The sequence below is a fragment of the Panthera onca genome, chromosome C1 (genome assembly GCF_046562875.1).
Source record: "Panthera onca isolate mPanOnc1 chromosome C1, mPanOnc1 haplotype 2, whole genome shotgun sequence".
Lineage (NCBI taxonomy): Eukaryota > Metazoa > Chordata > Mammalia > Carnivora > Felidae > Panthera > Panthera onca.
The window spans coordinates 28,111,773-28,237,252 of record NC_138346.1 but is presented as its reverse complement, the minus strand read 5'-3'; the positions used below and the strand labels follow the sequence as shown (position 1 = coordinate 28,237,252).

The following is a 125,480-nucleotide window of genomic DNA, read 5'->3' as shown; positions in this document are numbered from 1 at the left end:
GCTAGTCCCCATGAACGTGGTGTGTGCAATTCACAATGGTGAATCAGCTACACGTTTCTGTTGTCTGCTGCTGGTAATTAATACTTTCGCTCATTCAGTCAAGAAAGTTGCATGGAGGGGCGCCTGGGTGGCTCAGTCGGTTAAGGGTCCGACTTCGGCTCAGGTCATGATCTCGCGGTCCGTGAGTTCCAGCCCCGCGTCGGGCTCTGTGCTGACAGCTCAGAGCCTGGAGCCTGTTTCAGATTCTGTGTCTCCCTCTCTCTGACCCTCCCCCGTTCATGCTCTGTCTCTCTCTGTCTCAAAAATAAATAAACGTCAAAAAAAAAAATTAAAAAAAAAAGAAACTTGCATGGAACATGTACTTTGGACTGGTTCCTGCTGCTGCGGAGATAAGAGTCCCCACTCTCAGTCTCAAGGAGCTTACAGTTCAGTGGTGGAAATGGATATAAAACAAATAACCAGATGATTACTTGGGGTAAAGTCGGATAAATGTCTGTTTTGTTAATGGAGGTGGACTTTATTCTCTGGGAATGTTTATTCAATTGGCTACATGCAAATCTGCCGATTTGAAGTATGCTATGTTTAAGTGACTTGAGAAGAGATTTGTTTTTACTATTTTTTAAAATGACTTTATTTTATTTAGAGAGAGAAAGAGTGCATGTGTGCAAGTGGAGAAGGGACAGCGAGAGACGAGGAGAGAGAGAGAGGAGAGAGGATCCCAAGCAGGCTCCGCTTTGTCAGACCAGAGCCCGACGTGGGGCTCGAACTCATGAACTGTAAGATTGTGACCTGAGCTGAAATCAAGAGTCGGATGTTTAACCAACTGAGCCACCAAGCACCCCTTACTTTTTTAATTTTAGAGAATGTTACAAAAATATTTTATTTTTTTCTTGAAGATGTACACTTGAGGCAGTTTTCCTTGTAAAGTATTGCGTTTCCCCATGTGAATGTCAAGGAAGAGAAAGCTTAACACGAACAGCTAATTTTAAGCATCTGTCATGGAACCTGAGTTGCTCAGTGAGGAAGGTTCTCTAGGCTAACGCAGGAGGATAACTCAAAACCCTTGTGAAGATGCCTAAGTGTCCCTGTGAAGGCAGGGACCTTTCTTTGCTTCTTGTGGCCTCCAAAGCAGTTCTCTGCATAGTTGAACTGGAGACAAGGCCGTGGCACTCTCAGGACAGAGCGCTAATTATGCACCCACGGTTTCTTCCGTGTGAGCTCCCCTGGTTTGACTTGGTTTTTATCATGACCCTTACTGGTTGACCCAACACTTCTTTATGCCCCAAGCAACTCTCCAAATAGGCTACATGTACAGAGTCCACCAGCCTAGGAGACGATCTAGTTTGAGGAGTCTGCCCAGTAGAAAGACTCCATGTTGGATGGTACCCAGTGGATTCAGTCAGATTCTCTTTTTTGGTCATTTTGATTTGCAGAGGAGGCAGTGGCAGCAAGGACTGTGTGTAAGCTGAGGCAGCAGAGGGGGAAACTGAGAGGGCGGCTGGGTCATGAATATAGTGGGCTCAGTAGAGGAGGGGGTGAGAGAAAGCCGGCTTCTGAGGGGCTGACTGGATGTTGTGTCTCGAGCACTTGTTCGAGTTGTCTGAGCGGCCACTCTCTCATGAATAAGGATGACTTTTCTAGCTCCGCAAGCCCATAAAGATCCTAGGGTTTCCTTTCTTTCTGGCATGTGCATAACAGATGCCCATCAGATGAGGTGGGCATTGCCTACTCCTCATAGTCTGTAAGAGGCTAACACAATATTTAGGCAGTGATAATTCTAAAAGGAATTATTAATGCTTCCATTACCATATTACACATTGTAACAACATGCCGACCTCGCTATCCTATTCACATTTAGCCTTATGCTGACTCTGTGTTTGCAAATCAGTAATGCTGATATATTGCATTTTTGCCAATATAATAAGAGTGTTAAACTGTATTGCTTGAAATACTGTGATTTTAATGTAAGCTAGCACTTTAGAAAGTATTACAAAATTAACCAGGTAAGCCTGAGAAAGGATTTTATTATCCATCTTATTTTAGAATAGTTTTATTTTATTAAAAAATATTTTTTAATATTTTTATTTATTTTTGAGAGAGACAGAGACAGAATGCGAACGGGTTAGGGCAGAGAGAGAGGGAGACACAGAAGCAGAAGCAGGCTCCAGGCTCTGAGCTGTCAGCACAGAGCCCGACCTGGGGCTCGAACTCACGAGCTGTGAGATCGTGACCTGAGCCGAAGTCGGACACTCAACTGACTGAGCCATCCAGGCACCCCTAGAATAGTTTTATTTAAATCAAAATGCCTGCTGTTCTATTTTAATGCGTTTTGTACATGTAAATAAAATCAGGACTGGGGGCGCCTGGGTGACTTAGTTAAGCATTCGACTTTGGCTCAGGTCATAATCTCCTGGCTTGTGGGTTCAAGTCTCATATCAGGCTCTGTACTGACAGCGTAGAGTCTGGAGCCTGCTTTGGATTCTGTGTCTCCATCTCTCTCTGCCCCGGTCCCTGCTCTCTCTCTCTCTCTCTCTCTCTCCCTCCCTCTCCCTCTCTCTGCCTCAAAAATAAATAAACATTAAAAAAATTTAAATCAGGACTGGAAAATCTGACGATTTTCATCAGATAGGAAAATGCTTTTGTAACACTTGTCCTTGTTTGAAATTGAAATTTCATGTTTCTGTAAGAATTGATCAGCAGAAGCTCAGGTACAATCAGTAAATTGATCTGTAAAAGAGTACCCGCAGGGTTTTAACTATTATCTTTGGAATTGCTTCCCAGCCCACACAGGCAATTAAGTAAGAGGAAGAAAAAAAGGAAATACTCATCTGAATCCTCTATTAAAGTCTAGGTTCCACTCTAAGACACAACATTTTATTTTTTGATCTCATAATATTTAGCATATGTGTTGGTCATATTCACATGTATGGGCTCTGTTTTCTGCAGTATTCCAATTCTCCTTCTATCTTTCCTTATTATGCACTCCCATTCCCTCCCACCTCCTTGTGAATAAAAATGCCTCTTTCAAATATCTAAATTACATTTCATTGATAACTACCTTCAGTTCAGCACGTAACGCCTCCTCTCTCAGGAACTTGAGAACATGTGTTTTTGTTTTTTTTTTTTTTTAATGCAGTATCCATGAACATAAAACCAGGAATTCAGAGTAAAATGAGGGAAAATTCAGTTATTCAGCTATATTTAGTCTCCTAGACAGAGCTGGTATCCTTCCTTAGTGCTAAAGACTGACTTGAGCTCTAACAGAATTCAGGTCTCTTTTAATTTAAGTATAGAACCAACTCAGTGGCCATGACATTCAAGGGTTTCCAGATAGAATTGACTTTGCAAGACATCTGATAATGTATGTGCTTTCCCTAGTCCCCACTGCTCTGTGAATTTAAAAACATTTAGCAAACATTTTAAAATGATCAACCCAGGCTTTTCACATGCAAATGTTATAAAAATTAAAAAATATATAAGTATATACACTTGAAATATAGTGGCCTTTTCATGAAAGTTTAAGAATTTCATAATGACATGGAAAAATACAGGAAGGCAGGGTGCCTGGGTGGCTCAGTTGAGTGTCTGATTTCGGTTCAGGTCATGATCTCACGGTTCGTGGGTTCCAGCCCTGCATTGGACTCACTGCTGTCAGTGCAGAGCCCTCTTGGGATCCTCTGTCCCTCCCCTCTCCCCTGCCACCCCTTCCCCACTCACACACACACTCTCTCTCTCTCAAAAATAAACAAACATTAAAAAAAATACAGGAAGGCAAGAAGGTAGCCAAATTATTAAGTGTTGTTGCTTGATTTGTATTAGGCTCCTGCTAAATTAGCTTAAATCCTGAAATCACAGACAAGTATTTACGGCTAAGTTAAGACTATGGACGTTCTAAATATAGCCCAATCTATCATTGTGTAGATTTTGGCATTTCTCTTTTTTGTTTGGTATCTTGTTTTTGATTCATCTAGTTGTCAAATCTTTACTTACTGAAAATAATGACTCACATATAAGGAAGACCCTCTTCTGCAATGAAAAGTTATTTCTGTTCCAATAAAATTCAATAATAGCTACTTCCTCTCAAACAGGAGTAATGCTAGCAGTACATTATAGAGACACCTGTTCTCAGCTATTCTCTTTGGATTCTAACCAGTTGTTACTACAAAGGATGTAAAAGATTCCATTGGTGCAATCAAGATTTTTGTTCTAACCAACCATCGGCTTCATAAATCATTAAGATAGTTTCCATCTTAAATTAGAGGTAAAATCACGGCCTATTTATATTAATCAAAGTGTATAATTATTTTGTTGTTTTCCTAGAAAACAATTCTGTGTTCGTTTGCTGTTTGTTTGCTAGCATAATATTACAGACCTGTATAGCCTACTTTTCGTAATTTCTCTATTCTGTAGACATAAACATAAACCTGTCTAGAGGATAGTAAAATTACTGAAGGTAGGTTCTACAGTATAATATTATGCTAGCAAACCAATTGCAAGTGAATGTAAAATTGTTTTCCGGGAGGGAGGGGGGAAGTCTTGTTTAACTTATGACATCGACCCAAGTAACTGTGTTCTATTTGTTCCCAAACCAGTCTTGAAAGGAGAATTTGGTCTCCATTAAGCTTGAGCAGAATACTTCCAGTAATGATTGTATAGCCTCCATTTTCATGAAGTCACCATCATAGAAAATTGATTAGGCATATTAAATATTTCCAGGCTTTAATAAAATAACAAACGTGAATGGTGTTAAAATCAGTACAATGAAAATCTTTAGAAAAATATGGTTTACTTGATAATGAAGCATTAAAAAGGATGTCTCCTTTCATTTTTCGGACTACTTCCTTCTTAAGCTAAACTTGGATTGAAATTTTTTTTTTTCCGAAGGAGGCACCATAACATGATGGGACGGGATAGCATGATGGGATGCCAGGTTTGGTAGGGAGGAGGGGACAGCACCCCTGGGTTTCGATTTCAGCACACACCACAGACGAATGCTGTGGCCTTGGCAAGTCACTTACCTTCACTGAGCCTTGGTTTACTTGTTTATAAAATGGGGGCAATAATAGCTACCTTATTAAGTAAATACGTAGGAGTGGAATTGCTAGGTCCTGTGGTTAAGTATATGTTTATAACGAGAAGGAGTTACCAAACTGTTTTTTACAATGGTTTTACCACACTTGATTTTTAAAAGAAGTCATAGATTAGCTATTTTGATGCTGTATGTCCACCACCTTAGAGAATCAAATAGCCTCCCAATCAGTGTGGGAAATTGTGTGGGAAATGCATGGAGAGTGTGGATAGACGAAGCAGGTGCACAGGAAACTTGGGCTGGAAAGTTTTGCTTTAGTTTCCTTATCCCGCTGCATTCCAGAGTCTGATCTCTACTCACAAGCAGACGGATTCTTCAGCCTTCAGGCCCTTTTCTGCTCTAGTAACTGAACCATCAGATGGAGGCAGGAAGAGTGTAAGCTCTTCCAGGGAAATTTTGGATGGCTGTACAGGTCACCCCAGCTGCCAACTCAGCTGGACATTTATTAGCTCAGTGCTGACTAGTATTCTGTTACTGTCTGAGGTTCGCTTCCTGCCGTTGGTGTGTGCCCTGGGTCACAAGGCTGGGTTCAGCAGTGACTCCACGCCAAGCTCCTTGCTGCACCTTCCCATTGCCGTCCCCTTGGGAGACCTGGGGCTTCGGCTTATCATTATTATTAGTCTCTTCTGCCCAAGAACTGCACCTACACGCTAATCAGTTCCCTCTTTCTGTTTCACCCTGATGGGCAGACCTAGGGATGTATGGAAACCTTTCTGCAGTAAAACTGTTAGGCTGTCTAGAAATTCATCAGTGAGAAAAATACCTGAAGGGAAGTAGTCAGAAGCTGTAAGGTGCTAAATATTTTTCTTTCTTTTAAGTGTAATGTTTATCAATTGATTTTTAAACCTTGGGCAGAAATGTGTCAGAGAGTACGGATGTGAAATGAAGGTGTGTCTGTGTTGGTTTGCAGCCTCGGGAGTTCCCTATCTGAATCTGAACCTGGCCCCTGTGCATGGGATACAAGAAGGCACTGAAGAAAGGGGCAGACCACTTCACGTTGGTAGGTGGCAGTTTTGATACTCGAGGAAACTTACATAGGGGGCTTCTCTTGGGCAGTAGCAAGATGAGTGGATCTCTGCAGCCTGGCCCCCCACTCCCCACTCTCACCGTGCCCACCAGAATCTTAAAAGTTTGTATAGAGGCCTTAACTGGGTTCGGTCGTGTATACCACCCAAATGCTCTCAACCACACATTATTCTCTCAAGGTTGCATCCTTGAAATGGCTCCAGCTATGGGAATGGGGGGCAAAATGTACATTTCAAGGATATGAGAGATGGTGAGTTTTGTGGGTCCAGCTTGCATGTCAGCCGGTGGTCATGTGGTCTCGATGACCTCCTCCAACGATTTGCTGTCTCTGTTGAACTGCTCACTGGTCACTACCAAGAGAAATTTAGGGGAGTGGTGTTCACAGCTGAAGAGAGAGAACATTATCAGGGACCCCACGGCACTTTAGAATATGTAAGGAATTCCTTAAATTTTCTGGTAGAATTACTGCAAAAGGTAGAAATGCTTAGATTCTTCTGAAACTCATACCTCATGCTGTGATGACTCTAACACCTCTAAAGCTTGATTTTATTCTGGCCACATTTTGCAGCATAGAAAAGCACGGTTACTTTTAACCTCTTTACCTAAAATTTTTTTCTGACCTATAAATGATCCCAGGAAAACAATCTAGAAATACAACATTCCACTGAAGTAATGAACCGGGAACATGTAGCTTGCCAACAGCTAAACTTGAGCATGATTATATGAGTGTGAGGACTGGTGTTCATCATCCCTGTGAAAACAGGCTGCTGTCACTTCCCTGCTGAGACCCGGGGCGCATCCCAGTCCCATACTGAGCCTCAGGGGGGGACCCACATGCTTGGGGCAAGACTGATCTCCTCCATGTTGAATGACTATTTGCCGCGATGAAGGTAGTATTCTGAGAGGAGCAAATGGAGGGTGAGACATGGGAAAAAGTCAGGCTTTTCCATCTAATTAGGATCCTTTCTGTGTCAGCTAATAGTAAGAAATGAATGTTTCCACCTAACATTTACTTTGGAAGAGAAGATAGCTGTGTGAAAACTAGCTGTCCTAACCAGAGAGCATCTGACCAAGCAATTGCACGTGTCGCATGGAAATAAGTGCACAAACCTGTTAGCAGAGTGAGTGCTGTGCGGGCCACACAGGTGTATAAGCAGATGTTTTGGTTCAGGTAGGGCTTGGCCAGGTGCTTGACCAGGGTTTGGATTGGTGGGAAGAAAGGGTGGGTGTCTCATGCCAAAACCCAGCCATGCCAGTGGATTTGAGGACAAGTGAGTAGTTATTTGTGTCAGAAAACCCAGTAAAAGTAGGGCATGGTGACATGGAATCCTTGAAAGTAGGGAGGCTCGATATCCAGTTTGAGGCATGTTGATGAGGGGCTCTGGAGATCTGAAGAGAGACCTGTGAAAGCTTTTTCAAAGCCTGAAGTTGGTCAGCAGAATGAGTAAACCCCAAACATCTGCCCCTTCTGTTACCTCTCCCACAAGGAATAGCACCCCTGATAACAACTTGGTGTAAAGACAGTTGTTGATTCAGTGCTACTGCTGAGTCCCAGTTTCTTTATTTACACACACACACACACACACACACACACACACACACACACACATTTTTCTCTTGAGAATGTTTCTTTTAGATGAATTGTTTTTTAAATTAAAAAGTGACATAGTCCCATAAAAGAACGAAGCAGTTAGGTGCTCACCCCCAAAGGAGAGATTATTGTTATGTCTGTATGGCAAACGGATTCCGGTTGAGAGTTTTGGACTGAAATAAAAGAGCGTAAGCGAAAACAGCAGGAACATTTGAAAACCACACATCTCTCTTCCGGCACTCCCTTCCTAGAACAGAAATAAAAGACTTGTGCTTTAAAATATTGGCTAGAGAAATTTTATTTGTACTTGCCGTTCTCCAAGTTACAATCACTACCTGATAGTGTTAATACTTTTGTTTAGTACCCTTCTTTAAAAAATACAGGGGAAGTGACCTGTTCCAAGAAACGGTGTCCTTTAACTCAATTGTGTGTGTGCTGTGATTATTTTTAAAGTGGCCTATTGAGTAAAGGATATGAACAGGTCACTTATAAAACAAGCAGTAAGTGTGGCTAATAAACGTGTTAAAAAACGTTCCTTCACTAATACTCAAAGAAATGCAAATTAAAATAATGACATGCCATTTTTGCCTGTCAAATTAATATTTCTGAAAATTGTTGCATAAATTTTATGGCTAGGACTGCAAGCCAACACATTTTGGGCAATGGAGGCACATAATAAAAACTCTAAAGATGTTCCTGTGCTTTGACCCAGCATTCCTACTTCTAGACTTTGCTCTGTGGTCATCTGGGAGAAAGCCTGATGAGGTCCAGAGATGTCAGAGCAAAGCAGTCCTTCCCTCCCCTGGGCTGTGATCTTTTTTTGCAGTGGTTGATCCTCTAATTTTCAGTAATACCAGTCAAGCTCCTAAGTCAGATCTTTTTATAGGACTCTGGATTTGAAGTCGAATCAGGCTCTTAAACGTGCTGTGGCTTCTCCCGGCTTCATTGTAAAAAACCTCTGAAGAGCTAGCCACAGAAGATAAAAAAACAAAAACAAAAAACAAACCAACAAGAATCCTTGACAAATAATTTATTGCCAAAATTACTAAATACTTGGTCGATAGGGCGAAACGGAGGAAAAACTGTAAAGAAGCTTTCTCTTATTAAACAAAACAACTCTACCCATTTGAAACACACGTGAAGAAACCGACCACCCTTTTGCCTTGACTCAGAGACCCAAATTTCTGGGCATTCATTTTCACCAGATTCTGTGAGTAATGACTTTTAGCAGCTAGATCACTGTTCCCCCACTCGCGATTCTCCTGTGTCTCTTCAGATACAGAAAGTTCCTGAAAATATTTGAATCATCAAATCTTTGATTCATTTCATATATCTGGCACAAAGAGGTGTTCTCATTATCTTATGCCCGAGAGAGTGAGATTTAGACTTATGTTCGTTGTTGTATTCATCTTCTGGACATATAAATTAAGCCCTGATGAGTTGTACTCACTTAACTCACATTGACATGTGTATACATATGACATTGTATTTGTATTGTGATGTATTTAGATGGAGGTACACACAGATGATGATACAAGTAGATGTAGGCATAGTATTGACATAGATACAGCACAACTGTGTAATTACATATGTATTTCATATACATCTAGACTGTATCCACGCCAATACCTTATTGAGTTGTGAGGCATAAATAAGTTGATACATGTGAAGCTTTTAGCATAGTACTTGGCACATTGCAATCAATAATAGTTAGAGAAAGAGTGAGAGACCGAAAGATAGATGCAGAGAGAGGCAGGGAGAGACAGACACAGAGAGAACCTGCTAATAAATGTAACTGATTTGGTCATATCTTAGTTTAGGCTGCTGCAATAAAATATGGAATGAATGGCTTACACAACAGACATTTCTCAGTTCTGGAGGCTGGGAGGTCCAAGATCACGGTGCTGGAAGATTTGGTTCCTTCTTCCTGGTTTGTAGGTGGCCACCTTTTTGCTGTATCTTCACATGGCAGATATCTATCTATCTGTTTACCAATATATCATGTATCTATCTATCTATCTATCTATCTATCTAATCTAATCTGTCTATCTACGGATATCAGCTTTCTTGTGTCTAAGAGCTAATCTCATCATGGGGGCTCCACCTTCATGACCTAATTAGCTCCTGAAGGCTCCACCTCCAAATACATCACATTGGGGGTTACATATAAGTTTTGGGGAGACCAAACATTCAAGCCCATAGCAGATAAGGCCTTAATTTTAAGGTTAAATGGCAATTTGTAGTCTATGTTCTCTCTTTAAAAAAAATTCTTCTACTTTTCAGTTCTTGAACTTCCATAGGCAAAGGAACAACGGTTTGACTAAATGTTTCTGCTTTTTGAGATCTGGATTGTTATTTGCACTACTATAATCATGAGCATCCTATAGTCTTATATTTGCAGAGATGGCACCTTGTATTTTTAAAACAGTTTTATATGTTGTGTCAAATTTGGTTTCTCATGAAACGTTCTATGAGGTAGAAAAGACATATATATTTATTTCACAGATAAGCTCCTGGTGGAGTCCAGGGTGCCTTAGATTACACAGCTAGAACATAGTGGTGCTAAATCCTAAATAAATAGGCCTTTGTCCCATTGCACATTTGTGTGTCCCCATCCCATGAGACAGTACATTGCACCCTCAAAGGAACACCCTCCTGAAAGTCTCTACCCTATTCTACTCTTTGTCCCTACCTTCCTGATTGCTGAAGCCCCTGACTACTGTTCTAGTTCCTTTAGAAAAGGGCCTCAGAAATGAGGAGTCACTTAATTACATTAGAACTTTATCCCCCTCTTAAAAGTGTGGCTCCATTCTTTGCAATTAGATGATCATTTTCCATAATGAAAATGACTGAGGCAAAATATCGCTCAGGTGCTTTTGCTTCTTTATTCTGCCATCATACTGTTATTACCTAGAGGATGTCACACTATTGAAATCTTTTGACTTGACTGTTCTCTGAAGGGGAATTAACGACATCTGTCTCAGTCACTAATTACATCATTGCAACAACTCTGATCCAGACGTCCCTCCCCACCCCCTCACCCCTTCATTTTACAAAGAACAGGAAACCGGTGGACAGGTGTTAAATAACTTCTCCCAGGATCACAGATGACTCCGGCAGTGGCAGAACCTGGATGTGGGTGCAGGGCTATCCCACTCAAAGTCAGTCCCCCAATACCATGCCATGCTTCCTCAGAACATAGGCTACATGGCTGGGGATGGAGGCCATGAGTGAACTTGTAACAGTTGAAGACTTCACCCTTCAGTCTGCGTTGGCCTCAACACCATCGAAGCTACAATTCCACATATGATTTCTGTAAGGTGTTGCCTTGGGTGATGTTCCAGGCCATTGCTCAGCACTGTCTGTCATAGATAGCTTTTCTTCTGTTGCGTCCACTCCTGGGTTCCATTCCATCAAGGCTTGAAATAACCTGTTAGATCGTATTTATCTTCCTATCTACCTACTACTATGTGGGTACATAGCTTTTATAAATCTTGAAGTCCTCTATCTTTGCATAAAATGCATCATTATAAATTGTGTGCTTTGAATGTCCAAGTAATAGTAAATTCTCTGCTACAGACATGTTGACATAAGAATCGCATTATTTAAGCAAAATGGAAATGGTGTACTAAACACGACTTTTGAAAGAAAGCTGTCAAGGGATGCCTGGGTGGCCCATTTGGTTAAGCGTCCGACTTCAGCTCAGGTCATGATCTCATGGTTCGTGAGTTTGAGCCCTGCATCGGGCTTATCAGTACAGAGCCCAGAGCCTGCTTCAGATTCTGTGTCTCCCTCTTTCTCTGCCCTCCCCTGTTCATGCTCTGTCTCTCAAAAATGAGTAAACATTAAAAAAAAAAAATTTTTTTTAAAAAGAAAGAAAGCTGTCAAAGACCATGGCCAAACTATTAGGAGAAGATACTGCAACTCACTGCTCAATATCCTTAAATTTCTGCTTCTCTTGATGTTTGGTTGAAATTCTACCCCCAGCAGCTTCAAATGCAATTTTTAGAGGAGAGAATACAAACCCAGGGTCTGGTACCCAGTCTGGTACTCATGGATATAACCAGCAAAATCCTGTAGCACAGACTCCTTGGAGCATAGCACACACTTAGAAAAGCAATGGAAGATTATTTGAACATTTCATGAATATGTTGAATTGAATAAAGTAGCCTTAGCATCAACATCCTTGCCCCCCTTCTTCTTAGAATCAAGAGATTCTGATTAATAATTATAGGGTGTTCATAATGGAGATGGTCTCATTATATCTGAATTTAAGCATTAGAGAATATTACACATTCAAGATGTTAGAAAAGACTAAATTTCTATTAGGCTATTTTCCATTACTAAGAATGTTAGAAATATGCCATGCTTTTTACAGCGGTACATTAAAAGCAAGCACACACATAATTTATTAGGAAAAAAATCTCTAAATAGATTGTCTATACTCCTTAGTGTAGGTCTACAGCATTATGCACCATTTCATTAAAATTCTTCTCATTATTTTTAGCTCTTGCCAATTGTTCTGCTTAATTAACTCAATCAACTGTGGATTACTGCCAGTTCTGTTTGCAGAAACCATGGCAGTTTATTAACTCTCATAAATGCCAAAAGATAGCAGAAGCACTGGAGGACTGATAATTAAATGCATCTTTTAATTTCTAGCCTACAAATACAATTTAGCGCATGTTAGTTTGCAGGTTGTCAATGGAAAGCAGGTTGACTCTGGAGTGGCATTTTCCTCAAAGTCTAAGCTGTATGTGGCCCATGAGGAGAAGTTAGTGTATCAGGGTTAAGGTGACTCTGGCTAACATAGTGTTCTCAACACTGATGTATTTGTTTGTTTCTTAGAGAGGGAGAGAAAGCCTGAGCACTAGAGGAAGAGAGAGAATCTTAAGCAGACTCCACGCCCAGTGTGGAGTCCGATGCGGGGCTCTGAGTCATGACCCCGAGATCACGACCAGAGCTGAAATCGAGTCGGACACGCAACTGACAGAGCCACCCACGTGCCTCTAACATTGATGTTTTATTGCAAATCATGAAAGAGAAAATTTTTAATATTCTTGAAAGAAGATTTTTTTAAAAAAATAGCTATATTGCAATAATCTAGAATAGCCATCAGCACATAGTAGGTGTTAAAGAAATATTTGTTGGAAAGATGAACAAGTTGCTTTTAGTCCTGTCTTTGAGAGGGTACTAATATTTTTCTTGGTCTCCAAATACCATGTACCAGAAAATAGTTGTTGAAAGTAAATATTTTTTTATCCAATGAATAATAATCATTGTAATACATGTGATTTATGACTAGAAAGCAATTTATTCATCCAGTCTAAAAATAATGCTCAAAAATAGAAACCTAATTTTGGGGGTCTTTGTTTCTTAAGATTCTTTAAGCCATAGAAATCTTGGAAAACACTGAATTTACCACCCTAAGCACTTCACTCAAAAATACTAGTTTCTTTTTCTTTTAGAATGATGTATTTTAAGTTTCAGTGCACATGTATCTTCATTATCTTTCTTGAAATGATAATGTTTACTTAACTTTTAATATGTAGCATTTAGGTCCCACACTTAGCACTCCTTGGTATTGTCTAGAAGGATCTGTTGCTGGATGGCCGTGAAAGCCAAACACGTCCTGTGCAAGAAATGGACTGACAAATTCACTGTGGGTTTATAGAAATGCTTGGTTGGAAGTGTTTATTTGTTGCAGCTAGATCAGTGTTCCACCCATTTCCAATTACCGTGGTGATTTAGTGGATGGGTTAGATGTATGTCCTTAGACATAGAGCCTGAAAAAAGGAAGAAAGCATAAAAAAAGAAAAGCTTTTTAAGGCTCATGATATCATTATTAAGGGAGTCCTTTTAGAGGCAGTATATGAGGTATATGGACGTGGTTTAGGAATATAATTAGACTGTTCTGTTAAAAATATTTAAGGGGGGGCGCCTGGGTGGCGCAGTCGGTTAAGTGTCCGACTTCAGCCAGGTCACGATCTCACGGTCCGTGAGTTCGAGCCCCGCGTCAGGCTCTGGGCTGATGGCTCAGAGCCTGGAGCCTGTTTCCGATTCTGTGTCTCCCTCTCTCTGTCCCTCCCCCGTTCATGCTCTGTCTCTCTCTGTCCCAAAAGTAAATAAACGTTGAAAAAAAAAAAAAAATTAAAAAAAAAAATATTTAAGGGGACTTCTCTCTTCCCCAAAGTTATTATATTACTAATTAATTTGCTATCTTGATTTTGTGCCATTTGATACATACCTGGAACAATTGGTTCTTAAGGCAGAGAAGAGTTGTCTCATTGACCTGTGTCCCTTGTGATAACATAGCAAAGGCTTGAATTATCACATTACACCGTCTTCAATACTAGCTCTTAACCAGCACTAAACTTGACTAATGATTCAAAAGATCAGGCAAACACCAGGCACAAATAAAATAGTCTTTTCTTGGAGAAGTCTGAGACCATTCAGTATGGCTTTTAAAATGGCCCTACTCTTATGCAGTAGGAGGAGCTTTGGTTTAGATGTAATAGACAAGACTCTTCCTAAGCAGCTTACGTAGAAATATTGTTCAAACAAAGGAGTAATTTGGGTTAGGGAACATCCCTTCTTCATATCCCATTGATTAACTGTTTGTATGAACAGCCCTTGTTTTGCAACGAATTGTACCACCAATAAATCTGCAAATGCTAAGTGTATTTATAATAGACAACCTACATAATTAAGACATGTCCTCCCAAAACATTCTGCAGATACAGATCATCATCTTTCCACTCCTAGTAAGTACCATTAGTAAGTTTACTGGGAAGTCTGGTCATCAGTGTATGTGCAGGAATGGGTTAACTCAGTAGGCTTGGGGTGCTCAAACCCTGCACATTCCCAAAAAAGTTCCTGGGAGATGAGATCTGAGTTTTTGGAATGTTCTGCTGGATAAGAGTGGTTTTGTATGCCTTAGTTTGACCAGATAGTTTATGCTAAAAATGTGATCCCAGGCAAATGCCTATTTTTGCTTCAGTAGGTGGGAGACTGGAGTAGGTTTCAGTAAAAACCATGGGCCCCAAAGCTTGGGTGAGTGTCCTTGGTTTGCAGTGCTCCTCATGAGTTGTCACGTTTCATTTGTGGGAGAAGTAAGCTTGTCTGTGCAACTCTACTGGGAGAAGACGCCTGGAAGCTTGTGTTTGATGCCTCCTGAACTTTGTTTTGCACTGCGTCCCTTTGTTGAATTTCATCTGTATCCTTTTACTGCCATGAACTGAGACCATGAGTATAACAGCTTCTGAGTCCTCTGAGTCCTTCTAGCAAATCATCCAGAGTGAAGATGGTGTGCTTGGAGACCCCCAACACAGCACATTTGAAAGAGAGTTGAGGTTTGACTTTTCTTTCAAAAAAAAAAAAATTTTTTTTAATGTTTATTTATTTTTGAGAGAAAGACAGAGCTCGTGGGAGGGGCAGAGAGAGAGGGAGACAGAGGATATGAAGCAGGCTCCCTGCTCAGAGTGGAGAGCCCAATTTGGGGCTTGAACTCATGAACCATGAGATCATGACCTGAGCCGAAGTCAGACACTTAACCAAGGTGCCCCGACTTTCTTTTCTGATAGAAAGTTTGCCTGCCTTCGACTTAACCTTTTCTTTCTCAGCGTGAGGCTCCAAATCCCTGTGTAATATCCCTCCAGCCCTTTATATTGACATTCTATTCACTCTGTCTCTAGAGACTTAAACCTTCATTAATAATCCCATAGGGAAAAAAAAAAGCACTTATTTCAATAGATCCTCAATCTCTAGCTATTACTTTTAGTTATTTGGCCCATGTTGTTTCTGCAGAGAATGCTGCTCTTTATAGCCTACTAAAATAAATATTATGGTGGTTATATGTCCAGAGGCTGGTAGCATACTTGCTTATGGCCAACAAAACAAAATATGAATTCTAAATAGTAATGTTCGAATTTCCCGAAATGTAAGGGGATAGAATTGACTTCAGTAGACTTTTCTCTTTAGTAATATAATATCCTGAGAAGCAGTTGCCAAAAAAATCTGCTTAGTTATTAAATTAGTCATCAGTACCTATCTTTGGGACCACCTAAAATGAAAAGATATGTTTATTTATACTGCAGTGGGATATTCTTAAATTTTCAAAAATGGCAAGAGCTATTTGAATGTCTCATTAGAACCTTTTTTCCCCTAATATTAGTTTAGCCTGGTAATGCAGTAAAAACAGCAACATTGCCCAGATTGCTAAGGGATGGCTCTGAATAAATTATATTAGTGGTTACATTGGTATTAGTTTTATTATATTATCTATAACTTTTTCTATAGACCCCATTGATTTAATTTAGGGAAAATTATTTTATATATGGAAAAAATCAGACAATAACTTAATTTTATCTAAATATTTTCAAGTTAAGCCAATGAGAGTTCAATAAATAATTGCTATGAATAATTTCTTTAATTTTTCAGCCTATTTATGTTTTATTGGAAATAGGATGTATGTGTGTTATGTTCAACTAAGCAAGGTAGTCTTTTATAAAAAGATATTTGGTGTCTAAATGGATATTTAACTACATGTATTTATATCTCTCATATGTTTCCTAAAAAGCAAAACAAAGTTTTTTGGAGAAGATAAATGCACATTTCATAGTAAATCTTAATAACTATTTGACAAGTGTTGACTTCGTATTTGTGGAGTAGAAACCAACTGGATAGGATATGAGAGGTGGTGGGCCTGTTTTTGTAGTACTCTGCTCGCCCGTCCATTACCCCAGGTGTGTGAACGATGCATAATAGGGTTATGCCACGCTTGGGTATACTGGATGTGTGTATACAAATTATACAAGGAAGTCATTTGTATTCTTGCATACATTGAGTTTCTTCAAGTAATTCATCCACTCTGTGGTCTCAGCCTCCGCTTGTATCAGGACTGTTCCTAAATCTGTCTTCAGGGCTGTCATTGTGGCCCCACTCCGATTCCACGTTCTCTGTTGCTATTCTCCCCCTCCTGCCACCTGTATGTTCCAATGGTCCCGAAACACAACATCAAGTGTTAAAGATGAGCATTTCTCCCCTGGCAAAGCAGTATCCTTTCCTGCCTTCAACACTGTTCCCATACTTTTGGGCTCCAAGACTTGCAAAAAGGTATTTTAAAAAATTTTTATTTATTCTGAGAGAGAGAATGCGCATGAGTAGGGGAGGGACAGAGAGAATCCTAAGCAGGCTCTGCACTGACAGTGCATAGCCCGATTTGGGACTCCACATGAGGCCGGATGTGGGGCTTAAATGCATAAACCCATGAGATCATGACCTGAGCCAAGATCAAGAATCTGATGCTTAACCAACTGAGCCACCCAGGCATCCCCAAGGGGGATTTTTTATATATATAAATATATATTTTTTTTTAATTTAATTTTTTATTTTTTTAAATTTACATCCAAATTAGTTAGCGTATAGTGCAACAATGATTTCGGGAGTAGATCACTTAGTGCCCCTTACCTATTTAGCCCATCGCCCCCCCCCCCCACAACCCCTCCAGTAACCCTCTGTTTGTTCTCCATATTTAAGAGTCTCTTATGTTTTTGTCCCCCTCCGTTTTTATATTATTTTTGCTTCTCTCCCCTATGTTCATCTGTTTTATATCTTAAAGTCCTCATATGAGTGAAGTCATATGATTTTTGTCTTTCTCTGACTGACTAATTTCACTTAGCATAATACACTCCAGTTCCATCCACATAGCTACAAATGACAAGATTTTATTCTTTTTGATTGCCGAGTAATACTCCATTTATATATATATATATATATATATATATATATATATATATATATATACACACACCACCTCTTCTTTATCCATTCAGCCATTGATGGACATGTGGGCTCTTTCCATACTTTGGCTATTGTTGATAGTGCTGCTATAAACATGGGGGTGCATGTGTCCCTTCGAAACAGCACACCTGTATCCCGTGGATAAATGCCCAGTAGTGCAATTGCTGGGTCATAGGGTAGTTCTATTTTTAGTTTTTTGAGGAACCTCCATCCTGTTTTCCAGAGTGGCTGCACCAGCTTGCATTCCCACCAACAGTGCAAAAGAGATCCTCTTTCTCCTCATCCTCGCCAACATCTGTTGTTGCCTGAGGTGTTAACGTTAGCCATTCTGACAAGTGTGAGGCGGTATCTTACTGTAGTTTTGATTTCTATTTCCCTGATGATGAGTGATGTTGAGCATTTTTTCATGTGTTGGTTGGCCATCTGGACGTCTTCTTTGGAGAAGTGTCTATTCATGTCTTTTGCCCATTTCTTCACTGGATTATTTGTTTCTTGGGTGCTGAGTTTGATAAGTTCTTTATAGATTTTGGATACTCACCCTTTATCTGATATGTCATTTGCAAATATCTTCTCCCATTCTGCTGGTTTTAGTTTTGCTGATTCTCTCCTTCACTGTGCAGAAGCTTTTTATTTTGATGAGGTCCCAGTAGTTCATTTTTGTTTTTGTTTCCCTTGCCTCCGGAGATGAGTAAGAAGTTGCTGCGGCCAAGATCAAAGAGGTCTTTGCCTGCTTTCTCCTCTAGGATTTTGATGGCTTCCTGTCTTACATTGAGGTCTTTCATCCATTTTGAGTTTATTTTTGTGTATGGTGTAAGAAAGTGGTCCAGGTTCATTCTTCTGCATGTCGCTGTCCAGTTTTCCCAGCACCACTTGCTGAAGAGACTGTCTTTATTCCATTGGATATTCTTTCCTGATTTGTCAAAGATTAGTTGGCCATACGTTTGTGGGTCCATTTCTGGGTTCTCTATTCTGTTCCATTGATCTGAGTGTCTGTTCTTGTGCCAGTACCATACTGTCTTGATAGTTACAGCTTTGTAGTATAGCTTGAAGTCTGGGATTGTGATGCCTCCTGCTTTGGTTTTCTTTTTCAAGATTGCTTTGGCTATTCGGGGTCTTTTCTGGTTCCATACAAATTTTAGGATTATTTGTTCTAGCTCTGTGAAGAATGCTGGTGTTATTTTGATAGGGATTGCATTGGATATGTAGATTGCTTTGGTAGTATCAACATTTTAATAATATTTGTTCTTCCTACACAGGAGCGTGGAACCTTTTCCATTTTTTTTTTTTTTGTATCTTCTTCAATTTCTTTCATAAGCTTTCTATAGTTTTCAGCATATAGATTTTTCACCTCTTTGGTTAGATTTATTCCTAGGTATTTTATGGTTTTTTGTGCAACTGTAAATGGGATCAATTCCTTGATTTCTCTTTCTGTCACTTCATTGTTGGTGTATAGGAATGCAACCGATTTCTGTGCGTTGATTTTATATCCTGCAACTTTGCTGAATTCATGAATCAATTCTAGCAGTTTTTTGGTGGCATATTTGGGTTTTCCATATAGAGTATCATGTGTTCTGCGAAGAGTGAAAGTTTGACCTCCTCCTGGCCAATTTGGATGCCTTTTATTTCTTTGTGTTGTCTGATTGCAGAGGCTAAGACTTCCAATACTATGTTGAATAACAGTGGTGAGAGTGTCTTGTTCCTGACCTTAGTGGGAGAGCTCTCAGTTTTTCCCCACTGAGGATATTAGTGTGAGCTTTTCATATATGGCTTTTATGATGTTAAGGTATGTTCCTTCTATTCGGACTTTCTTGAGGGTTTTTATTAAGAAAGGATCCTGTATTTTGTCAAATGCTTTGTCTGAATCTATTGGCAGGATCATATAGTTCTTATCCTTCCTTTTATTAATGTGATGTATCACATTGATTGATTTGTGAGTATTGAACCAGCCCTGCAGTCCAAGAATAAATCCCACTTGGTCGTGGTGAATAATTTTTTTTAATGTATTGTTGGAGCCAGTTGGCTAATATCTTGTTGAGGATTTTTGCATCCATGTTCATCAGGGAAATTGGTCTATAGTTCTCCTTTTTAGTGGCGTCTCTGTCTGGTTTTGGAATCAAGGTAATGCAGGCTTCATAGAAAGAGTTTGAAAGTTTTCCTTCCGTTTCTATTTTTTGGAGCAGCTTCAAGAGAATAGGATAATACTAAGGAAGAATAAGGAAGAATTAACTCTTCCTTAAATGTTTGGTAGAATTCCCCTGGAAAGCCATCTGGCCCTGGACTCTTGTTTTTTGGCAGATTTTTGATTACTAATTCAATTTCCTTACTGGTTATGGGTCTGTTCAAATTTTCTATTTCTTCCTGTTTCAGTTTTAGTAGGGTATATGTTTCTAGGAATTTGTCCATTTATTCCAGATTGCCCATTTTATTGGCATATAATTGCTCATAATATTCTCTTCTTATTGTTTTTATTTCTGCTGTGTTGGTTGTGATCTCTCTTCTTTCACTCTTGATTTTATTTATTTGGGTCCTTTCCTTTTTCTTTTCGATCAAACTGGCTAGTGGTTTATCAATTTTGTTAACTCTTTCAGAGAACCAGCTTCTGGTTTCATTGATCCGTTCTACTGTTTTTTGGGTTTTTTTTTTTGTTTTGATAGCATTAATTTCTACTCTAATCTTTATTATTTCCTGTCTTCTGCTGGTTTTGGGTTTTATTTGCTGTTCTTTTTCCAGCTCCTTAAGGCGTAAAGTTAGTTTGTGTATCTGAGATCTTTCTTCCTTCTTTAGGAAGGCCTGGATTGCTATATACTTTCCTCTTATGACCACCTTTGCTGCATCCCAGAGGTTTTGGGTTGTGGTGTTATCATTTTCATTGACTTCCATATACTTTTTAATTTCCTCTTTAACTGCTTGGTTAGCCCATTCATCTTTAGTAGGATGTTCTTCAGTGTCCAAGTATTTGTTGCCTTTCCAAATTTTTTCTTGTTGATTTTGAGTTTCATAGCATTATGGTCTAAAAATATGCACGGTATGATCTCGATCTTTTTGTACTTACTTAGGGCTGATTTGTGTCCCGGTATATGGTCTATTCTGGAGAACGTTCCACGTGCACTGGAGGAGAATGCATATTCTGCTGCTTTAGGATGAAATGTTCTGAATATATCTGTTAAGTCCATCTGGTCCAGTGTGTCATATAAAGCCACTGTTTCCTTGTTGATTTTTTGATTAGATGATCTGTCCATTGCTGTCAGTGGGGTATTGAAGTCTCCTATTATTATGGTATTACTATCGATGAGTTTCTTTATGTTTGTGATTAATTGATTTATATATTTGGGTGCTGCCACATTTGGCGCATAAATGTTTACAATTGTTAGGTCTTCTTGGTGGACAGACCCCTTGATTATGATATAATGCCCTTCTGCATCTCTTGATACAGTCTTTATTTTAAAGTCTGGATTGTCTAATAGAAGTATCGCTACTCCGGCTTTCTTTTTGTTGACCATTAGCATGATAGATGGTTCTCCATTAGCTTATTTTTGATCTGAAGGTGTCTTTAGGTCTAAAGTGGGTCTCTTGTAAACAGCATATAGATGGATCTTGTTTTCTTATCTGTTCTGTTAACCTGTGTCTTTTGATTGCAGCATTGAATCCATTGATGTTTAGAGTGAGTACTGAAAGATATGAATTTATTGCCATTATGATGCTTGTAGAGTAGGAGTTTCTGGTGGTCTTCTCTGGTCCTTACTAATCTTCGTTGCTTTTGATATATATATATATATATAATTATGTATATATTATATATATATAATATATATGTATAATTTTTTTTAATCTTTTCTCTCCTCAGAGAGTCCCCCTTAAAATTTCTTGCAGGGCTGGTTTAGTGGTCACAAACTCCTTTAATTTTTGTTTGTCTGGGAAACTTTTTATCTCTCCTTCTATTTTGAATGACAGCCTTGCTGGATAAAGAAGTCTTGGCTGCCTATTTTTCTGATTCAGCACACTGAATATATCCTACCATTCCTTTCTGGCCTGCCAACTTTCTGTGGATAGGTCTGCTGCAAACCTGATCTGTCTTCCTTGTAGGTTAGGGAACTGTTTTCCCTTGCTGCTTTCATGATTCTCTCCTTGCCTGAGTATTTTGTGAATTTGACTATGATATGCCTTGTTGATGGTCGATTTTTGTTGAATCTAATGGGGGTCCTCTGTGCTTCCTGGATTTTGATGTCTGTGTGTTTCCCTAGGTTAGGAAAGTTTTCTGCTATGATTTGTTCACATAACCCTTCTACCCCTGTTTGTCTCTCTTCCTCTTCTGGGACCCCTATGATTCTGATGTTGTTCCTTTTTAATGAGTCACTGATTTCTCTAATTCTTAAATCGTGCTCTTTTGCCTTAATCTCCCTCTTTTTTCTGCTTCTTTATTCTCTAAGTTTGTCCTCTATATCGCGGATTCTCTGTTCTGCCTCATCCATCCTTGCTGCTGCTGCATCCATCCGTGATTGCAGCTCAGTTATAGCATTTTTAATTTCATTCTGGCTGTTTTTTACTTCTTTTATCTCTGCAGAAAGGGATTCTAATCTATTTTCGACTCCAGCTAGTATTCTTATTATCGTGATTCTAAATTCTGGTTCAGACATCTTGCTTGTATCTGTGTTGGTTAAATCCCTGGCTGTCGATTCTTCATGTTCTTTTTTTGGGGGTGAATTCCTTCGTTCTGTCATTTTGAAGGGAGAAAAGGAATTAATGAGGTAGAAAAATTAAAAAAATATTAAAATTAAAAAATATTAAAATTAAAAAATCAAAACACACACACAAATTGAATAAATGATGCTAGATCCTAGGTGTGTTTTGGTCTGGTGTTGAAAGTGGTTTGACAGATTAGAGAAAAAAAAAGTGGGGGAGAAAAAAAAGGAAATCGTTTGAGAATTTGAAAAAGTGAATACACTGAAGTAGACTAAAATGAGATGATTGAAGTAAAATAGAATTTGAAAAAATATACACAAAAGTAAAGAATATAGTAGAAAAAAAGAAAAATATTTTTAATAAAAATTAAAAATAAAAATGGATATTTTCTTTTTCTATATTCAAGAAAAGAAACGAAAAAGAGAAAAAAGAAAAAAACAAAGGGAAATCACTTGAAAATTTGAAAAAAGCCGGGGTGCCTGGGTGGCTTAGTCGGTTGAGCGTCCAACATCGGCTCAGGTCATGATCTCGTGGTCCGTGGGTTCGGGCCCTGCATCAGGCTCTGTGCTGACAGCTCGGAGTCTGGAGCCTGTTCTGGATTCTGTGTGTCCCTGTCTCTCTGACCCTCCCCCATTCATGCTCTGCCTCTCTGTCTCAAGAAAATAAATAAACGTGAAAAAAAATTTTTTTTAAAAAAAGAAAATTTGAAAAAGTGAATACACTGTAGTAGACTAAAATAAAATGATGGAAGTAAAATAGAATTTGAAAAAAATTACCCAAAAGCAAAAAACATAGTAAAAAAATTAAAGAAAAATATTTTTAATAGAATTGAAAGTAAAAATGAAGTTTTTCCCTTTTTGCATTCAAGAAAAAGAAAAGAATAAAAAAAGAGAAAAAAAAAGGAAATAGTTTGAAAATTTGAAAAAGTGAATAGACTGAAGTAGACTAAAATAAACTGATGGAAGTAAAAGAGAATTTGAAAAAACTTACACAAATTTAAAAATATAGTAATAAAAATTAATGAAAAATATAGTAATAAAAATTAATGAAAAATATTTTTAATAAAAATTGAAAATGAAAATAATTTTTTTTCTCTTTCTGTATTCAAGAAAAAGAAGTGTAAAAGAAAAAAAAAGAAAATGAATAGATGGACCTGCTAACAGATTGATGTAAGACTGAAATTACTTAATTTTTCCCTAGAAGTCAGACTTGTAGCTGTTTATAGTCCATAAACTAAGCAGGCGGGGAGACTTGTGTTCTTGAAGAGCGAAGTTGGCCCAGTTGGGCGGGGCTCAGGGTAAAGGCTCTGCTCTCCACTAGATGGCGCTGCTAGCCTACTGGGGTGGATTGTTGCAGGGCTCATAGGTGCGTGTGCGTATGCGTATGCGCGGGAGGGGTGAAACAGCGCCACCCAGCCACCCACTCTGTTCTCCCGGATCAGCAGTCGCGCACCTGTCCTCTGTCTTCAGCTCTCGTCCACTCCCTGCTTTTTCACTCTCCGTGACCAGGCCCCAGACAGTACCTCTCTCCCGAGTTTTGTCTCAAATGTGGCTGTTTTCCCTGGCCCCTTACTTCTGAAGGACTGTGGCTTTGACCCGTTCCGCCCCTCTGTGCGAGGGTCTCACTGAGCAATGGCCGAGTGAGCAATGGCCGAATGTCGGCTGCACCCAGGAACACCCACTGGACCCTGCTGTTGCCAGTGCCCTGAGACTGCGGCCAGGTGCCAGCCCGCCCCAGAAAAAGTTCGTGAGACAGTGTAGCAGCAGCTTTTCAGGGATTACGGAAAATCACAACACACATCTGGCACCAGGCTTCACCCTTAAGGACCTTGTTCCAGCACCAGCGAATGTGGCCGTTTTCTGGGGTCTGCTGGGACCAGGTGGCTTCAGCAGTCTTTACCAAATGTCCTTCTGGCAGTGGAACCACTTTTGCCCGTGTGGCCTGAGAACCTCCCGGAGCGCACTCTGTTCCTGGGGATTCGCCCTTCCCACCAGAGCACCGCCAGGTATGGAGCTGCGGAGTTGCAGCCTTTGAGCTCCCCTTGTTTACAGTCTTAATGGAATTTAAACCCTCTCCTTTCTCCCTTTTTAGTTTAGTCCCTGCGGCTGTTTCCGATTTCCCACTTTCTCTCCAGCTGCTTTTGGAGAGGGGTGCTTTTCCCGTATTCTTCACCCCACCCCATCCCATTCTCGGTCCTCTCTCACTTGCAAAAGCACCTCCCTTCCTGTGCCTTCTCGCTCCCCAAGTTCACTTCTCCGCACCGCGTACCGGCTGAATTCTGTGGTTCAGGTTGTGCAGATGGTTGTGTTAATCCTCTAATCAGTTTTCTAGGTGTGCAGGATGGTTTAGTGTTGGTCTGGCTGTATTTCATGGACGCGAGACACACTAAAAACTTCCATGCTGTTCCGCCCTCTTGGCTCCTTCTCCTGCTGAAGGGGATTGTTTTTAACCCCATCATCCTTTTTACCCTCTTCGGCCTCCTCTGTTAACTTAGGCATAGCCACTCTGCACGCTCAGTCCCCATGTTTCCTCTGAAATCCTCTGTCACCCGCACAGGGTTCGGTGTCCCTCTTGGGAAAGCATTGGAGACAACAGGATTGTTTCCTTTGAAGCTCTTGTGCCCGACACACAGTGCCTGCTCTGTTCTAGTTCCTCCTAGGAATGGCCCGCTGACACCAGTCCATGGCTCCCCCTCACTGCATCCGTTCTACACAGAGCAAACGGAACACTTTCCCCATGCAAACATTTAAAAAAACTGTTTATTTATTTTAAGAGAGAGAGGGAGGGAGGGAGGGAGAGGATAAGTGGGGAAGGGCAGAAAGAGAGAGGGAGAGAGAGAATCCCAAGCAGGCTCCATGCTCCGTGCAGAGCCAGAAGCAGGGTTCCATCTCATGACCATGAGATCACAACCTGAGCAGAAATCAAGAGTGGGAGGCTTAAGCCACCCAGGCACCCCTCCCATGCAAACGTTTTCATGTCTTAACTTTGCAGTGGCACGTGACTGGCTGCCATGCCATTCCCAATTCCGTGTCTTATCCAGGTAATGAGGGACTCCCAGCCCCTGCTACTTCTCATCTTCCTGTCCTTACTGGCAAGGCCATTTTCCTCTTGTTTCCTTGTACACATTCTATAATATGGCTCTATTCTGTAATATTTATATGATATAAATATTATAAACCCACCCAGCTTCGTGGTGAGTTCATGTCATGGGAAACACATAAATGCCCTCTCCCTTTGTCATATCACCTCAGAAGCTTTGCAAATCTTCCCACCTCCTAGAAACCTTCTTCAGGTATCCTTAGCCCCAACCCGATTACTCCCTTGCTCTGTAGCCCGTAGTTATTTTTGTAAGACATTATTTTGGTTATGTTGATATTTTGCTTTGTTATATACATTCTTTAGGCCACAAAGAATATGTTCTATTTCTTTATCAACATTTACTTCTTTTTTTATTAAAAAAATTTTTAACATTTCTTTGCTTTTGAGAGAGAGAGGGAGGGAGGGAGGGAAAGGGGCAGAGAGAGGGAGACACAGAATCTGAAGCAGGCTCCAGGCTCTGAGCTGTCAGCACAGAGCTCGACATGGGGCTTGAACTCACAAGTCGTGAGCTCATGACCTGAACCAAAGTCAGATGCTTAACCGAGCCATCCAGGCACCCCAATATTTTCTTCTTAACAGTGAGCATCAGTGTCTAGAAAGCAGTTAATGTAAATTGCTAACAAACCGTCATGGCTCCTGAAGGCCTAAAAGTTTTAATCAGATTACCTTCTTCAAGATTTCTTGAGCACCCCCCCCTTTTTTTAAATAAATAGAGAAACAACTACATTAAACATCTCAATGTTCTTTCCTAATCCATCTCCAAATTAAAGGGTCATTCTTTTTCTTATTGAGGTTAAATTTCTCTTTTAAGTGTTATTTCGTACATTCTTGGGAGCATATGGCTCCCTCTGCTGAGAGACTCAAAAAATAAATCACTGGGGCGCCTGGGTGGCTCAGTTGGTTAAGCATCCGACTTCGGCTCAGGTCACGATCTCGCGGTCCGTGAGTTCGAGCCCCGCGTCGGGCTCTGGGCTGATGGCTCGGAGCCTGGAGCCTGCTTCCGATTCTGTGTCTCCCTCTCTCTCTGCCCCTCCCCCGTTCATGCTCTGTCTCTCTCCGTCTCAAAAATAAATAAACTTAAAAAAAAAAATAAAATAAATCACTGATAGATATGACATACTGCCTGAAGTGTGACTAACTAGTTTAACCAGCATCTCTTTAAAAACAATGTGATTCTCGTAGAAAATTGTCTTTGTGGGAGAAATGAGAAGATGAATGAGGAGGCACTTAGTAGGTCTGTGGAGTTTTATGCAGATACTAAAGTGCATTGCAGAAGGGTAGGGTAGGCTGGTAGGAAAAGTGATGGATGTGGAAACAGAAGACCTGGGCTGTGGTCTCTACCTCCTGCTGTGTGTCCTTCTGCGAGTCACTTAGCCTCTCTCTGTGTTGCAGTTCCCTGGTTTAAATGGTACCGTCACCAAAATGGGTGCCTTAATCCTCATCTCGTAGGGCTGTTTGGGGTCCCAACAGCCCGTAGGGCTGTTTGGGCTGTTTTGCTGACACAAATATTTTGCAAGATATGGATGTATGAAGGGAACTTATAAAATGTGTAGATATTTTATAGAGCACTATAAAATACAAGTCCTTGTCATCATCACTTGTGGCCATTTAATCTATGCTGTTGGTTAGTCCAGTCAGGTGTTTTCCATGTAAATCTCACTACCCCAGGTATCCTTTTATTGAGGAAATATGGCTATAGATTTGTAGAGGTGATTTATATATTAGGATGAAGTTCTAAGATTTTTCAACTACTCATATTCTATGGCATTTCTAAAGAAGAATCTCAGTTCTTAGAAATTCTTGACAGAAGAATGAGTCAATTCTGAGGAGGCCATATGATTTTGGAAAGACAAAATGGAGTGTTAGGGCAGAAGGGGTTACCTGTCTAGTCAACATTTGGCCAGGGTTGAGTCATGGTCATAAGTGAGCTAACAATGAAACCAAATTGTTATCATATCCCATGCCGGCAGCTAGATGAAAAATTTTAAAAGACTTTATTATTTTTTAGAGCAGTTTTAGGTCTACAACAAACTTGAGAGGAAGGCACAGAGATCTCCCTTATGCCGACTTCCCCCACACATGCATAGCCTCAGTTTTGTCAGTGTTCCAGATTTTGGCTATTCTAAAAGATGTATTTCATTGTTATACTTTGACTATCTCATTGTTATAATTTGAATATTTTATTTTATTTTATTTTATTTTATTTTATTTTATTTTAATACCTGTGTATGTGAGAGAGTGAGAGCGGGGGAGGAGCAGAAAGATAGGGAGAAAGCTGGAGCCTGATGCGGGCTCACACTGGAAGATCATGACCTGAGTCGAAATGAGGAGTCGGATGCTTAACCGACTGAGCCACCCAGGTTCCCCTGAATTTCCTTAAGGACGTTGATATTGGTTTTTCAGAGCAGAACATTTTAATTTTAGTGAAGTCCAGCTCATCGCTTATTTCTTTCATGGATCATGTCCTTGGAGTTGCATATAAAAGTCACCACCATACCCATGGTCATCTAGGTTTTCTCCTATGTTTTCTTCTAGGAGTTTTATGATTTTGCATTTTACATTTAAGTCTATGATCCACTTTGAGCTAATTTTTGAAATGGGTGTAAGTTCTGTGTGTAGATTAATTTTTTTGTATGTGGCTGTTGAGTTGTTCCAGCTCTATTTGTTGAAGAGACAATATTTGCTCCATTGAATTGCCTTTCCTCCTTTGTCAAAGATCAGTGAGACCCTATTTGTGGGGGTCTGTTTCTGGGCTGTCTATTGGGTTCCACGGATGTATTGTCTATTCCTTTGCCAATACCACACTGTCTTGATTATTGTAGCTTTACAGTAGGTCTTAAAGTTGTGTTCTCCAACTTTTTTTCTCCTTCAATATCTTGTAGGCTATTCTGGGTCAGTTGATGGTGGCATGGTGTTCAGTTACTGCTTTCTGACAAGCTAACCCAAATCTTTTTTTTTTTAATGTTTATTTATTGTTGACAGGGAGAGAGAGAGAGAAAAAACATGAGTGGGGGTGGGGCAGAAAGAGAGAGGGAGGCACAGAATCTGAAGGAGCCTCCAGGCTCTGAGCTGTCAGTACAGAGCCCAGCACAGGGCTTGAATCTACGAACAGTGAGATCATGATCTGAGCTGAAGTCGGTTGCTTAACTGACTGAACCACCCAGGCGCCCCAGCCTAACCCAAATCTTAATGACTTAAAGTAACTACCACCACTAATTAGCTCAGAAATCTGTAATTTGATCAGGGCCCATCTCTGCTTCACAGAGCAGTAGCTGAGGCAGCTCGCCTTGGGCCAGAGGATCTATTTCAGACACGGCTCACTCTTGTGGCTCCTGAGTTGGTGACAGTTGTTGCCCGGAGTGTCAGTCAGAGTTGAGAGCTGAAGTCCTCAGTTGTCTCCATGTGAGTTTCACTGTGGGCTTTTTGGACTTCCTCAGAGCATGGTGGCTAAATTCCAAGAGTGAAAGGGAGTCCTTAGAAGTGGAAGCTTCCAGCTTCTTAAGGCTAGGGTTCACTTTCACTGTATTTGTTGAACAGTCACAGAACCCAGAATCAAGGGAAGGAGACATAGAACCCCACCCCCCACCCCCAACCTCTCAGATGTTTCAAAGAATTTTGGGGACATATTTTAAAACTTCTACAGATAGAGCATATAGAAAGAAAAAAACAGAGGGCAGAAGTCTTGGAGGAAGAGCTCGGGGTGTGAGGAACCTCGGGGAAAGAGGTTCGCATCTAATTTTCAAGAAACAAGTGAAAACCACTGGGCATTTAACAAGCGAGGGCAAAGGGAAATTTGAGAGAGAGAGGAAGTGGGATGGTGCCACACACATAATTGTCCAATTTCTTAATTTTCCTTAGGCTTAATCTTGACTGAGGTGGGCTTTGAGTTTTTTAATTACTCCCTTTAATCCTCAGCAGGAAAAACTTAAGATTTGCTGTTGCTTCCTTTTCATTATTTTCCCTTAAGCTACAAATTAATTACCGAATATTTTAGAAGACTTTGCATATTAACAACTGTAACTCGAATGTGATAGCTGTATGAAAGTGTCCTGTAAATACTGTCTCACTGTCCTTTGTGTAATTTTGTACAGCTGATAAGTTTCTTTGACATCGTTGCCTCACTTAATTCTCACATGAACATTTGAAGCCAGTTATCCATAATAATAACCATCCCAGATTAAACAGACCGAAAGCCACGTGCATATGAGCCCTTGCACATCAGCTTGGGGTCCAGGCAGAGGCTCCCTCCTTGTGGAACACTTTTTCTCTTCTGAGTAGCTGACCTACACCTGTGTATAGATGGCCAGGCTTTTCCTTGCTGCTATCTGCCTACTTCCTGAATGCCAGCCCGAAAGTCCCCCGATCTAAACCTTGGAGGCTTCATTTCTTCCAGCTTCCCAAATCGAACTGTTACACGCTCAGAAGGAACACTGCCAACAGCTTGACAGGGGCCTCTGACATCTGGGTTTGATGAATGGGATTCTATCCTGGGTAAAATGGAGAGATGCTCTCTTAAACTCTCTGCAAGCTCTGCTTTAATTTCTAAGCCCCTTCTAACATAGCAGCCTTATGTGGTGCTGAGGTTGTGATTTTAGAGCCATCAGCAAACTTTCACCCTCTGTCCCCCCTTCAAAATGTCTTTCCCATTAAAAAGATGGATTCTTGAACATATCATGCTATGTTAACAGATTAGGTACCTGGGAAAACTGTTAAATCACCATTTAAAATATCTGCTACTTCAAAAAAAAGTTTAAGTGTAGAGTTATGAAATAGTGAAAAAGAACTAGAAAAAATCTGATGACAAGATATTTTATTTATTATTTTTTTAAATATTTATTTTTGAGAGAGAGGGGTGGGGGGCGGGGGTGGGTAGAGAGAGAGGGAGACAGAGGATCTGAAGCAGGCTCCTCACTGTCAGTGCAGAGTCCGATGCGGACTTGAACTCACAAACTATGAGATCATGATCTGAGCCGAAGTCTGACATTTACCTGACTGAGTGTCTGAGGTACCCTTGATGAAAAGATATTTTAATTTTTAGTGTGCAATTTCTTTCTTGGCATAGAAACTAAGGAAGGAACTATCAAAGAAAACATTGATAGATTCAGATACATAAAAGCTTTTAAAAAATTTCTGCACTGATTAAGCATTACAAGTGTTTAATTGTACAAATAATTAGGCTGAATATAGCATTAGAGCAACATTTTGATATTTATACCAGAGAAAGATTCAATAGTCTAAATATAGACAGTGGTTTTCTACATAAGTAGGAAAATTCAAACTCAACAGAGTCCTTTGCCCATTCTGAAACTATGGTCACAAGACAAATCATTGATAACAATAATGATTAATACTAATCAATACTAATACTACTCATAATAGCTAACATTTATTAAGTATTTCCCCTCGATTAGACTTTGCTTTTCATACTTGTGTTTGTTAACTCATTTAACTTTTCGAACAAACTTTTGCCCAGAGTTACACAGCTAAGACACAGCTAGGATTTCAAACGCAGGCTATCTGGCTTCAGGTAAATGCCACTTCATTTCTTCCATCAAGAGGAAAGAAAAGATTTTAAAAAGAACGAATGCAATTAATTACCCAATAAATATATACAACAGTCAACTGTATTAGCAAACTAAAAAATAGAATTAAGGCAATAATGACATATCATTCTTGTTAAATGGATGGGAGTCTAAAAAATAATAATACTAATGAAAGCAAGAGTGTAGGAAAAAGCTCTACTGAGATTACAAATAAGTTCACTTTGTAAATACATGTATACACAATAAACTTTAAATTTAAGCATATGGTTAACAAAAACTTTGATTTAAAATTTTAAGATAATATTCAATAATTTACATTAAAATATATGTTCAAGGAAGTTACCACAGTGATATTTTTGTTTCTAGAATATTTTTGTAACTTTTTATTTCCAGAATATGTTATCATACAATAAACATATAGAAAGTATAGAAAATTAAATAATAAAACTGATCCAGCCCAACATTCTTATTGAGTCTGTTTGTTTCTCCTCCTTTAAAAAATGTTATATACACTAAAAGGCCAATTTTACTTTAAAATAATTATGTGTAGACACAAGATTAGATAAAGGAATTTTGATTGATTTTTATTCTCCTCTTTATGATTTTTCTGCATTCTCAAAATTTGCTTTTGGAGCAGATATTATTTAAAAAAGTGTGACTAAGAATATTAATTAATTAATTAATTTAGAATCAGGGAAGGAGGAAGAGGGAGATTTATTTATTTAGAATCAGGGAAGGGGGAAGACGGAGAGAGAGAGTTCTAAGCAAATTCCTTACTCAGCATGGAGCCTGCTATGGGGCTCGATACCAGGACCCTGGGATCATGACCTGAGCTTTAAATCAAGAGTCAGACACTCAACCAAGTGAGCCACCCAGGTGCCCCAAGAATTTTTAAAATATATTTTAACTTGGGTTTCCAGAAAACGATAGTAGGCTGGGAATATATATTTGTTTCTACTTCCTGTGTAAAGCCTCACTGAAATGAGAGAAAAATATATATATATATATAATTGACCCTTGAACATCATGATTGAACTACAAGGGTCCACTTATATGTGGATTTTTTTGGTAAATCCAGTTTAGTACTGTAAGTGTTTTTTCTCTTCCTTCCTTTTCTCAATAGCATTCTTTTGTGAAATAGCATTCTTTTCTCTAGCTTATTTTATTGTTAAGAATACAGTATTTAATACATATAACATACAAAAATACACATTAATTGACTGTTTAAGCTATTAGTAGTTAAGTTTGGGGAAGTCAAAAGTTATACATGGATTTTTGACTGACTAGGGTTCAGTGCCCCTAACCCCTGCATTGTACAGGGGTCAACTCTGTATTAAAATTGTTTTTCTTTAATGTTTATTTATTTTTGAGAGAGAGAGAGAGAGACAGAGGATGAGTGGGGAAGGGCAGAGAGAGAGGGAGACACAGAATCAGAAGCAGGCTCCAGGCTCTGAGCTGTCCACATAGGGCCTGATGTGGGGCTCAAACCCACAAACCATGAGATCGCGACCTGAGCCAAAATCGGATGCTTAACCGACTGAGCCACCCAGGGGCCCCTGTATTTTTAAAGAATCAAACTTCATTCTACTGGAAAACATCAAAGACTGAGATTGGTACACTAGAGTTTTTGAGAAATTCCTGGAATGCTGAAAGCAGATACAACTGCAAATACACACACGGACACAGACTCACACACACTCACAGACACGCACATACACACAGAGACACAGACACAATCAGAGACACAGCAACAACAGCAAAAACCATACACAAACTTGGGATCAAAAAGCTTGAAGGGACTTAAACAAGTCATTAAGGCAATTAAATCACATTGATTAATTAATCTCAATTTATTTAATTATTTTAGCACTTTTGTTGCCCTTTCCCCAAATCTAGAGCAGCTGATAGCAGGGATCTTTGCTCCTAGAATAAAGCTTTTCCAGTTAGTCCCTAGAGACAGTGTGTGGGTTTGCTCAAGAACAGCTCAGAAAGGAGCACTGGAGCTTGAGCAAGCAGAGCAGAGCTTCAGATCCTGTGGTGCTCCTCCACGAACACAAAGACAGAAGCACAGCGTTAGAACATGGGAAGACACCTACACTCAGAAATGGAGTAACAACAACCAAAACAAAAGTGGTCTTCCTTACAATAAGGCTGTTCTTGTGCAATTGAGGAAGTTGGGCTAACACCCTCCTGTCCCCATATCTCCACTTTACAAAGTAGGCTGCAAACGACATATCAGATAAAGGGTGAGTATCCAAAATCTATAAAGAACTTATCAAGCTCAGCACCCAAAAAACAAATAATCCAGTGAAGAAATGGGCAAAAGACATGAATAGACACTTCTCCAAAGAACACATCCAGATGGCCAACTGACACATGAAAAAATGCTCAACATCACTCATCATCAGGGAAATACAAATCAAAACCACAATGAGATACCACCTCACACCTGTCAGAATGGCAACATTAACAACTCAGGCAACAACAGATTTTTGCGAGGATGCGGAGAAACAGGATCTCTTTTGCATTGTTGGTGGGAATGCAAGCTGGTGCAGCCACTCTGGAAAACAGGATGGAGGTTCCTCAAAAAACTAAAAATAGAACTACCCTATGACCCAGCAATTGCACTACTAGGCATTTATCCAAGGGATACAGGTGTGCTGTTTCGAAGGGACACATGCACCGCATGTTTATAGCAGCACTATCAACAATAGCCAAAGTATGGAAAGAGCCCACATGTCCATCAATGGATAAATGGATAAAGAAGATGTGGTATATATATATATATATATATATATATATATATACACACACACACACACACACACACACACACACACACACACACACAGTATTACTCGGCAATCAAAAAGAATGAAATCTTGCCATTTGCAGCTGTGTGGATGGAACTGGAGGGTATTATGCTAAGCAAAATTAGTCAGAGAAAGACAAATATCATATGACTTCACTCATATGAGGACTTTAAGAGATCAAACAGATGAACATAAGGGAAGAGAAACAAAAATAATATCAAAACAGGGAGGGGGACAAAACATAAGAGACTCTTTTTATTTATTTATTTTTTTAGTTTTTAAAATTTACATCCAAATTAGTTAGCATATAGTGCTACAATGATTTCAGGAGTAGATTCCTTTGTTCCCCTTACCCATTTAGCCCATCCCCCGTCACACAGCTCCTCCAGTAACCCTCTGTTTGTTCTCCATATTTGTGAGTCTCTTCTGTTTTGTCCCCCTCCCTGTAAATTAAAAAACAAACAAACAAAACAAAACAAAGTAGGCTGTTGAGCCACCACCCCTGCCCTTTTGTCGCAGAGGATTGTGCATGTTTCATGGAAGAGAAGTAAGTATTGGGCTATCAGACCTCACAACTGCCCCGGGGAGCCCGCGCCAGCTGCATGTACCAGTCTAAACAGTGGTGCTGAAACTTTATCTTGTATGAGAATTACCAGGAGCTTGTAAAAATGTAGATTTCCAAGTGCCATCCCTGGAGATAGGGGTTCAGCAGGTCTGAGGTAAAGCTCAAGAATGTGCATTTTTAACAAGCACGCCAGCTAATTCTGACACAGGTCAGTATGTGACATAGGGGACCTACAAAAGACAACAATGAACAACTGCAAAAACAAACAAAACAAAACTGCCAGAAGTCAGATCATTTCCTTGGGGCTATGATTTGCTTGGGATTGAATCCCTTAATGATCAAGACCCTGTTTTTCATTTGTGGGATGATGAGAGCTGTCACTTATCTTTCATTGATTTTAAGGCTTGACAAGATATAATTTGCAAAGAGATTTGTTGGGTAAGTCACTCCATCAACTCAACATAAAGGTTTTTTTTGTTTTTTGTTTTTTGTTTTTTTGTATTTTTTAAGTTATTGGTTTACAACTGAGCTTAACTAATTGTTCCTAGTTTACCCACAATATCAGCAATTATATATTTTCCGGCAAGGGTCACAAATATCCTGATGATCTCATAGCAGTTTGTGTTATTATTTTTTATTTTACCTAACTTTTTCATTTAGCATGATTTAATATCTTCAAAATTTTGAATAAATTTAGTCTAGAGCCTGGGGATTTTTACCTGTTTGTATGAATGAACCATTTAAATAGCATAAGTTTTACACAAATTGATTGTAAGTTCCAATGTATAGGCCTGTTTTATTTTATTGAACATCTAGTTAATTAACAGCTGACAGTTTTGGGTACCCTTTTTACTGTAATGCAGGGTTTCTCAACCTTGTCACTATTGACGTTTGGGGACAGGGATTTGTCTGTGACGAGAAGCTGTCCTGTGGATTGTGGGATGTGGGCCAGCATCCCTGGCCTCTGCCCACTGCATGCTAGTACTGTGTAGTGTGCCACACGAAACATGTGTCCAGACATTGCCAGGTGTCCCCTGGGGGACAAAATTATCCTTGGCTCAGAACCACTGCTGTAATGTGCGGTAAATCATCTTCAAGTTTAGGGAGGGCAAACAAAGAAAAATAAAATCTGGCTGGAAAAGTGTTTCTGGTTTTGTGAGGTCTAAGGAATATGGAAAAAAATCTGTAATAATACTTTTGCACAAATAGAGGGGCACATGATTAGTAGTGACACAACAATAGAATATCTGGACCTTGGGGCACTGGGGTGGCTCAGTCGGTTAAGCATCTGGCTCTTGATTTCGGCTCAGATCATGATTTTACAGTTCCTGAGATTGAGCACCGCGTTGGGCTCTGTGCTGATAGTGTGGAGCCTGCTTGGGATTCTCTCTCCCTCTCTCTCTGCCCCTCCCCTGCTTGCACTCATGCTCTCTCTCTCCCTCTCTCAAAATAAATAAATACACTTAAGAAAATAAGAATATTTGGACCTTGGGCAAATGACTTACTGTCTGTTTCCTTATCTGTAAATATGGCTAACAATAATGCCTATCTCTCACAGTTAATGGAAAGATTAGTTTTATGTAAAGTTCTTAGAAGAATAATGGGAATGGAATAAATGACTTAATGCTATCTATCAGTATTATTGCTATTGCCATTATTTCTTGCTAGAGTAGGATAATATAACAGGTAATAATTCTAAATAATTTAATCAAACTGAAGATGTTAGATAATAATCACCACAGAGAGTGAATAAATCTTTGATAGAATAAATAGGAAGTGAACTGTACTTGGTAATTTTACAGGTGTGTGCCTGTGTGTATGTTGTATAATTTAGATTTTGCTGCTTACGAAGAGCACATGAGATTTTTCACAATACATGTACATAATATAAACAGTGCTATTAAAATAGATAGGAGTAAACATTTTTAGACATGTAGAAACAGACATAAAAGTTATCCCTTTCTAGTGTTTTACAGTGGTCAACCATTAATAATCTACAAATTTTAAAAGCAAACCCAGTTTTCACTTTGGCACTCCTGTGAAAGCCAATTGTGACAAATCTCAGATCTTCATTGTCAAGAGGCGAGGGAATTATTTTGTTTCCTCTATAAGAATCATTCTTTCCCAACTGGGTCAGATCCTGGGAGACTGAATATTCCCGAACTCAATGTCTGTAAAGCAAGGTCTTTGACATCTTTTATGCCTGTAAGAAAAATAAGGAACAGGTTTTGTCCCAAATGAAGATGTTTACACACACACACAAAATTGTAAACGAATGTCAGTTGCGTTTCTTTAATGTCTGGACCCAAAACTCAAAATGATGCAAAGAAATTTTGACCCAGAGATTTCTGCTGGAGTAGAATCTCTCCCACACCCTCCCCCTCTCTTCCTCCTTTCCCCCTTCCTTCTCTCTTTCTATCTCTTTCTTTCTCTCTCCCCCTCCCCCTCTCTCCCTCCCTCCCTCCCTCCCTCCCTCTCCTTCCCTCCCCCTCCCGCCCCCCCAACAATTATTATAAACAGTGGTTAGGAGAAAGGCAATCAGAGAACTTGAGAGGGTTGTGGGCAGTCCTTAGCACACAGGTGCTTAGCAGCACACCACGCTACCCAGGGCCTGCCTTGGCTGTGGCTCTTCTGGACAGCAGGGAACTTTGAGACCACTCCCCGAGGACCCAGGGCGCCCCAAGAGACAGCGGGTTGGAAGCCGGTACAGAGTGGACAGAAGTAGAGACGGCGGGAGCTGCGGATGGCGGCAGCAGCGCCCAGGGTCCGAGGCCCTCGGGTCCTCTGGGCTGCGGGACGCAGAGACTTTGAGGAGGAGCGCGAGCGTCCCTCCGCCCCTCCTGCCTCCACGCGGGGCGCGCCGGGATCGGGGGCGGGGGGGCGGGGTGGTCCGAGAGCGCCCCCCTCTCCCACGCGGGCCTCGTGGGGCGGTGAGTCAAGGCCGGGAGCCGAGCCGCTCTCCCCGGCAGACCCGACCGAGGCGCGGGCGGCGGCGCGCAGGACGGGGATCCGAGACGCGCTCCCGCCGCCCCAGCTGCGCCGCGCTCCCGGCCACAAGTTTGCCCCGCGTTGGCCAAGTTGCGAGTGGGGAGCCTCTCCGGGCTCCGGGGTGAGCGTCCGTCTTCTCGCTCGGGCTGGTCCGGGCATGGCCGGGCCGGGAGCGTCGCCCCACGTCTGGGGGTGGCTGCTGCTCGGAGGTTGCCTTCTCGTCGAAGCCCAGGTAAGAGTCCGTGCCCCGCGGCACCTGCTTCCCGGAGCCTCGGGACGCGGCGTTAGGGAGACGGAGACCGAGGCGCGCTGGGCTCACGCCGACACATCCGGGCGCGCGCGCACACACACACACACACACACGCACCCAGCAGGGTTTGACAGGCATTTAGTGGAGCTGCAAAGAATTACTTTAGGTGAGGGTCCTGGGGTGGGTGCTATTCAGACCACCGTCTTGGCATATGCAAGGTGAAGGGATATTCACGGGTTCTGGATCAGGAAGCGAGGCTGGGAGGTGAATGAACTTTTCTTGCCCTTACACTCCTTGGTTCTCATTTAATTAGTCCAAATTATTTTTGTCTGCTGGCAATTTACTGTCACTTTTGAGAACTTGAACTTCTAGGATTGATAGTAACTACTACTGAGCCGGGATAACCGGCTTTCCCTGATAGAGAATCACGTATCATTAATGCGAAGATGTTAGATAGAAGAGAAATACAGTGTTAAATAAGGCTCAGTTTGCTAATGTTAAGAATCAGTGATAGTTGTCATTTTGTACCGATAATACTGTTTAGAGATTTTCTGGGTGAATTTTTTGAATGGAACCTCTATAATGTGCAAATTACAATTCAACGTCACATTTTTTTGAGTCAAATAAAATGTAGGGTTTACACTCAGCTTTTCAGATGAACTATAAGGAGATGCGTGTAGTTGTGGATGTAATGCAGAAGAGCCCTGTGAATTTAAGCTGTATCAACATTATTTCTCTCTTCTTTTCAGCAGGGGGCGCACCTTGACCATCAAATGGAGCCCCAAGTGTTTCTGTGTTGTGTTTTGTTTTGTTTTTTGTTAGTTTTTTTTGTTTTACATTCTTTAACCATGAGAAAATCAAGGCATTGATTTATGTACTGATACTGTCCAAACTTACTACTATGTTTTTGGCTTTCAGATGACCAGTTTATATGTCAATTATCCTAACAGGGCTAAGGTAAAGGGAATAGTGTTCTGCTAAATACTGGGCTTTACCTAGCATGACCAGGATGTTTAATGCAAACAACTTATGTTAAAAAATCAATCGAACAATATGTGTGTTTTATCTTGACTAATACTATTAGCAATTGTAGGGTATGCTCAAACCTGAAAATTTTCACTAACATAACAGAAGGAATATGAGCAAATGGGAAAAAAAGACACCCTAAGAATTTGGTGACAGTTATGGAACTCTGGTGATCTCTAATATATTTCCTGTGTTTCTGTCTCATAAAATACGAATAATGTGCTTAAAAACATTGCTTCCTTGTATAAGGGAAAAATGAACTCTAACCATTTGTTTTATTCAGTGTTCTAGATTGCTTTTTCCAAGGGAATGGAGGATATTGATTAGCACAACCCCCCACCCTCACCCCCAATCACTATGGGATTGTGGGAAGAATTTTTCCTTTAATTTTAGCTTTCAATAAAACAATAAGGACATTTGGATGCTTTTTCTGTAATTTTAAACTATTTACATCTTGGGCCATATAATTCCTTGTTGTGGGGAGTGTCTTGTACATGTAGGGTATTTAGCAGCGCCCCTGTCCTTCCCACTAGATGCCTGTAGCATCCCCTGACACCTGCCCAGTTTTGACAACTAAAAATGTCTCTAGATGTTGCCACATGTCCCTTGGGAGGCAAAGTTAGCTCTGGTTAAGACACATTGCTTTAAACTGACTTCAATTTATATTTATAAATTAAGAATTGTATGAAATGACAGTTTGTGATAATATGTTACATTTTTGGCCCCTTAAGCAAAATCTGAAGGTTAAGCGAAATCTGGAAGTGAAAAGAAAGTGATTTAGGTCAACACACTGATACCTTCTCTGATATTCAGTTTCTTCGTCTTCATTCCCAGCTAATATGTATATTGAATTTAAAGAATATATTGAAGGGAATGCATCAAAGCAGAAAAGCTTGTGTAGAACAAATGTTTAACATTCAGTAAACATTGGATCACATCCCAAAATAGATAATATAGACTAGTATCTGTCAATTGGTTTTAAATATCTCTGTGATTTTTGGTTGGTGAAATTGCTGCCTTGGCCTGAATGCACAGTTCAAAACCTATGCATTCACGCCTCAGGTGTTATTACAGTGCCCAGTAATGCCTTTCCTAAAGGCAGGTGATCATGTGGCAATGGGGAGCACTGTATAAATATGTGTAGTATTTTGTTTACTGTGTCACTGGGTCCTTCTGGACCCAGGCTCTGAGATGGAACTAGTGTTACAATTAGATTTGTTTGGTGGGGGGATAATGCCTCTGAAAGAGAAGGGAGTGAGAAAGTATGATCGGACAGGGAGAGCTTCACATCGGGATGCAAATCTGCCAGAGTCTCGGCCAACCTCACGCAGACCTCAAGGGGTAAAGGTTGCCCATCGGAGGAGTCCCACGTGGCGATAAAGTGGCCAGCTCCTACTACTCCCATTGTTGCTTATTTACTAGCTCAGGGTTGTTTGTGTAATTGTGCACTTGGCCCCAGATCTGAGACTGGCATTTGAAAGTCCGGCAGCTGGAGGCTATCAGGCAACCATACTCCTTACAGACAAATGGTTGGTTCTTTCTTGAATGACTATCTCAGTGTCTGCCTTCCTTACAAAATTATCAAGGAACAACATTGGTTTTGCTGGGCTCGAGAGTCAGCTGACTCCACATGATTCAGTCACCTACACCAGGCTCCATGGCTGCAGATCAGTGTGGCTCTGACAGTATATGGGCAGGGAAGTGAATGCAAATCCATCACCACAACTGGAGAAAATTCCCAGAAGATCATGACATAGTGGATGGAAGTATATATGTTCTATAGAGTACTAGGTTTGAGCAGATACCAACGGGCAGGTTTTATTTTTCAGTAATCACTTCAGGGACATTCTGGTGTGGGGGAAGGAGCAGTAGCCTCGGAACCCAAAAACCATGTTCAAATTCCTCCTCTGATAACATGAAACCTCCTTGGGCATGAAACTTGATCTCTCTACTCTTATTTTGTTCACTAAGAAGGATAAGCTATACTGACCTTCTAGTGTAAAGATTCAGAGTCTACTGGGGAATCAAATCTCTTACTTGTGGGGAGGGGATGAAAATCAGTGACAATATTTATTTACCTACCAAGTACTAAATACTGTGCTAAACATTTTAATCTATTGTTATCTCATTTAATTCTCATAGTAACTTTATGAGATAGGCACTGTAATTATCCATTTCATGAGAAAATGGAGCTAAAATATGTTAGGTAATATTCTCAAGTCACACAGTTAACAAGTAGAGTAGTTATGATTTAGACCCTAGCTTCTACTCTGAAATTCTCCCTCTCACTCCCCCCAGATTGGTGCTTTCATTGTGGAGATCAGTGTGGCACTGCTTAGCTAAGTATGTCTCTTCATACCTTCTGTCCCAACAGTATTCACCCCTGTGTATATATCCCAAGGAATTTCTCACACAAGTCCATAGTGGTTATTGCAATAATTCTGTGGTGTTGGGGTCAACTGGGTGTTCATAATGGGATACTGTGAAACTTAAAAAGCAGTAGATTCAAGGTACACAAAATAGCATATATGAGATCCTTTCAAAGAGGATAAGATATGGCATATAAACAATGAGATATATGACATAATTCCACTTACATACATTTAAATACAAGCACATGAAGCAGCAATATATATTGTATAAACATCGAGATAAAAGATATATGTGTATATGTCTATTCACACAAGTGGTTGCATTTGGGAAGGTAGAGAAGTAGGAGTGGGGTATAGAGGTAAAAGGGGATAGATCGATATAAATAAAATGAGTAAGCCTACAGCCTGTATGTCAATCTCTGTGTCAGTTGGAGATTGTGGTGATAACAGATGTAACTACCAACAAGCCATCATTGGTAGATTTAAGAAGGAGGACAGAATGAGGACATAGGCAGCTTCTCCAAGATGGTAAGCTAAGGGACTGTTCTTAGCAAAATCAAGCTGAAACTTGCCTGGATTATGTCTGCATTGTACTTATTTCCATAAGCACTACTGTAGTTAAAGATCCGGTGGTTGGTTGGTTCTCCTTCTGACCTGTTGACAGCCAGGATGGTTTCATTGTCTTCTAGTCATAGGGGAAACCTTGTAGCCCTAAGGCGGTGGACTTCTCTGTGGCTGCACTGTGGGTAGAATCTTCAGCCCTGGCAGCCCAGAAGCTCCAAGATGGAAGGGAGCTAGATATGGCCTTTTCCTGCCAATGCACAGAGAGGTTTCATGTCTTTGGAACTTCCTCAATTCTTTGTGAATAAAAATACTATCTTTCACTGATGTTCACACATTCCATTTATTTTCCCGTCTTGAGCTTCAGTTGGTTTTGTCATGTGCTAGAATCCATGTTCTTTCTTTCTTCTGGGGTTTTTGCCTTCTTCCTGAGTTACTCTTTAAATCTTTTAACAGCAATGTGACTTTAGGCAGCCCTTTGTACCTTTTGAGTCTTCGTTTCCTCCATTCTAAAGTGATGGGCAATAATGGTGTTTATCTCATGGGATGTGAGAATATTGAATTGAAAAGTATGCAAACCGGGGCGCCTGGGTGGCTTAGTTGGTTAAGCAACTGACTCTTGATTTTGGCTCAGGGCATGATCTTACGGTGTGAGATCGAGCCCCACGTCGTAGAGCCTGCTTGGGATTCTCTCTCTCCCTGTCTCTCTCTCTCTCTCTGCCACTCACCTGCGCATGCTCTCTCTGTCTCTCTCTCTCTCTGTCTCAAAAAAATAAACTTTTTTTTTGAAAAAAGAAAAAAAAGAAAAATATGCAAACATGCAAAAGCCTTAAGGCGTCTAATAATGAAAATGCCAGATCTTTTCTGTAAGTAGATTGGCTAAGGGCTTTTTATTGGATGATTATTAGATTGAGATTTTTTAAATTTATTTTATTTATTTTTTATTTTTGAGAGAGCGCAGGAGCACAAGTCAGGGAGGTACAGAGAGAGAATTCTAAGCATGCTCCACCCTGTCAGAGTGGAGCCAGACGTGGGGCTCAGTCCTACGAACCACGGTATCATGACCTGAGCAACCTACTGAGACATCCAGGCACCCCAGATTGAGATTATTTCTAAACATGACTGGGAGCCACTAAAGGCTTTGTGTGTGTGTGTGTGTGTGTGTGTGTGTGTGTGTGTGTGTGAATTTTTCAAGGTTATTTTCTGCCTCCAACACTGTTCCTTCTATTCCTTAGTTTCTCCTTCAGAACCCAATTACATTCTGACAGCAATTGGACATTTTATTCATAGTGTTTATTAATTTATTAACAAATTATCTTCCGAGTATTTATTAATGTGAGTACTTGATTAATATCTGTGTTCCCCTTTCAAGAAACCATTCTGAAGACAGAGCAGGTAATCGGAAGGCAGTTGCAGCCATTCTGAGAACACTAGTGTGTCTTTGTAGAATTGGAGATGCAAGTAGGCAGAGGGAATCAAGAGGTAGTTAGAAGGTACATTCAGGTGAAGGAAGAGTGGGTCGGGGCAGATATGATGAGTGAAATTTTTAGATAAGCTGTGTGTGAGGTACCTGAGTTATTTAGTAGATGGTTGGATATTATAAAGCTTAAGAAAAGCTCTGGATTAACATCAGCACTTCATAGGGGGTCCCTGAAACCACGTGTGTGAATGATATTCTCAACAAGACTACAATGGAATTAAAAGGGCTGGCTAACTTGTTTAAAAGAGGGTATGCAGATAGGTTTTTTTGTAAGATTACCCCTGGATTGTAAACTCACAGGGGACAAGGGACTAATAAACAATTTGGAACACCTTGTGACAATTAGCATGGTGCCTTTGGGTAGCATACATGTTTGAATGAGATCATTTGTATTTCTTTCATTTTAAGAAAACTCATCCTCTTTGATCCCACTTGGAACTGAAGTCTCTAAGCATTTACTCCAGTTTTAATTTTAAAAATTAATCACTCTCTTCTAAGGGACAGAAGTAACTGCCCTGGGTACAAAGGATGTCACAGAACCTGCATCTTTCTAGTCATGGAGATGGAGAGAAAAGTGCTGTTGGTCTCTAAGAGAGTTCAATGTTTCCAGAGCTCTCTTGTCCTAATAAGTGATAAACAAGCAGGCTCAGTGTTGAGCCTGACCGTTATTCCATTGGCTGATGGAATTTTATAGATGCTCAAAGAAAGTAAATCATAGCTTTTTGGAGGGGGACAAAAGTATATAAAATGGTTAAGATGATGGACTTTGATATAAGAACTGAATTTGTAATCTAAGAACTGAATTTGGAATCTATGTTTCCTACTCTCTAGCTATCACTTAACATGTCAAAAACTCAGTGTCTCCATTTGAAAAATGGGGATGACCTAAGGCCAAATTCATTGAGTTGGTGTGTGGGTTACACATCATGAAAACCTCAGGAGAAGCATTTAATGTAGTACATGTCACAGAGTTTGCTCATTCTCCCTGCCATCATTGTCATCATCATCATCATTTTGATTATATTTTCTAATTAGCTACTGTTGGTATAGAGAAACTGTTATTTTTAGTTATTGATTCATACCTACCGGGTTTATTCTGGAGCAGTAACAATTTTCTCCAATAACTATATCTGTTACTTCTTTTTATTTTTTGTCTTATTGCATTAGTTAGAACTCCCAATGTAATATTGAATGGTAGTGATTATTATAGGCATTCTATCTTGTTTATTATTATTACTTCAACTGGGACTTCTTCTAAAGATTTATCAAGTATGATATTCGCTCATGTTCATCAGTGCTAATTTTATTGGTTTGTTAAATGTAAGGCTCATGTAGAAAGTTCTGAATTACATCATGTATGATTTTTGTTTTAAAATCATAAATGATATGCTATTTCTTTAAAAATATGTCTAAAAATAGCTGTTTTGATGTTCTGCCACAGATAGTGGACTACATGAGGGCAAGAACTGATTATTAATAACTTTCTACAGAATATGGTACCTAGTAGATACTAATTGAATATTGGTAAGTGTTTGCATGATCGTAGATAGAAGAAGTATTATATATTGCTGCTTGAATTCGCAAATAAGTCAAATACTCTTGTTAATGATAACATACGTATTGGGTGCCCCTGTGTGGCTCAGTTGGTTAAGCGTTTGACTCTTGATTTTGGCTCAGGTTATGATCTTACAATTCATGTGTTTGAGGCCTGCGTTGGGCTCTGCACTGACGGTACAGAACCTGCTTGCGATTCTCTTCTCTCTCTCTCTCTCTCTCTCTCTCTCTCCCCTTCTCTCTCGTCCCTCCCCTGCTGGTGCTCGCGCTCTCTCTCTCACTCTCTCAAAATACATAAATAAATAAAAAAAAATAAAAAAATAAGATACGTAGCTATAATATATTTAAACACCTAGCAAACAAACAAAAGTGTTGCTTAACACTCTGGCCAAATATTCGTGTGACTAGATTGGAATGGACTTCTATGTGTCATTAAGGCAAACTTCTGTCTTTCCTTTATGAAACCATTTACATCAAATTGCAAACTGGTTGCAAATTCTTGAATAAGAATAACTTATATTACTTGTCACTTTCCTTACTTATATAATGAGGCTAGTGCTGTTTTCTATGAGAAAAAAAAAATTCAGTTATTTTTTTAAAATGCACTTTCTGAGAGCAAAGATTATGTTTAACAATGCATTTAAACCAATTTTGTGGGCATGAGATATGTCTAAGCTTGCATATCCTTCTGCCCACACTACAAGAGAATCTACCTTCAGAAAGGCACTCATGCATATAATGAGCCCAAGGTGGAACTTCTCCTCTGAGCATATATGCTGGCATCTTATTTCCTAGATGAATAAAATCAGTAAGACATGACATCCGGAAGCTTTTGGGTAGTCATGTAAGTGAAAGTTAAGCACAGTTTTCATGTGGATTAATTGAAGTTAGAGATATCTAAAAATTAGAAGAAACCATAGGTGGACGCATGGGGCTTTCCCGCAGTCTTAAAAATGCCTTTTAAAAATCAATCCACAAAATGCAATATACTTCTGTTTCTCACCAGATTGGTCATATATAAGTAATGGCATTTTGTCTGTGGGTCTATCACATTTTTTTTTTTTACCACTCATGCTAATTGTGTAGTAAGTGCCCAAGAGCCACACTTTAGCTCCTGACCTACCGGAGGGCCAGATCCATGGCTAGGGTTTCTTTTATTTCTATCTTCTGCCACAGTGTCTATAAGTAGTGTTTTCTCCATGAAAGGTCTTGGTAGGTACTTGTAGAATAAATATACTCAACAATCCTCGCTGCAAAACCAGCACAATGAGTGGTGTCAAATGAGTAGAAAACTGGCTGACATCTTTTCTGTGAACAGAAGGAGGTACCCTGCAAATAAAATTATTTTTCCCTAGGTCTTCTTGTTTTCAATTTAGCAAAATTACAGTGGGCTACTAGGTATTACCTTTATGGTGCAGGCTCTCAAAGGGATTAAGACATGGCCTCGTTCTCCAAGGAGCTTCCACTCTAGAGGAGACCGAATGCCAACAATGCAAAGAGGAGTACTGTGCCTTCTGTCTCCCATCCTGTGGCATCTGTCCATTCTCCTTCTCTCGTGTATTTTGTCTTTTACTTCAGTTGTTTGTGCAGTGTAGACAGAAGGTCCTCAACTAGAGATGGGAAAGGCCTGCCGATCTCTGCCAAAGGTTCTCATGTTCAGCACTTTTTTTCTTTTTTGCTTCATTAAGTTTATGTTGGTCAAATATATGTAGAAAGTGATAAAAATATAGACTTGGTGGGGCACCTGGCTGGCTCAGTTGGTGGTGCGTGTGACTCGATCTCAGGGTTGTGAGTTCGAGCTCCATATTGGGTGTAGTGATTACTTAAAAAATAAAATCTTTAAAAAAAGTATAGGTTTCATAATACTAGTTAATATTTATGCAGTGTTCACCATATAAAGGCCTTTAACTAGATGCTTTATATGGATTACTTTCTTTAATCCTCACAACAACTTTAAGAGGAAGGCAAGAAGCATTTAAGAAATTATTTTTATTAAAACATTTTTTAAACATTTATTCATTTTTGAGAGACAGAGAGAGACAGAGTGTGAGTGGGGGTGGGGCAGAGAGAGAGGGAGACACAGAATCTGAAGCAGGCTCTAGGCTCTGAGCTGTCAGTGCAGAGCCTGATGTGGGGCTCGAACTCATGGACCTCAAGATCATGACCTGACCTGAAGCTGGACACTTAACTGACTGAGCCACCGAGGCGCCCCAAGAAGCACTTTTTGAAAGTGTTTATTTTTGAGAGACTGCAAGTTGGGGAGGGACAGAAAAAGGGAGGACAGAGGATTGGAAGCAGGCTCTGAGCTGACAGCAGCAAGCCCATTGTGGGGTTTGAACTCACAAACCACAAGATCATGACCTGAGACACAGTTGGACACTCAACAGACTGAGCCACCCAGGCGCCCTGGCAAGGAGCATTATTATTACCTTTCCAACATCCATTTAATTCCTCAGCAACTTTGTGGCAAACAAAGACAAGTGGTAGAGGAAGGATGCACAGTGAAAAAAAAAATCCAAGCCTGAAAATCCCTACCCTTGTGAACTTTACATTCTGTCATTCTTTTGAAGCCTGCTCTACCTGTGGTTTCAGATATATGTGCCAAGAAATTTCCCTAGGTTATCTAGTCAGATGTATATTGGCACAATTTTACATTGAAAGCAAGATAAGATTTGTGCTTTCATTATACAGATACAGGAAAACAAAGAATACCTTATCCATTGAACAACATCTTTCTATTTAAGTTTCAGCTATGTGAGGTGAACAAGTTCTAGAGGTCTGCAGGACAATATAGTGCTTATAGTCAGCAACATGGTATTGTGCACTTCAAAGTTTAAGAGGGTAGATCTCATGTTAACTCTTTGTACCACAAAAAACAAAAACCAGACAAGAATCACAAGGACACTTTGGAAGATGTTGGCTATGTCTATTACCTTGATTTGGGTGATGGTACCATAAATGTTTGCATATGTCCAAACCCATTGAATTGTACCCATTAAATATATGCAGTTCTTTGTATTTTAATAGTGCTATTAAAAAAAAAAACACCAAAATACCTTACCCAACAAACAAACAAAAAACCCCAAACAGGGCAAAATGGGTGAAGGTTGTCAAAATAACAAGTTTTAAAAGTTTTAAAATAAGTTTTAAAATAAGTAAGTCATGGGTTCCTTGGTTGCTCAGTCTGTTGAGTGTCCAGTTCTTGATCTTGGCTCAGGTCTTGATCTCAGGGTTGTGAGTTCAAGCCTTGCCTTGGCCTCTGTGCTGGGCATGAAGCCTACTTAAAAAAAAGTCTTTTAAATAAGTAAGTCATGAGGATGTAATGTACAGAATGGTGACTATAGTTATAATACTGTCTTGAATATTTGAAAGTTGCTAAGAGGATAGATTTTAAAATTTCTTATCACAAGAAAAAGAATTTTGTAAATGTATGGTAATGGATGTTAACTGGATGATTTGATATTTGCATATATTGTGGAATGACAAATCATTATGCTATATATCTGGAACTAATACAACATGTTCCACATGAGTGAAGTCAGATGATATTTGTCTCTCTGACTAATTTTGCTTAGCATAATACATTTTATTTCCATCCATGTTGTTGCAAATGGCAAGATTTCATTTTTTTTTGATTGCTGAGTAATATTCCATTGTGTGTGTGTGTGTGTGTGTGTGTGTGTGTGTATATATATATATATATATATATATATATATATATATATATATACCTATCTTCTTTATCCATTCATCCATCAATGGACATTTGGTCTCTTTCCATACTTTGGCTATTGTTGATAGTGTTGCTATAAACAGTGGGGTGCATGTGCCCCTTTGAATCTGTACTTTTGTATCCTTTAGATAAATACCTATTAGTGCAATTGCTGGGTTGTAGGGCAGTTCTATTTTTAATTTTTTGAGGAATCTCCATACTGTTTTTCAGAGTGGCTGCACCAGTTTGCATTCCCACCAGCAGTGCAAAAGGGTTCCCCTTTCTCCACATCCTCACCAACATCTGTCATTTCCTGAGTTGTTAATTGCAGCCATTCTAACAGGTGTGAGGTGGTATCTCATTGTGGTTTTGATTTATATTTCCCTGATGATGAGTGATGTTGAGCATTTTTTCATGTGTCTGTTAGTCATCTGGTTGTCTTCTTTGGAATGGACATGTCTATTCATGTCTTTCGTCCATGTCTTTACTGCATTATTTGTTTTTTGGGCGTTGAGTTTGGTAAGTTCTTTATAGATTTTGGATACTAACCCTTTATCTGATATGTCATTTGCAAATATCTTCTCCCATTCCATCAGTTGCATTTTATTTTGTTGATTATTTTCTTCACTTTGCAGAAGGTTTTTATCTTGATGAGGTCCCAATACTTCATTTTTGCTTTTGTTTCCCTTGCCTCCAGAGACATGTTGAGTAAGAAGTTGCTGTGGCCAAGGTCAAAGAGGTTTTTGTCTGCTTTCTTCTCTAGGATTTTGATGGCTTCCTGTCTTATTTTTAGGTCTTTCATGCATTTTGAGTTTATTTTTGTGTATGGTGTAAGAAAGCAGTCCAGGTTCATTCTTCTGCTTGTCACTGTCAAGTTTTCCCCTTGCTAGTTTTTGTTTGTCTGAGAAACTCTTTATCCCTCCTTGTACTTTGAATAACAGCCTTGCTTGATAAAGAATTGTTGGCTGCATATCTTTTTGATTCATCACATTGAATATATCCTGCCACTCCTTTCTGGCCTGCCAAGTTTCTGTGGATAGGTCTGCTGTGAAACTGATCTGTCTTCTCTTGTAGGTTAAGGATGTTTTTCCCCTTGCTGCTTTTATAATTCTTTCCTTGTCTGTGTATTTTGTGAATTTGACTATGATATGCTTTATTGATGGCCAGTTTTTGTTGAATCTACTGGGAGTTCTCTGTGCTTTGTGGATTTTGATGTCTGTGTCTTTCTCCAGATTAGGAAAGTTTTCTGCTGTGATTTGCTCACAAAAACCTTCTACCCCCTTTTTCTCTCTCTTCATTTTCTGGGACTCCTATGACTTAGATGTTATTCCTTTTTAATAAGTCACTGAGTTCTCTAATTCTTAAATCATGCTCTTTTGCCTTAGTTTCCCTCTTTTTTTCTGCTTCATTATTCTCCATAGTTTTGTCTTCTATATCACTAATTCACTGCTCTGTTTCATCCATCCTTGCCACTGTGACATCTATTTGAGATTGTATCTCGGTTATAGCATTTTTAATTTAGTCATGGTTAGATTTTACCTCTTTTATCTCTGCAGAAAGAGATTCTATGCTTTTTTTCTACCCCATCTAGTATTCTTATTATCATGGTTCTAAATTATAGAATACATCTTGCTTATATCTGTATTGATTAAGCCCTGGCTGTCATTTCTTCCTGTTCTTTTTTTGGGGTGAATTCCTTTGTTTTATCATTTTGGAGATGAAAAAGAATTAATAAAATAAAAAAATGAAAGTTAAAAAATTAAAAACAACACAAAAAATCAAATAAAGGAAGCTAAATCCTAGGTGTGTTTTGGTCTGCTTGTTAAAAGAAACTTGATAGAATAGAGAAAAAAGGGAAAGAAAAGGAAAAAAGTAAGAAAAAGTTTAAAAATTAAAAAAGTATATACAATAAAATGGAATAAAATGAAATGAAGAAAGTGACATAGAATTAAAAAATTACAAAAAACAAAAAACATAGTAAGTAGAATTTAAAAAATTATTTAAAAAAATGAAAATAATAAATTTTTTCTCTTTCTGTATCCAAGAAAAAGAAAAGAGAAGAGAACAAAGAAAAAAAAATAGACCAGCAAACAGAATGAAACCTGAATGAAGTTACATCTAGTTTCCCCTAAAATTCAAGCTATGAATCACTTTATAGTCCATATACCCAGCAGGCAGAGAGACTTGTGATGGTCCTCTAGGGCATTTGCTGTGAGGGTGCAGTTGGGCGGGGCTTGGTGTAATGGCTCTGTTCTCCACTAGGTGGCCCTTCTTAGTTTACTGGGGTGGATCAATGAGGTGTGCGTATGCATCTATGTGCACACACAGGAGAGATGAAAATGGATTCATCCAGCTTCCTAGTCTCTGGCACAGGAACTCTGAGCTCTGAAATTTCTGACTCTGTGCACCCCTGTTTATAGAGTCCTAATGGTATTGAAACCCTCTTCGTTCTCCCTGTCAGTGGTTTTGGGGAACAGATTTCTTGTTCAGTCCCTTTTAAGTGTTTCCACTCTTTCTCTTTCCACTCTTTTGGAGGGAAAGCTTTTCCTGCACTCTTCTCCCCTTTCTCTGTTCTCTCTCTGCAAAACCAGCTCCCTACTTGGGGTGCCTGGGTGGCTCAGTCGGTTAAGCATCCAACTTCGGCTCGGGTCATGATCTCATGGTTCATGGGTTCAAGCCCTGTGTCGGGCTCTGTGCTGACAGGTTGGAGCCTGGAGCCTGCTTTAGATTCTGTCTCTGTTTCTCTGCCCCTCCCCTACTCTCTCTCTCTCTCAAATATAAAAAATAAAACATTAAAAAAACCCCACACGAAACAGCTCCCTACCCTCCGTGGCTTCTCTCTCCCCCAGTTCACCTCTCCTCACGGCATACTTGCCAAGTTCTGTGGCTCAAGTTATGCAGATTGTTGTGTTAATCCTCAGATCAATTTCCTAGGTGTGCAAAATGGTTTGGTGATGATCTAACTGCATTTCAGGATGAGAGAAGCCGAGAACTTCCATGCTGCTCTGACTTCTTGGCCCTTCCGCCTGTCTCCCCATTTATCTGTCCAAATGTTTGTGTCCCAAACTACACTGATCTCACACTGTCTTGTCAAATATAGCTCTCTCCCACTCCCCTATCCCCCCACCCCCACCCCACTGGGTTAAATTTTACTTTACCTCCAATAAGACCATGTGGATTCACACTTCTTCCTGATTTAGAAACCTTTTATTATTCCCGTATCTGCTGAGTAAATTCCTCATTACTTGTTATCTCTTCCTCCTCCTCCTCCTCCCCGCTATTACTCATTCAACTAAGAACAGTCACACCTTGCCTCCTCTCTTTCATCCATAAAGCCAGCTATTATGTGATTGGTGGTTACATCCTTGTATCAGAAATCAAGGAAACCAGAGTTTAGTTCCAACATTCATCCCCCCTGTTTTTTGAGGGGTCATAGATGGTTTAATTTACAAGCTCTCATAGTAATTTTCCTTTATTCTCTTAATGTACATGCATAATTGTTATAGCTAATGAGTGCACAGAGTTTCTACTATGTGAAACTTACCTTATAGTTTGTGGGCCTTATTATTGATGGTGACTTTTACCTCATTGCTTTTGCTGGAAATTAGCCTTCTCATTCTCATTGGATATCAACCATGTTATTTTTCCCAGTCACTACTCCTTCCCAGGAATCCTCAGCTATGCTGCATGACAGATGTGTTGCCTCGGGTGGTGACACCATAGATGCAAATGGATGGAATGTTGGCCAATGCAATTTGGCCTGCAGCCTGATTTTCTGTATCTCAAATTTTTGTTGCCAACTGCTTGAAGGAAACAGTCATCTTCTTGATGATTTGTTATGTCACCAAATAGGGCAACACTGTTTTTTTGGGTGAAGGTAGCTTATTTATTTTGTATTGTACTGTTTTTTTTAGGTTGTACAATGTGATTCTTTCAAAGGTGTACAACATGATGATTTCATGTATGTCTACATTGTGACATGATTATCATTATCAAGGTCATTAGCACATCAATCACTCACTTTTTCGTTCATTCTTTTTTTTATTTTTATTTTTTATGGTGAAACACTTAAGATCGACAGACTTACCTTGGAGATATTATGGGTTTGGTTCCAGACCATTGCAATAAAGTGAATATTGCAATAAAGTGAGTCAAAAGAATTATTGGGTTTCCCAGTGAATATAAAAGTTATATTTACACTATACTGTAGTATATGAAGTATATAATAGCATTATGTCTGAAAAAAACAATGTACATATCTTAATTACAAATACTTTATTAATAAAAAAATGCTAACCATAATCTGAGCTTTCAGTGAGTCATAATCACTGATCACAGATAACCATAACTAATATAATAATAAATGAAAGAGTTTGAAATATTGCAAGTATTACCAGAATGACACAGAGACATGAAGTGAGCAAATGCTGTTGGAAAAATGGTGCTGAAAGACTCACTCAATGCAGGGTCACCCCAAATGTTTAATTTGTAAAAAAAAAAAAAAAGTATCTGAGAAGCGCAATAAAGTGAAGTATGCCTGTATTTGAAATCATGTGTTTCCCCCTAATTGCAGAGACCTCATTCAAAGGAAATGTTCAGCTTTTCTATGTTCATAGAAAACTTCTCAAATTCTTAGTGTGGAAAGATTTTGAAAGCCATTTCAGATGTAACTAACTAATTAGGTTTTTAAATAACTAAAAATCTTGAGCCAACTTTGCTGAGATTTGAAAAGGGAGCCTTTGCCTTAAGGATTGAATGTTGCACAAACCTGTTTGATCTTATGTGCATAGTTTTTAACTTGGCTACCTCTGAATTTACGTTTTGATGGCAACTTTGTGTAAAATAAGTAAATTACTTTTGAGGAAGATACACATAGTTACTTCATTTGATTGTCAAGGGAGTTATTTTAAATTAGTTGATGAGTAATAGTTGACAATTAGTTTCTTGCTTAGGAGATCTGGTAATGGGTGGGAATTTAAAAATTCTCAGTTCTAATTGGGTTTCATTGAGAATAATAGGGAAGCTTTCATATTTATAGAAGTCTGTAAATTATGGGGAGCTACCTAATGCGTGGTTTCTTTTGCATTCACATTCTTTGCCAAGTAGTCTTATTATATTTGAACTTAATTTCCTCAAATTAATAGATTCTATTATGTTTCATTTAACATTTAGTTGATCTGTCATGGTTATAATCATTAATAAACTAAATACAATTCACTAAAAACTATTATATGAATTAAAAAGCTATTTTGAGAAAATTGTAGATTCACATGCAGTGTAAGAAATAATACAGGGATACTATAAACCTTTCACCCAATTTCTCCCAGTGGTGACATCTTTCATAACTATAGTACAATAACCCAAGCAGGAAATTGATATTGATGGAATCTGCCTCTTTAATTCAGATGTCACTGGTTTTATATATATTCATTGGGCATGTGTGTGTGGGGGCAGTTTTATGTAGTTTTATCACACGTAAGCAGATACACGAGACTTACCACCACAGTTAAAATACAGAACAGTTTCAATACAGGAATCCCTCCTGCTCTCCTTCTATGGCCACAACCTCTTCCTTCTCTTCCCTTGTCCCTCCCTCCCCCAATACCTAGCAATGGCTGATCTGTTCTTTACCTCTATCATCATTAAATTACTTAAGAAATTAACATTGCTTTTTCTAAGTAGCAATTGGACTCTACAAATACCTAATAAATTCATGTGGTTAAAATGAAAGAGAAAGGGTGAATGACAGGTGTGAAAAATGACAGTTCTGTGTGATCACATTTCTAGTGCTGCCTTCCTAACTGATTTTGAGCCACGTCACAGATAGATACATTATATTCTTTTTTAATATTTATTTATTTTGAGAGAGAGAGCATGAGAGAGTAGGGGAGGGAGGGAGAGAGAGAGAGAGAGAGAGAGAGAGAGAGAGAGAATCCTAAGCAGGTTCCTTGCTGTCAGTGCAAAGCCTGATGTGGGGCTCCATCCTATGAACTGTGAGATCATGACCACAGCCAAGACCTGTGAGACACGCAACTGACTGAGCCCCCAGGTGTCCCTGGATACATTATATTCTTAAACTGCTTTCAGTTTGTTTCCTGCATGAACAGAGTCATGGGAAGTTTTATGGTTTATTGCCTAATGTGAAAAATGGACTGGACTTTGGATTAGCTCTGAGTTAGAGGTCAGTTTGTGAAAGGATTAAAAATCTTGAAGGGTGACTGGGTGGCTCAGTCAACAAAGCGTCTGACTCTTGATCTTGGCTTAGGTCATGATCTCATGGTGTGAGATCCAGCCCGGTGTTGGGCTCTGTGCTGATGGTGTGGAGACTGCTTGGGATTCTCTCTCTCTCCCTCTCTGTCTCTGACCCTCCCCCACTTATGCTCACTCTCATTCTCTCTCTCTTGAAATAAATAAACAAACAAAAATCTTGAGAAGTCTGGACGCGTGTGTGTGTGTGTGTGTGTGTGTGTGTGTATTCTGTGTATTTTATCCATATAACTTGTTTTACTTTGAATTAACAAAGGACAAATGGGGAAACACTTTCATAGTTGGTGTTTTAATTAAAGGTGGATGGTTCAAAGCTATCATTTATTATAACAGATTCCTTTTCTTTGTTAGAACCCAATATTACAGACAATAAATTATAAATAATTAAAACCATGTTTCATTCTCCATCTCACTTCACAAAATAAAAACTTTGCCTGCTCTCAGGGACGCACACTCCTGAGAGTGAAATCAGTATTTAAGAAAGTAAAATAAAATATTAATAGGTCTATATGAACTCTTTTGAGGCCTGTGTGAAAACATGGAGTAGAAAGTTAATAAAACTGATTTATTATTTGGCCCAGGAAACTAGACTATATGACAAGTCCTGAATTCCAAACAAATTTTTTTATTATAGACAAGCTCACCTTCCTTTTGGAGTATGGAAAGTAGAATGTCTAAAGAAATTCATTCTCTTTAAACATTCTTTCAATCCTTTCTGACTTAGAGTCAGATTTGGTATATAAATATTACAATAACTTCCTAAGAAGGCATTATATACATTAAGGAAACTTCATTTTATAAAGGAGATATTTTTGCAAAATTATAAAATCATCATATTTTAACAGGTCTTACTTACCTTTGTTTTTTGCAACCACCTTGTGGCAAATCTTCATTTACTAGAATGAGGTAATATTTTAAAATATTATATTGTGTTTTTTCAAGTTAGGTGGATTCTTTTTTAAAATATTGACTTATTGAGATAATTGTAGATTCATATGCATTTATAAGAAATAATACAGAGAGAACCCTGTACCCTCTACTCAATTTCTCCCAGTGGTAACATCTTACAAAACTATAGTACAATATCACAACCAGCATATTGACATTGATCCAGTCAAGATACAGATATATTCCATCTCCAAAAGAATTGCCTTTATTGCCGTTCTATAGCCTCCCTCACATCTCCTTCTCCTCAGCCCTGGGGCAACCACTAATCTTTTCTCCATTTCTATAATTCACTTTGTGTCCTCTCTCTTTTTTTCTTTGTCCGCTTGCTAGAAGTTTGTCAATTTTATCATCTTTTCAAAGACATAGCTCTTTGTTTCATTGACATTCTCTACTGTGTTTTTTTGTTTGTTTGTTTTAATTTTATTGATTTCTGTTTTTATCTGTATTATGTCTTTTTTCCTACTTGTTTTATTGTTAGTTTGCTCTCCTTTTTCCAGATTCTTGAGATGGAACATTGTGTTATTGATATGAGACTTTTCTTCTTTTGCAATGTAGGTATTTAGTGCTGTAAATTTCTCTCAGCGTTGCTTTAGCTATGCCTTATGCATTTGGATATTTTGTGTTTTCATTTTCATTTAGTTCAGTGTATTGTTTTGATTTCCCTTGAGCCTTACTTTTTGACCCATGGATTATTTAGAAGTGTGTTGTTTAGTTTCCAAGTGTTTGGAGATTTTCCTGTTATTTTCTGTTTTTGATTTCTAGTTTGATCCCATTGTGGTCTGAGAACATACTCTGTATGATTTCAGTTCTTCTAAACTTGTTGAGATCTGTTTTATGGCCAGGGATGTGGTCTGCCTTGATATATATTCTGTGAACACTTGGAAAGAATGTGTATTCTGCCTTGTTGAGTGAAGTGTTCTATAAATGTCTATTAGATCTCTTGGTTGGTGGTCTTGTTGAGTTCTTTTATCTCTTTGTTGCTTTTCTGTCTAGTTGTTCTATCAATGGAGAAAGGAGTATTGAAATTTTAAACTGTAATTGTGGATTTGTCTATTTCCTCTTTCAATTCTATCAATTTTTGCTTCACTTTTTTTTTTTTTTTTTGATGCATCCACTTTTATGATAGCTGTGTTTTCTTGGTGGAATGACACTTTTGTCTTCATACAATGTCCCTCTTGGTCTCTGGTAAGTTTGTTTTCTCTGAAGTATACTTTATCTGGTATTAATATAGTTGGGGAAATAAGGGTGTCAATAGAAGTTCAGGTTCCCCAGCCAGCTGCTGTTGGCACCTAAGATGGGGCTCCTTGTTACTGATGGGTGGGGATGGGAGTTGTAGGCCCCATGTGGTCTCCACTGACAGCACAATGGGGTGGCCTCGTTGCAGGCTGACTTACTTGCTACTCGCTACTCAGTCTTTCCTGACAGCACCCCAGAGGGCGGATGGAGCGATACCTTGTTACTGCCAGCAGGGGGTGGAAGTCCAGGCTCCCCAGTAACACTGGAAAGGCGAGGGCACTTGTCCCAGAGCAGTGTGGGTGAATGTCCTGGCTCTCTACTTTGCTCTGAAACTATCTCTGGAGAGAGTGTAGGGTCACCTCCTTACAGCCCACCAAGGGTAGAAGACTAGGCGCTCCACTTGGCCTTTGAGGTGTCAGGATAAAACTGCAGCTTTTCTCCTGTGGTGTTTGGCTTAGATTGGGCTATTATTGTGTGAGAGTTTTCTGTCTAGTCAGGCTCCTCCTTTCCTTCTTTGCTATAGAGAGCAAGGTTTTCTGGAGGCTTTTTCTTTTTTTTTTTTTTGGTCAGTGTCTCTTGGTGTTTCTGAGTTACCAGCTTCTCACCTCCAAGTCCCAAATACATGAGGCAAAAAGAAAACCCAGAGAATTCACCACTGTGTTGTTCTTTGGGATCTGAGGTCCCTAGCTGGTCTGCTTTCTGCTCTTCACATTTCAGAATTTTATCTTATGTTCATTTTATGTATAATGTCTAGGGTTTTTAGTTGTACTTACTGAAAGAAATAGAGAAAAGTATATCTACCCCATCATGCCAGAAGCAGAAGTTCCAGAATGCTTCTTTTCAAAAACATCTAATTTATGGGTGCATGTTTACTTAAAAATGGAATAAATGTGAATATTGAAATTATGAAGATTTGCATAGTCTGACTTTAACCAGTCAGTATCTGTAACAAGAACGTTAAGTACTTTCAGTAAAATACATCGTTTTCTTTCAAATTGTAAATGATCACTTGCCCAGGAAAAATTAGTAACATCTTGTTTTTACTAAATGTGCCATTTTGTTTTGGATGCAATTGTTGCTTTTGGAGTAATAGGCATTGAACATGAAAACTCCTCTTCTGTTTTAAGTACACTATGATTTTACTGTCTCTCTATGGTGAAGAACACTTGTAACTGTAACTAAGGAGGGAGAGAAAGTCATATAAAAGATGTTAAACATTTCCTTATCCTCAGTTGGAATGACTAAAGAGCAATTTAAAAGTTCATGAATTAGCACATTCTAATCAAACTTGCTCCTGGTTAAATTGGCCACATGTGTAGAGTAAAATATCTGTAAAAGCTAAAGTTTATATGATGCTTATGTTCCTGAAAAGATGATCCCAATAAAAAGGCTAAGTCTGCACAAAAGAAAACAAAAACTGTATTTGTTCAAATAAAAATTTACAAGGGGTGATTTGCAATGTTCATGTTTGATAACTGAAATCAAATTTCTCTGAATCAAATTTTTAGTTCTGAATGTTGGGCACAGCTTACCCAGTGTTTTCTAGGATTGAGGTACAAGAAAATAACTATAGAATTGGAAAAAAACAAACAACCCAGCCAAAAAATAAAGCAAAACAAAATGTGAATGGTGCCTGGCTGTTTCTGGGGAATGAATGGGAAGAAGTTAATTTTCCTACCATGCTCATTTAGATGACTCATTGGCTTCCATTTCATTCTCCCTTTTGGGTACGTGAGATTTTTATGGGTCACTTTTAGAGTAGCTACTTTTAACTTAGAATCTGTATTGTGTTTGCTTGATAACTAAATTATGGTATGTATGCCAATCCAAAAAAATCAGTTTTTGTTTGTTCTCTCATTTCATAAGTATTATTAAAATAAATGTGAGAATTGAACTATGAATATTATCCAGAAATCTCTAAAACTATATTCCAGAATATTCACTGAGCAACTCTGTATTGTAAATATGTTAGGAAATAATAAACTCATAGTTTTCAGAAATAAGACTTATTTTTGATGCTGATATGAGTTCTAATGATAGATATTTTCTGTATCCCCCATTTCAAGTTAACCTGCCAGTGTATCATTTTATATGTTATTTAAAATCATAATTATCAGTAATCTCTAGGTGTTTTTATGCCTAATACAAATATCCTTCTATTTCTAATGTTCAGTCCCTAATGTCTTATTGCAAAACATAAAAAGGTTTGTTTTCCTTATTTCCTTAAAGGAATGATTCTAGAGAATAAGTATGTACAACCAAAAATTAAATATTCGAGGTTTACAAAGGATTGTGTTATTGGGAGTTTGTCACCTAGGTAAATTGATAGGTTTTTCATCTCATTTGATTTAAGATGAATGGATAAAGGAGATGTGGTATATATATATATATACACACACACACACACACACACACACACACACACACACACACACATGCACACACACAATGGAGTACTACTTGGAGATCCAAAAGAATGAAATCTTGCCATTGGCAACAATGTGAATGGAACTAGAGTGTATTATGCTAAGCGAAGTAAGTCAGTCAGGCAAAGACAAATAGCATATGATTTCACTCATATGTGGAATTTAAGAAATAAAACAGATGAACACAGGGGAAGAGAAGGAAAAATAAGGTAAAAACAGAGAGGGAGGCAAACCATAACAGACTCTTAAAGACAGAGAACAATCTGAGGGTTGCTTGAGGGGGAAGGTCGAGGGCGGGGGGAGATGGGCTAAATAGGTGATGGGCATTAAGGAGGACACTTGTTGGGATGAGCCCTGGGTGTCATATGTAAATGATGAATCACTTCTGGGTTCTACTCTGGAAGCCAATACTACACTGCATGTTAATTAACTTGAAATAAATAAATAAATAAATAAATAAATAAATAAATAAATAAAAAGAATCTCTAAGCCCCTAGGAGAAAACAGAAATGCAAAGTTCTGGACCCTATTATTGTTAATAAATCTACAAAAACCACAATACTCAGTATTCTCATTCTGGAAAATAGATGAGCACCTGCAGAAAATTGCAGTTGACTACAGATACATTTATAAATTTTTTGACACCTCCCTTTAAAAGGTACAGATTAATTCCTCTCCCCCTGAGTGAGACTTGGTGGCTTGCTTTTTAGCTAATGGAATATGATGGGAATAACCATGAGTGACATCTGAGAGTAGATCATAAAAGGCATGGTGGCTTTCTCCTTGCTTTCTCTCTGGACTCACTCATCTGGTGGGAGCCAATTGTCATGTTGTAAAGACACTTAAGCACCCATAGAGAACCGTAGGGTGAGGAACTAATGTTTCCTCTCAGCCGTTGAGAAACTTAAGCCCTCTGCCAATACCTGTGTGAGTGGACCACCTTGGCAGTGGATCCTCTAGTCCCAATCAAGTCTAGGTAACCACATCTGTAGCTGAAGTCTTGGCTGAAACCTCATAAGAGACTGAGTCCAAAACCACCTAGCTAAGTTTATCCCAAGCTGTGAGATAATTAATGCTTGTTGTAAGCCACAGAGTTTTGGGTCAATTTGTTATACAGCTAGAAATGACAAATACAGATTTTTTTGCTCCTTAAATTCTGTTCTTTTGGAATCACTCTCAGTACCAAACGAATTGTATCATGTTAGATGGAACATGACTTTGTTATTGAGTTTTCTGGAAATTAATTGTGGTTTAAAGAGATATGTGTGGGTGCCAAGTTGACAGGGGTAGATTTTGGTGGCTTTGTAATGTGTCAGCTTAGCTGTTTAAACCGCATTTCCCAGAATCCCCATTCCCTTTATGTTTCTGGTTAGGGTGACACACAAGACATGCTTTCATGAGTGTTGGAAGGCAGAAGTGAGGCAGCAGCCATTTTGTTTTTTACACTCAGATGGTCAAGGCAGGTGCTTTCGTATCTCACACACATTGTTGGCTCTCTATTGGCTCATCTCATTGTGGGGGATAGCAGCCAGGCCTGCAGCAGATTCATATTTTCCTGGGTTCTTCTTTAACTTCTCTGATTCCTGGGCTAAGTGTGTTTAGGTCCATGATAAAGAATGCCAGTTTCTGTGGGACACCTACAACATGAAGGCTGGAGGCCCCGAGAACTCACATGCATTCTACTGTGTCCTCATGGTTTTAGCTCATGCTCATGGTTCCAAGTTCTTCCTACTCTCTCCCTCTCTTTATATTCATCTCTTTTTAACTGCCTGACCTGCAGATTTCCAGCTCCAGCATCAGACCAAAAAAAAAAAAAAAAAAAAAGGCCTTCTAGAAACTATTTAGTCACCTCCCACAACTGTTTAGTCAAATCCTTGTAACAAGTACTTACTTATTCTATTCTATTTTTACTTTTATTTCTCTGTATATACTAATCTCTTATAGTTCTGCTTCTCTGATTGAAACTTGACTAATAGAATGATCTTCACCATTATCTTGTACCTTCAAGTATGTTGGTTGTCAAACCCATTAAAGTTAGTGCAAGAACCACAAAGCGTCCCTGGGAAACAACACAAGGATTACCAGTCCACCACCTCCAGAAATAAATTCTGACTCACTGAATCTGATGTGCAGCATAAAGATCTACATTTTATATATGCATCAGATTCAGGTGGTCCAAGCAACAGAATCTGAACAATTATGAATATTTGGTCATATTTAAAATATATTTCATTGAAATAAGGTTTTCCAATAGTAGAATTTCCTCTCCATTACTGGTGGTGCTAAAGCCAAATCTAGGTGAACTCATCCAAGAAGAATTTATTATTCACTTGCTGTAGGTTAGAAGCATGTTTCAGGGTGGGAATCAGTATCAATGTATCTGATGAAAGATATCTTGTAGAAAGTTTGACTCAGATAAAAGACTATTTCAGATAGCTGGCTATCAAAACTTTAATTTTCAACTGTATCAGTATATAATGAAAGGTTATATCATGGCTTAAAAAATGTAATGGAAATATTGTTCTGTTTGTATTTTGTTCATTTCTACAGCTGGATTCTGGTGGCACCATTACCATGGAGGAGCAGATTGTCCTTGTCCTGAAAGCTAAAGTACAATGTGAGCTCAACATCACAGCTCAACCCCAGGGAGGAGGTAAAGGTGCTGAAAACATCGTGTCTCCTTGTGTCCCTACCTCAGTCCTCCCAAAGACTTCAAATTCCCCTTTGGAGTTGGTAGTAGGGAGTTCCTCATCAGTCATTGCATGTTTCTATGTGGAAGGGCGTGGTAGCAGAATCGTGTTCTTCTCATCTCCTTCACTACAAGCTCTTCCCTTCCAATGGGTGGAGTGACTTGCCTGGTTTCTGAATTTCAGAATAGCCTCTGAGCATGTGCACATCGGTTTCTTTCTCAGGCCTCTCTTTGGGATCTGTTTGCCTGCAGAGAGTGTGCATGCTGGTCTGCCCTTAACCAGCTAGTAAGCTTGGAGGGGCAGGCTCTGTTCCGGTGGGTATTGCTTGCAGTTTTAGGTAGTACGTATAAAGATCAGAAGAACAAACAAGCAGGCCCTTTTATATGTACCTAGGCCCTGTTCTCAAAAAATATTTTCTCCTTAATAAGGTGATTATTTAATTTCCATCTGCCTGACTCTTTATGCAATTTCTCAATTAGTTCCAAATTCAAGTGGGAAACTGAAAAAACAGAACTACAACACTACAGGTGAGCTTGCGGTGGCTTTGACGCTCTTGGATTGCTCTACTGTTGGAGCTGTACAGGAACTATGGCTCGTGGTGGTCCTCACAGCCTGGTAGTCACTCATAGTTTGCACTGGGGCCATTGAGAAAAGCTGTTTATTGGAATATTTGGAGGAGTGGGAAAGCTATAATGTTTTATATGGGAAAATGCCTTGCCTTAATAGTTGAATATATTTAAAGAGTCTTTTTTTTTTTTAATAAAGGGAGCTGCAGTTTACTGAGCTTCCCTAAATTCCCAACATTCTGAATGCAGCAGGTAATATCTTTAAAGCTATGCCCTATAGTGAAATATCTGGTTTGATCTACTTCATTCTAGTCTCCAAATATTTAAGAAAGTTTAAAGTTTATCAATAACTTCTCCTGCTTGAATAATATAAGCAATTTGAAATACTTTAATTGCTTCCAAGTTGTATGCTATTGTCATATAATTTTTAAAACTTTTTTTATGTTTTTATTTTATTTTCGAGAGAGAGACAGAGTGTGAATGGGGGAGGGGCAGAGAAAGAGGGAGACACAGAATCTGAAGCAGGCTCCAGGCTCTGAGCTGTCAGCACAACTCCTGATGCGGGACTCAGACTCACAGACTGTGAGATCATGACCTGAGCTGAAGTCGGCTGCTTAACTGACTGAGCCACCCAGGCACCCCGTATTGTCATATTATCTTATGTTAATAAAGTCATATGATTTTATATTAATTGTATATTATAATTTTTGTTCAAGCTGAAATATGTCTTGCAAAATTTCTTTATGTTAGAACTTGCTTGCAGCAAATGCTCTCAGTTTTTGTCTGAAAAGGTGTTTATTTCAGTCTCAATCTTCAAAGATACACTTTTTCTGGACATGTGACTCTTGGTTGAGAATTGTTTACTTTTAGCACCTGAATACTATTTCATTTTCCCCCTAGCTTCCACTGTTATTGGTGACAAATCAGTTTTTGGTCTTTAATGATGGTTAGTTTTTCCTCTCCGGCTCCTTTTAAGAGCTTCTAGTTGACTTTGATGTTCTACAGTTTTATTCTGTATCTACCTGTGGATTAATTTGATTTCTAGCGTCCGAGGGTCTGTGTCTTTATTCAGTGGTAGGAATATTTTGCTATTTTGTCTTTGAAACTTTGTTCTCCCCTGTTCTCCTATTGTGTCCATCTGGAACTTTATTTAGACAAACGTAGGACCTTCTTATGCTACTCTTTGTGTCTTCATGTCTTATGTATTTACCTTTTCTTTGTTTCTCTACTGCTATTTTGGGAATTTCTTCAGATATATTTTCCAGTGTGCTAACTCTTTGTTCAACTTTGTCTAATGGCTGTTTAATCCATCTACTAAGTTAATTTTGATTATCCATTTTTCGCATTCTAGAATCTTCATATTTAATTTTGATAGTCTTTTTATCCTCAATATCTTTTCAACTTATTCTTTTTTTCTTAAACATATTTTATATTCTGCATTTGATAATTCTAATATCCAAGACTTTGCTTGTCAATGTGTATTATCATACATGGTGGCTTTATTTCCTGTGTGTCCAACAATTTATGATAAAGAACTCATGAGGTCCTCATTTAAAGCACATTTTTCCAGAGACAATTTCTGTCGGCTTCTGTGAGGTGCCTATTGACCTACCTACGTCTATTTTAAAATAAATTTAGGCTACACATGAGTGTGAGCTTGTGGTTAGAAATTTTCAAAGATTTTTTTTCTATAGTTTTCTATTCTTTTTTTTTTATTATTATAATAGTTTTCTATTCGAATTCTAAATGGAGCCAGGAGTGAAACAAGCCAATCTCTTTCTGAAGGAAAGCTTTGTTTCTTGTTCCTTCACTAAAGGGGTCATTTTTTTGGGGGGGGGATCCTGTTATACAGGGGTTTTCTGTTCAATTTTTTGAATACATCAGGCTTCAGGCTCATCTTTTGTTACCTGAACACAATCATAATCCAAGCTGTAAGCCAGCAAATCAGTAGAGGCCTCCAGGGTAAAGCCCCAAATGCATTGCCTGCTGAGCCTATGGAATAATTTCTAGCCTCAGTATTATTCCATTCATTTATAAATTTTTTTGACATTTATTTTTGAGAGACAGAGAGAGGCAGACTGCAAGTGGGGGAGGGGCAGAGAGAGAGGGAGACACAGAATCCAAAGCAGGCTCTGAGCTGACAGCACAGACCCGGATGCAGGGCTCGAACCCACAAACCGTGAGATCATGACCTGAGCCGAAATTGGATGCTTAACCGACTGAGCCACCTAGGTGCACCTTATTCCATTCATTTATAGCTAGCAAAACTGTATTTTAAGAAAGCAAGTTTTTGTATTAATCTAGTGTAGTTGCCTTGTACTAGAAAGGAGCTCTCTGACACTAAAAGTGTCAGAAAAGAGATTTATTCATGCCACCTGTGAAGAACACTGATTCTGATATCTCAAACATGCGGGGCTACTAACAAGAAGTGACATTACCATAAAGGGATTTATAAAGATTATTATCTATCAAGGCTAAATGAGCTATTTTCTATGGAATCTCATGAAATTTTGAGCTGGAAGATGGAGACTAGCTAGTCCAACATTGTTATCTTCAGTGTCCCTTTAAGAGTTTGAGAAATATATTATGTGCTTACCGTGTATTGCTTCTGTAGTAAGCACTGGAAACAATGAATTGTTTCTGTCCTTGCCCCATGATGATGTCCTTGCCCCATGAGATGATGACCTAGTAAGGGAGGTAGACATCTTTCAGTATGGTGTGTGAGTTTAACAACAGAAGCATCCCAACTACAGAACCAGTGAAAAAGTATCTTAATTGACTGGGGATGAATGGAGGAGGCTTCCTGGAGGAATAATCATCTCATTTTAAGAGTAAAGGAGCAGGAATTAGATGTGTAGAGGAGGAGAGTAAAAGGACATTCCTGGCAGAAAGAATAGGATGGTCAAAGGCAAGCAAGTATGAATTGGTGACATATCACGTGAGTGACACATAAAAAGAATAAATGATCTGGATATAAACTTATGTAACATCTAAAATTTCTGAAGGTGTGAATCATGTGAAATATGTAGATGAATAAATATCAGAAGAGAAAAGATCCTTTCTTTGAGACCTTTTCCCATACAAATAGGATAGAATTAAATCTGGTCAAACTTTGATTTACTTTTCAGTGAAAAATTATGTGTAATTATATGTAAATTGACTCAAAATTTCTTCAATTTGTGTGTAAAAAACTAGAATGACATTTTGAATTCACTGGCTAATTTAAGAAATTTCCATTTTTAAATTCTCTTAAAGTTGAGAGATGCATATCAAAATATTTAGGAGTGAGGTGTTATGCTGTCTACAATTTACTTTAAAAGCCCACAGCAAAAAATAAATTCGATGAAATAAATATGGTAAAATATTAACAGGTCAGTTCTAGGTAATGTATATATATGCAATATTCCCTGTTTTATTTATGAAAAAAATTTTGTAATAAAAGGAAACATTTTCCCATGTCTATGAAAGAAAAGGAAAAGTAAATGCAAATACCTAGTTATAAAACGATTCAAGTAGTTAAAAACAAAACTCAAAATATTAATGGTCCTGGTTCGATTTCACAAATGTGGGGTTATATTGTGTTATGGGTAACTGTAGAACTGAAAAGAGACAAAGTTGGAGTCTCCAAATTTTAGATTGTTCTGTGTAAATATCACGGTTTGAGGAGCTTCACTAATAAGTAGTTTGTCCTGGCATACAGAAAAGATTACGAGGAATGTAATTAATGGTGTAATTTGTAAAGTGAGTCATCAGGCAATTAATTAGTTTCTTGCTAACTAATGAAAGTATTTACTCACATGAAATGTGAAATGATGATCAAAGAGGAGATGTTAATTAAGATCTCTCTGTATTATCTTTGTGAGGTCATGGCTTCCCCAATCCTTTCAACATTTGTGAATATTTATTATTATCTTTGTCAAAGGGCCACCAGAGAGATGAACACAATCTACAGAAACATTATTTTTTGGGAATGTTGGTTTTCTGAATTTTGGGGGTATGTGTGTGTGTCGGGTAGTATCTTGCAGGGAACTAGAAAAGTGTCCCCTTTAGAGCATGAAGAAAATGTCAGCAGATTTGGCTCCATAGCAGTTTAAAAACTACATAATTATAGAATAAACTGGTCATTGGATTTTAAACTTATAGTAAGACCTTATTCCATCATGTGGCTAACTCTTGCCAGAAAATATCAAATGACATTGCAGCATACATTTTATAGGGACAACTTGTTACCAGAACACAGGAACGCACAAGAAATGTTTGTCCACGTCCAATTTATGTAGATTGCACAATAGATATCCAGTAAAGGATCGGACAGTCCAGATAAATAAGGATGCATGACTCGTTAAAGACAAAGTGAATGGATGGGAAGCCATGTGGAATGTTATCAAAATACAGAAGAGTGCTTAGGGTAAAGTTGATGAAACAGACTGATTCATTGCACTCTGCTTAAACAAGAAAGGAAAACAAAATGCAGGTAATGGTGGAAAGAAGCCGGTGAAGCTGTGCACCAGAAGCAGGAGCCAGTGTGATGGGTTCCTGGGTTGCTTGTGACATGTAAAGGCCGGGCTTTTATTGTGTGAGCAAAGTGAGGCTGTTTCCAAGAAAACGTTCTCTTTTATAGGAACAGTGTGGGCGAGGGAAGACATTTTCTTTTTCTTCTTGCTTCAGCGGTCCCCAAAGCAAATCAAGTCATTTGTTTCCATGTGATATGGAGGACACTAAGAAGATAATTTCAGGTTTATGCTGGATTCTTTTCTGTACAGATCAGTGTTTGCATGACTATTCAAAACTGAACAAACAAGTTGATATCATGAACATTAGCTAGAACAAAATTCCTCAGCTACAGTAGTGCAACTGGTAACTGAAAAATTGAGAGTTATAATGGATAGTACCTGTAGTAGCAGAATAAGGGTGCCCAAAGATGTCCATACCCTAATATCTGTTGTTATGCCTGTGTGTGCTATATTACATGGCACAGGGGCATTGCAGGTGGGATTATGGTTACGGGCCTTAAAAATAGGGAGATTATCCTGGATTATCTGGATGGGCTCAATGTAATCTCATGACTTCTTCAAAGTGGCAGGAGAAGGTGGGCAAATAAGTAAGGGAAAAGGAGAGTGGAGGAGACACTTGAAATGTGAGAAGAGTTTGACCTGCCTCCTGACTTTGAAGATGGAGGAAGGGGTCATGACCAAGGAATGCAAGTGGCTGCTAGAAGCTGATAGCCAGCAAGGAAAGGGGGAGCTCAGTCCTAGTTGAACTCACTGGACTTCTGACTTCAAGAAATAGTGAGATAGTAAGTTTGGGTTATTTGAAGCCATTACGCTTGTGGTAATTTATTTTGGTAGCAATAGAAAAATGAATACAGCACTCATTAAAAGTACTCTTATTTTGAAATGGAGGATATGTTCTCTTCCTGGAAGTTCCCACACAGGAATGGAGAGGAGCCCTGAAGAACACAGTGTTGGCACTGACTGACTTTATCAAGTCCATGTCAAGTGCTGGGTGGCTAATGCGTGGAATAAAACAGAATTCCCCACCTTCAGGGTCCCTGTGGTTTCAGAAACCAATACTAAAATAACACTTAATATTGGACAGCAATGACAGCTCAGGTAAAAATATAGCAGGAAAGAGGATAGGGAATGTTTTGAATGTAATTCTAAATGGGGAAAGTTTATTCAGAAGTAACAATGTGAGTAAAAGTCTGTAGGATGGAGGGTGATAAGTGTTGAGGCCATGGGGGAATTGAACTGAGAGGAGAGCAGGAGGACTTTAGCTGAGATAAATAAATAGTGGGATCTTGAGGGGCTTTCAAACATTTATAATGTCTTTATAAGTCTTTAATGTCTTTATAAGACTTGGCTTCTGCTGGGAGTGAGATGGGAAGCCTTTTGGAAGATTTTGGCCTGTTTTGTGAATAACTGAAAGGAGAGGAAGAACGAATCTGGAAGCCAGATTTATGTTTCAATGAAAAATTTCTTCAATTTATGTGTAAAAAACTAGAATGGCATTTTGAATTCACTAGCTAATTTAAGAAATTTCAATTTTTAAATTCTCTTAAAGTTTGAGATGCATATTAAAATATTTAGGAGTCAGCTGTTATGCTGTCTGCAATTTACATTAAAATACCATAGCAAAAAATAAATTAGATGAAATAAATACGGTAAACTATTAGCAAGTGTCAATTCTAGGTGATGTATATATGTATGTGTATATACACACACACACACACACACTCACATATATACACTATTGTCTGCTTTACTTATGAAAAAAATTGTAATAGAAAGAGAACAAGTATTTTCCTCATGTGTATGAAAGAAAAGAAAATGGAAATGCAAAAACCTAGTTATAAAATGATTCAAATAGTTAAAAGCAAAACTCCAAATATTGATCCCAGTTTGACTTCACTAATGTGCGGTTATATTGTGTTGTGGGTAACTATAGAACTGAAAAGAGAAAGTTGGAGTCTCCAAATTTCATTTCATTTTTTTTAAGTTTATTTATTTATTTTGAGAGAGAGAGAAAGAGAGGCAGAGAAAGAGGGAGAGAGAGAATCCCAAGCAGGCTCCACACTGTTAGCACAAACTGACGTAGGACTTGATCTCACCAACTGTAAGATCATGACGTGAACCAAAATCTGGAGTTGGACGCTTGACTGACTGAATCATGCAGGTGCCCCAGGAGTTTCCAAGTTTTAGGTTGTTCTGTGTAAATATCATGGCTTGACAAGTTTAGACCATGGGTGTGACAATGGAGATTGTGAGAAGTGATTGGGTTCTGGATGCATTTTGTCCATTCAATCCCCTCCCCCCCCCCCCCCCCCCGCCCCACCGCCCCATTCTGTATCTTTATACTTGATTCTTGAAGAAAGTAGATTTTGTGAGAATTTTGTTTAAGATGAGTGTTAGACTTAAACAAATGTCTAGAATTATTGGTAAAAAAAAAAAAAGGATCACTGGTAAAAAGGCAAATCCAAATCTTGGAGCTTATCTGTGAAGCTCAATCTGTTTCATATATCATATTTTTTAACATCAATTTTTTAAAATCTAGGGTAAAAAAATGTAGCTACAACTATAGAAGCTGTTCACAATGAATTCCAATGTTTCTTATATATAGTAATTGCTATAACTCATATATACTGGAATCACTAAAATATTTTTAATTTATGCAAACCAAATGTTCTTATTAGTGGACCTTTAAGGAGGCTGTGTGGATGAATCTTAGGACATTTGCACCTAGTTTCACAACTACTGATTTGTTTTACATTTTACTGCAGGTATTTTGAGTGCATTTAGTGTCTGGTTCCAATTGCATTTTTGTTTATTTGCTTTTTAATTTTTTCCTTTATTAGAGGGAAATTGTTTCCCAGAATGGGATGGACTCATTTGTTGGCCCAGAGGAACAGTGGGGAAAATATTGGCTGTCCCATGCCCTCCTTATATTTATGACTTCAATCATAAAGGTATTAAATTTTTCTGCAATGATTAATTTGGAATAGAAATGTACTTTTCCCCCTAATGGATGCCAAGGGAACTGAGCAATCTCAATGTTTTTCTTCGTGTCTTTACAGGAGTTGCTTTCCGACACTGTAACCCCAATGGGACGTGGGATTTTATGTACAGTTTAAATAAAACATGGGCTAATTATTCAGAGTGCCTTCGCTTTCTGCAGCCAGATATCAGCATAGGAAAGGTAATGATATTGGGGTGCCTGGGTGGCTGGGTGCCTGGGTGCCTGGGTGGGTTAGGGATCTGATGATTTCGGCTCAGGTCATGATCTCACAGTTTTTAAGTTTGAGCCCTGTGTCTGGCTCCACGCTGTCAGTGTGCTTGGGATCCTCTCTGTCTGTTCCTCCCCATACTATCAAAATAAATAAACTTAAAAAAAAAAGGGAAAGGTAATCATATTTTTGTATTTGCAAACCCCTAAGGGAAAACAGAATAATATTTTTATGCAGTTCTTGGTTGTCAACTACTATATGTAAAAACCTTTTTATTCTGGGACAAAAAGATTATAAAAGATAAAAGTAAGTTTGGAATCTTTTTAGATATCTAGTTAAGGAAAGGTGTAGGACCTAAAACAATCTGTATTTTCTTTAGGCTAGAGTTATCTGGCTGAGATACAGGCATATATATTAATAAATATGTGTCGGTGTCTATTATGTTATAGCACATTATGTTTATATTATATTGTATTATGCTATATTACATTATATTATGTGTAAAAATTGAGATAGGTAGTCAGCAGCAGGATTCATGACTTGTTTTGTTACCTATGAATGGTTCCATCTCATTTCACTCTATATTCCTGAAGGAGATTTGTATTTTTAAGATGTATTTTTCATTTCATAATATTAGCCAGTAGGTGATTTCATTAGTATATGAAAGATTAGAGTTGTAGAATTACGGAGCAGCAAGGGCATCCTATAGGTCTGCCAGACGACACCTTAATTTTACACGTGAGTCAACTCAGAAGCAGAGACTTTGGGTGTTAGATTGACCCAGCTCGCTGATGACAGGATCTAAAGTGGAATCCTGTTCTCCAGATTTCTCATCAGTGCTGTTTACAGTACAGCAATCATATGTAAACTTTGGAAACTTCTAGATAATCAATTTTAAGTGATATATATGCTTTAAAAGTTGTGCTTAAATTCCTATCACTCAGCCCTCGTAGGTAAAATTCTTGACGTATATGCATATGATGTTAGGAGTGAATATGATAAATGGATGTATAAATTATTTCTGTGGTGGACCTGAGAACAGTCTATAATACATAAACTGCCAGCATTAGACATTTTTCTTTATGCTTCATTTTTTTTTTTTTAGTTGGGGGTGGTGAGTAGGGAGAGCAGTAAGGGAAGCGGTGAGTTGAAGATGTCTTTGATTTTGCACTACTAGGATTTCCTTTCTTAACTTTCTTCTTTTCTGACACATAGTGCTATCACCTTAATGAACTCTAGTAAGTTCCTGAAAGAACTTCAGCTTTATATTTCATTGTTGACAAGCTTCTTGCATAAAATTAGTCAATGTGAGGAGATGATGTATTCCACTATGGAGCTAAAACTAACAATGAGTTAATATTAAATGCTTCAAAATAATTTTAATTTCATTGACACAAGTAAACAGTATTTACTGTGATGAATTTGTTTGTGCATTAAATGATGATGCAAATCTTCCACAGCTTTTAAATGGCCATTCAGTTAAATCATGGTTTTATTTACACTGAACTCTACTCTTACAACTACTCTTTGTGATTACTATATATTCCAACAATCAAAGTAGCCAAGGATGGTAATACACCCAACTATGTACTAGTTCATGTGAAAATGATCTAAAAATTAACTGAGGAGCACTTGGGTGGCTCGGTCAGGTAAGCATCCAACTCTTGATTTTGGCTTAGGGAGTGATCTCCATGGTTTGTGAGTTCGAGCCTCATGTTGTGCTCTGCACTGACAGTGGGGAGCCTGCTTGGGATTCTGTCTCCCTGTCTCTCTGTTCCACCCTGATTGCTATCTCTCTCAAAATAAATAAAAAATAAGCTTAAAAATTAACTAAAAATTTTGATGAATTTTGTTAGCATAAATAATTTTATCTCAATTAAAAAGATAAAGAGTGTTTTCTATTGTTTACAACCTTTAAGCAATAATTTGAGAAAACTTAAGAAAACTAAATATCCCCTACTAAGAAAACTGGATATCTCCTGAAGTTTTGATATACTCTAGGGCAAAGTGATATTACTTATTTATGAGGTATTAATTCTTAATGGTTGTAAGGAGAGCTTTTGTATAAGGAATAAGAAGTAAAAACCAAAAGAGTGTGCATTAAGAATAAACATCTTTATTGGGGAAAATAAGATGAAGATATTTTACACATCTGTTGTTTTGTTCCTTAAATAATTTCCTTATTGTTGGCTTGACAAAATGAGACAGTTACTATTAATAAAAAGATGGGAAGGAACTCTTATGATAAGCCATAAGGTTATTAAATTTTTGAGAGTATTATACTTAAAATAGTAGTATACTCTAAAAATTACCATATAATACATCTCATTTCTAAAGGCTAAATGAACTGGAAAGCAATTTAGCAATATATATGAAAAACACTTCAAAGTGGTCATAACCTTTCATCTTATAATGTTATGTCTAAGGTTCGAGTATAAAGATTTGGACTGGGGGGAATTGAATGGACAAAATGTTCATTGAACCACTAATTATTATAGTGAATATTCTGAGGAATATAAGTTTTCAGTGAAGCACCTTCCAGAGAAGGTTAAATAAGCTTATATAAATGTTTTTTGTAAAGACTTTGTGGCCTTAGGAAGTGCCTTTGTTATACAGTTCACAGAAAAAAAAAAAAAACAGGTAATAAAGTTGTATGTATATTAAGAATGTAGATGTTCAAAACAATAGAAAATGCTTCATGGAGATAGAATGAAAAGAAATACACAAAATACAATGCTTCTTTTTGGTTGGTAGGAATTCAGGAGATTTTTCCTCCCCTCTCTTTTATATTTTACACATTATCCAAATATTTTCTATAGAAGGTTTTAATATTTTATTAATTGATAATAAAATGTAGTAAACATTTTTAAAAAGGAACAAGAGGCAAAATCTTTTGTTTCCAGTTAGGATGTAGGAAGCTGTAGGATGTAAGAATAGATTGAATAAGATGCAAAATTGTTAATTTGTAATAACTCATGATGAGCTACGGATGCCAAGAACTCTAAATGATCCTAATTCTGCAAGTGGGAAAGCCCTTCCTATAAGAGACCTGTGACTGCTGTTTATCGCTGGGTTTGTAGCAGAAGAGGAACAACCACACCATCGAAGGGAACAGAAAGAAAAGAGCCAGGCTTTTAAACCAACTTTTAACAGACAAGGGTTGGCACGAGGGCTTAGATTTCCAAGAAGTGAGCCACATTCACAGTGAGCTTTCACCCACCAACCAGTTGTTTCCCATGGGGCTTCACTGAGTGTGTGGAGGCCGTGTGCCAAAGGCTGGGGGTAGCACAAGTGGGCTAAAAGAAATCCCCCAAGAGTGTATAGGGTTCTCAGAATGAGAGGCAGCAGTTAGCCAAAGGCATAGGACAGAACAGAGGCCCCGTGGGGCCTTCACTAGATGCATAATTGTACAGCCCATATGCCAGGGAAGGGCAGGAGAGCAAAGCAAGATCGCTAGCAACTCAAAATGCTGACGGATGGTTCAAATAGCTGCACAAGTTCTGTGGCTTGGAAAATGTCAAGTGTGCTAAAATTTATATAATGGCCACTAGAGGCTGCTGGTGCTAAGATCTCCAGGTCTGCTGAAGGAGTCTTGATTCTGCTCTCGAAACCTAAAACCAGGATAAAAGGAATCACAAAAAACATAAAACAAAAAACTACAACAGAGCTCAACTCAGCTTAGCAACAGAGTAACTCAGCCTCCCTAAAGAACCCTGACAGAGGAAGAGGCCTGCTTTTCAGGCTGTTACCATCATATACTTTAGTCCCTGTTATTCAGTTGCTTATGGGGCCTGGAATGTAACACAAATTATAAGGCAGGAACCCAAAATCTCTAGTAAAAATAACAGCTGAAAAAAACCCCAGATGATCCAGATGTTGGAATTTGCAGATGAGTACTTAATAACTATTAGAAATATGTTAGATGATTTAGTGAAAAAGGTACATAACAGATGGAAAAATCAGATAAATAAAAACTTAAAAAAATAACAAATTCTAAAATTGAAGTATTCAGTTCAAAAATGAATTCATTTGATATTCAACAACATACTGGATACAGCATGGTAAAGGATCAATGCACTTAGGGGCGCCGGGGTGGCTCAATAGGTTAAGCGTCAGGCTCTTGATTTTGGCTCAGATCATGATCTCAGGGGATCATTACTTTGAGCTTCGAGTTGAGCTCTGTGCTGACAGTGTGGAGCCTGCTTGGGATTCTCTCTCTCTCCCTCTTTCTACTCCTCCTCCACTTGCACTCTCTCTCTCTCTCAAAATAAATAAGTAAACTTAAAAAAAAAAGAAAATCTTAAAAGCAGAAAAAGAAAAATGGCACATTATATCCAAGGGAATAGCAATAAAAAAGATGCCAGCCTTTTAGTCAGAAACAATGGAGGCCAGAATACAATGGGATAACATCTTTAAAGTGATCATATGCATTAAGATAAAAGTAAGAAAATGATACGTTGCAGACAAAAAATATGAGAGAATCTTTCTCATACCTTCAGTATAGGAAATAATCAAGAAAGTTCTCTAGGGTAAAGAGAACTTTACCAGACGGGAGCATAGATAGGTAGGAAGGAATGAGAGGTACTGGAATGGGTATAATGTGGATAAAAATGACAGACTAGGGGTACCTGGGTAGCTCAGTTGGTTAGGCGTCTGACTTTGGCTCAGGTCATGATCTCACAGCTCATGAGTTTGAGCCTCATGTCGGGCTCTGTGCTGACAGCTCAGAGCCTGGAGCCTGCTTCAGATTCTGTGTCTCCCTCTCTCTGCCCCTCCCCAACTTGCTCTCTCTCTCTCTCTCAAAAATAAATAAACATTAAAAAAATTTTTTTTAAAAATCACAGACTAAATCAATAAACAAAACTATTCTTATCATTATTTATTGCTGTTTTATATCTAATCTTTATATCTGTATCTATAATTTAATTCATTTAAAAGTCTATTGACTGCTTAAGGCAAACATAATAGTCTCTTATTAGGGTTTATAAATTATGTAGACAAAATCTAAAAGGGACATAGTCTGGGAAGCAAAATTGAGTGTACAATTGGAAACTTTAGTTTGTGAGATAGTTCAATATTATGTAATGTAGGCTCTGATGAGTTCCGGATGCATAATTGCTAAAAAATAACACAAGTGCAGTTTTAAGAAATAATTGGACCCCCGCTCCCCAAATGGAAGGTAAGGAAGTAGGTATAGAGGAACGAAGAAAAGGTAAGACATCCAGAATGCAAATACCAATGTGTTATATTTAAACCCAACCTTAGCAATGATTGTATTCAATGTAAATGAAGTAAACAGTCACTTAAAAGGCAGAATGGGTAATAAAAGTATGGCTTAATTATATACAGTCTTAAAGAAATGTACTCTAAATAGAAAGATACAGATGAATGTGAAGATAATAGATTTGTTGATATCAAAAGGGGGGATAAGTTATATGCAGAGCATACCTTAAGCATAAGAGAGTTGGTGTGACTAACTAGACTTTTTTTTTTTTAACCAAACAAAATTTTATTTTATTTATTTTTTTTTAATGTTTATTTATTTTTGAGACAGAGAGAGACAGAGCTTGAACGGGGAGGGTCAGAGAGAGGGAGACACAGACTCTGAAACAGGCTCCAGGCTCTGAGCTGTCAGCACAGAGCCCGACGCGGGGCTCGAACTCACAGACCGCGAGATCATGACCTGAGCCGAAGTCGGCCGCTTAACCGACTGAGCCACCCAGGCGCCCCAAAATTTTATTTGTTTTTAAAGGTTCTTTTCTCCTCACTCTGCATTTGACCTTGTAGCCTCCCAAATGGTTGACACATATCTATGGGTAAAGACCCAGCACAAATTCATGCTGAATGTGTTTATAGTCAGGGTTTTTTCAGGCACATTTTTTTAATTTATTTTATTTTATTTTTTAAATTTATATCCAAATTAGTTAGCATATAGTGCAACAAGGATTTCAGGGGTAGGTCCCTTAATGCCCCTTACCCATTTAGCACATCCCCCCTCCCCAAATCCCTCCAGTAACCCTCTGTTTATTCTCCATATTTAAGAGTGTGACTAAGTAGACTTTAAGACAGTATTATCTATGTGGAAGGACATATAAGAATGATAAAAGAATCCATTTGCCAGGAGGAAATAACAATCCTAAATATGCATGCATCTAAGGGCTTCATAAAACAAAAATTGTCAAAGCTAAAGGGAGACATCATCAAATCCTATCATATTGGAATTTATAAAAATGCCATTCTGTCAGTAATTGGTAAAACAATTAGGTAAAAACTTCCATAAAATATCTTTCAAATAATTTGATTAAAATGACATTTATAGAATACAATAGCCAAACACTACAAAATTCACATTCTTTTAAAATACACACCAAAGGTTCAAGTGTCAATAAATCTCAAGATTAAAATCATACAGAGTCTATTTTCTCAACACAAAAGAACTAATTGAATTCAGTTAAAATAAAATATGTAGACAGTTGACAATATGTGTTGGAAATATGTGACCCATGGCAAAAGTTTAAACTGAATAATTATCAAAGCTGAATATATCAAAAATTGGGGGAAACAGTAAAAACAGAGCTTTTTTATAGCTTTCAATGCTTAATTAGAAAAGAAGAAAGGTAACCATTCAATAATCAAAAGTTCCACATTAAACTGTACACAGTAATACCTACAACAAAAGGAGACATCAAAATGGAATTCTACAAAATTTTCAAGTAACCCCACAGCGTGGCAGGAAAAATAAAACAGAAATGAAAAATAGAACAACAGAAAACAAAAAAATAAAATAATGGACTTAGCCTTAACATATCAATATTATATTTGAAAAGTGGTTTAAATATACCAATTAACAGAGATTGAAGAAATCTATTAAAAAACATGATCCAAATGTATGCTGTTTACAAAGTTTGGAACATTTCAAATATAATGCTATACATAGGTTACATATGTACCATAAAATACTATTTGGCATAAGAAAGAACAAACTTGATATATGCAACAGCTTGAATGGATCTTGAGGTCATTACTCTGAGTGAAAAAACCAATCTCAAAAGGTCTCACACTGTATGATTCTATTTCTATAACATTCATGGAATTACAAAATTTTTTAAACTTAAAATTTTTTAAATATTTATTTTTGAGAGAGACAGACAGAGCACGAGTTGGGGAGGGGCAGAGAGAGAGGGAGACACAGAATCTGAAGCAGGCTCTAGGCTCTAAGCTGTCAGCATAGAGCCTGAACTGGGGCTTGAACTCACAGACCGTGAGATCATGACCCGAGCCGAAGTTGGAGGCTTAACCGACTGAGCCACCCAGATGCCCCTGAAATGACAAAATTATAAAGGTAGAAAACAGATTAATGGTTGCTAGGTGTCAGGGATGCTGGGGAAAAGGGGGTAAATGTGACTTTAAGGGACCCCACTCTGTGGTGGTAGAATAGTTCTGTATCTTGATTGCATTGCTGGTTACAAAAATTTACATATGTGGTAAAATGATGTAGAATTATAAACACACACATTGCACCATATCAAATTTCTGCCTTTGACATTTTAGTATAATTACGTTAAGATGTAACCACTGGGGGATACTGAGTGAAGGATACATTGGACGTTTTTTACTATCTTTTCCAGTTTTTGTGAATTTATAATCATTTAAAAAAATTAAAAAGGAATGGATCATTGATTCATGTAACAATATTGGTGAATATAAAGAACAGTATGTTGACAAAAACGGTATATACTATTTAATTCTTCGTCTAAGAACGGTCAAAAAATACATGAAGTACATGAACAGATGATGCCAATTTGCGATGACAGAAATTGGAACAGTAGTTACAAGGGGATGAATGGTGGGTGGGTTTCTGGACTCTCAAGGGGCACAGCACAGCTGGTTTGTCAAACCCATCAAACAGTTCATTTGAGATCTGTATTTTATGTAAATGACAGCTCAATAAAAACTTAAAGAAAGCTAGAAATAGTATTCCAAAAATGACATCATTTTTACCAGTTTCCTCTTAAAATAGCCATGTAATATGTGTTTTGTTTACTTCAAATATCACATGAGGTATACAGCTCCACTAATTAAAGTGGACAGCACAAAAATTCATGAAGTAAATACTGCAACATTTAATTTTCCCTCAATTAAGCAAGAAATGTCAAAGATTATTATATCTTTATCTCTGACTTGAATTTAGGAAGTAAAAGAAAGACCAGATGGATAATCAGTGTTCTGTAAATGGGATAACACATTGCCTGTCTGTAAACAGGGGAAGACATGATTCTTAAGTTTATGCACATCTACTTATTTGTTGAAACCTGTTTTTCTAATTAAATCTCTTCCCCTTCAGCAAGAATTCTTCGAACGCCTCTATGTCATGTACACAATTGGATATTCTATCTCCTTTGGTTCCTTGGCTGTGGCTATTCTCATCATTGGTTACTTCAGGTGAGTGATCCCTTACCCCTTTTTCCGTGAAGGGACAGGTTCTGTTTCCTATGTATAGAAGATGTAAAGGTGTCAAAATTTCTGCCTCCAAATATTTTTCTCAGTGCAAGTTTTCGAATTCAGCCTAGTGTTATGATATCATTTGGCTTTGAAGATTTATTTTTATGAGGAAATTCAGGGTTTTCGTTTTTGTTATTGTTTAAAAACTAAACAAATCTTTAAAAGCATCAAAGCAGTATGGAACCAGTAAGCCAATAGATCTGCAGGACAGTGTATTGTTTGCAAAGTGATGCATGCAAAGTGGAGCAGGATGAGTTACAAAAATTTTCATTCCTGGTGCAAAGACTTCATTTTTCCCAAATGATTTTGGTGCCATTGGACAGAAATTCATTTAAAATGATTTCCCAAATTATCTGATGAGATATATAAAATAATCATATTTATTGCTTCTGTTGTGGTTTATTTTTTATCCACTGAGACTTTTGCCTGATTCAATTAAACTTAATCTAAATCAATACAAAATTTTGAGCACCAGGATGGAGATTAAACAGTGCACAGCATGTATGAGAAAGGTATACTCATGATGTTTGCAGCTAGTTTGTGACTCAAGTAGCTGAGAAAACAACTAGTATACAGTGTGAGAAGTGCTATGATTCAGGTGGTGGATGGTAATTTGGGAGGGCAGAGTAAGAAGAGGAGGAAAGACCTCCCAAATGAAGTGAAATCTCAAAAGACACAGGAGTATAAATAAGATTTAACCAAAAAGGACCATTGGGGAACAGAGTTTATATCAAGAAAAGATTATATCAAGAAAAGCATGGAATATTTGAGAATTCAGAGTTGTGGTGTAGGTAAGTGATGGGCAGTGAGTGAGACAGGAGAGGTAAGCATGGTTAAGGATGTTTTGAGTCCTGAAGGTTATATGAAGAAATTTGAACTTTATCCAAAGACCAATGAGGAGCCATTGAAGAATTTTAAGCCGAAGAGTGACATGCAAGGTCACTTGTAAGGTGGAGGGTGAGTTGGTGGGAAGCAAGATAGGAAGCTCATTTGGAAGAGGCTGTCAGAATAACTCCGGACAAGAAGATTGTGGCCTGGCCAACAGCAGTGGCTTTGAGGATTGGCTAGAAATGGAAGGTTTTGATGAGGTACATTCATTAAGGCAATACGATTTTAAGAATTTAGTGCTAAGTTGTGTGTGGGAAAAGAGATGAGGGTAGATGACATATTTAAAAAACAAAATGTTTTACGTTTTGTTTCTGAACATCTTACAATCCCCCTTCCTTGAAACTTCTCATATGTATTTCCTGTTTTGTCTTTCTCTTTTGATTTATCATTATCTAATGTACTATCTGATGTTTTACTTATCTTTTTATTTATCTCTTCCTCTAGAATGTAAAGCTACATAAGAGCATTAATTTTTTTTTTTGTTTGCTCATTGTAGCATTCTTAGTAGCTGCAATGTACTTGATATGTAGTGGTGCTTAGTAAATATTTGTTGAATTAATAAATAAATGACTAGTTTAATATTCCAACTACTTCTAAAATGATTACTCCTATTATGGTAGTATAGTTTACATTTTCAAAACTTTTTCTTTATTGATTCACTAGTCCATCTACTCAACAAGCATTTTCCTCTACCAGACGATAGACTCTTTTTAGTACTGATGGAGGACAAGTTAAGATATGTTGCAGACTGGAAAAGGAGTATATACACTTTTGAGAGAGACTGACTCATTAAATGATTATCAAATCAAATAATGTTAATACTATAATACAAGTTTTTATAAAGGGTATTGGGAACACCAAGAAGCTAGTCCAAAACTGACTAGATGACAGAGAGAGACTTCCCAGAACAACTGACATGTGAACTGATATTGCAATGATGAGAAGGAATTCAGAACATTCCAGAAGATGGGAACGGAATGTGCAAAACTCAGAGACAGGAAGGAGCAGAGTAGATGCTGGGAACATAAAAGAGTCCAATGTGAAGGCAGCATTTGATTCATAGGGAGAAGTGGCCAGGTAGCAATGGCCAGGAAGAAACCAGATTTAGTGGCACTGGGTTTTGCAGGCCCTTGTCAAAGGCTTTGAGTTTTGTCTTGTAAGGGGAGAGAATACGGAGCTAATGAAAATTTTAAAGTAGAAAGGGAACACAATCAGATCTGTAAAATTATGAAGGGGTTCTCAAAACACTCTTGTGAAATTGGCTTGGTGGTATTATCCCATTTTAGAGACCAAGTAACTGAAGCTCAGTGTCCAAGGTCACAAGGTCACAGGTGGTCCAGTTGGAAACAGAACCTTCATCTTCCAACTCCTATCCAGAGTCCATTCCATTATACTAAGTGTAGCTCTGGTTGTTTAGAATAATAGGTGAATATTTATGAGAAAAAAAAGCTACATAGAATTTCGGGAGGATACAAATCACTAAGTAGTAATTCTTCAATTTACATGGTAATTTATCACTCTATTTAACAAATTCTTTCTAGATAGTACTTTTTATACAGTTACTGTACTGTATAGCAGAATGGTATACAAAAATTTGAGAAACTCTGTCTCACAAAACAAAGTACTTTTTTATAGGATAGTAAATCATGTTGAGTCTTCTAAAAGTCAATACCTATTTATACACTCTGATGGCACTATTCTCAGTCAATGGTTTCTACAGACACCTGAAAACCTATCTGGTCAAATCCCACTTGCTTGTGAACAAACTCCCCCAAAAGAATCAGTGAGGAGGACTATCTGGGCAGAATGGACATGCATACATGTCCCTAACATACTAATAAAACACTTCCAAAATGTCTAAATTTAGCTCATTCTTATTTGGCCTACCCCCTCCTATGTTATGAAATATAACAATATGTTATTGGATTAAAAATTTCTTGCTACCTTACCTTTGTGTACTTTGTCCTTTCTGTAAGAGAAGTAGGATTGTGTCCATTGTACAGGGAGATTGTACTGTCTCACAGTCAAGCAATGGTAGAGCTGAGCCAGATTATACATCCCTTCCTAAGTGTTGGTTTTTTTTTTTTTTTCCATCAAACTTAAAAAAAAAGGTCTCTTTTGGAGTTAGCTTTTTGCAAAGGAAATTAGTAGTACTGTACCTACTTCTAAGTATGTTATGACTTGTGTCTAAGATTCTTTTATGAACTCAAAGCTTTTTCTATTAAAGTAAGCTTGTTTACTCTTTAACATTACTTGGAAATAAAGTTGTGTAATGCTAGCAAAATATTTTACTTTTTCTTACAGAGAATGTATTGAAAATGTGAAAGTTCCACTGTTAATATTTATCCCTTTTCAAAATGGTTCTTCATTAACCATTTATTACTTTAATATATAGTTTAGTATAAGGCTACAGTATAATATAGTATAATAATTAACTGCCAGATCAGAAGAAACATGGTAGCAGATCAGGATAAATTTGAAATTATTATCTCAAAAAGTTACATTTTAGTTTTTGATCCCAGTTGTTTCTATTGGGAATATATAGTAATGGGTTTCTGTCTTTGTTCACACGTACTATATTTTATCCTTTTGTGGAGGAGTGTGGGCTCATTTATGTATTTTCTTTCCCCATTTCTAATTTCATCCAAATCGAAGTACTGAATATTTTTTTTTCCATAGACGATTACATTGCACTAGGAACTATATCCACATGCACCTGTTTGTGTCTTTCATGCTGAGAGCCGTAAGCATCTTTGTCAAGGACAAAGTGGTCCATACTCACATAGGAGTAAAGGAGCTGCAGTCTCTGGTAATGCAGGGTGACCTGCAGAGTTCCATGGAAGTGCCTTCTGTGGACAAGTCACAGTATGTAAGTGTTTTCACCATTTTCTCTCATTACTGATTCATGTAACGTTATAGATACGTTACATTTTACAGTCCACTAAATATTAACTTGTTTGGGCTGATCTCATCTCTGAGTTAACAAAAATAGATGACCAATTTGTATAATGTTTACTACCGCAGTTCTGTCCTCAAGCTTCACACCTAGTTACTCATCATCTTAGACTATTAAAAGTGTTTGGGCTCTTTCCTCCAGAACATTCTGGCATGGAAACGTCAAAAATCACATCACTGGAGTGCATTTGGTGTATGGCTTCTAGCCATACATGGCTTTCAAAAGTAAAAAGCCCACTTGTAAAACCAGAAGTGTGGGATTTAAAAGCCCACAACATTTAGTTTCTTTATTGTAGACTCAAAGACTTGTTCAAATATAAGGCAACAGAGTACTTGATTCTGTTCTCAAATGTCCTGGGGTTATTTAGTGACCAGAATCACACAATATATCACACAATAATTCAGTTAATTAGATCACGGATGCAATATATCTGGAAATCAAGGATACTAGTTTATATGCCTTGATGGTATGAATTGATACCTTTTCTGTATCTTTGGCCTTTGCCCTGTAACTTTGTAGGTCCTCCTGATTCTGATTCTGGGCTGGCTTTGTGACTTGTTTTATCCAATAGGATGAAGTAGACGTGGTAGTGTGACAGTCGAGGGTAGAGCTCTGTGAGTGAGCCCAGCCAGGATTAGCTGAACCTGGCCCAGATCAGCAGAATCACGTAGTCAGTCCATAGAATCATAAGATGTATTAAATGTTTATTGTTTTAGCCATTGACTTCTGGGGCATAAAAAAGACAAGAATAAAATAAACTTATGGTAGAATAATGGATAATATTTCTTCTTTATGCTCTTCTGTACTTTCCTAATTTTTTCTGATGATTAAGTCTTATTTTGATAAACAGGAGAAATTAAGGAAAAGTGATTTTTTGGTAACTTCTAATCTTATTTTAAAACAATAGAATCAAGCCCATAGTCTTAGAGATGCGGTCTTAAAATAACTTTGTTCTCTCTTCCAGCAGTCTTGGCTTTCCTAGACACAGGAAATAGATTATAAAAAAGAAATGGAGAACTGCTTTTTGGTGGTCTGATATTGCATCTAGCACAGTTTAGGGTTCTAATATGATACAATTCTGGTTTATTTGTAACAGATTGGGTGCAAGATTGCTGTTGTGATGTTTATTTACTTCTTGGCTACAAATTACTATTGGATCTTGGTGGAAGGTCTCTACCTGCATAGTCTAATCTTTGTGGCATTCTTTTCGGACACCAAATACCTGTGGGGCTTCACCTTGATAGGCTGGGGTAAGGTATTTATGTCTCCTTTCCCTTTAAACTGGATTGTAGATTTGAGGACTTTCTGTTAAGCCTATCCTTAGCATACTTTCAGCCATTTTCCTGAAATCTCTCCCCATTTTATCTTTATACCTCCTTTTTTCTCTTCCATTGTTCATTGGGGAAAGTTATTAAGATCAAGTCTGTAAGCCCCTCAGTGGTAAGAAACTTTTCGTGTTTAACTTATGGTTGGTGTTCTTAGGCCGGATTCTTGAGAGAATTCTTTGGCAGGAATATAAAAGACCACATTGTTAGCCATAGACATTTAGAACTGCTATGCTAATGTCTTATGTCAATGTCCTGATTTAGCAATGATTTCATTCTAAATATTTTAATTTTTAAATTTCAAAGCTGTACTGATACATCATTGGTAAGTTGGTGAGAATTCCAGGAAGGAATTTATGAGATTGCATCTCCATTGCATTTAATGATACGAATTACAAGCTAATTATGTGGACTTATCATGTCTTTTGGAAAAAAATATTCAAATTACTTTATGCATATGTAATTTAAAAAAAGGATAATCAGCTCACATTCCAAAAATGCCTTATCAGTACTAGACTGGACTAGGCACTAACTCAACATAACATGGGGAAAAGGATGTTGCTTTTTTGTACAAATTTAAGAGAACTTAAAACTCTTATGTGGCTGCAATTAAGAAACCTCATGATCAACAATTGCAGATCTCAATTGTTATTTTATTTTATTTTTTTAAAGCTTATTTATTTTGAGAGAGAGAACACACACACACACACACACACACACACACACACACACACACACACAAAGAGAGTGGGGGAGGGGCATAGATAGAGGGAGAGAGAATCCCAAGCAGGCTCCTCACTGTTAGTGCAGAGCCCTATGTGGGGCTTGAACTCACAAACTGTGAGATCATGACCGGAGCCGAAATCAAGAGTTGGATGCTTAATCGACTGAACCACCCAGGTGTCCTTCAATTGCTGTTTTAATATTCAGATTATGAGGTGCTTGGCATTGGAAAAAAATTAACTAGGTGGTTCAAGATTACATTTGAAGGGCTTTTTTTTTTCCTCCTGCAAAATAAGAATATTTCTTTGCTTGTTTTGCCTTAATATTGTTTTAACATTTGAAAATGTGAAGTAAGGAATATTGAATTTCCTGCTAGTTAAGGAATAAGATTTAAGAAAGCAAAGGGTCTATTTACTATAAAATTTCATTTATTATGAAATGATTGTTGTGAATAAAGTTTTATTTCTGAAGGCAGCTTGTCTGTTTTAAAGCTCTCCCTTTGACTAGCAGTTACTAAAAATAAAAAAAAAAAGATGCATTTTATTTTTTTAGAGTACTTTGGAAATTTCCTTAATAGTGTTTGGCAGTTTGCCTTCAAATCAAAATTACATCTGTGTACGTACATAATTACTAGAAGTTGGTAAAGGTGTTGATAGAAAACATTTGTCTGAGTTACATTTTATATTTTGGATTTCAACACCACTGGTCACACATAATAAATTCTTTTTTCTCTGTTTACTTATTGGTTTGATGGTTAACTCCCCCGTTAACTCTTATTTGGTCAGGGGCACCTAGGTGGCTCGGTTGCTTAAGCCTCCAACTATGGCTCAGATCAAGATCTTGCAGTTTGTAAATTTGAGCCCCGTGTTGGGCTCTGTGCTGACAGCTCAGAGCCTGGAGCCTGCTTGGGATTCCGTGTCTTCCTCTGTGCCCCTCTCCCTCTCACTCATGCTCTGTCTTTGTCTCTGTCTCTCTCCAAAATAAATAAACATTAAAAAAATTTTAAAAAACAGAATTTTAAAAAACAGTCCAGTGAGCTTCCATGCAAGTATGAATTTCATACCTTCCTTTACAACTCTTATTCAATTGTCCACAAGAACTTTGACATTGGAATTATAACTACAGTAGAGAAGCATCATTACTTGAAAACTTTTTATCAAATGGTTTAAGAACAAACATGAAATCAAGTAGGCTTCACATGGAAACTTTCTTTGAAAAACATTTTACATGGATATGTCATGTGCACTTAACCACAGTCTGAAACACTAACAACCAATCGTTATAGAATTACAGTTCTCCACTTAGTCTACCTTCTGACTCTCTTTGCAACTCCATTTAAAAAAAATGCTCTAACCCTCAAAATGCTCTCCTCATTGTCACTCGCCTTGCTTGTTCAATAATATATAATAAAAAAATGCTCTAGTCTAGGGCATATATAATTATAGGTGTCTATTTTTAAGAATCTCTCTCCAATACTTAAATGCAGTTACCATTTAATGAAGTAAATGACTAAGACCATTTAAGTAATAGACTATTTTTCCCTTAGCCCTGACAGTCTGATTGGAAAATATCATTTTTATTTCTGACTCATTTTTCTAAATTCCTATAAGAAAAACAATGATCAACAACATTATAGCTGCTTTGCAGGATCCTTGGCTGGAAATAGTTTAGAGTGAATCCAATTTTGTGCTTTCTTCCAATGATGTGACTTATGAGCTTCATTAGAGAAGAGAACTTGCTTGGATTCCTATGTTACTCATTGGACCCAGTCATTATAACTTTAAGCTCTCTTCGGCCAAATAATACTCAGAACATTATTGCTCACATTATGGTGATGTGTGCAGCTTTATCATTTACATTGATTTTGCTGATTCTTAAGAATAAATTGGAAAGGAAGGAAATTACAGTCTAAAGAAGAAGAGATGCCATATCTGACCTTTAGTAAATTGAAGGCAAATGTTTAAAATAACTGTGTTTTACATCTTCATCACAAAACAAGATGTATACCAAGGAGTAAAGGCAAATTCTGATGATGACTATATTTCTTTTCTTTCAACCAACCACATTTGTAATTTTTCCTATTCCTGCTTCAGTTTTCTCATAAACTGGGCGCTTTATTCTTGGTTCCATTTTGTTCTTTCATGCATGCATTATTTTTCTATATATTTAATTCTATATTGAAAAGGTATCAGTCTTATTCATTCATCCTTATTGAATGTAGTCATTTACCTCTATAGTAGCAACCATTCTTTTTTTTAAATTTTTTTAATGTTTATTTATTTTTGAGAGAAAGAGACAGAGCATGAGGGGGAGAGGGACCGAGAGAGAGGGAGACACAGAATTGGAAGCAGGCTCCAGGTTCTGAGCTGTCAGCACAGAGCCCGATGTGGGGCTCGAACTCACGAACCGTGAGATCATGACCTGAGCTGAAGTCAGACACTAAACTGACTGAGCCACCCAGGTGCCCCTAGTAGCAACCATTCTTAATTTTCAACTGTTAGATAAGGTGCCAGGATGTACATATTATCATATAAGATCACCTATCCTGGTTCTACCAATTAGTCATGTCTCTTTTGACAAGCTTTCGTGTAGAATATTTTCATATTCTGTATTCTCTGAAAATAATCAGGAGAATAGTCTGTATAAGCTGATGTCAATTCAGCAAATATTTTTTGATTATCCAGTTGGCAGTAAATATAATTGAAATACAGAGATATGTCGTAAAGACTACACAAGAAACATGCAGTCTGACCAGTAGGTCATTTTGTTTTGTGTTTGCCTGTTCTGATCAGATGTATTATATTCAAAATATTTGATCTATAAGACCTGTTCTCCACAAAAATTATTTTTGATAGTCAAATGATACCTTTACACAATTAAAAATCTAGAAAAGCCATTTCTCCCATCCTTCATGATTTTTAATTCCCTTATTATTTCTACTGAAGATTGTCTTAAAATTACATTTAACAGAGTCAATAAAAGATCTGTATTTTAGCCTTACCTTATGTAAGATACAGAACAAGGTTTTCAGATGTAATTTGAAGTTTTACTACTAACCATTTAAAATTACAGGGGCGCCTGGGTGGCTCAGTTGGTTAAGCTTCCGACTTCAGCTCAGTTCACAATCTCATGGTTTGTGAGTTCAAGCCCCACGTCGGGCTCTGTACTGGCAGCTTAGAGTCTGGAGCCTGCTTCGGATTCTATGTCTCCCTCTCTCTGTCTCTGCTCCTCCCTGGCGCTCTCTCTCTCTCTCTCTCTCTCTCTCAGAAATGAGTAAACATTAAAAAAATTAAAATTATGTGGATGATTACCTCTTTAAAAGAAAACAAATTATAGTCAAGTTTAGATTTCCGTTTGTAGCGATTATGTAGGTTTATCTCAGTGGGTTCATCTGGTTTTAAGATTTCACCTCACCACCAGTTCGATCTACAGTTTCTGCCCACTGGCAATATTTAATTCAGTAAGCATATTTTCTTTTTTATTGTAACTCTTTTATTTCAGACTGTCCTTTCCTGCAGTACATTACTGCATTTTTTGGATTATAATAAAATATATTTTTATATATATTTAGTAATAATATATATATTTTTTAATTTTGTTTAAATGTTTTTATTTATTTTTGAGAGAGAGAGAGAGAGAGCATGAGCAGGGGAAGGGCAGAGAGAAAGGGAGACACAGAATCTGAAGCAGGCTCCAGGCTCTGAGCTGTCACCACAGAGCCTGACATGGGGCTCGAACTCACGATCTGTGAGATCATGACCTGAGGTGAAGTTGGACGCTTCACCGACTGAGCCACCCAGGCGCCCCAATAATAAAATATACTTAAAAAAATTTCTGTTTACTGTAGCAATTCCATCTCAGGAGGAGGTAGCTCTTCTAAAGTTTCAGAAGTAGACACTCTTCCTTGTAACAATGGAAGACTTTCAAAGGTTTTGCAATTTTCCTGACAAAAAGATGTGCTCATTCAGTATTGGCTTCAAATCTCCTCAGAGTTGAGAACGATTCTGCAAAAATCATAATGGAGCCACTTCTAAGTTCCTTAAAGAGATAGATAGGCAATGGAAATGGAATTCCAGCATTCTGTGGTGGGTAGAGCGGGAACTGGAGGTATAGCCTGGAACTTCATGTCTGAGCAGTCAATATGTTGACTAGATTCCCTGGGGAATCAAGATTTCTGGTTATTAAGATATTGTGTGTCTGTAGCTAATCCAGGAATCCCATGTCACGATGGGTCTCTAATTTTCAGAACTAACTTTACACTTCATGATCAACCTATTTTACTATTGTAAAATAGTACTGGCACCACAGGAGGAGAATAAGGATGAGGCAGGGCTTTATGAAGCCTGTGAAGTATCCAAAACGAGATGAAACTCCGTAGACCAAGACGAGAAGATCCTATTTACTGCCTTTGGCTTCAAAGCCTCCCTGTTTTATGTGTGGACTGCTGCCCAAGTTTTTATTTGAAGAAAGGTTTTAATTGCCTAAGCATTTTTGACTACTGTTAATTAGTCCCAAACTTCATTTTAGTTTTTTAATTTTTTATTTTTCTTATTATTAAATTTTTTTTAATGTTTATTTGTTTTTAAGGGACAGAGACAGAATGTGAGTGGGGGAGAGACAGAGAGAGAGGGAGACACAGAATCCAAAGCAGGCTCCAGGCTCTGATCTGTCAGCACAGAGCCTGATGTAGGGCTCGAACTCATGATCTGTGAGATCATGACCTGAGTGTAGTCTGTTGTCCAACTGACTGAGCCACCCAGGCGCCCCCAAAACTTCATTTTAAAGGGGAATAGTAATGGAGCCACATGAGAACCCATGTCTATTTTTTTTTTTAATTTTTTTATGTTTATTTATTTATTTTGAGACAGAGAGCATGAGCGGGGCAGGGGCAGAGAGAAAGGGAGGGAGAGAGAATCATAAGCAGGCTCTGCACTGTTAGCATAGAGCCCAATGCAGGGCTTGAACTCAAGAACTGTAAGCTGAACTCAGGAACCTTGAACTTGAACTCAAGAACCTGAGCTGAAATCAAGAGTCAGATACTCAACCTACTGAACCACCCAGGCACCCTCCACCCCTGTGTTTACTTATTTTTAGACCAGAGATTGCTTCCCTCTCAGAGTCACTTATTTATACTGATATTTTATGAAGATTACTCAGCTCTCAAGGTAAATGTATATATTGAGTAACATTTGAATTTACAGTAAATTTACTTAAATTGGCATTCAGACTCAAAATAACATCTAAATTTCAAGCATTTTCCTCTATACTTATGTGTTCCCAATTATGTAATGATGTGATACCAAGATTGGTAATCAAAAATCCTTAAATCCCAAAAATGGTTTCAATTCTTTTTTCCTCCATGGTTGCCTCTGTGCTAGCTTTGTGAGTGAGAGTCTTCCAAGAGGATGATAAAAGTAATTTCATGAAGACATAGTGTCTGACAGAAGATATTTGTTATAATGATCATCTAAAGCAGATTTCCAGCTCAATCGCCCTTGATCGATGTGTATAGAACTTTATTCAGGAAATTGCCTGATTGGGAGATTGTAAAGGAAGCAAAAGATAAAGACCTGTAAATGAGAAAATGTGAAAATTCTGATCAAAGGCAGACACTTTTTTAAAATAGCCAAGGCAGCAGAACAGTAAAGAGAGCTATGTCAGGGCTCTTTGAACCACCCTGGCAGAAGGGGCCAGGCTGTCTTCATTACACAGCATCATTCTTGTTTCCTCCTCAGGGTGCTGACTGATAACTGAAGTTATGTTATTGATTTTGCATCTCCCTACAGAATATGCTTCAGAAAAATGGGAATATTGTTGATCTGTTTATTGTTTTATTTTCTGAAAGTAGAATAATCCTTGACACATACATGGGCACTTAATAAATGCTTACTGGGTGGATGGTTGGAAGGATGGTTGGATGGATGGATGGATGGATGGATGGGTAGATGAGTAGATAGATGGATGGAGAGATAGATAAAATATGTGAACTGAACCTAAGAAATAATCAGAATTGGGTAGATCTATTTTTTTTGTTTATTTATTTTTGAGAAAGAGATAGAGAGACAGAGCGTGAGCAGGGGAGGGACAGAGAGAGAGAGACGGAGACATAGAATCCCAAGCAGGCTCCAGGCTCTGAACTGTCAGCACAGAGCCTGACACAGAACTCGAACTTGCCAACCGTGAGATCATGAGCTGAGCTGAAGTTGGAAGCTTAACCGACTGAGCCACCCAGGTGGCCCCCTGGGTAGATCTATTTTGATAAAAACAATTTTCTGGAACATAGAATTTGAAATTTAGATGTTGTGTGCAAGCAATAAATAAAATTGGAATACGGAGTTATAAAATTAAATAACCACACAGGCTGCGGTGCTGAGGTTAAATTCAATGAGATGATCACCAAGGAGGCCAAAACTTTATTACAGGGCACCATCTTATTTTCACTTTTAATGGCATTTTTCTTCATCTGAACCTATTCTTTTTCACTTTTTTGCTAAAAAGGAAAACTCAAAAAATTACAAATGTGTTTTTAAAAGTAAAGAAATTAATATTGTGTTTAATAAAAATGTCCTAAGTTAGATTAAAACTTTTTTTCTCCCCTTGTAAAGTGCTTCCTAACTTCTGCAATGTTTTCATTATGCTCTGTCTTTCCTTTCTTCAAACCACTTTCATAAATTCCACAGAATGAGAAGCTGTCCATCCAACCCTTTGGTCCTGTTTTGTCATGTTCCATAAAAGTTATGGTTTGTGATTTTTTTTTGTGATGTCAGAGTCTAATCAACTATAACATGGACTGAACAGTCAGCCTTTACTGTGGGCACACTTTATACACTTGTGGAAAGTCAATGTAATAGATTTGACATTGTAAGCTCACGAGGTGTTTATCATTTATGAAGGACACATATTTCAGCGCTCAAAGCCTCAAAGTAACATAGGGTTCACCCTTCGCTATGGTCTTAATGCATGCATATGCTTGTCTTGAGCCAACATGAACCCCCCTCAAAAGAAGAGGCTACACAGATTAAAACTTCCTAGTATAGCTTCTCTAATGGCTTGCACATTTAGAATGGCAAAGCTCTAAGTTTTTACAATAATAGCCTCCCTGTAGCATCTCGTGAAGTCTGTGGCTTCATTCCTCCGTGAAGGCTTGTAGCTATCAGTTTGGCAAGAATCAAAGTCCAAAGCTCCAACTGCTACCTGCTTCTGACTCCAGGAACTTCTGTCCCCTCCCCATATGGCTTGATCCTACATCCCTCAAGGGGACATTGGGCCAACCTTCAAATCTTCACACTTTCAGGGGCAAATGACAGCAATGTACCTGGCTCATTTCTCAGGGGGGTCAAGAGGAAAACTAAGAAGAATTTTGTGTTGATATACCCATATTTTTCATGTCTATTTTCCTCTCTCAACTTTTAGTAGTATATTTTTATGTGTGCTGAGTATGAGATTAAAAATTCCTTTAATCTTAAAGTAAGTATGGTCCCTGAATCCCTTTTTGATTACAGGGTTCCCGGCAGCATTTGTTGCAGCCTGGGCTGTGGCGCGAGCGACTCTGGCTGACGCAAGGTGAGTGAAAAAGAAGAGGTAAAGAGAGAGCCTAAAATTTCCTAAGACTTAGTCTTCCTGCCTGGAATTTACACTGGCTGCTGTTGTGGACCACATTTCCTTTTATGGACATCATGTAGGAAATTACCTTGGTGAAATTATAGCCTTTGATACATTACCAGCAAGCTATCCATCCCAGAGGTCTTGGGACAGAAAGACTCACAGACCAGATTAGGATGCTTGACCTCTCTGGTTTGTAATATCATTTTAAAACATATTGTAAGAATTCAAGGGGAAGGAGATAGGTAAGTTAACATGCTTAAGATAATGGTGCAAGCATGTGGAAGGATCGCACCACCTGAGTCATGGGATAGGCAATATTCAGATCTCCTCTCTCAATCTGTCCATGTCAGCCATCCCCACTTGATGGTGTGGTTTTGAAGACCAGAAATGTGGTTGCAGCAAGGAGACCCACAGACAGAAGGTGCCCCGGGCCAATGACACACAATTGCTTTCTCGTATTGATGAGAAGAAAGTATACTTGGTCATAGTTATAGCTGGCCAGTTAGCCTGCTAAACAGCTTTGGGTTTTATTTGTGTTCCTTGGGCAAAAAATACATGGGCACGGGTTTCACCAATCAGTGGTGGAATTAAGATGTCAAGGATATTGAGCACTTCCTGTCTATCAGGGGTATTTTTTGTCTCATATATATGGTGTATCATGAATATATAGTGCCCAGTTATACTTATGTTTAACATGCATGGGCTCCACTTATTACATACTTGTCTCTATTTGATGTAAACTATGGGTTTCATCCAACCCGTTTGGGTTTTTTTGGTCTTTTATAGCATAATTAAATGTTTTCAAAAAATAAATGCACATTGGAAGTGATTCACTAGGATTACCAAGTAGCCTGGGGCTAATTTGAAGTAGCATTTTATTATTATTATTATTATTAATTATTATTATTATTATTTAATGTTTATTTGAGAGAGAGAGAGAGAGAGCGTGTGCGAGTGCATGAGGGAGGGGCAGAGAGAGAGGAAGACAGAGGATCTGAAGCAGGCTATGTGCTGACAGCAGTGAACTTGAACTCATGAACTATGAACTCATGAACTATGTGGAACTTGAACTCATGAACTATGAGATCGTGAGTTGAGCTGAATGAAGTCCAATGCTTAATCAACTGAGCCATGCAGGTGCCCCTGAAGTAGCATTTTAAAGTACAATGCAGTGATGGTGAATGATGGTAAAAGACCTTATTTTTAGACTTACACAGACCTGAGTTCAAATCTTGGTTTAGCTGCTGTTAGCTTCAAGACCATGGGAAACACACATGACCTCTTTGTACATCCGTTTCTTGATATAAAACAGAGATAATAATGTATACAGGACATTAATACAGACAAAACGCTTAGCACAGCCTGGTAGCTGACAGGCACTAAATGCGGACATAATGAAGAAGGGTTCAGGTGCAGGTAACTCATAGGCCTGTTCTACTACTTGTTGGTCTGTGAAAACAGATGTACTACCTGGCCTCTCTCATCAATGAAGTGCAGGTAAAATGAATATTACTCTTCATGGCATTGTTGTAAGATTGAATGGGAATGTATGTAAAATACCTACGGTTTTGGAATAGAGTTTGGAATAGTAAGTACGAAATACTTATTAGCAAGTATTATTCCCTTATTTCATTAATTTATACCTATATGTAATGTCTGACCAAAAATAATGTTTTTGTTATGTTATTCCATTAGAAAGCAGGACTTATGTTTTCATTAATCCTAACTGATGGTACTTATCCTATCGAGCCAGCGGAGCCTTGATTCTGCTAAAGTTAGAGCTTAAAAATGAGGCTGGAGAAGAGATGGGGGCCACATCTTCCAGATCTTTATAGGTTACATTAGGATGGTTGTTTTCTTTTTTTTTTCCTTTCAGTGACAATGACAACAGATTTGCGTTTTATAAAGATCATTACCAGCATGAAAGGAAAAATGGGAGAAAAGTAATAATAAAGATGACAGCTAGCATTTTTTTAAAAAAATATTTACTTATTTTGAGGGGAGTGGGGAGAGGGGCAGAGAGAGAGAGGGAGAGAGAGAATCCTAAGCAGTTTCCATGTTGTTAGGGCGAGCCCAACGCAGGGCTCGATCTCACAAATCATGACATCATGACATGAGCTGAAATCAGCAGTCAGATGCTTAACTGACTGAGCCACCTAGGCACTCCAGTAGCTAGCATTTTTGAATGATACCCACATTCCAGGCACTTTCTAAGGGTTCTGTAACTATTAGTTTAATTGAACTTCATAACAACCCTGTGAGACTGAGGCCAGAATCGTTGTACCCAACATTGCACAGCCACAAGTGGTACAGAAGGAATTTGTCTAGACAGTTGGGCTCCAGAGGCTCTCAATAAATACCATGAACAGAGTAGATGTTTCTTTTAAGACTAGTGGTATTTTTATTTTCTGTGGGGGAGGAGTGTTGTAGAGGGATTCCTTTTACTTTATCACTGACAGCTGCTCACCCTTCAGTTGCTTCAACACCTCTGGTAATGAGGGATGCAGAGGGGACAATGCCTATTGTACCCTGGACAGGTTTTCATGCCTTCATTATATCTGCATTTTGTCCTTCTACCACTTGTAATTCTATTCTCTAAATCAGAAATAATTCATCGCCTATGATGGACTTTTTAATAGTTCACATTTTTTGCAAGGTGTGAGCTCATGCTGGGGCATCGGTGTTGTATGTAAACATACAGAGCTATTTACTAGCACGTTTCTCTCATTCACATGATACGATTAAATCTACATTTCATGGTGTTCAGAAAGGAAAACCATAACTACAAGTAGTCTGCAACTTCAGTATGTTTGAACTCACTATTCCACCATGTAAAATCTTCCTTAACAAATTCCTGTAGCATTTTGTATGTATATTCTGTTATTTTCCCTTTCTTACATACTATCTTATTTCTCTTGATGTGCATGTATAACTGTCAGATTTGAAAAAAAAAAACCTATGAATTACAAATGGGTAGGAGTGAATTTCTCTGTTTTATAATAGAGAACTCTTCAATCCTTGCTGATCAGTTGTTATGGATCTATTTGGCCACTTTCCTCCATTTGCTAAGTGTCTCTTGAGCAAGATAAAGTCTGACTCGATGCAAACTGTGAGTTACCAGGAGATGCATTTTCTCATCCGTTTGTTAATTGTGGCCATTTCCCTTAGCCTCAGACTTCCCATTTGTAAAATGAAAATATTCTTGGTGATGAGTAAGGTTGTGAGTCTGCAGGGGGTAGATTTGAAAATCAGATGAGAGCCCGTTTATGAAAGGGCTTTGTAAACTCCAACTTATATGCAAACATTAAATTTGCTAATAATTGAGGGTTAATGTCATCAACATTATCATTATTGCTATATGTATACGATGATACTGGAAATGTCAAAGAAAACTTACAGTGTCTGCTATTTGATTTCTTGCGGGGTGGGTTGAGTCAGTAAAGAGGTACTAAATAATGATAAATAATTTTACCCTGAGATGTGTAACCGTATAACTTAGATTTGGAATTTTAGAGAAAATAGATCCTAAGGTATTTTTTTGTTCAATCCTCTCATTTGAGAGATGAATAAAATGACTCCCAGAGACATCAGGTTACATCTCCAAAACCTACGGTCAGCCTGTAGCAATTTTGACTCATTCATCCGTTCAACAGATATTCCAAGCCTTGAGCATAGAAAGCAAGCAAAAATATTCACAATGCATTTTATATTGAATTAGATAATTAGTTTTCTTAGCGATCTTTTATTCTTCCTTGAAAATCATAAACTGAATCATACACCATTAACAGTCATATGTATTTTTTTTTAAGAAAAAAATTATACGTCTATTGTTTTTGAGGCAAAACATTCTTTAGGTACACAATATTTCAAAAAGTACAACTGATGCTGAATATTGCTCTGAAACAGTTGAACTAATGCCAAAAAATTAAATATAAGTTAGATCATATGACTCCTCTGTGCAAAACATTTATTCCTGCCTTACTCAGAATAAAATTTTGAATTTTATAGTGTCCAGATCTGAACGTGATAATTGGGTTAAGGGGTCATTTTATATTTATTTTGCATATAAAATAAAACTGTATTATCACATACATAGCATGATTTCAAAGTTGCCTAACTTGATTTTTCATGAAATTCAGCTTGTCTCTGGATAGAAAGTTTTTGTGGGTTTTCTTGAGGGTAATCTGACCTACAGAGAGTGCTCTGCCACAAAGTTCAGCTTTGGAGCCAGCTTGGGGCATCCTCAAAGGATGAATGGGATCTCTGCTCCTGTCTCAAATATTTGAGATTCTTCTTTTTTCTAATCTGGCCTTCCAAAGCTAGAACTCTGATTTTCTCTGTAGCCTTGCCTATTAGAGGTAAGCCGACCAGACTCAGTTTTGGAAGATCCTCTAAATGCTACTGAATACACAAAGGAAGTCTTACAGTTCTAAAATTCTATCAAAAGTTATTTGGCTAAGCTAGGGTAAGAAAATTGAGTAGTTTTGATTGGACAAATGAGCTTAAAAAGTGACTATATTTGTTTCTCTTTCTTTTTGCTTAATGAAAGCAACCCCCCCCCCCCCATTAGCTACCTTATTACCTTCTCCCTGCTCATTCAAAGGAGATGAGATGCCAACAGGAAAGGTGGGACCCAGTTGTGCAAAGGACCAAGAAAGATAGCTTCTATCATTTTGAGGAAATCTGCATGGTTCCCAGGGCTTCTGCACTTCCCCTGCTCTTGTCACATTGTGAGTTGTGGGTACAATGTGGTGTTCGGTCAGCACAACTCCCTGGATCTGTTCTGGCAGAACAGTGCCTCTCCTATTCCCGGTTCTGGCTCCAGGAAGTCCTAGTTCCTAGTTTCTAGTCAGACCCTTGTGCCTCATGCTCACTACTCAGAACTGCATTTTTAGTTACATTCATTTCCGCATTTTTGAGAGTGTTAAAATTTAATTTGTGAAGTCTGAACAGAGGGTAGTTTCTGAGCCATGTTAACAAACACAGCATGAGCTGGGACATTGAGGAATGAATGAATGAAAAGCAAGGATTAATAGTGTTTTCTTAAAAAAAAAATCTGACATCTCAGTTGCCTTTCATATCAAAGGGTGAATTTGAAACTTTGACATTGAAAATTATCAAAGTCAAGTTTTTCCTGTTTCTAGAGGTAGCTGGTTTTGACCTAGTTCCAAATAGAAGTATTTTATAGAGCTGCAATTGTACAACTGAACTGAAGTGTGTTAGGAGACACCGTGATGAAATGTTATTGAGACAAAGAAAGAAGATTGTGGAGATATTACCAAAAGTCAAAGCAAAAAGAAAATTTAAAGAATTCAAGAGCCTTGCAGCTAGTGAATCGGTGTTCAATTTATATTCATACAATATATGCCACTTTCCATTTAGTAGGAAGCGTTTTTCGGGTAGCGTGATAGACATTCTGCACAACTCAGTCACACTTATCTTTCCTGTATGGTTGAATAACGTGAAAAATACATGCATGCAAATAATGCTAGGAAAGGCTTAATAATGTGCGAGTGCAAAATCTCCCTGTCTTTGATTTCCATGTTATTCAAACTTCAAGTCCATTGATTCTGCAGATTGCAGTGTATCAGGGTCAGGATTATACTTTCGTCTTGGGGTCTAGTTGATTCTACTGTGGTACATCTTTCTAATGGAATGCTGTGCTACTGAGCTGTCTTGGTACCGATAGGAAAAGAAATAAAAAATGTACTGTTAAAAGGAAAGAGCCAGTTGCAGAACAGAGTATACGTTGCACTTCTCGTAGGGTAGGGGAAAATAAGATATAATATTTGGATTTGTATATGCATAAGAAAACACTGGAAACATATACAATAAAGTAATAAAAGATGTGATGTATACAGAGAGAGACAGGGGCAGAGGAAAATAGGAAGATGGGAAGAACTGAGATGTCTCAATGGCTGTCTTTTCATATAGTTTGATTTTTCAAATGGGAATGTATCACCTGTATGAAAATGTTAAAATTTAAAACTATATGGTCATTACATATATACTGAAAATGTTTTACCTTCAAGGGGATAGTTGAAATTGCTTTGTATTATCCCTAACTTATTCATTAATTTAAAAGTAACTTTTTGATAAGTTTATCATCTAGAATTAAAAAATTATCCTTATATCCCTAATATTTTTTATATAATTTCATTTATTGTCCCTACAATTGATGCTAGGTTTTGTCTAAGGAGAAAGAACCCAAGAAAGAAGCTTTTAGTCATGTATCTTTAATGTATAAAAACTGTTTAAAGTGCTACATTAAAGTTTCAAGCAGAACTAGTTTTTCTCAACACTGTTCCATTTATTCCAATTTCACCCAATCGCAAACCAGCCTGGGTGAGACTGAGTCAACTTACTTTCAATTCAATTCAATCCAAAAAATATTTGTCAACTACCTACATGCTCCATATTATTATAGGCACTTATACTACATCAGAAAATAAGAAAAACGTTCCCTGTTCATGTAGAAACTAAATTCTAGTTGGGATGGCAGTTGAGAAGATAAACATAACAAATAGGTAAATCATATAGTGTTTTTATTAAGTACTGCTAAAAACAAGCTTTTTACAGTCAAAGATAAAATCATGGATTTTATGCTAATGTAAAATGAGCATTGTCAAAGATCTTTTAACTCACTAATTAATGAGGGAACGAGTAAGATGTTATAACTGGTTCAAAGAAGAAATATAGGAATCACATGCTTATATTTAGCAAAATGAACACTGAAATAAATTTATAAATACATGCAAAAATTCAGTCTTCATAAGGCAATAATCAATCATATTCCACCAAACACAACTAGTTTTCATTTCTATGTATATTTTCACTTGCTTCTAGTTTTCTAATGCATATCTTTTTTTTTTTTTAATTTTTTTTTTTTTTTGACGTTCATTTATTTTTGAGACAGAGAGAGACAGAGCATGAACAGGGGAGGAGCAGAGAGAGAGGGAGACACAGAATTTGAAACAGGCTCCAGGCTCTGAGCTGTCAGCACAGAGCCTGACGCGGGGCTTGAACTCATGGACCATGAGATCATGACCTGAGCCGAAGTCGGACGCTTAACCGACCAAGCCACCCAGGCGCCCCTCTAATGCATATCTGTCAACAAGGATCATTTGCATTACTGTCAGTTTTTTTTTAATGTTTATTTTTGAGACAGAAAGAGCATGAGCAGGGGAGAGACAGAGAGAGAGGGAGACACAGAATTCAAAGCAGGCTCCAGTCTCTGAGCTGTCAGCACAGAGCCCAACTTGGGACTCGGACTCACGAACTGCGAGAGCCGGTAACGTGAGCCGAAGTTGCATGCTTAACTGATTGAGCCACCTACTGTCAGCTTTTTATTGCATTTCGATGGATAAGAATGATTCACATTATTGTCAGTATTCTATAGCATGTGGAGTTATAACATAGAATTGTTGGAACTTTTGGAAGTGAGAAGACTTTCTCATTCCAGTGATAAGAAAATGAAGTATCAGGTGCACCACATTTATAAGACAATAATTTTTTGTGGCTCTGGAACTGTGGTTTTGACTCTTGTTGATATAAAATTAAACAGTATTTATAATGCTCCACAGTTCATCGTATGGAAACCAAGACCCATTACACATTTTTTCACTAGTTTGGGTATTTAATGAGGGGTGTGTGTGTGTGTGTGTGTGTGTGTGTGTGTGTGTGTATGTATGTGTGTCTACTTATCTTTCAATCAAAAGCTTGGGACCGGGTTGGGGGGGGGGTGCCTGGGTGGCTCAGTTGGTTAAACATCCAACTTTGGCTCAGGTCATGATCTCACAGTTGGTGAGTTCAAGCCCCACATCAGGCTCTATGCTGATAGCTCAGAGCCTGGAGCCTGCTTCATATCTGTGTCTCCCTCTCTCTCTGCCCCTCCCCTGCTTGCATTCTGTCTCTCCCTCTCAAAAATAAATAAACATTAAAAAAAAAAAGCTTGGGACAGGAATGTTTGGTAAAACTTAAAATGCTACTTGGTTCTCATTGCCTATTTGCTTGTCAATTTATTCATGAAAATTCTTTTTCATATCTCAGATGCTGGGAACTTAGTGCTGGAAACATCAAGTGGATTTATCAAGCTCCAATCTTAGCAGCTATCGGGGTGAGTGTAAAAAGCCTGTGTAGTAGAAAGAAAGGAATAGGATGCATAATTAAGTTGCTGCTAAAACTGAGAGAGAGTTTGTCTGTCTCTTTCTTCTACAAAGAGTGTATCTGTCTCTTTCTTCTACAAAGGTTTAGGAGACTCGCACATTACAGCAATAGCTGTTGGGAGGGTCTGGGCTAGGATCATACCAGTACTTGTGGCTGATGCTGAGATCCATGCAGAAAGCACAGACCTTGCTTTAATCAGCTAGCACATGGTTAAATTCCAGGGCTTCAAGATATCTGTGACCATTTACATGTTCAAGGAATTGGAAGGTCCTAAAACTCTTCTCTCTCTACATCTGTTATATTATAGCTCCACTTTACTGTTCTGATCACCTGGTAGTAAGTAGGTCAGGAGGAGAGGACAAATAGTGGGAGAACAGAGGAATTACTGGGAGAAAGAAAACTGATAGGATGCTTCATTATAAAGCATTGACTAAACCTCTTCCTTGGCATAATGTCTTCCAGTAGTTAAGAGGATGCTATGTGGAGACATATTCCACAGAATCCTGTCTGATATGTATTAGAAAAAGACTGGAGTAGGCAATGTGTATTGCATGGACCTTATCTGCCTATAATATTTCACGGGTGTATTATATCTGTGTTGTGAAAGAAAACAAAGTTACACTTCTTTGTGTCTGACAAAACTCACCAAAATGTTTACTCTTGACTTCCCTTGAAGGCTTTATCGCTTCTCTGTGGTTTGATGAAGAAATTATACCATCTCATGTTTTCTTGTGTTAATTCAAGATTATAAACATCTTAATACAATGACTTATGTTCCCATATTAACTGTTAAATCATTTGAAAGTAATGTAGGAGTCTAATTCTTAATGATTTTCTTTTTTTTTGTCTTTCTTTGTTCTCCAGTTTCTTACTTTTCTCATTTGTTTTCTGTAGCACAATGCATCACCCAGTTTGTCATTATGTTGCCACACTGGATACAGAGGGACAGCTATTAATGGGACTGAGGTTTTGTAGTATTTATCCAGAGTCAGAGAAAAGCTTGTTTATCTCATAGGAAAAATGCAGAAAGAAAAATAGAAAAGATTGAAAAGGACTCTTCATTTCAAAAGCCCATTGGTGTAAGTGCTTATGGGGGAAATAAAATGTAGAACACTTTTAGAGAAGCCGGTTTGTATCCTTGCGAAAACAGCATGTTAGCAAAGTAGAACAGATTCTATGTCATAGGAGAAGCTATAAACAGACTGTGGGTAAATGAACGAATGACTTACATTTATAAACTCTTATCATTTAATTTTAATTTTAATGAAGGGCTGCTTTCTTAGTCTGGGGATAAACCACCCCATCAAACCATTTGGTGGTAAACTATATCCCTGGGGGAACATGAATGAAGTTAAAGATACAAATTAACTTTATGAAGTAGGGTCTGGTGTTTACCACTCTGATTTCCCTTTTATCTGCTAATACTCTATCCTCATCTGTGCTTCCCCACCTTTCATTTTCTTTCCTCCTAGTTCCTCCTCTACGGGGTTCGCTCATCCATCACTTACCATCCTCTTTTTAAGGGGTCTTCTTACTTTTAGTGTCTTCAGTGCTTTGTACTAGAATTGTGAAATAAGAGATAATTAAACATTATATGAAAATGTAGGTGAGTTTAAGAACATCAAGTTTGAGTTTTCATTTGCTGGAAAGAAAAGACCTGTGAAAAGTCTAAGAGATTCTCGCAAAATTAATAACTGAAGCAGAGGACAGTGGAGAAAAGTAAATCATAGGACGTCTTCCATTGAAACCGTTGATTTAAAATTTTTTTAATGTTTATTTATATTTTAGAGAGAAAGAGAGAGAGAGCACACAAGCAGGGGAGGGGCAGAGACAGAGGGAGATGCAGAATCCAAAGCAGGCTCCAGGCTGTCAGCACAGAGCCTGACCAGGGGCTCCAACTCACAAACTGTGAGATCATGACCTGATCTGGGACGCTTAACTGACTGGGACAAAGTGGGACACTTAACCAACTGAGCCACCCAGGCACCCCCAAAACCATTGATTTTTTAGCCAAAGCTTTGTGTTTTTGTGTTTGTTTGTTTGCAGATCTTAGTTACAACGTCAACATGGATGAGAAGTTTATTTGCTGAGGTTTCTAAACTGAAAAGTAAAACAGTAAAGTTAGGTGATTATGGAGGTTCTTAGAAGATTCCCCATTGGGGAAAGAGAGCTAGAAATGATGGTACACTCAATGCATTTTGAAGAAAACTTAGGGGGAAGCCACTTTCATATTCTCGAACTAAAATTATGACAGCTCCAAAGCAAGAATTCTTAAATGTTTTTCCAATGTCACAACACCCATTCATTCTCATGAATCAGAGAAGATTCAAGAGAAGCTTTCTGTTCTTTGAGCGACCATTTTGTTTTAGTATTACAATTCAGTTATCACAGTTCCCTTTAAGATCCTCTCATTTCACTGTAGAACCAGTCTGTAAGGAAAGAGGTGTGCCTGAACCTCGTCCTCGTGTTCTGAGTGACAAGGCTCCCTCCTCTCAGCTCCTCAGCGTCCTGAAGCTGGGAAGCATGGCAAATAACAGCAAACACTGCACAGTGCTTACCTTGCAGTGGGCACTGTTTTAAGTGCTTTATTTACATAGATTTATCTAATCTTCTAGAAGAGGAAACTGCCCGAGGTCACACAGCTAGTAAGTGATGGAGTAAGTGGCTGGTAAGTGGGGATTCTAACTTCAGGCCCACTGTCTCTACCCAATGAACTCCTTGCACCTATAATAAAATCTAACGTTCCTGATAGTCTAGAGAAGTCCCCGGTCACTCGTGCCTGCACCATTTACATGCAGTACCTCAGCCACATTGTTTTCCTTTCAGATCCTTGAACTTGTCCACCTCTGCCTCCTCAGGGCTCTCCCACATTCTGCTCTGTACCCCTGGAAGGTGGGGATGTGCTTTCTTCCATTCCTCACTTTAAATGCCACTTCTTCATTGTGGCCTCCTTGATGCCTCCAGTCTAAATTAGGTCACACCTGTCATAACCCACAGAGCAATGTGAGGTTTTTTTCCTTCTGAAGATCATCACAATGTGTGAAGCTCCTAATTGTTGAGCGTCCATCTTGCCCTCTAAGCTACAAGGATTATGTGATCAAGAACCATATTTTCCCTAAACTTCTATATTTCTAGTGCCTAGCAGGTTTCCTGGTGCAGAGTGGCCACTCAATAAATATTTGTTGAAAAAATAAAACCGGTGTGCGAAGTAGATGCCCTGGGGAACTGGTAAGAGGCAAGAAGTGAAATGAGAGCACCAAGCAAAGTGCTGTGTAATTTACAGAACCTCTGCATTTCCTGTAACCTTTTCATTTCCAGAGAAGGTAACTAGAGTCCACGCAGATAAAGGTCACAGATAGTGTGACAAAATAAGACTAAGCACGGTTTTGACCATGTTCTTGTCACTTGCACTCCAAAACGTGTCAAGATTGTTTCTTGAATTTATGGGAAAAAGGTCTTACAATTTTTAAGGCAATATTTACAGTTTTTATATATTAACTTTGGATAAAATATTTGTTTTTCAAACTTGCATTGCATGTGGCAGGGTTTTATGTAATTAGATATGCTCCATATACGCTATCAGAAATTATTCGCCAAGAATTTTAAATATAGGTTGGATCCCTCACTTAATTCTGGCTTTGGATACTGGAATAGCAGAGATTCTATTAATTGGAATTTTGTGTATCTGGGAGTAAAATCTGGGAGTAAATGTGATCAGAAGTTCTAAGCTATATATAAAGCAAACTGAATTTAAGAGAAGATAGGAGTTTATAGAGAATAAGCATTTATAGGTTCTAACTTGAAGAAGTCATATCGAGAGAATCGAATTTTAGAGATCATCAGACTTTAGTATAAATTTAGGATGAACCACTGTATTTTGGAATCACACAATCTAAAATTATAGCACTGTTGTTGGCTTTGTTTTGTTCACAAGTGTTAAAACCATGTTTAAGAGAACATCAGAAAACATTAGAAAACATTCATTTTTTTGTTCTGATAATAAACATCTGCCAATATAACAATTTGTTATTCACCTGCAACACGCTGTTGATTTGAGGATGGTTAAGAAAAAATTCTTCTGTATAACATCAAACTCTGAGAGGAATACTTCCTGGTCGACAGCAGAGACGGAGCGTTGTTTTGGTGCTGGGCCTTCCAGAACATCGATGGAAGGAAGAAGAGGGCACGCAGGGCAGCATGGTCTGGAAGAAGTGGTAAAGGTGAAGTTGGCGGATGTAATCCATCCTGACCAAGGGGGCCACCGCCCCCGGAGACAGGAGGACCTACATTCACACAGGAGGCTAAGGGGCAGACTCCTAACCCTGGAGATGCTGCAGGGCAAGTGTGGTTGTGGCAAGCTCCCAAGGCAAAGAAGGATGGGCCAGGTCAAACAAAGTCCATATTCTTCCCACATTTGCTCATTAAATACTTCGGTTTGTCTGCTTCAGGGCTGGAGAGAGTGAAGGGGAGAACGGAAGTGCACGTCCGTTGAGCAGCGCCCCCTGGCAGGGACAATCGGGACCAGGAGAAAGCACCCCTCCCCCCGCATGTGTCCAAAGGCAGAGCTGAAAATTGCAGGGGCCCAGAGATGGGTTTATAGAGGTTTTACAACAGTGGGCTGCTTTCCTATACATAAATTCTGACTTCTTTCTCTGAGGATGTCTTTTATGATAGACACGTAGAAGTGAACACTCTACATGAAAGGGGGATATGCTGATTTCCCAGAATATAACTAGGGCTTGGAGAGGGCATATCTCACGCAGTCTATTCATTCACTCATTTAACAAGTCCCGATTAAACACCGAGAACGTTGCGGGCGCTGGGTGAGGCAATGGCCGTGATACGGTGGGGCGACAGACACCAGTTCCTCCTGAAGCTTAAGCAGAGTGGGTGAGGCAAACATTTAAACGTGACAAGTGCTGGGGTGAGGTTGGAACAGCTTCTGAGGAAAGCTGACATTGAGCCTGAAGCCTCGGAAAATGAGCTACCCTCGTGAGGGAGGGGGAGCAGAGGGAGTGAGAGAAGGATCCCGGCCAAGAGGGCTCTGGGAACAAAGTCTCAGAGATAGCCTGCGGGGCCAGAGGTTTCCAGGCTGAAGTTTTGAGTTCTTTGTTTCAATTCACTGTGCATCACTTTGAATCCATCTTTAAATTTTTAATTGAGAGAGAATCTAATGTGTACATTTGCATTATTTAAAAACCACATTTGCATAAAATTGATTCTATATGTGACTGGTTTTAATGCTGATGAGGGGGTCATTTTATTCACCTTCTCGGTTTTGGTTTTTTCTTTGTTTTATCTGTGCTTTGCCTGAAGTAGACCTTTAAGCAAAATTTTACAAGAGGTTCACATGAGAGATGCGAGGACTCTCTAATTTTCTCTTAGAATCGTGTCTTCATCCTCTAAAATAAAATTGAAGAATGTCACCAGGACGCTTCTTCTTGGTCTCGTTCTTTTATCATTCCATTTGCCCCGCGTATAACGTCATTTTTCCGTCTACAGGCTCAGACCTTCCTTTGGCGCAGGGACTTCTCCCTCTTATATTTTTATTGGTTTGTTCAATTTATCATTATCTTTTCTGCAGAAAGAGAAATAAATCTGCATGATAACTTGCAATTCCCTATTGTCCACACAAGCACCTCTCCCCTTATCGTGTGGGTGGGTCTCTTTGTTCTTTACCTCCCGTGTGGGAAGTGTCTTCAGTGGTCTTCCACATTGCTGGATGTGTTCTCCTGCTTTGTTAGATCTGCTGTTTGCTGTTTCTAATACTGATTTTAAGACTTGATTATATCTTATTTTATTTAATTCATTTATTTAAAAAATTTTTTAATGTTTATTTTTTGAGACACACACACACACACACACACACACACACACACACACACACACAGTCAGGGATGAGTGGGGGAGGGACTGAGAGAGAGAGAGAGAGAGAGAGAGACACACACACACACACAGAATCCGAAACAGGCTCCAGGCTCTGAGTCGTCAGCACAGAGGCTGACGTGGGGCTCGAGCTCATGAACCGTAAGATCATGACCTGAGCCGAAGTCAGATGCTTAACCGACGGAGCCATCCAGGCTCCCCAAACTTGATTATAGTTTAGATTCTTTACAATCTTTTCTTAATCCATCCTGCTCTTTAAGTTTCTGTCTCCATCTCAATCTGCGGCAACTCAACTCTACTTTATGGACAGTACGGTGCAGTGGTTGAGTGCATGCTATTGCGTCCAGGCGGCAAGGGCCTCAGGAAGCCTCTGCCACGTGCCGGCTGTGTGACTGGGAATAATTTGTGTAAACTGTTACTCAGATTCCTCATCTGTAAAATGGGGCAATAATATGCCTATCTCCTGTGAAGACTGAGTCACTTCGCGTAATACACTTAAGTGGTCAATAACTTAGTTTCTAATCACCCTTTATTCTATACTTTCCTAAATTATTCAGAGTAATTATTTGGAATTTCACCCAACTATTGTCGCAGGTATTGGCATATTTTGTTAGCTGATCTTTTAAGGCAGCACGTTTTACTCAATCTTAGTTTTTCTTAATTCTTTCCATAATCCACTTCCTTGTCCTTAAATGCATTGTCTTAGTTATTAAACTGATGTTTTGGATGTGTGTATTTTCTGTAGTCAAATTCTTGGGAGTTTTCAGTATTTACTTAGTGTGGTCCGCTGGCCAATTCCTGGTCGTGAGCTTTTTAATATGGATGGAGTTTAAGGTTGGCCTGCCTGAAGCCATCTACAATTTTTCCTTTTCCAGGAAGAGGAAATGACAAGTGATAGTCCCCAGTTGGCATTGCTTCCATAGCTCTGCCAGCTTTAGTTCCTATCACTTCGTCCTTTAAGGGTAATTACACAGCATCGCTTCTCACCAGTTTGACTCCCAGCTGCACTGTATCGCCCGGGGCTGTAGTCATAGGGAGAGTAGAATTAATGGGGCCTGACATGAGTGGCTGTTCACAAAGTAGCACTCATGTGACATCTGTGAGCAGCTCTCACCCTCTTATTGAAAAAGATTTTGTGTCTTAGGCACCGGCGTGGCTCAGTCAGTTGAGCATCTGACTTTGGCTCAGGTCATGATCTCACTATTCTGGAGTTGGAGCCCCTCATCAGGCTTGCTGCTGTCAGCACAGAGCCTGCTTGGGAGTCTCTGTCCCCCTCTCTCTACCGCTCCCCTGCTCATGCGTGCTCTCTCTCTGTCTCAAAAATAAACAAACATTAAAAAAAAAAAGAAAATGATTTTACGTCTGGAGCCAGGTGTTGCGGTGGGTGAGGATGAATGGAGGTCCTCAGCTCTCATGTTTTGCATTTTTTTTTTTATCCTCCTGAAGAGAAGGTATAAGATAGTGGTTAAGAATTCACAGCACAGACTCACACAGACCTGGGTCAGATTCCCCTGATAGCTGGGTAGCTTAGGTCAAATCAATTGATCTCTTTGGGCTGGAGTTTCTTCATCCGTAATAAAGGGACCTATGCTTGTCCCATATTCCTGTGAGCATTTAAACTCAGGTGTTCAATAAATGGCAGCTCTTACTGGCCTGAAAAATCCTTATTCTTCCGCCAGCTCAGTGCTCCTGTGTCCTTCCTCCAGGGTACGGGGCTCAAGTCTCAGCCCCTAGTTCTTATAAGAAGTGTGAAATCAGTGAGAGGTGAGAGCATAGTCAGTAGGTACGATGGCAAAGAAGGTGGCAGGGGGCTGAGGGCTGATGGAGACGATCAGCTGGACCCAGGAGAGGGGCACATGAATCACCCCACAACCCAAATTCTTCGAATTCCAGAAATGGTTGAAAACTCGGCAAGACAAGTTTTATTTTCCAAGATCCAGAACTTGATCGGGCCTCTCTTCCTGCTGTTCATCTGCCGCTAACACAAGCCCACTCTTGGCAACCCACATTACCGTTATTCCTAAGGAGTGACACTTTCTGGACTGCAGGCATCTCCAGGGCCTCAGGCTTCTACTTCCCTATGACCCTAGACCTGGAGATCTTTTCTTTTTCTTCATTTTGGATCTCTTCTCTGATTCTTGTGGCCCTCAGACATAAAAGGGCTTATCCTACCAACACCTCCCCAACATTTTTAAAACCAGAACTTGATTATCTCTGGGGTTCTCACACCTGTAATATTTCAAATTCAATCTAACTGCCTCCAGTGGGGGCCTATTCTTAGACAGCATCTTGTTTTGTGTGTGCCTGAGAAGTGTTTTTAAAATATTGTTTTAATTGAAGTGTACATAACATACAGTGTTAATTTTAGGCGTACAACTTAATAGTTTAACAATTATGTACATTACTCATTGCTCATCAAGATAAGTGTGCTCTTAATCCCTTTTATCTATTTCATCCATGCCCCACATCATTTGCTTTTTTTTTTTTTAAACCTACATACTTCACTCAATACTTTTCATATGTCATAAGAAGGACAGCATCCCCCAAACAACTCTATTATTCCTCTCCCTAAGATCTATACAGAAGCTGGGAACTCATTTCAAAAAGGGCAGGTAGTTACATTTGTATAACTATTATCCTTTATTCTGCCAGTCTGCCACAGGACTTCATCTGAACTTGGGTTTGGAAATTCCCTATGGATTCTGGCAGATCATCCTTTGGCATTTTTAGTTTCCAGTGCTGTTGAAACTTTTTATCTCTGTGTTTTCATGAGGGCAACTCAAGAATCACTAGCTGTCCAGTATCTTATCTCAGAGTCCCTCTTTCACATATATGGAATGGGTAATTTATGGTTTTTGAATACAAAGAAGTTCAATTTGTATAACTTTTTATAAACATCTTGATGGCTAAGTTAATAATTCTTTGTAATATTACCTTCTCTTTCAGCTCAATTTTATTCTGTTTCTGAATACGGTTAGAGTTCTGGCTACCAAAATCTGGGAGACCAATGCAGTTGGGCATGACACAAAAAAGCAATACAGGTAATTCCAGGACAGGCATCTACCAGAGGAAATATTTTGGTTACTATTTAGAGTAAAGAACAGGTATTGATTGATCTGAAATGTCTCTGAGAGATAAATTTGTGAATATGAATTTTCATTTGGTTTAGTTATGCCATTTATCAGAAATGCATATATATATTTTAGGAAAATCTAAGTAATCCAGAACCTTCCTAATGTGCTTACATTTTAAGTATTAAGTATAATTTTTTTTATCTGTTCTTAGCAGATTGGGATTTTCCCATAAACAATGTGACTACCCAGAAAATCTCTTGTTGATGATCTTAGCAGACAATTTTATCTGTGTTCTTTTTTTTCAATGTTTATTTATTTTTGAGAGAGAGAGAAAGAGAGCAAGTGGGGGAAGGGCAGAGAGAGAAGGAGACAGAATCTGAAGCAGGCTCCAGGCTCTGAGCTGTCAGCACAAAGCCCAACACAGGGCTCGAACCCACCAGCCGTGAGATCATGACCTGAGCTGAAGTTGGATACCTAACCGACTGAGCCACCCAGGGGCCCCTCTGTGTTCTTAAAATAATATGTCATAACTGAAAATATCAAGAAGGTGGGTTTGCTGTATTGTTTCCAATCTGTCCATCAAACTGGCCCCTACCAAATATAAATTTTTAAGAACGTTCAAATACACTGAGCAAGACACATTATTCAGTCTTTCATGAAGAAAAGGGCAAATCGAGTGTTTATGATCATTATCAAGCTATCTTAAGGGTATTCCCACTTTTCCCAATGACAATTTTGGGAGTCCCGAATAATAACAGCCTCTATCCAACTGTACACACATCCAGTGGTCAGGTGGATGTGGATTGATCTTTATAATCCCAAAGTAATAACCACTTCTTTCTGTCTTGGACTGTTAGGAAATGCTGTCTGAGACACAGAAAGGAAGAAACCATAGTCAGTATTTTGGTTCAGTGTCACAACTGTTCTCGAAGCCCTTTGTTGAATTATTTCCCTCTACTGTGTAGGCAACTTTCACTGTCAGGCAGAAAAGATGACGGGTATAGACTGGAGTCTGGGATAAGACACACACTGAACAAACCAGTAGCTGCAGGCTCCAATTATTTTTAATGTGCTGCAAGCGGTATTATTATAATATAAATTGTGCCTAAGAGTTTACAGTGAAGGACCTTTGCCATACTAATATAGCCTGTCTCCTGTCACATCCCACTGATGAAGACAAAGGCCAGGGGATGACAGAACAGTGGAAAATGTAAATAGCTCTTCAATTTTCTCCATAAAGTGGAAAAGTACAAAGGTTTTTGAAAGCTGCTTATTTCTCTAGTTCTGAATAAAAGCTCCTTATTTTTATAGTTCTAAATGATGTGAACTTGAACTCTCAGTTAAAAGTTACCAAAGAGACTTGAGAAAAAATTCTGGAGAGAACAAAGGGTGAATTATCTTAAAACATAGTTTGAATAGGCAATATTTTGAGTTCATGCATGGGGGAGTATTTCTCAAAACAATGGAAGAGAAAAATTCATCAAGGATTAAAATAATCTATTCAGAATTCAGAACATATTTTTAAATAATCTGGGGCCCAGAAGTGTTTTAAGTTTGAAGTGATTAATTTGAACAGAGTCTAGACTAATGTCAGGTAGTCAGGGAAAGTATTTTCCAGCCACATACATTTTTTTTTTTTAATAACTGAAACACCCTTCGTATTCTTACTAGTGTCCAAAGTTCAAAATGTGGTGAGGAAAGGCTCTGTCTTTCTTTTTATTTACCACATCAGTTATTTTAAAACAAGACTGGTGTGTAGAAAATTAAATAATATATCAGATTTAACAGCAAGGCTGATGCATTTTTTGTTTTTTAAAAAATTTTTTTAATTGTTTATTTAATTTCGAGAGAGAGGGAGAGAGAGAGAGAGAGAGAGAGAGAGAGAAAGAGAGAGAGAGAGAGAGAGAGCATGAGCAGGGGAGGGGCAGAGAGAGAGGGAGACACAGAATCTGAAGCAGGGTCCAGGCTCTGAGCTGTCAGCGCAGAGCCTGAAGCAGGGCTCAAACTCACAAACTGTGAGATCATGACCTGAGTTGAAGTCAGATGCTTAACTGACTGAGCAACCCAGGCACCCCTGCATTTTTTGTTTTAAATTACAACTCAATCCCCTTGCAAAGTAAGAAAAGATTGCCAGAAGTGGAAGAACATGAGCTATGAGAAATGCAAGATTGAATGGACAAGAACATTGGAATGTTTTGGCTAATTTGACTTTCCATTCAGTGTTAGACAAAGATCGTATTTATTGTTTATTATTTTTGGAATAAATTCAACCAATGTCTATTATGCAGTATGATAGTAAAGAGGGCAGATTTTAAGGCTGAATCTTGTACTCATTGTCTGACTTTAGGTGAATACTTTGTTTTTCCGAGCCTCTGTCCTCATCAGGCTATGGGATGATAACAGCTCTTACATGGTTGGCAGAATAAAAGGAGGCAGCCAGTATAGTATGTAACAGGGGCGTCATAGGCAACAGCTTCATTGACTGAGTGCCCTTTTTGTGCCACACAAGAATTCAAAGTATAAGAAGACATGGTTTCTGTGTGCAAAAAAAATTTGTGTGAGTGGTGAGAGAAAGAGAGAGAGAGAGATTAATTTAATTAAACAAAGTGAGGACAGTACCAGTAGAGATGCACTTACAAAGTGTTAGGTGTATAGATAAAAGGAGAAGATTAATTCAAGCTCAAGAGGGATCGAAAAAGGCTTAAGGGAAATAGTAGTTTTTTTTCAAAAAGCTAAGTTGACTCTGACAAGGAAAGTAGAGATCTTCCAACACTTTTCACCTGGGGAGAGAGCTGTTGCAAGAATTGAGTATCTATTTTCTAAATAGGACACTGAGTCCCACGGACCCTTCGATTCCTTTACATTCCTCTCATGGCTTTGCCCTTGGAGGCAGAGCCGCCACCGTGTTTTCAGCAAGCCAGAAGGCCACGTTCAGTTGGTGCGTCCCTGATCATCTCACTAGGCAGCTGTGCCTTTTCAGAGAGCCGGGTTGCGAAGACGTACAGTGTGCGTGAGTGACCAGATGGACGCCGAACAAATCAGTGCCCAGGATTGCTGAATGATTTGATGTGAGTGCGAAAATCCATCTTTATAAGCGAACGAATGACCCATGTATCCATCGGCCTGGTACGTGCCCCTGCTTCAACTTACCCCTGGCACTGGAGGATAAATTTTCAAAGAGGATGTAATCATAACTTTTATACAAATATAAATGAACACACTTCAAAGATTTTATTGAAGTCATTAATGAAGGAACTGGTAAGACATTACACACGCTTAAAAGGGAATCATGAAGGCTGAAATGAATTTACAAATGGATGCAAATTAGTAAAACTTGTTAATATCCACAGGGCTAAAATTAGTGACATTCCACTGGGCACAATTTACATTTCTGTGGACAGGAATTATTTGCACTACTATGGTAGGCCAATTTCTAAGATGCATACTCCACCTTCCCCACCCCCTCCCCGCCCTGCCAAGATTACCTTCCCCCTGGTGTACATGCCTCTATAATCATCCTCCATACCCCTTCTTGAGCAAGACCTGCGATAGGACAGTTTCTCCCTTGCTTAGGTTACATTACAAGGCAAAAGTGATGGGGTAGTGACTCCTGTGAGTGACAGCCTGGAGAGAGATCCTCCTGCTGGCTTTGAAGAAGTAATCCCACATGTTGTGAAGGCATATGGCTAGGACCTGAGGACAGTCTGAGGGCAGCTTGTAGGAACTGAATCATCCCTGGCCAATAGCCAGCTCCCAGTCCTACAACCTCAAGGAGCTGAGATCTGCTAGCAGTATGCATGAACTTGGAGAAGAGCCCTGAGGTCCAGATGAAAACACAATCCTGGTGGCTGACACCTTGATTTTGGCCTTGTGACACCCTGAGCAGAAGACCTATGTACATCATGCCTGGACGTGGGGCATATAGAAACTGAGAGTGAATAAATGGATATTGTTTATGTCGCTAAATTTGTGATAATATGTTACATAGCAATAGAAAATAAATTCACTTATCATGTTTGCTGCAAATTAACTTTTACCTCTACAGAATTGTAAAAGAGCCTAGTCATAGAAAAAGAGAAAAAACAGATGGCTGAGCTAGCAGGATTCCCACTAAATTGCAGTCTTTGACAACTGTTTCTTGCTCTGCTTTGAACCAAACTGTCCCTAAAATTTTATATTTGTGCTCATTTCACAATGTGTTGCACTTCTTTCTTCCCCCTTCCCTTCCCTTCCTCTCCCTTCCCCTCCCTTCCCTTCCCTTCTCCTCTCCTCTCCTTTCTTTCCCCTCTCCTCTCCTCTCCTCTCCTCTCCTCTCCTCTCCTCTCCTCTCCTCTCCTCTCTCTTTTTCTTTCTTTCTTTCTTTCTTTCTTTCTTTCTTTCTTTCTTTCTTTCTTTTTCTTTCTTCTTTTTCTTTAACCTAGTTTATGGCTCCTAGTCACACACAATAGGAACAATCAAAGTTAGCTTGAGTTTGAGAATATCTCCAGGGGGATTTATCCATTCATTTTAAAAATATTTTTTTAATTTAACGTTTATTTATTTTGAGAGAGAGAGAGAGAGTGAGCAGGAGAGGGGCAGAGAGAGAGACACACACAGAATCTGAAGCAGGCTCCAGGCTTTGAGCTGTCAGCACAGAGCCCCACGCAGGGCTCAAACTCACGAGCTGTGAGGTCATGACCTGAGCCGAAGCTGGACACTCAATGGACTCAGCCACCCAGGTGCCCCTATTCAATCATCTTAAAAGAGGAAATGCAATTTCCTTTTCAGGGTCATGTTAAACAAGACTTGTAAAGTTCTGCAAATGTAGTTAGTGCTGTCCCCCTTTATCTGATTAGACTGAATTCCAATGTCATGAAGTTACTCACAGTGTCTTGCTCATTTATGCAGTGATGGAAAAGGATAGTCACTTGTCAGGATTCAGGAGGACAGGCATATCCCAAGGAGCCTCTGAAAGTTGAAAGGTTTAGTTAGGTCAGAGAAATCCATGGTCTTACCATGGATGCTGCCTTGAATGAAACAGACTTAAGGTAGAATTTTCAAACTAAGTAGACTGTAGATGAGTCAAAGTATGAAGTGTGGGGCTAGAACAGCACAGGGGAAAGCCCATAGGCCACTGGGGAAACTGTGAGCCTGAGGCAGAGCAGACGGCTCTGAGACAAGAGGAGCAGATGGTCTAGGCACTACTGAGAGATACAAGAGGCAGAGGAGAATGAGATGGGACACATATGCAACTCTAAATGTCTAAGTTAGGCTTTTGAATATGATTTTGTGGGACACCCAGGTCTGCAGGAACTGATAAGATGGTTATGATAGGAAAGTGGATGTGTCTGGAAGATGATCCCTATGAAAGCCTTAGACTATTATAGCTCTTATAAACTTCTGGGCTCTGTTACCTCATTTTAGAGGAAAGAAAACTGAATCCCAGTCACTTAGGAAGTTAATGGCAAATCTGGAACCTGAATCCAGTTCTGTTTAATTTCAGTCCATTGTGATCTCTGCTTATCCACACTGTTTATTTCTAAGAAGGAAACTAGGTAAGTATATACATAAGTAAACAAATAAAGAAGGAAGGAAGGAATGAAGGAAGGAAAGAAAGAAGGAAGGGAGGGAGGGAGAAAGAAAAGTAGCTGGAGGAAAGACCAGTAAGAAAGGGAGAAGGTTACAATTGTTTGAGATTACTGGGGCATAAATGATTTCCAAAGAAGGGAATATTTGAGGAATAAGAAAGAAGAAGCCAGGGGCGCCTGGGTGGCTCAGTCGGTTAAGCATCTGACTTCGGCTCAGGTCATGATCTTACGGTCTGTGAGTTCGAGCCCCGCGTCAGGCTCTATGCTGACAGCTCAGAGCCTGGAGCCTGTTTCAGATTCTGTGTCTCCCTCTCCGACCCTCCCCCGTTCATGCTGTCTCTCCCTGTCTCAAAAATAAATAAACGTTAAAAAAAATTAAAAAAAAAGAAAGAAGAAGCCAGATTGGCAGATTCTTGGATAAAAGTACAAAAGAACCCCCTCCCCCCCCAAAACCCCAAAGCCAAACACCAGAAAATGATGTGCTGGGGTGTACTAGTGATCTACTGTGCAAATGAATTACCACAAACATAAGTGGCTTAAAACCAAACCAAAAAAAAAAACTTGCTATTTTAACGTTTCTGTAGGTCAGAAATCTGAGCATGGTTTACATGGACCTCCTCCCTCAGGATCTCTTATAAGGGTCAACTGAGATGTCAATCAGGGCTACAGGCTTATCTTAAGGTTGGACTGGGGAAGAATCCGCTTCCAAGTTTATGAGATTATTGACAGAATTCAGTTTTTTCTTGGCTGATGCCACCCCACCCTGCCACATGGGCCACTCAGTAGACTAGCTCACAACATGGTTGCTTGCTTCATTGGACCAAACAAGGGAGAGGCTTTGCTATTAAGATGAAAGTTACAATCTTATGAAATGTAATCACAGAAGTGACATCCCATCATTTTGCCTGCAGTCTGTCAATTAGAAACAAGTCCTAGGTTTCTGTCTACACTCAAAGGAAGGGGATTAACAAGAATGTAAATATTAGGTGGGGAATCACTGGGGGCCATTTTAGAGTCAACCAACATACTAGAAACCTGGGGTTCCTCCAGATACACAAGAAAATATATATGAAAAAGTAGTTAAGGGAAATAAAGTCAAATTGCTTAGCTTGCAAAATAAAGGTACAAAACCTAGAACTGTAGATAATTTGTAGAATATTTACAGACAGCAAAAAACATTGACCATATGCAGCTTATAAGAAAATATGAAATGATTAATGGAGATCCAACTGATGAAGAAACTAGGGAGTAGTTAATTTTATTTTAATTAATTAATTAAAAAATTTTAGTGTTTATTTATATTTGAGAGAGAGAGAGAGAGAGAGACTGAGCACAAGCAGGAGAGGGGTGGAGAAGGAGATAGAATCTGAAGCAGGCTCCAGGCTCTGAGCTGTCAGCACAGAGCCCAGAGCCTGAGGCAGGGAGTGAGCTCTTGAGCTGAGCTGTGAGGTCATGACCTAAACGGAAATTAAGAGTTGGACACTTAACTGATTGAGCTACCCATGTGCCCTGGGCGTAGTTAATTTTAAAATGAACAAAACAAATCAAAATGTGGTCTGTGGAAAGTGAAGATAATTAACATGAATGGAAGTAATACTTGTTTAAGTCTCAAACATAGAAGTTAAAGTAAATTTAGGGCAGCAACAAAGGGCATTTCATAGCTTTATGAAAACAATATCTGTTAATCCAGGAGAGTAGAAATGAGATTAGAGAGAATTAAGGGATAATAATCATGGGAAGTGAGAATAAACAATTTGATTTAGTATAAAAAATTTAGCTTTTAAAAAAAGTACTATTTCCCTTAAGCCTTTCTCAGTCCCTCTCGAGCTTGAATTAATCGTTCCCTTTTTTCTATTTAGTATAAATGTGACAGGAAGAGGAGGGAGGGGGAAAAATATCTAGCAGAAGCCATGGGATCTAAAGAGACAGGGAAAAAGTCAGCCTCTCCTAAGCTTGATTTTTTCCTGCAAGCCATCTCCACGGACTGGCACTCTAAGTTGGTTAATAAAAAGGCTTCTTTCAGGAAACTGGCCAAATCGACTCTGGTCCTGGTGCTGGTCTTTGGAGTGCACTACATCGTGTTCCTGTGCCTGCCCCACTCCTTCGCCGGGCTGGGCTGGGAGGTCCGGATGCACTGTGAGCTCTTCTTCAATTCCTTTCAGGTAGACAGCTCCGGCTCTTGCATTGTGGTACCCCCCCACCCCCCCCTGCAACTTTTTTCTCTGCTCCTCTCTCCCGCTTTCATGCACCTGTCTCCTGGGGGGCCACGGAAGGGCGTTATTCTCTGGAGCCTATGCTTTTAACCTCTGCCCACAGCAGGAGCTTCTTCTCACCAAGTCTGGGCAGTGAGACAAGAAAGCATATTGCTGTAAAATATGGAACACGTACAGAGCGGGGACTTCTGCGTGTGTGTATGGAAAATAAACGAAAGTCAAAGAAAAAGAAGGCAGGGAGGAGGCACAAAAGGGAAAGGGAGACAAAAAAGAAGTAGCTGCTACCTGTCTTATCTCATTTGAAAATAATATTACTGTCATCGCTTACATGGCTTACTGCGGACACCACCCTCCTCCGGGGCACTCGCTCGCTGCCACCTCCAGTCGCCTTAAATCTAGTCCCTGTATATAGTCTGGAGGATCTTAAAAATAAATTTGATCATGTCACCCATCTACCCGAAGTACCCAGAGTTTTCCCATTGCACTCAGAATAACATCCAAATGCCATTTGCTGGTGTGCCCAGCCCTATGTGGCAGGGATCCTGCCCGACTGTGACCTCGCGTCACACTGTGCTCCCTGTCACCCACTGAGTTTGAGTCACGCTCCTGCTTCCACACTCTCTGTTCCTCAAACTCATTCCTATCTCAGGGGCTCATACTTGCCGTTGCCTTTGTCTGGAGGGCTCTCCCCACAGCATCCCCAATATTCACAAGGCCTGGCTTCTTCTTGTCACTCAAACCAGCTTAAATGCTATCTCTTCAAAGCGCTCTTCATTGAGTTACCCATTCAATATACCTTCTCCATTCCTCTCTTTCACATTTTGTCTGCATAGCCCTTTTTATCTTACAATTTTCCAGCTTGGCTAGGTGTTTATGTTTTATCCATCTGTATTTCCTTCTAGAATGTAAGCTCTAAGGGAACAGGGACCCCATCTGTCTTGATTAAATTGTTCACCCCTGGCATGCTGAGCAGTTTGCACTGTAGAGGCTCAATAAATACTTTTGAATGAGTGACACAAAAGTTTCTTTGTCTTTTTGCCATATGATAGCCTATGTGTGTAGTTTCCAGCATTCACAATGTATAAATACCTCGTACTCACCAGGTGCTATTCTGTGATCCTTGAGTGACAACATACATGAAGCTAATAAAATGGGAATCAATTCTTTATGGATCTTACAGTGTTTTATTCAGTTACTTGTTTGGTTCAGCTGACACCAAGGAAGGATCTCAGACAAATATAACATAAACTTAAAGATTTGGAAACGTCAGGAGAGAGTAGTTCATATAATTTTCTGAAGGAATCATACCACCACCCACTTTTTCAACTCACATATTTTGACACAAGACACGTCAGCGCTGTGATCTTCATGAATTGTCAGCATGCTAACGTTCTGTTTTGTTCCCCAGGGTTTCTTTGTGTCTATCATCTACTGCTACTGCAACGGGGAGGTAGGTTTGAAGAGCCCCGGACACCCCACACCCCACAGGTGTAGGTCCGAGTCAGCTTGTAAATGGCCATCACGGTGTGGCCTGGATCTCTTCAGGATCCCCAGGAGTGGCAGGAAAAAATGAGCAGGGAGAAAGGGGATATTTCGATCATAAACTATTTTGAGAAAGCAAGAATGAATGGAAATAAGCTACAGTCTTCCTCTTCTAGCACTTCTCAATGTTAATTCAGCTGCAAACCCTGATATCAAAAACAAAAACAAAAACCCAAACACCATGCAACTCGTTGGAATGTAAACTGATACTTGGAAGGACGGTGAATTTCATATTCCAGTTAACACATAAACTTACATTCAATTTCAAGTCCTATGAGAAGCTAAAAAATAAGTTTTCTTGGGACAAGTCCACGAGAATATTTTGATATTTTAAAAACCACACGATGGTGACGGGACACTTTTAGTTCATTGAAGGGTTGGCTGGAGAGCATTAGCCATGCTGTTATCAGCTTACCAGGTTTCCACTGCTTTCCATGGAAATTCCAACTAAGCTCTCTTCTGGTAAATGGTAATAGCAGGGGAACTGAAACCTCAACCACAAGATTGGGAGCAAGAGCCCCACCCTATTAAGAAGTCATTTGCAGTGCCTGTTTTTCGTGGTACGGGCTTCTTTCCCATTTTTTCCTCCCTCAGTATGCCTGTGCAAAGTCACAGTATTACATTTCAAGTTGAGTACCTTCCATGCCATTCCTCGGGCACAGCTGGCACTATTTACCCCCCCTCCTCTTCCACCCAGAATCCTCTGTTCCCTCTCCCACAAGTCAGATGTTTCTATGGGCTGCATTTCAGCTTATATTAAAATACTGTTCTTGGACAAGACCCTTTACCTCTCTCGGAGCCAGTAATAACATGTAGAGGTTTTCTGAGGTGGAGGGAGAATATGTACATCATTCCCTGGCACACAGTGGAAACTCGGCGATTACTATCGCTGAAGGGCAAATATCCGTCTAACAAGGCTTCAGGCTCCCTGATGGTTTCTGACGCACAGTCTTTCCTGTGACTTAGGTTCAGTCCGAGGTGAAGAAGTTGTGGGGCCGGTGGAATCTCTCCATCGACTGGAAAAGGACGCCCCCATGCGGCGGCCACCGATACGGCTCCGTGCTCACCACCTTGACCCACAGCACCAGCAGCCAGTCGCAGGTGGCTGCCAGCGCTCGCATGGTGCTCATCTCTGGCAAAGCCACCAAGACAGCCGGCCACCAGCCCGACAGCCACGTGACGTTACCCGGCTATGTCTGGAGTAACTCGGAGCAGGACTGCCTGCCACACTTGATCCACGAGGAGACCAAGGAAGGTAACGCCAGGCGAGGAGATGAGATTCCAATGGCGGAGTCTCCCAGGCCGTTGGAATTCAACCCAGACCCTGAAGGAAGCAGAGGAGAAACGGAGGATGTTCTCTGAGTTAACATCTGTGACTTTAAAGAGCTGGTCCCTCTGGTTGTGTGAGAGAAGCTTGGCTGGCATTCCTCTGCTTGCGCCCCAGAACTGAAAATTCAGGGTTCAAAGTGTTATTTCACAAAAATTTTCAGGTTGCATGAATTTGATCCTATAAATCCTAAAGACACAAAAGAAGAAGTGTCAGTGGAGTAGTTTATTCTCTTATGTTGGCACCAAGTTCTCTTCCAAATTGTTGTGCGACAAATTGCTCTGTGATTGTTCATTTTTCTGCTGCTCTTGGGTAGAAAACGTTTCACTCCCTTGGCTCTGGTTTTCTCTCATAAATATCACCCTAAGTATGATAGAGATCATTCAGTATGTGTCGTTTCCCTTTTCAGATATGAGCATTCTGTTTTTCTCTTTCTCATTTTAAGGTACTTCTACCGTTGCATTTCTTTGGGGGATGCAGGGGAGCAATTAGGGTCTGAAGATGTACTTTGAAACGTGAGCTAAGAACACACACACACTGGAAAATAAGGGGCTGGGCTTTGATAAGATAATACATTTGTGACATATTTGTTTCTTTCTAGGAACAAGGAGAATTACTCAAAAAAGTATTGCACATATTCCTTCTTTTGAATGTCTCCTTTGTGACCAGCCAAATCTCAGGTCTTCTTCACTCCTCTGTAAAGCTTGACATGTCACACGGTTTTCCGCGTTAGCTTGTGTCTGCAGGCTGATTGTGTTTGTAATCGTTTGTATCGCTGGTAAGGCACACAGCATCCGTGCCTTTTGTTCTGTGTTCTGTTGCTACATTCCAAATGGCATGTGGGATAAATTAAAAGTTTGTTTTAAAAATACATTTTGGGTGAATTGTAAAAATTTTCCCTCGGCATCTAACTTTGTTTTTGAGAACCAACCCAACGTTCCTTCTTCAAATCGATGGAGACTGGCATGTACCTCCAGCACATCCCTGAACTTGAAACCTCAGTATATTGCAGCAGTGAAACATTGATTGAGTGTATGTTAGGTACCCAGCATCCCGTTGGTTTTTATTTACAAGCATTAATTTAATCCTCACTACAAACTTACGGTTAAGTTGTATCACTGTCACCCTTATTACAGATGGCAACGTGACTCACCGAGGTGGACTAACTTGCCCACAAGTGGCACAGCTAGTCATGACAGAACGTGGCTTCAGATACAGATCTACGGACTTGAACCCCGGTTCATGACCATTATGCTCCACTGTAACCAATACATACATTGCCCATTAACCAATCAAAACATTCAATTAATTTCTTTTGGGTAGAGAGTGCTTAAGAACCCTTATTATGTCTTAGCCTCTGAACTTCATGAAGTTTCCACTCTAGTGGGGGAGACAAAGGTATGTAGGACATGAAAATATTACAGAGCAATGTGTTTCTAAGTGAAACAACACAGGTCAAGCTGATCTATCTCATTTTGCTGAATGATTTACCCAACATGCCACTAGTGTCATGATGAATAAGGTACGCTGAGGTCCACACACATTTTTCAAAAATATACTTTCCTGCTATGTTCATTCTTGCCTTCCTCTTCTGTGCCACACAGAGGTAATTTCCTTCTCATCCTGTTTATGGAGGTGCCATTTGCAGATTTAATTTATTTGAGTCTATGCTTTAATGTCACATGCCATGCTGTCTCCTTGTCAGGAGAGAACCATCATGGGCTGAGAGATTCAGTTCTATGGCTAGTTTTCTGTAAGTCTTTATAACGTCATTTAACTTCATTTGTTCAAGTTTTCTATCTTTACAATGAAGGTGGGGCACCTGGGTGGCTCAGTTGATTAAGCGTTGGACTCTTCATTTCAGCTCAGGTCATGATCTCACAGTTTGTGAGATTGAGCCCTAGGTTGGGCTCTGGGCTGAAAGCATGGAGCCTACTTTGGATTCTCTCTCTTCCGCTCTCTCTGCCCCTCCCCTGCCCATGTGCTCTCTTTCTCTCTCTCAAAAGAAATAAATAAAAAAATAAACTCTTTAAAAAATTAAATGAAGATAATATCTGTCTACCTTACAGAAATGTTCTGATGATAAGAGAAATCATATATTGAAAGCACTTTGTAACATAAAAATATCATACAAATACATGGTTTGGGTTGTTGTTATATTATACTTTCAAGTTAAAATCTGGCTTTGCCCCATTATAAAAGACCTCCTTGGTCAGTGCGACATAATAAATTTTAGAATACATATATTTTGATAATATGGAAAATATTAAGGGTTCTTACTTTCTAAGCCAACCCCACATTCTAAAGCTATATCACTTGGGGTACCTGGGGGCTCAGTCGGTTAAGCATCCAACTTTGGCTCAGGTCACGATATCATGGTTCATGAGTTCAAGCCTTGCACCGGGCTCTGTGCTGACAGCTCAGAGCCTGGAGCCTTCTTTGGATTCTGTGTCTCCCTCTCTCTCTGCCCTTTCCCTGCTCATTCTCTGTCTCTCTCTCTCTCTCAAAATTAAACATTAAAAAAATTCTAAAGCTATGTCACTACTTCTTTATGGTAACAAGTGTGAGTGTAATTCTTTATGTTAACAAGTGTGAGAGTAACCTAAGTTTTCTGTATTTAAAAATTTTTTATTTTATTTTAATTTTTTAATTTTTTTAATTTTTAAAATTTACATCCAAATTAGTTAGCATATAGTGCAACAATGATTTCAGGAGTAGATTCCTTAGTGCCTCTTCCCCATTTAGCCCATCCCCCTCCCACAACCCCTCCAGTAACCCTCAGTTTGTTCTCCGTATTTATGAGTCTCTTCTGTTTTGTCCCCCTCCCTGTTTTTATTTTTGTTTCCCTTCCCTTAGGTTCATCTGTTTGTCTCTTAAAGTCCTCATATGAGTGAAGTCATATGATATTTGTCTTTCTCTGACTGACTAATTTCACTTAGCATAATACCCTCTAGTTCCATCCACATAGCTGCAAATGGCAAGATTTCATTCTTTTTGATTGCCAAGTAATACTCCATTGTATATATATCAATCACATCTTCTTTATCCATTCATCCATTGATGGAAATGTGGGCTCTTTCCATACTTTGGCTATTGTTGATAGTGCTGCTATGAACATGGGGGTGCATGTGTCTCTTCGAAACAGCACACCTGTATCCCGTGGATAAATGCCTAGTAGTGCAATTGCTGGGTCATAGGGTAGTTCTATTTTTAGTTTTTTTTGAGGAGCCTCCATACTGTTTTCCAGAGTGGCTGCATCAGTTTGCATTCCCACCAACAGTGCAAAAGAGATCCTTTTTCTCCGCATCCTCGCCAACATCTGTTGTGCCTGAGTTGTTAACGTTAGCCATTCTGACAGGTGTAAGGTGGTATCTCATTGTGGTTTTGATTTGTATTTCCCTGATGATGTGTGATGCTGAGCATTTTTTCATGTGTCAGTTGGCCATCTGGACGTCTTCTTTGGAGAAGTGTCTATTCATGTCTTTTGCCCGTTTCTTCACTGGATTATTTGTTTTTTGGGTGCTGAGTTTGATAAGTTCTTTATAGATTTTGGATACTCACCCTTTATCTGATATGTCATTTGCAAATATCTTCTCCCATTCTGCTGGTTTTAGTTTTGCTGATTCTCTCCTTCACTGTGCAGAAGCTTTTTATTTTGATGAGGTCCCAGTAGTTCATTTTTGTTTTTGTTTCCCTTGCCTCCGGAGATGAGTAAGAAGTTGCTGCGGCCAAGATCAAAGAGGTCTTTGCCTGCTTTCTCCTCTAGGATTTTGATGGCTTCCTGTCTTACATTGAGGTCTTTCATCCATTTTGAGTTTATTTTTGTGTATGGTGTAAGAAAGTGGTCCAGGTTCATTCTTCTGCATGTCGCTGTCCAGTTTTCCCAGCAACACTTGCTGAAGAGACTGCCTTTATTCCATTAGATATTCTTTCCTGATTTGTCAAAGATTAGTTGGCCATACGTTTGTGGGTCCATTTCTGGGTTCTCTATTCTGTTCCATTGATCTGAGTGTCTGTTCTTGTGCCAGTACCATACTGTCTTGATAGTTACAGCTTTGTAGTATAGCTTGAAGTCTGGGATTGTGATGCCTCCTGCTTTGGTTTTCTTTTTCAAGATTGCTTTGGCTATTCGGGGTCTTTTCTGGTTCCATACAAATTTTAGGATTATTTGTTCTAGCTCTGTGAAGAATGCTGGTGTTATTTTGATAGGGAGTGCACTGGATATGTAGATTACTTTGGTAGTATCAACATTTTAATAATATTTGTTCTTCCTATGCAGGAGCGTGGAATCTGTTCCTTTTTTTTTTTTTTTTTTTTTTTTTTTTGTATCTTCTTCAATTTCTTTCATAAGCTTTCTATAGTTTTCAGTGTATAGATTTTTCACCTCTTTGGTTAGATTTCTTCCTAGGTATTTTATGGTTTTTTGTGCAACTGTAAATGGGATCAATTCCTTGATTTCTCTTTCTGTCACTTCATTGTTGGAGTATAGGAATGCAACCGATTTCTGTGCGTTGATTTTATATCCTGCAACTTTGCTGAATTCATGAATCAATTCTAGCAGTTTTTTGGTGGCATATTTGGGTTTTCCATATAGAGTATCATGTGTTCTGTGAAGAGTGAAAGTTTGACCTCCCCCTGGCCAATTTGGATGCCTTTTATTTCTTTGTGTTGTCTGATTGCAGAGGCTAAGACTTCCAATACTATGTTGAATAACAGTGGCGAGAGTGGACATCCCTGTCTTGTACCTGATCTTAGGAGGAAAGCTCTCAGTTTTTGCCCATTGAGGATGATATTAGCACTGGGTCATTCATATATGGCTTTTATGATCTTGAGGTATGCCCCTTCTATCCCTACTTTCTTGAAGGTTTTTATCAAGAAAGGATGGTGTACTTTGTCAAATGCTTTCTCTGCATCTATTGAGAGGATCATAAGGTTCTTGTCCTTTCTCTTATTGATGTGATGAATCACGTTAATTGTTTTGCAGATATTGAACCAGCCCTGCATCCCAGGTATAACTCCCACTTGGTCGTGGTGAATAATTTTTTTAATGTATTGTTGGAACCAGTTGGCTAATATCTTGTTGAGGATTTTTGCATCCATGTTCATCAGGGAAATTGGTCTATAGTTCTCCATTTTAGTGGGGTCTCTGTATGGTTTTGAAATCAAGGTAATGCAGGCTTCATAGAAAAAGTTTGGAAGTTTTCCTTCCGTTTCTATTTTTTGGAACAGCTTCAAGAGAATAGGTGTTAACTCTTCCTTAAATGTTTGGTAGAATTCCCCTGGAAAGCCATCTGGCCCTGGACTCTTGTTTTTTGGCAGATTTTTGATTACTAATTTGATTTCTTTACTGCTTATGGGTCTGTTCAAATTTTCTTTTTCTTCCTGTTTCAGTTTTGGTAGGGTATATTTCTAGGAATTTGTCTATTTCTTCCAGATTGCCCATTTTATTGGCATATAATTGCTCATAATATTCTCTTCTTATTGTTTTTATTTCTGCTGTGTTGGTTGTGATCTCTCCTCTTTCACTCTTGATTTTATTTATTTGGGTCCTTTCTTTTTTCTTTTCGATCAAACTGGCTAGGGGTTTATCAATTTTGTTAATTCTTTCAAAGAACCAGCTTCTGGTTTCTTTGATCTGTTCTACTGTTTTTTGTTTGTTTGTTTTGTTTTGTTTCGATAGGATTAATTTCTGCTCTAATC

General features: G+C 38.8%; 1 protein-coding gene across 2 annotated transcripts; it reads left to right on the top strand.

The window, feature by feature from the left end:
- The first annotated feature begins 6,002 nt into the window (after positions 1–6,002).
- Positions 6,003–121,589, top strand: LOC132671885 (parathyroid hormone 2 receptor). Of its 2 annotated transcripts, none has more exons than XM_078450943.2 (13): positions 6,003–6,089; positions 61,578–61,680; positions 69,638–69,748; positions 69,857–69,978; positions 78,351–78,448; positions 82,076–82,265; positions 83,449–83,602; positions 91,903–91,963; positions 100,055–100,121; positions 109,004–109,098; positions 116,722–116,860; positions 118,320–118,361; positions 119,420–121,588. In XM_078450943.2, the coding sequence occupies exons 1-13, from the start codon at positions 6,042–6,044 to the stop codon at positions 119,813–119,815; spliced, it is 1,626 nt and encodes a 541-aa protein (XP_078307069.1). In that variant the 5' UTR covers positions 6,003–6,041; the 3' UTR covers positions 119,816–121,588. The 2 variants fall into 2 exon arrangements, with proteins under 2 accessions (XP_078307069.1, XP_060479264.2); XM_060623281.3 differs by lacking the exon at positions 6,003–6,089 and adding an exon at positions 36,866–37,427 and having other exon boundaries at positions 119,420–121,589.
- The last annotated feature ends 3,891 nt before the right edge of the window (positions 121,590–125,480 follow it).

What these genes read in the sequence shown, in the direction of transcription:
- LOC132671885 (XM_060623281.3), top strand. Translation starts at nt 36,951, where the DNA reads ATGGCGGCAGCAGCGCCCAGGGTCCGAGGCCCTCGGGTCCTCTGGGCT. An exon ending in CAGATATCAGCATAGGAAAG is followed by an intron (nt 69,979 to 78,350) that starts GTAATGATATTG and finishes CTTCCCCTTCAG; the next exon opens with CAAGAATTCTTCGAACGCCT. An exon ending in TCTTCTTCAATTCCTTTCAG is followed by an intron (nt 116,861 to 118,319) that starts GTAGACAGCTCC and finishes TTTGTTCCCCAG; the next exon opens with GGTTTCTTTGTGTCTATCAT.